The sequence below is a fragment of the Tiliqua scincoides genome, chromosome 3 (genome assembly GCF_035046505.1).
Source record: "Tiliqua scincoides isolate rTilSci1 chromosome 3, rTilSci1.hap2, whole genome shotgun sequence".
Lineage (NCBI taxonomy): Eukaryota > Metazoa > Chordata > Lepidosauria > Squamata > Scincidae > Tiliqua > Tiliqua scincoides.
In genome coordinates this window covers 45,029,903-45,143,987 of record NC_089823.1, presented here as the reverse complement: position 1 = coordinate 45,143,987, position 114,085 = coordinate 45,029,903, and the positions used below count along the sequence as shown (strand labels likewise).

The 114,085-nt window shown below is 42.4% G+C and overlaps 1 protein-coding gene across 1 annotated transcript; it reads right to left on the bottom strand.

The window, feature by feature from the left end:
* Window positions 1-20,058: 20,058 nt before the first annotated feature.
* On the bottom strand, window positions 20,059-102,279 carry PTGFRN (prostaglandin F2 receptor inhibitor). Its single transcript, XM_066621281.1, has 11 exons — window positions 102,182-102,279; window positions 91,462-91,510; window positions 90,875-90,995; window positions 75,984-76,361; window positions 74,082-74,501; window positions 72,202-72,585; window positions 66,576-67,001; window positions 46,022-46,441; window positions 30,030-30,137; window positions 21,100-21,405; window positions 20,059-20,225 (listed from the first exon to the last, which is right to left on the bottom strand). Exons 1-11 carry the CDS (start codon window positions 102,277-102,279, stop codon window positions 20,059-20,061), a joined length of 2,877 nt encoding a protein of 958 aa, XP_066477378.1.
* Window positions 102,280-114,085: the final 11,806 nt, after the last annotated feature.

The following is a 114,085-nucleotide window of genomic DNA, read 5'->3' as shown; positions in this document are numbered from 1 at the left end:
TCCCCTTCTTCCATGCCCATTATGTCCTCCCCACTCCCTTTCGCCTTCCCTGCCAATTTACCTTTGTTGTCATCATGTTCATGTTGCTCCACAGCATGCAGGAAGGCTCTGGCCTTCCCACTGGCAGTCCAGCAGTGCTTGGCTTTGTGCACTGCCACAGCACGTTTTACTACTAGTATTGACTGCTTTATGGTACTCAGCACCAGTGGAAGAGGATGGGGCTGTCAGTGAGGTATTTGCAATGAACCTACACATGTTTAAGAGAACCTGAGGAAACTTATTTAACTGAAAAGTGAGATTGATATCCTACACAACTCAATTGATTTCTGCTGCTGAGGAGGAAGAATCTGGCTGCCCTTGCCGCTGTTTTAGTTTTACATCCTCCTGATTATTCACCATATTCAAACAGAATTGGGTCAAGTTCATTGCCATTCAAAAGCCCCCTAACATAATGGCATTAGATATGGCTGCAGTACTTTGATCAATGACTTGATAAAGTCACTTCCCCCCTCCCCGTTTAAAAACATGATTATTTAATTCTGTTTAAACCAGAAATGCCCTGTACAACATGGGATGCAATCCAAGGTCGATTACCAAACTGCATCCCATCAATTTGCATTTATTTTGTCAGGTTGCAAGTTTCCCAGCAAATAGAATTTTCTCCTTTGCATTGTAAAGAAAAATTATCTTTACTGTCCACTTCCTGAGACACTATATTTATTTTATTTTTATTTATTTATTTATACCCCACCTTTCTACCCGAAGGGATCCAAGTGAGTTCACTGAATCATATCTTCTTTCATGAAAGTTGAAAGTAAAATCTAATACTGTACCAGGCATAAGCAGCCCATAGGAACTGTGCACAGTTTCAAGACACAAAAACGGTAATCCTGGCATATACCCCTGGAAGCTCCATTTGTCAGTAACTCTTGCTATTTAAAAGCCATCTCCGTAACTGAGGCCTATGAATCACAAAGTTTAAGACACACATGATACAAACCTTCTCTTCAGAAGAAATCCAGAGACAAATGATCTAGCCGTATTTGCAAGTGAGCTGAAAATAAAAGGAGAAAATGTTTTACAGAGCTAGTTGTAAGCTGTCTTTAGAAACCCCTACATATCTTTCAGCTTATGGGACAGAAAAAAATTGGGCAACCTGGGGGTGATGACTATAGGGCACCTATTCTTCAAAATAGTTGTGTAGAAGCAAAAAGAGTCTGGCAGATTTCAGTCTTGTCATAGTAGTAAGAGAAAAGCTGCAGCAGCAGAAATTCCTCCTCTGAGCAATTATTTAAGAAATGGGAGTCCTTGTTGTTGCATCCTATGAGGAAATGGAAGAACAAATAAGAAATGTGAAAGTCATTAAGCAGCCCTACAAAAGGTATGGAACAAAATTACACAGTCTCCTGAGAGTATTATTTGATGTGTTCCAATATTGATTATTTGAGCTCTAGTTACTTAAGAAGCTTCCCCACCCTGCCCCCAGCATAACTAGTGATAAATTACTAGTATTACTCTAGCTCCCTCTAGGGGTATGAGGACTGCTTACTCTGTATTTCTCGAGGGCAGCTCCAATTAGCAGCACTGCGACTGTGAACAACCAGCGCTTAATTTTTAACTTTGAAAAGTGGAATAATCAGAGGGATTGTTAGAAGTTCCTTTAACCTTTCCATGAAAACAACTTGTCAATCTAACCTCTCCAAAGAGAAACTTGAAAATGGAAGGAACTATGAATGACAACTAAACGAGATTGCTCAAATGGAACTGATAGATGCAAGCAGTTTGTGGGGAACCTGGGTTGCAAATTTATGCATTCAAGTCACTTGCAGGAGATTGAATGGGGTACTGCACTAACTTGATTTTTCTCTGTAAACCACTTGTGAACTTTTTTTTGTTGAAAAGCAATATATAAATACTGTTAATAATATTAATAAAACTATCCCTGGTTAATTCCAACTAGTAATGCAGGCTCCTTGCATGGCATCACAGATCAACTTTTTAAACATGTTGACATTTACAGGTAGGTTTAAGCAATTATCTGGTGGTTTTTAAGTTACCTTATGATCGTTTAAGGATAAAGTGAAGCCTGGTTTTAAAGATTTGCTCCACAGTATCAAAATCTGCTGCTCTTTCCACTGTGTGAAGGGATCCGTCTTGTGACAGCAGGACAATTCTTGAAAGAAGATAATCTTGGCTTGCTGGATCAAGCCAAAGGCCCATCTAGTTCAGCATCTTGTTTCTACATTTCGAAAGCATGCCTAGTAATGCACCACGTATAATACTGCATCTCAACTACATTGCATCTCAACCACAACCCCCTTTAAAATCACTGTTTTACCCAAGCTAAAAACCACCAAATGCTTAGGTAAGGAAGGTGCTCTGGCAGTTCTCTTTTGCAGATGTGTGTAGAAAGAGAAAGGTTCAGGTTCCTTCTTCACTAGCCTTCAATGGATGGGTAATTTTTTTTTTTTAACTGGTGGGGCAGCAAGAGGAGGATAGAACAGGAGAAACAGAAAGTGTGGCCGCTTTACACACTGTAGGAACACGACAAGACTCCTTGTTGCCATAACATTTCAAGGCCCTCACAACTGCAACTGACCTTCCAATGTGGTGAAGTCATGGTTGGCAATGGATTCCTAGGGGCCCTGATCACATGCTCAGTTTCCACATCACTATCCTTCATGTTCAGTCATTCAAGAAAGGTGCAAGGGAAGCAGAGGGATGACCTTCCTTGCTACAGTGCAGGTGCTGGACCTGGAGAAGTGTCCTTTGCTGCCCCCCCACTACCCCAAAGCAAACATTCAAATTTGGTCCTGACTTACTGAGCAATGGCAGGCTGCTGAATGTGGCGCCACATATTTGTGCCCAGCTGGCCAATTCCCGATGCACCACACCCATGAAGTTGTAGGAAGAAGGCAGACATCTCTACTTACGTGGCCAAGAATCATCAGCTTTCATCACAACCTGCTCAGCTATATGTATGTATTTTATTGTTACAGTCAAAAACCAGCAAAAACAAACACACAGCTCAGCTATAAAACCAGCCTGACCAGAGGTATAGCCTGAGGGAAAGTGTGGTGAGGGGCACATGAGTGGAGCACCAGGACTTCTCCTATAGCACTATTCCCTTCAATTGGCCCCAGCCAGTAACCTCGGGGCTGCATTTCATACCATCTGAAGGATCCAGGTAGCCTTCAAAAGACAGGCTTATGTACAGCCTTGGTGGTTAGGTGGTTAGGAGTAATACCATCATGTTATATACCGTTGGATGCGGACTTTCGAGTGGAATGCAATGAAAAAAAACCTGAGTGAAATATCTCCTTTCTAACAAAGGTTATGGCCAAAAAACAGGAGAACAAAAAATGCATGCATCCCTATAGAAAGTGAAAGTGAGCCGTATTGTGCGTTTACTTGTGAGTAGGCGAACTTGCCTTAGTCTGTTGGAAAGGGCAGGCTGAGAGGAATCCAACAACACCAGAGCGGTCCTGATCCAATGAATGCAGCCCCTAAAAACACCTGAGAAGGAAGTCCCTCCCTCCAAGCAGATCAATGTATTGAGCCCTATGGAAAGCGAAACTAAGCCTCACGGTCGTGTTTACTCGTGAGTAAGCAAAAGTGCCTTGGCTGGTGTGGAAGATCAGGTGAAGGAGAGTGCAAGGCTATCAGAATGGTCCTGATCCTATGCACCTGGAGCTAAACAAGTGCTCCAGAAGACAGCCTCAGCCCCCCCCCCCAAAAAGGATCAAAACAGAGGCTTCAGCTGATAAGGTGAACTTTTTGAGACTTGCAAAGCCGGGTGGATCCTGACAGTGATCTGGTTTAAACAGAAGTTCTTAAATTGAACTGGGCACTGGGTAGGGCTGAAAACCTTACTGGTTTTGGAGGGGGGTGTTATTGCAGGCAGGCTACAGAGGAAATTCACTTGGTGGAACAGGGCTAGCTTCTACTTATTTAATTATTTATTTTACTTTATTTATACTTATTTATTTTAATTTGCACGATGATGTCACTTCCACCATGACATCACTTCTGGTGGGACTTGGACAGATTGTCATTCTAAAAAGTGGGTCCCAGTGCTAAAAGTTTGATAACTGCTGCAATAAGGTGTTAGTAAGTTGACACCCGGGGGGTGTCACCACCAGTGACCAAAATCATTAAAATCACAGTTTGGAGGAATACCAGCATGTTATATATCAATCAATGTGCAATTTCATGCAGAATGTGTTCTATCTTTGTTCTATCAAAAGGTACAGCCAAAAAACCAGTAGGGCAGAGTGATGGTACATCACCAAGCCCACCACCTAGGGTTTTGCCCCGTCCACTGCACGGCCCCGGGGTGACGCGCTGGCATCCCGTACCGGGTGGCACAAACCCTGGTGATGCCACTGCCTTTCTACAAGGCCTCTTGTTCAGGGCTGACTGAGCCAGGTCCACTGCTCCACATTGCCCCAACTTGTCACTGCCACCTTTGCTGGGGTGGTGGTGTGTGCACACTCCTCCTCCAAAAAAGACAAACACACTTCTTTGCATGGAACATGTTCATTTTAAACCCTTTAAGCACAGAATGCGGGGAAGAGAAACAGATGAATGCAGCTCATATCTGCAGTGAGTCATGACCTGATTGTTGGTGGGTCTGAAACTGAAACCAACAACCTGAAAGCCAACAAGGAAAATTATTGAGCTGGATGGAAAGTGAAACGGACAGCCCTATCATAATTTGTGCCAGCACAGCCAGGACACGTGAATTGTGCTGTATCCAGTGCAGGTTAGGAAGCTGCAGGAGGTCTTCACAGTGTAAGAGGATATTTCCTCCCCTTACCCTGTGTCAAGCCCCAGCCTGCCCTATAGGGCTTTTCAGATCAGCGCCACCTATTTAGCTGGTGCAAATCCAGGAACCACAGAACAACACTGGGAGGGCCAGGAAGGGGGTTAGAATAGGGTGGAGAAGGCCTCCGCCGGTCCAACCCCCCTCCCAGGCCTGATTCACCCTTTTCCACCTTCCCCCACCAAGAAACACCTCTCCCCGCCCCTGCATTGCCTATCTGCTCAGGCTGGTGCTGCTCTTGGATGCAGTGCCAGCGGGCCAGCACAGGTCGGATTACGTGTAGTTGCAAACGTGCCCCATGGCACATTTGTGATACTCTGAGAGAGCACAAAGACAGTTGCAGACTCAGTCAAACATTAGGATTGCAATGAACTGCACAAGCTTGTTTACTCACAAGTAGGTGACTGTGCCTCACTCCACACTGAAAGGCTGGCTGAGAGGAATGCAACACCATCAGAATGATCCCAGTCCAATGAATGCAGGCCCCCCCCCCCAAATACTCAAGAAGGAAGTTCTCTCCCCAACCGACAAGAAAAAAGTGTATTGAGCCACACATGCATGTTTATGTGTGAGTAGGCAAGTGTGCCATGGCTCACATCCAAGGCCAGGCAAAGGGGAGTGGAAAAGTGAAAGTTTCATAGAGCTAGGTGGCTTCTAATAGATTAACATTTTAAAAAGTGGATCTGAGTGCAAAAAAGTTTGGGAAACACTGGGTTAGGGTTTAAGTACACAAGGGAAATTTGGAGGGGATCTAAGCTATAATCACCACCTCTGGGGGGAAAAAGGGACTTGTTTCACTGTTTTCTTCCTTGGTCAGAATCTTGGAAGCTTACTGAAAGGCAACTTATGAACAAAAGCTTCACCAGAAATCCTCCTGTAGTTCAAGAACCTTATACAACAGATTTGGAAAATAGGTATTTAGATGCTCTCAATCTTAAGCATCAGGTTTAAGTCTGATCATTTCCACCAGTTGTTACATGTATTCAACTCTCATCACAGGTAGAAGCTCTGCTAAGACTTCTGGGCAGTGGCGTCATTAGAGGGGTGTGGGGGGTGCAGGCCACACCGGGTGACGCACAAGGGGGAGTGACGCACACTGGGGGGATGACGCGCTAAAATCGCGGTTTTAGGAGCAACCCCATCATGCCATATACTGTTGGATGCAGAATTACCAGCGGAATGCAATGCAAAAAACCAGAGCAAAATAGCTCTTTCAAACGTTATGGCCAAAAAACAGGAAACAAAAAAATGCATGGAACCCTACGGAAAGTGAAACCAAGTCATATCATGCATTTACTCTTGAGTAGGTGAGCATGCCTTAGTGCATAGGAAACGGCAGGCTGAGAGGAATCCAACAACACCAGAATGGTCCCTATCCAATGAATGCAGCCCCCAAAAAACACCAAAGAAGGAAGTCCCTCCCTCCCAGCTGCGAGTGTATTGAGCTCTATGGAAAGCAAACTAAGCCACGCGGCCATGCTTACTCGCAAGTAGGCGAACATGCCTTAGTGCGCCAGAAAGGGCAGGCTGAGAGGAATCCAACAATATCAGAATGGTCCTGAACCAATGAGTGCAGCCCCCAAAACACTTGAGAAGGAGGTCCCTCCCTCCCAGCTGCGAATGTACTGAGCTCTATGGAAAGCGAAACTAAGCCACACAGTCACGTTTACTCACGAGTAGACAGACATGCTTTGGCTTGTGATCAGGCCAGGCAAAGGGGAATGTGAGGACACCAGAGTGGTCCCGATCCGATGGAACTGGAGCGCAATAAATGCTCCAGAAAGCAGCCCTCCCTAAAAAGCACCAAAAAAAGAGGCCTGAACTGATAGGGGGAATGTTTTCTATTTTGCACTTGTAAAGCCAGGGGGATCTTTATCTTGATATGCTTGAAATAGAAGAACTTTAAACTGGGCACTGTGGAGGGCTGAAAATCTCACTGATTCTTTTTTTTTGGGGGGGGGAGTGTTATTGCAGGCAGACGATAGAGAAAATTCACTTTGTGGAACAGGACTGGCTCCTCCTTATTTAATTATTTCTTTTATTTTAATTATTTATAATTATTTTTTAATTTGCTTTCTGATGTCACTTCTGGCCATGACATCACTTCCAATGGACAGATTGTTATTCTAAAAAGTGGGTCCTGGTGCTAAAAGTTTGAGAACTGCTGCAATAAGGTGTTAGTAAGTTGACACAGGGTGTGTGTGTGTGACGCTACAAGTTTTCAAAATCACTAAAATCAGAGTTTGGAGGAATAATACCATCATATTATATATTAATCAATGCGTAATTTCATGCAGAATGCAATGAAGCAAACCACATTGAGATATCTGTGTTCTATCAAAAGGCACAGCCAAAATACCATTGGGGGCAGGGTGATGGTACATCACCACACCCACCACCTTGGGTGTTGCCCCGCCCACCACATGGGGTGACACGCAGGCCTCCCGCATCAGGTGAGGTGAATCCTAGTGCTTCTGGGACATTTGGAAATCTTGTGCAACAAGAAGAATTCCAAATATCAGGTGAATTTAACTATTTCTCTCAAAAAATATTTCTATGAATGAACATCTGGACAATTCTGTTTGGAATTAAGCACTTCTTCTGCATCACCTACAATTCTCAGCTGAAACATCAACCAGGTCTCTTAGTACATTAACACAGCTTCCCAAAAATCTGGACACACTAGTTCATCATTGCAACTGTCAGATATTTAGGTAGTATACACAAGTGTCAGGTTTGATTTCTGATCTTAGTACAGAGTCTCATTCATGTATTAACACATCATAAAACCATAAAGGACAGAACATAAAGAGAAGCTGAAGATCTCAGGACTTTAAAAAACCCAACCAACCAATCACTATTGTCACAAATTGATGTGCCATATCAGAAGTTTTAAAAAAATAAATCTGTTGCTTTTATGTCAGCATTTTCCCTGCAAAAGATTACTGCCTCCCTTTTTATCCACTGGTGGACTTGCCTAACTAGGCGTTAGCATGGTATTAGAAACTGTTGCATAACACGGTTAAATCTCGTCTGTGCTGGGATTTGAAACTGTATTAGCATCTTATTAAGAATCATCTTCTTTAAACAGTTCAACTTCCAGGAGGTCAGAGCTGAAGGGGAATCACAGGTAACTGCTCACCTTTCCTCCAAGCTCCTGACATACCATTGAGGCTATTTTCTTGAAGGGAGTAGGAACAAAGAGCCCTAGTAGAATAGTGTGTAACAATAATTCCAGTTTTGCTATAAAAAGTATTAAGGGCCAGGGAAAGAAGATGGCTTTTAATATTAAGCTGCTTATTAAGGTCTGTAAGTTCTGGAGATACTGCATTTCAAAACGAATCAGATTGACAGAAGCTTGAGCTCCACTGCAGAGTTATTTTTTATTTTTTTTGAAGCAGAAGTGTTCTTTTTTCCACTAAAAGGATTAAATGACTTATTATAGGCAGAATTTAACAGCCTGTGTAGTCAACAATTATTACAAATCTAAACGGAAGCGTAACAAAAACCCCAACAACTTGATGAGGCAAATTGCAGGCAGCTATGGCAACCCATCACAGGCCCCATTTGAGAGAGGTGGAGAAACAGGACAGGAATCTTCAAGGATGTTTACTAGGTCTGTGAGCTGAAGAAGTTTCCTTTCATTGACTCTGATCAGCCAAGGGACTTATGCTCCATTAACTCTAGAGATTCCAAAGTCTTGCCTACTCCTCATCTTCATGAGCCTCCAAAAGAAATGTTGCATAAAAGTTACAGGCAGAAGGGACATGCAGGGCCAGGCCACACAGACACAGGGCAGCAAGGGCCAGTTTTCCTTTTGAGTGTGGACTGCACTCTGCCTCTGGCAAATCAGCTGCTATCAGTCTACCTTGAATGCCAGTTACCGCATGGCACACCACCCGTTACTGAGAACAAGGGCAGTTTACACATGAAAAGACACCCCTCTGCTTAAGGGTGAGTTATGTGTTCCGAAGTGAAACACCAAGTTCTAGAAGTCCCAGTTTATTTGTTGGCAACCTTCAGTCTCGGAAGACTATGGTATCGCGCTCTGGATGGTGGTTCTGGCACAGTGTCTAGTGTGGCTGAAAAGGCCAATTCGGGAGTGACAATCCCTTCCACACTGGGAGCAAGTGTAGTGTGTCCCTGGTCTGTCTCCCTGGCTATGGGCCTTCCTTCTTTACTTGTTTCACTTCGGAACACATAACTCACCCTTAAGAAGCAGAGGGATGCCTTTTCAGTTTAATTTAAGAACTTACAATTAGACCATGTTTTAGGACATTTTATTAAATTACATCTTTACATCGAGCGCAACACTTTGCCACATTGGCTCTCTACACTACATTGGCTCTATTCAAAGGAGACTCTCTCATTGACTCTCTAGTCAAATGGAAGTCAGTCTATGAAAATATTATCAAGTGGGGTGGGGGGGTGCTCATAGGCATTGGGAGACCATAGTAAGGTATTAACACTACTGCATGGTCTAACATGTCTGAAGACTTCCCCTGAATCCTTTACAATGAAACCTGGTTAAGACCTTCTAAATTTTGGATTAAGGTTCAGAATCAGACCTCGCTGAGATTTGCATAAAGTGGCACTGGAAGTCTGAAGTAGTATGGGTGGGGCTTTGACACTACAAAGACACTGCAATTGCTTTATGTTAACAGAGTGAGGATATTCCTTCAAGAAATTTCAAGCTACGCACTGAGCAAATTAGACACATATAGGCCATCTAAACTCTAAGGAACATTTTCTCAGATCCTCAAAACACCAGGGCCAGGCCCACAGACACACACATATAGCATCTGACTCTGTTAACACTTGCTCACCCCTAGCTAACTGCAATTCTAGTGGAAAATAAGGTGTTAGGGTATTCTATCTATGATGTTCTATTGTGATGGTCCATTAACACACATGCAAATCATCACTTGATGCTGCAAAAGTCAGATCCAGCCACAGCTGCCCATGCTTTTGTTATCTCACACACAGTCCTGTTGGCCTTTAGTGTGAGAAGGCATTCTTTGTGGTGGTCACCACACTTTGGACATCCCTGCACTGTGAGTACAGGCAGTGGCATCACTAGGGTTCGTGTCACCTGATGCGGGATGCCAGCACGTCACCCCCCATGCAGTGGGGAGGGCAACATCCGAGGTGGTGGGTGTGGTAATGTACCATCACCCCGCCCCCACTGGTTTTTTGGCTGTACCTTTTGATAGAACAAAGATAGAACACATTCTGCCTGAAATTTCGCATTGATTGATATATAACATGATGGTATTATTCTTCCAAATTATGATTTTAGTGATTTCAGTCACTAGTGGTGTCACACACACCCAGGTGTCAACTTACTAATACATTATTGCAGCACTGGGATCCACTTTTTAGAAAGACAATCTGTCCAAGACCCACCAGAAGTGATGTCATGGTGGAAGTGACATCATCATGCAAATTAAAATAAATAAGAATAAATAATTAAAGTAAAATATTTAAATAAGCAGAAGCTAGCCCTGTTCCACCAAGTGAATTTCCTCTGTAGCCTGCCTGCAATAACACCTCCCACACCAAACCCAGTAAGGTTTTCAGTCTTACCCAGTGCCCAGTTCAATTTAAGATCTTCTGTTTAAACCAGGTCACTGTCAGGATCCACCCGGCTTTGCAAGTCTCAAAAAGTTCACCTTATCAGCTGAAGCCTCTGTTTTGATCCTTTTTAGTGGGGGGGAGGGGGGGAAAGGCTGCCTTCTCAAGCACTTGTTTAGCTCCAGGTGCATAGGATCAGGACCATTCTGATAGCCTTGCACTCTCCTTCACCTGATCTTCCACACCAGCCAAGGCACGTTTGCTTACTCACGAGCAAACACGACCCTGAGGCTTAGTTTCGCTTTCCATAGGGCTCAATACATTCATCTGCTTGGAGGGAGGGACTTCCTTCTCAGGTGTTTTTAGGGGCTGCATTCATTGGATCAGGACCGTTCTGGTGTTGTTGGATTCCTCTCAGCCTGTTCTTTCCAAAGGACTAAGGCAAGTTCGCCTACTCACAAGTAAACGCACAATACGGCTCACTTTCACTTTCCATAGGGATGCATGCATTTTTTGTTCTTTTTTTGGCCATAACCTTTGATAGAAAGGAGATTTGTCACTCTGGTTTTTTGCATTGCATTCCGCTCGAAAGTCCACATCCAACGGTATATAATATGTTGGGGTACTCCTAACCACTACGATTTTAGTGTGTCACTCCTCCAGTGCGCGTCACCCCCCCTTGTGCGTCACTAGGTGCGGCCCGCACTCCCCTAGCAACACCATTGAGTACAGGCAGGTTTCCTCTCTGGTGATCTTATCCGCCTCTTATCAAGGCACATTTCTGCTGCATTACAAATCTTGTTGGAGAAGTGCTTTTGTCTTTTTTCAACAGCCTATGCATGCTTTTAATTTTTGGAAGCTGCCCTGGATCCAGAAAGGAACATATTGTAACATTAAACCTGGATTTGTGCTCGAGACTAGACTGAGTTAACTCTTTCCCAGAATATGACAGGTTTAAGCTATTTTTTGCTTCCCTTGTCAAAGCAGCCCTGTATAGGCAATGAAAACCATTTCACACACTTCAGAAGCTGAGTCACATCTGCATAAATGCCTCCTAAATGGCACCTGCTGATTTTGCAGACTAAAGGTGGTTGTGGAGCCTACAATGGGTTCCCTTACTATCTAGACTGGTTTAAAATCCTATTCTTCAGCTACCTTCGAGTTTCTGATTTTAGAAGTTTTTTTATAATTTCAGTCCACATTAAAAGAAGACCCTTCTGTGTTAATTCTAAATATAAACTCCTTTCTTAGATTGTCTTTTAGGCTAGATAGAACTAGACTAGAAACCCATCCTGAACAGAAACTGGCTTTTCTCTCTGTGGCTGCTTGTAAAATTCAAATTGCAGTTTTGCTCTGAAGGAACTATCCAAAAACTGCTGTTTCTATTTCACAAGATCTTTCTGGTTCAGAGAAGCTTCATCTGGAAGCCCTGTAGTCACAAAAAAAAAAAAAAAATGCATTGGATTAGGATTCTGCTTTTTCATATTCATTCATGTACAGCATGTGCTTCTGAGAAGGGAGTGAATAGATCAGGGAACAGCAAAGAAATGTGGAAGCTTTCAGTTGTGTAAAGCTGGCTTGTCAAGTACACAGGTTCACAACACACACACACACACACAGAGAGAGAGATCGCCAACATGGAGCAGATTGGGCAGCACAGCTCAGTGCATCTCTTTCACTTCACAGAAAACGTCACTCAAAAAGAATGATTCAGACTGTCCCAAAAGCTATAACTGGCTTAAGAGTCAGAAGCTTATTAGAACAAACTTTCTTTGTTCTTTCCCTTTCAGTTTTTGGCATGGGAATACTGTATACTTGGTCACATTTTTCCCTCCTCATATAAACATATACAAGTTTCATGGAAACCGAGGGGACTTTGGACATCACCATGCTAATAATGTCCAAAAACATCCAACATGGTGGTAAGCAGAAATAAGAGTCACTTCCTCAGGTAATTAACCCCTAACTTGACAAAGAAATGTCCTTATAATGGACAATCACCTGCCAAGCACCTCTATGTCAGGTTGAAAGATCTTGTATGCACCTCAAAAGTAAGGGGGAGAGAAAGATTCTGAAGATCTAAGACTCTCTACCCACACTGGAGACCATATTCCATTTCTGGTACCCATAAGTTCCACTACCCACCTCTAGAGAGTATTTTCAGTTTATGGTGCAGCATAACTTTAGTAATGAAGGCATAACAATCCCATTGCCAGCATCAATTTCCAGGGCTTTGGGCACATGAAAAAATATTCTTTCTACATAAGATCATGGCTAAGAAAATATAATGGAATCACTTTAGGTTTCCCAGATAAGACTCTGCTGAACACCTTTGCAATGTAGGTAGCAAGTATACAGGAGTGGCTAAAACACTTAGCTAAAAATTAGGACTTCCCCAGTTGAAACTTATCTCTGCTATGAATGAACTACATGTCCTTAAGCAAACCACTCTCTCTCACCACCAGCAACAATATGGCAATGAGAACATAAGACTCCGCTGGATATGCTTCATCTAGTCTAGTATCCTATTTTCCCTTTTGGCCTATCAGCTGCCTCTGGGAAGCTCAAAAGCACAAAAGGAAAGGCATACTTTACACATGCCATTGCTCCCCTGCCATTGGTATTCAGAGACATACTGCCACTAAACTCAAAGGTAAAGCATAGCTATCATGACTAGTGGGCACTGATGGACCTGACTACCGTGAATATGTCCAATCTCCTTTTAAAGCAATCTAAACTAGTGACCATCACTTCCTCTTGTGGCAACCAATCCCACGGGCTAATTATGTGCTGTGTGAACTACCACTTCTTGTCTGTCCTAAGACTTCTGCTGATCGGTTTTATGGTTCTAGTATTGTGCATATTGTGTATCTAGCTTACAGGACTGTTGCAAAGATAAATGCCTGCTATTCACAAAGCATTAGTATTGCATACACTTTCTGATTGCCACATCTCAAAAAGGATATAGTGGAACTGGAAAAGGTGCAGAAGAGAGCAACCAAAATGATTAGTTGGCTAGGGCAGCTCTCATGAGGAAAAGCTACAGTGTTTGGGGCTATTCAGTCTATTTTAAAAAGGCATGGGAGGGGGGAGGGTCGGGAAAAAAACACGATTGAGACATATAAAATTATGCAGGGGGATGGATAGAGGAATGTTCTTTTCCCTCTTACATAAGATCAGAACCAGGCCAAATTGCAAGGGAGTGGCAAAAAGGATACAGACAACAGGTTATCTTGTTGTCTTGTGTGCTCCCAGAGGCATCTGCTAAGACACTGAGATATAGGAAACTCAACTAGATGGAACTTTGACCTGATCCAACAGGGCTCTTTTTATGTTCTTATACATTTGCTAAATATCATGATCATCACCAACTCCACAACTGACAGGGAAAGGGGGAAGTCAATGTAGTTTCAGCAAGACAGCCATTTACCACATAGGCTTAACATCTCTTGGTGGCCAAAGAAGCCCTTCCATGATTCACTTACATTACAAGTCATCTGTAAACCAGCATGCTTAAGGAGATGCTAACATCACATCCCCAGTCCATAGTTTTATAAACCTGCCTAAGCATCCATCCTTAGGAAATGTGGATCTTAAAATAATCACCACCTTTTTGCTTTAGTCTGGAAATAATTTGTTTGAGGTGCTGGTCATATAGAAATAATTTACTTTATAAAAACATTTCTCTTCCATTAGCTTAATGGTATAGCTGTACCTATGAAGTGAAACTGCAAATCTACAAAAAATCAGGGGGCAGCTACATTGGTCCATTAGAAAAAAAATCCAAGAGCAACAGGCAGGTAATAGCTTTTATCAGGACCAACCAAAACCTTATCAAGTGCATCATTTTGGTTTATCCTAATAAAAGGAATGATCAGACTGCAACTTTTGAACTTTATCTGAATCTTTAAACTTAGAAAGGAACCACAACTAGAAAATATTTTATAGCACATTAAGTGAAATTGATGTTTTAAAAGTACCAACATAGAAAACTAAGTTAACATTGGCTGATCCTAAGTAAGTTTCAAATTAATTCAGCTCCCTTGAAGCCAATTGCATCAGCACACCAGATTTCGAAACCCTCCTTTCCTACAATTTGAAAACAAGGCTTCTGACTATGTAAGATCTGATCCCACTTGGGAATTTTAGTTTATCTGAAGATTTAAGTACAACAGTAACCACGACTGTGGGAGTAGTGTGTACCAATACTCAGATAACCCTATAGAAGTTAGCTTTACTTCATCTTTGGATTTCTTTTCTACAATGTCCTGTGTTTTTATATTTTTCCTGTTTCTCTTTGTGTTTTTGTAAACACAAGTCTCAACTGCTGTGAATCTGCACGTTTCAAAAACTGATTTTTATGCCCAACTTTTCTGTATATTATAAGGAAGGCCCTTGTATGTAGAGACTTTGGATGTCTGCTACCTTGCTTTCCTCAAGAAACCCTCTGCAGGCTGTACCTACCTTGGGGCAAGCTATATAGTTCAAAGGAGCTGGTGGTAGCACAATAGAACTGAGGCAGATCTGGAGAGTCTCTTTAAATTTACAACAAACCATCTAGCAGGAGCTTTATGAATCTCTTCAGGTGAAGGTTTCGAGGACACATTTCTTCCATAATATGTGAAGCCAATGTGGTAGATCATTAAGAGGTCTGCTAGATGAACTGTTCATGGGCAGGGTTGGCAGATTTTAGATGCTTAAGAAACAAGAAAAATCTTGAAAAATCATATTTTAATAAATTGGCTATTAGATAATATTTTAAAGAACTCTTATCAAGGGTTAAGAATCTCATTGTAATTTAACACAGTAAAAACAAAACAGGTGGAGTCATATTTTAATATGAAATATGTTTGGAGTGGTTCTTACTGGGTGCCTTTACACTCTGGAGTAGTTCATACCTCACTCATGCTAAACCATCAACATACAGTAACACTTATGCCTGGATTGCTCACAGACAAAGGATCTTTTGGGGAATATCTGCCATGGCATTGTATGCTCTGGGTCCAAAACAGGTTCCTGTAACCTGTTCATCAAATAGATGCATGAAAGCACTTTTTGTGAGCTGCAGGTTGTGTGATGTTGTGTGTGTTTTAATAGGCTATTTCCATGCAACTGAAGCCAAAAGATCAACTAGTATAGTATATGCCAGAACTGGGAAATCATTTCCAATTCACAGGTACCAGCAGCAGATTTTAAGAAATGTGGTGTTCCCCTCTGCTTGTGCTATCATGTAGCTGGTCATTTTACTTAGATCATTTATCAGAAAAGGAAGTGCAGGGATGGGGGGAGGGAAGAAGGTGGCAGACATGAAGGATACAGAGATCAGGGCAGGAAAAGTAGAATGCATCTGTAAAAACCCTCTGGACTATTTTGGTATGTAACTTGAATGGTCAGGACACTCAGGCATGCCTTTGTTTATGCACTGAACACAAGCAAAGTATGGACATGTGCAGTTCTAATTAACAAGAGAACCATGCCATAACCAAAGTAACAGAACATATGCTCAGCTCTTGCCTGGATAATCAGCTTCACTGTCACATTGGCACCAAGCTAATTCAATTTCAACTGTTACCAGTTCATCCAAATCACCTTCAAAACTACCATCTACAAATAGTAGAAACATTTCAGCAGAAGCTAATTGCGCCAACCCTTGCAAACACAATTAGGAACATTCCCTGAATGAAACTATCTTCAAGGAAGGAATTAATCTATTAAATCTTCTAACCATTGAGTTCTTGTCCACCCCCCCCCCCCCCAGAATGTTTCAGTGCAGTGAATTCACCTTGGAAATAGATAGAATTGTTTACAGTGTAAATGGTTATTGTGCACTAATGGTAAAACAATAGTGGTGCAAAGTGGTGCAAATTGGGGAAATGGCTCTCAAACAATTCTACGTGGCAAGACAGACTGAATTTGGTCCCTCTAGTCCACATTAAATTTTGGGAACTGAGCAACTCCTGCCCAATGACACTGCAAACTATCAGCAACTGCAAGTGACAAAAGTTGGTTAGTTACAATAATGATGCACTTCTTTTATGGCTGCAGTGCTGTTGATTTGCCGGGGGGAGGGGTACTGGAACACCCAAAAGCTTTTTGGAAAAGAGTCATAGAATAATTTAGAAAGAGAATAATTTAGAACAATCCATAAGCATCAACTAACAGTTTTGAAACACTTAGCAACTTGTTTGTTTACAAGAAAAGCAATACTGGTACTACCCAAATTTAGCACTGGACAAGAGCCAAAAGGCTACAGAATTTGTACCTTTGACTTAAAAAAAAAAACAGCACAGAACATATATTAGCAGCAGGGCTATTTTATATGATATATGAGACAGACAGCATTAGAGACTGAGCTGTGAATCAGGACTTCCCTGATTCAAATATCACCTCTGCCATAAATTCTCTAGGGCTCCAATTTCACACACACTTACCTGGGAATAAATCATATTAAAATCTGTGGCACTTGCTTCTGAATAGATGTGCATAGGATTATGCTGCAGGTAGCTTTAGGTAAGCTTTCATATTGAGAAAGAGCTACTTGTAGTTCAATGCAATGACCACACAAAATTATTTATAAAAAAGACAATTTATTTTCCAATGTAAAAAAACCACATTACACAGCATTATTATAATTGTCCAACTCCCACCTTCCAAAGCTGTGCTGAACAGACTTTTTTAAAGCTTCCAAAGATGTGCCTACAATCCTTTAAAAACGAATGAAAATATTCTTGTCTTCCAAGGAAGCTTCTTCTGAAATGTTACCCGATTCATGCTCAAAGTATCCTGAATTCCACCAACTGTGGGCAGGACGCATAGAAAGAAACAAATCAGGATCAAGAAAAGCCCTTAGAATCTTTGACAGTTGATTCCATGATTGCAACTCTGACAATATTGCTGAGTATCTCACTGAATCCCATGCAACTCTTTCTCCACAGAGAGAAATGTACCGGAGGGAGTTACTGGAGGGAGGTCACACAAAACAAAAACAACAGTTTTCTGGAGATGCAAGTTCTACTTTTTCAGAAGACAAAGAATAATATAAAATTGGCACAATTGGAAAGAGACTGCTGGAGTGGTACTACTTCAAGGACTTCAAGGTATAGTTAAGGACACGGGAGGCAGCATCACTTCAAATCAAAAGGCTAGAACTATGTACCTACTGGTCAATTTTGTCCAGAAAGGAAATAATGTCCCCTGTGGTCTAAGAAGGGTGGGCAATGACCTGAGGAACAGGAGTGATGTTAGGAAAGACTTGAAACCCCTGAACCTAAATAACCCTGAGTGTCTTCCACAGAGAGACAATGCCGGTGTGCAAGAAGTGCTTAAGGAACATTAAACTTTCCTGGGCTCAGTCATTCATAATTATTGCATTTAAATCATGTTTGTTCCTCTTCAAAATGTGATAGAAAAGAAAGACACCAAGGCATGAAGACATGCAAGAAAAGATTAGTTTGTGCTTTAGACAATCATTTCATGTCCACATTGTTTTAGTTAGGTCACCTAAAATAATATTTCATATTATGAGCTAATAAGACACAGAATTTGTGAAGATGGACACATGACATCCAAAGAGACAACAGAAGTGAACTGGGGCACTGCTCTAAGCATCAAGCGCAAAGTTGTTGCGGTCAACAACTATGTCTACTAAGCCTTCTAAATGTTGACTTGACATACCTTACAAAGGCATGAATCAGCACCAGAGTAAATCAAGACTGAAGTAGCTGAGAAGGACAGACAAACCTACAGTGCAATCTTATGCATGCGTACTCAGAATTAAGCCCCACTGAACTGAATGGAATTTACTCCCAAGTGGGTGGGCACAGGATTGCAGCTTAACTCTTTATTAAGTACACACTGCGCAGCTAAATGGGACAGTTCCCTACTATGACAAGTCCCATGCTTGGAAGTCCCCCAGTCAATACAGATTGGAGTCAAACTACACATTAAAAACATTTAAGATAAAGTCTAAGTCCATGTGCTTAATGGCAAAATGGGTTTGTATTATAAATGCATAGCAGAGTCAATCCACAATGATTAGACAAGAGAATGTGTGCAAGACATGGGAAGTTTTGTAAAATGAACCTGCAGGCATGGAGAATGTGCACAAGCAAGCAGACAGCAACACAGGATATTTCATACATTACTTGTCTATGTACTTAACACTCTGCAAGCCTCCATGTATATGACCACTATCTCCAGTCAGCTTTGCATTAATACATACAAAGACACACAAGTTGCAGATGAACTGACATCCTCTCTTCAAACTTCAAGTACAATAGAGGATGATTGCTTGCTCTTTCCTTGAATTTCCCACCTCAGTTTGAATCAACCTATGCATGTACAATGTATACTGTCTATAAAATGCTTATGTTCTGATTTCTTATTGCTAGTGATACTAGTTGTGCTGGAATAGAGAGCTGTGTTTTGTCACAGGAGGGAGATTACTGGGAAAAAGGTATGTGGAAGACATGATCTAAGTCTCTCTCCAGCAGCACCAAAGAACCTAATGGTGAAGACTACTGCCAAGACACACTGCACTATTTGGCATTGTGGAACGCACCAATATACATCCAGAAAAGGGACATTCTCCAAACTGAATCCATTCCCTCCCTTACCTGAGTTACAATTGCAAACACTGACCCACTGCTGCAATGTCAAAGTCTACTGGGTGACTTCAAAACCAAAATGCGTGTGCAAGTTTCTTGATAGCAAGCTACAGATCTAAGAACTTATTCACTAATCTGTAGGGATCTCTGTCATAATGCACCTTGCTCAGATACGCTATCAGATATGATCAATTACTCCCCCCAGTACAGGATAAGGAGAGCTCTGCCTCAATTCTAGACCTTCTGGTCCTTGAATTAGGTGGCCTTGTGATTTAGCAGTCTCCATCCAGTTTCTAGATGTGAAGTATCTATTATGCAAAATCCACCAGCAAAGTGGGCATTAGTGGACAGTTTCTGTTGAAAATATTAGTTACAAGCAGGGCACAGAGACTCAAACACCTCTCACCAGAATAGTTATAGTGGGTAACAACACAAAGCACAGTGGGGTAGAGGGAGAGAAACTGTAAAAGAAGGTTTGTACTGCTGTCCATTTTTGAGGAATCAGCCTGCAGCAGGGCTGCTAACCCAGTACCACAGTTTTAAATAAAGACTTCAGAAACTACAATCCAAGTTTTGACTTGGAATGAAAGTCAATCCCACCAACAATGGAAAGGGGATTTTTTTCCATTACATACATCCAGAGCATTGAAACTTTTCCTCCCTTTCTAGAAACATTAACTAGAGGTCAGCTAGTTATAAAGGAAGTCAGTTACTTTGCTGAGCTTTTTCCCATTCCATCTTCCTATTGAAAAAAAAGGAAAAATGATTTTAAAATCTTGATAGTGAGACTTGTCTAAAGATCTGCTGGAAGAACACTGTGGAACAGTTTGCCCGTGAGAAAGAACAATCCCCATAAAAAGTGCCATTGGAAGAAGAGCTCAATGCTGACAAAACATGACATGTGCCCTCATATGAAACACTGGCAGAAAAGGAGAAGCTCTAGGTTCAGGACAATTGTTGTCAGGGCATTTTGGTGCAGCACACTCTATGAGCAGCCTCAGGTCTTCCAAAAGCCCACCCCTAAGCCTGTGCATCCACCTCTCACACTTCTTTCTAGTCCATTTCCATAGACATCAGTCGACGTCTCTCTCGCCTGGTTTCTTGAACCTCCTTTTTGCAACACCAACGGGAACTGCAGTAGCCAATCAGACAAGATAAGAGTCCAATGAGAGTGGCCAGGCCAATGCCAATCAGTAGTGGAAATTTGAAAGCATTCAGCACTGGGGGGGGGGGGGAAGAGGAGGGAAAAAAAGATTGTTACACACAATCCATAAACACAGAGTCAACATTTCTTTACTGCTTAAAAGCAGCAAGATAAGCAATGCAAAATCAAAACACATAGTCTGGAACAAGAATCTGCTTGTTCAAGGCACCTCATATCCAATATGATTGAGCAATATCATTCAGAAAGTTAATTATGCAACTGAAGTGATATTTTTTGCAAAGCTATAAAATGGAAATTGATTTTGGAAAACAGGGCAAATAGGCTGCCAAAGATTTTTCAGTAGCTGAGGTGGCCCACCAAATTCTGTTGTCATCCCCCTTAGTGGTGCACCAGCCACTGCCACTTTTATTCCTACTCTCTGGATTTGAGAAGGGAAACACAGAGGATGAAGTGTGGAGAGCAGACTGGTGCCCCCTACTCTCTTCTCTCCCACAGTTGTTCTTCAGCTCTCCTATTCCTTTCCAAATCCAGGAAGTGGGAGAAGGAGAAACAGAGGTGCCTGCCACCAATTGCCTCAGTTCCTGAATGGGCCAGGAGTTGCACCTGCTTTTCACTGAAACATCAATTAGAGCAGTGGTCTTCAAACTGGAGATTGCTGCATATTGAAAAGGCACAAACAGAACATTCTGTTCCTTCGGGGAGCCTCCTTGCCATGCTGCCAATCCCCCAAACTGCACACCAGCCAGCCACATCTGCTCAGAAAAATCTGGGTGTAAGCTTGCTGGGGTGACTGAACACAGAAGCAGCTGGCCAGCGTGCAGTCAGTGGCACAGTGAGGAGGCTACCAGGAGGAATGGAGCGCTCTGTTTACCTGGGGAATGGATTCAGCCGTGTATCGGATGCCACAAACAAAATCTATGCGCACTTACCATCCATTTTCACGGTTACAAGGATGGGCTTGGATTTGACTTCCATCTTCTGTTGCCAGATACCTGCAGCTGATCTCACCCAAGGGGTTACTAAGCAGTAATGATTGCCAAAGTCTAGGTCCTCACAGCCATGAATCCTAAGCCGAAATTCTAGGGAGCTGATTCTTTCCAAGCTGATGTCACTACTCCCATTTCTTCTGGCCTGGCTCACTACCCCTTTTCGATCCAATGACACTAGGAAAACAGGGTCTCTATCCATTGTGAAAGAGCGTGTGGCAAACCAGGAGACATTGAAGGCCATGTCATCTGAAATGGGGAAAAAAAAAACAGCATGATGGAAGAGAAAACTAAACTCAACCCTTCCAGGAGTTCTCACAGTGATATACACAATTTCAGAGGTATGGAGATTCCTCTTAGCCTTCAAAGAGTTAAGATCAATAAATTACACAGGCTTAACTGCATTCAACAACAACGTATGGTCTCCAATTTGTGAAATCTTTTAAGCAATAACCTCAGTTCGTAATTTGCCAGGTGCAGAAGAACAGATTAAGCTGAACAGCATATGGCACTCCATCTGTAGCACTGTTTTGAGGCAATGCTACCCAGTTATTCTCTTACAGGAAGTTGGGAAAGTATAACCCAAAAGGCTTGCAAGAAGTGTTCACAGAAGCCTTGCTAATCACCAGGTATGGCATAATTCACTATATCAACACAAACAAACTGAAAACTTTCCTGATGTTACGTACAATACCCATTCCTTTTTCTTGTTCCTATCACCTTGTTTGAACCACCACTAGGGTCTCTTCACAACATTTGAACAGACTGCATTTTCCCAAATTTTATCCTGGTATTCCCATCGTATACACCTTGCTGTTGCTTTTTTGAGCTCCTAACAGTATTACCGCATCTGCTCTTTGACTATTTTTACTGACTTATATTAAAATTAAATCAATTTTAAATCAAAATTAAATAAATGTGCCATTAAAATCAGAATGTTGTCAGTACCCTGAAAAAACTTGTCCCAAAAGATGGGGTATCAATATTAAAACCTCATGCCCTGTGCACATACAGCCCTCCCCCCATTCTCTTCATTACACAACACACTACTGCTATGTCATCCTTGCAAGTTATACTGCTTCCTATTCTTGTCCTGTACTTTTCCCATAAAGAACTACCCAAAATGCATCATAATACATATGGACAGTTTTAATGAGGTAACATTCTGGCTTACCAGAAGCACACATTTCAGATAGGTAAGTGCAAAGTAACCTGAAATCGGTTACTGAGTGGGTGTCCATGGTAGAACTGCCTTATGTATAGGTGTCTCATCTCTGCAGATGAGTGACTTATTAGACGTCAAATGAATGAAGTCAGATTTCATTCCCTTCCTCTGGACACAGTGAAAAAGGAAGAGATGAGCACAGTGCAGTCCTGAAAACAACATTTTGAGATTTTGGTTGTTGAGCTGGGATTCTTTGAAAGCGTCAAAAGCTGGCTCTTCAATGTATTGAAGATAAAATATTATTTACGAGAATAATTAAAATAAAATATTATTTACGAGCCATGGTGTAGGCTTCCTCATGAGGAAGCTGCTTGAACCATTCACTAATGAGGCTATACTATATCTCCAAAACTAGACGTGATAGGGCAAAACAGATGCCAATTTTGGAATTAGCACCCCAAATATACCCAGGAATTGGTATAACGTTTAAGGAAGCAAAATGTGTGTTGGCCTGGGTAATCAAATGACCTAAAACATGGTTTGTATGCAATGCCCTCCCTTCCTCTGAAACTACATCCCTACAAATTATAGAATGCTTGATATTTGGTTGTGGATCATTCCCCTAAAAAGTAAGGCTTCTCAAGCTAAAGCCCACTTAGAGTAATCTAATCAATTTTCCATAACACTTCAAATCTCACTCCCAAGTACACATTGCCCACAATTCAGGCCATGCTTTTACCTACATATGTACTTCAGTTCTGTGTCATTAGGAACAAATGTCTTACACCAATTTCATTAAAGAGATAATCTCTCAAGTGTCTTTGCATTGACTTCCACCCCTAACACTAGCTGACAGGTAGTCAGAATCCATCAGTATATCCCACATTCTTCAGTGCAAGATTATACTGAATCCATTAGCAGATCTGCACTTTTAACCTCATTAGACTTGTAGCTGAGGCTGCAGTTTAATAATTTCAACTATGTTCTGGTGAACATCCTAGTGCACTCCTTAGCTAGCTGGAAAGCAAGTGTGAATCCTATTGCATATGAGGAACACTAAAACACGACTGTGTCTGAAGTATCTGCTGGGCTGCACCTGAGAATCAAAGGTCATCATCACAATCTACAAGGTGACAGGGTGAGGTCTGTATAACTCCATGGCAGAAATTGATAGAAATTGCATCATCAGGGCAATCAGAGACTTACACCGCAATCCTGTGAGTAAGTCTCACTGAACTCCTGTGGGGGGGTTAATTCTCAGTAGACATGCATAGGATTGTGCTATTACTGGATACCTGCCAAGGCAGGACTAATGCTTATCATTATCATTTTAAGGGCGCAATCCTAACTTGTGCTGGCACAGGCAAGCCAGGAGGCTTGCGCTGTGTCCAGTGCAGGATTGTGGCCATCAGCGGATTAGCCAGAGGCAAGGGAAAACTTTTCCCCTTATCCCTGGGTAAGGGCTGCCAGCCACAATGGGTCTCCTTGGACTTACACCACCTCCTAAGGTGGCACAAGTCAGAGGACAGCGGACTTAGAGAAGAGGCTTCAAGCTGCTCCATTTTCCCCGGGAACAGGGGTTGGGATCTGGCATAACTGCCGGATCCCAGCCCCACCTCCGTGCACCCCGTGCACCCTGGGGCCGTCCATTGCCCTCTCTCCTCTTCCTCCCCCCCCCCCCCCCATGCCTACCTTTTCCGCTTGTGTCGGTGCAGGCGGGCTGACACAAGTGGCAGAGGGGAAGCCGGTGTAGAGACTTCTGTCAGCCTCCTCAGGCCAGCACTTCTCGGAGCTTGGGCCGGCCAAACTGCAGGTTTGGATTGCGCCCTAAGATTGTGAAAGGTGAGTACCTTTGTGGCATACATGTGACCAGGAACATGCATGTGTATACAATTTAGTAGTTTGCTGAAGGAAGCTTTAGCATTAAACTACTGATCTTTTAGCAGAGATAGCCAAGACTCTACACAAAAAGTTTCCAAAGTTCCCCAAATGAAAACCAACCGTTTATTTTTGAAAAAATAAGTTCTATATGCCAGGCTTATCTGGAGGCACAATTACATTTTTGTTTGTTAGATTTTTTTTAAAGATCCATGCTAAAAAAGAACATGATGAAGAGCATCCAGATTGCACAGGCAGAAAGATAAAAAGGTATATAAAGCACAAAGCTTTTAGGCTTGATCTGGGCCAACATTGGTGGCTGGTTATAGGAAAAGGTTTGATTTGTTCTTTCCACAGAGGCGGCTGATGTAGTGGAGAAAACAGCAGCCTTTCTAAGGGAGATTGTAAAGAGCCAGGCTAATGAACAACAATGATGGTGTAATTGGGGTACTTGTGGATTTTATGTAGTTTTTTATATCATTATGCCAATAAGGTTCCTAAAGTATAAAGGGGAGGGGGACTGGAACCTAGACTACTCACAAAAATTGCCCTCATCCCCAACCCAACACAAGAGTTCTATTGTGTTTTTTAAAAACATCTTTAGTACAAATTACCTCAGATGTCCATGAGACACTGCAATTTGCCCTAAAGTCATTTATTGATTATCCTCATCACAGTTGTTATCCTGCCTTCTGTTGCAGATAAAAAGGTACTATAAGTAAGTATTCTTCATGAACTGTGTTCCCTAAGAGGATCATTTTTATAAGATGGACTACATCATCTGTGCAGTCTCTGCATCTGCTGTAGCTGAAGGGAAGCCAATTAAAGTACATGTGTAAGTTTGTTTTTAAGTCTTCTGGACAGCTCACCACAGGAACTGCAGAAGACCTATCAATGAAATATCTGACAGATGAGAACTATCCATCTTCATTCACCCAGATGGGGGGCGATCCGAATCTGTAACCAGAGGGATGGAAGCGTCCCAGATACCTTATTTCCAAATCCCTAAAGCTATTCATTACCCAGATATTCATCCATCTCATTTCCTGGATCTGTATTTCTGACCAACTTGATTCAATTACATCAGAACACTCCAGAAGAGTTAACCATAAGGAGGGGGACATGTCTCAAACCACTACCTCTCTTGCCCACAGTTTATATTTTTCACTTGGCATTCCCACTCCATTTACCCCTAAAAGCAGCCAAGTCTCAATATTTTCAAAGAGGATTTATTTTCTTAAACAGTTTTTTCTATCTGAAGGTCCAAGTAAAAATTCCTGCTGTCATTCTGATTACAAAAAAAAAGAAAAAGAAAAAAAGAGGTAGATCTTGCACTATAGGACAGGGAGTGACCTTTTGACTTTATGGCTCCTGAACCTTTAACAATTGTGTAGAGGAGGGAATTTCAGCAGGTGCAGCTTAACTGTGAGATGTTAAGCTGCACCTGCAGAAATTATTATTATTAACATTATTTATATACCGCTCCAATGAAAAGTTCACAAAGCGGTTTACAGAGGAAATCAAATAACTAATGGCTTCCTGTTCCAAAAGGGCTCACAATCTAAAAAGATGTAAAAGAACACCAGCAGACAGTCACTAGAAAAGACACTGCTGGGGTGAGGAGGGCCAGTTAGTCTCCCCCTGAGCATTCACTTGAAAAAAAAGAGCAGCACTCACTTGGAAAAGTGCCTCCTATCTGATTAGCAGGGGTAATTTCCTCTTCCATACAAGGTCCAGGAACCCTAAAGTTGAAGGGCTTTTTTAAAAAAACATCCTGAAGTGTGGAAATAACTCATGAGCAGAAGCCGGTAACCCAGGCACATTAATAGCTAGATCAGTGGCTCTCAAACTGGTGGGTTGCAACCCACCAGGAGAACCAGGTCATTCCCCCTTAAGGGGAGAGGCCCATAAAGAAGGCCTTTAAGGGGAGAGGCCCAGGGAGAAATGCCTGAGGGGGACATGATTGAGACATACAAAATTATGCATGGGAAGGATAAAGTGGATAGAAAGATGCTCTTTACACTCTCACATAACACCAGAAACAGGGGACATCCACTAAAATTGAGTGTTGGGAGGGTTAGGATAGACAAAAGAAAATATTTCTTTATTCAGCATGTGGTTGGTCTGTGGAACTCCTTGCCGCAGGATGTGGTGAAGGCATCTGGCCTAGATACCTTTAAAAGGGGATTGGACAAGTTTCTGGAGGAAAAATCCATTACGGGTTACAAACCATGATGTGTATGTGCAACCTCCTGATTTTAGAAATGGGCTGTCAGAATGCCAGATGCAAGGGAGGGCACCAGGATACAGGGCTCTTGTTATCTGGTGTGCTCCCTGGGCATTTGGTGGACCGCTGTGAGATACAGGAAGCTGGACTAGATGGGCCTGTGGCCTGACCCAGTGGGGTTGTTCTTAAATCTGTTCTCTGATGGCACTGCAGCAAAAGCCGTGGCGCCATGAGCGGGGGGAGGGGATTGTGCTGCCCTCCAGAAAGCCCTGGGAGGCTCACAGCACCCTCTGAGGGCCTCTCCACTGCTTAAAATAGCTCAGATCAGAGTCCACTTCTGGTTTTTGCGCAAAAATATACTTACAATTTATGTAAGTATAAGATAATTTGTGTACAGAAATGTTGCCTTATATTTCCACCTTTTGATGGGTATCTTCCTTTTCTGGAAAGTTCAGCAGCAACAATAAAAACATTTGTTAGAAGCAAGATTTAGTTCAGTGTAATATAAGCATTGGTTGGATTTGGTATAATTCTTATGCTAATGCACTTTAAAAGGCGATCACTAAAGGCAGTTACTATTCTAAGACATGCTACAGTATCTGTTGCACCCTGGAGCAGCTCATTCTAATGGGTCACTGTAGGGGAGGGAGACTGCCATGTGGAACTATGGTAAATTAAGCCTTAAAACTTTAGCAAACTACAGTGCTTAAGCAATTTTTTTCCTTGGGAAAAAAACTGGAAGTGATCAATGTATAAATCACATCTTTATGCACATTTTGATTTGACATGCAGACCTAAACTGTCTGACTTTTAGCTACTTACCCTGGTCAATCAGACTTCAAGATCCAGAGACCCATTTCCAACCTATCTTCCCACATAACAGAATAGGACTCCATTAGCATGGCCAGATCATAACATGGAGACCATTTTAATCCAACAAAATATAAATGAGGATTTTCCAGAAGAACTGGGTCTACCCCACCAAGTCATAAACACAATGTTAATACCTTGCTTCCAGAATAGTTGCTAATTGTCTTTGTGAGAAATAAGACTCCTCCATTTACATAGAGGTACACTAAATATTATACTAAATATTAACACTTACAGCCCTAGAGCAGGAGTCTCCAAACCCCGGCCTGGAGGCCAGATGCAGCCCACGGACAGCTTCTGTCCGGCATGCGGCCAGCTTCTGATCCCCTGAGAGCATCTGGCCCAGCTGACCAAACTCAGAGTTGTGCTTGTGGGGTGGGGGAACAGGGGGTCCATTTAAGTGTGTGTGCTTTATTTCTTGGACTGTGTTGGTGCTTGGAGAAATCCTGGACATCTGAGCCCATTCATTCATTCATTCATTTCAGTCATTCATCTAAGTTCCATTGCTGATGTATTTATTTAAATTTTATATTTTTTTTTCCCAGCCCTTGACACCGTGCCAGATATTTGATGCAGCCCTTCGGACAAAAAGTTTAGAAACCCCTGCCCTAGAATGAGGAGTAGTAAAAGTTGCCTGAAGATACTTCTTCTTTACCAAGCTTAACAAGCCTTTGTAAGGCATTGTATTGAAAACCCAAGTTAAAATATCAGCAACTAAAAATACAAATACATACTCTTCTAATTCTTCATCCTCTAAACAACAGCTTCTGTTTATCACAAGCAATCACAAATGAAAAGAAATTAGCAGTATTATTGATATGGTAGCCCAGTTCCCACTGGAACAGTTTGTATTCCTAGTAGCTACAGTGGAGGTTCTGTTCAGATGCGGTTAAATGCCCCCTCTTGTGAACACATTATACCTGGAGATAACTGCCAAATAGGACAGGACACACACTAGGACAACCCTGAAAAGAGAAGTGGGTAGGAGGAATGAATAGCACAAATGCAACATTCCTGTGAAACAGAAAGGTGCTAGGTTTAAGCAGAGTAGCCACAACTACAATAGCAGCTCTTCCCAGTTATTTTCTGGGAAGCCTCCTAAAGGCTCCTAAAGGTCTTTGACCTCCTAAAGACCCTTTAGGAGGCCAAAGTAAAACTATGTGTAGCCACATCTGTGCTGCTATATTATACAACAGCAACTGCCTGTTCCAGGATAGGTGATGTAGGAAATTACCTTCAAGGGAGGGCACCAGGATGAGGTCTCTTGTTATCTGGTGTGCTCCCTGGGGTATTTGGTGGGCCGCTGTGAGATACAGGAAGCTGGACTAGATGGGCCTATGGCCTGATCCAGTGGGGCTGTTCTTATGACTAGCTGTACTGCCCTAAGTGCTCAGTTGCAAGGCTTATACAGCTGCCCACCAAACTGTGACACTTTACTGATGGAATTAGCAATTGAAAGGAATATTGTCAACAATAACCTTTGTTGGTTGTTAGCTAAGTCATAGCACTATGCCTGCAGATTAAATTTTGCCTAGGATCAACAATTGTAAAGGATGAACAATGGATTCTAAATTTTAAGAATCAAGCCAACAGACAAAAGGGCATTTGGATTTTCTCAGCACAGTCAAGTTTTTGAAATATATGCTGTAAGCACTTTGAACACATCAACACAAATATTTAGGATTAAGGGAGAACGAATGGCTTGCCCTAGATGTGTCCTGAACATACTGCATAAAAAAGTACAAACACCCATCAGAATTATATTTGTATAGGTGAGCTGTATAGCTTAACTGGAAATAGCTAAGCCCAGATTTGTGTGCTCAACATTCACAAAAACCAGGCTGCTCACTCAAATAACCATTCTCTGAAATGTACTGGATTTTCTGTATTCACAGGAGGCACTGTGATGATTAAGGATAACATTTGTCCGTAGAGAAAGAGAGCAGATGTGGAGTATGAAATGTAAATTTTTACATTAGCATATGGGAAACTAGTGTTCTTTGTTACAGGGCACTTTCAGATTTACTGTTTTGATTCTATTAGATATTCAATATCAGAGCTTAATCTCAAAAGGCACTTCCAAGTGGTGATAAAAAAATCTTATTCCAGATGAGCCAACACGATCATGGCTAATTAATAACTGACAACACTGGGAATATGATGGCCCACTGACAGCTAAAGATCAGTCAAAAGTCCTGTGTATGCTGGGAGCCATCTCTAATTGTGCTTGGCAAAACATGCACCTCTAGAGTTTTCATTGACAGCCAGGCAAACAGAGACTCCAGTTTGTAGGGAAGATAAGCATTACAGGGAGTAACCAAGTGTGGAATTGTGACAGCTGTTCCTAGAGACCAAGTCCTCTGTTGGTCTTCTTGGTGACCTCAGAAAATCTAGGATTGCACCAATACTATCTATGCACTAAAAAAAAAAAAAAAAAGATCTGAAGCTTCCTGACATGACTGAGAAACTGGCACTGCCCCAATTGCTGGAACTTGCACAAACAGCTGCTAAATGTTCAGATTTACATTAATCCATCCAGATTACAAGAAATATGATAAAGGGAGACACTAGCAAAATCACTTTATACGAAGATTAAAGGGTCAATTTTCAAAGCTCTTGCTGAATTGTGAAATTGTGTTAAATTCCAACAACTATTTGAAACACATCTCTGTTATCAGTATGAAACAAACAAAACAAACAAATTTCATTTTCATTTCAAACTCAAAATCATACCTGGACTAACTGCTATTCCATCAATGGTGACGATGCAATCTAAAGTTACCAACTCGCCCCAATAAACAGTTGGACTATCTGAATGTACTGAAACATTGAATACAGGACCTAGAAAGGAGAAAAAGAAAAGCAAAATTCTTTATGCAATTTCTTCCCATGGAATTGCTCGTTTTACTTGCACACAGCCAGTGTAGACTAGTGTGAGTAGTTCTTCGGAATTTAACATGCATGGCATACGTTTGACAAGAATTAGCACCTGTGTATTGTTATTTGGTTGCAATGTGCACAACTGGCAGATTTGTTGATGGAGCTGGAATTTCTGACCTTTCTGGATGTTTGGATAATAATATTTTGGTTTGTATTCGTAATTTCTCCATTTCAGAGAGTTATTTTGTTCAGTTGTGGAAAAATGCACTTGTGCTTCTAACTATGCTTACAGGCAACAGATCAAAGTACAGGGGGGGCCCCTGTATCTGCAAATTCCATATCTGCAGACTCAACTACCTGAAGATCTGGAGCCCAGCAGAGGCCACGAGTATCTATCTGTGGTCTCTGCCAGGCTCACACTGAGCTTGACAGTTTAAAAATACTACTTCCGGTATATCCATAACACCAGAAGTAGCGTTTTTTACACTGTCGATCCCAGAGAACCTTCCGGAGGCAAGGGGAGCAGAGCTTCCCTCGGCTCAGGATGGTGGTGGGGGGGAGATATGTTCACCTGTATCTGCGGTTTCACTTAACCACGGGTGGTTCCGGAATGAAATCCCTGTGGATATGGGGGCACACCTGTACCTCAGCCAAAAGATCAGAATATTGATTTCTATATATGGAAAGAACTGTGGCCATAGTATCTTTTAGTTAATACAAACAAGATTCAGCAGAATGGAAAGCCTGCATGTATGGTATGGCTGAAAGCCACCACTAAAATCGTTACCAGACAATTTTAGTTTGGGTATACAAAAATAATGCTTGTCATATGCTGAACCAGTACGACATTTTTAAATGCTGACATATATGCCTATAAAAGGTATTTGGAAAAACTGGAGAGAAGTACAGCTGAAGTGCTGATCCTACAAGAACATTTAACACCACTGAATATACTCATCAGACCAACCCAAATGCCAAGACTATCCATATTACCATAAGGGTAGCATTTTAGCAGTGAGATTTTAGCAGTGCCCTGCCACTACTGTCTTGCATTTACCGTATTTATCGGCGTATAACACGCACAGGCGTATAACACGCATCTTCATTTTAAGAGGGAAATTTCAGGAAAAAAATAAGGGTAGCTCAGAACTTTTTTTTATTAATATTATTACCACATATAAGGTAAATAATGTAAAAGGACAGTAAAAGCAACTGTTTTAACAAAAGAAACTTGGATATTTTGTTTTTACAAAAGTTTACTCAGAAATCACTATCTGGGAAACCAAGAAACTCTTCATCTTCACTGCTATCTTCAAAATCGCAATGAACACTGCTGCTTTCACTGCTACTATCTTCATAAATCAGCTCATCTTCTTCACCATCCAAAGCATTACTTATGCCACATTTCTTAAAAGATTTGATAACAATATCTTCTTTAACTGCGTCCCACGAAGTCTTTATCCACTGACAAACTTTTGAAATGCCAGGTCTTTTCATTCGCCCTCCCCCTCCCCTCCCCAAAGAAAGGGTCTCCACTTACCATATTCATCAGCTGCCAGCGGCTGTGATAATATGCGGCGGGCGCAGCGCTGACATCACGTCACGACGCTGCGCCGCCGCTAGGCACTATTGGGAACGGGATCCCTTAAAGAGGATTCCGTTCCCTGGACATCGGCGTATAACACGCATACATCATTTGCCCCCTATTTTCAGGGGGGAAAAGTGCGTGTTATACGCCGATAAATACGGTATTTATTATTTTAAGAAATGTATACCCCGCCTTTCCTATTATTATTATTATTATTATTAACAATATTTATATACCACTTTTCAACTAAAAGTTCACAAAGCGGTTTACAGAGAAAAATCAAATAACTAAATGGCTCCCTGTCCCAAAAGGGCTCACAATCTAAAAAGATGCAAAAGAATACCAGCAGACAGCCACCAGAACAGACACTGTTGGGGTGAGGTGGGCCAGTTACTCTCCCTCTGCTAAAAAAAGGAGCACTCACTTGAAAAAGTGCCTCTTACCCAATTAGCAGGGCAAAATTTCCCATGCCCAAGCAAATGCTATTAGGGTTGAGTGAAAATATCTTAAAACTGCAATGGCCTACTGAATGAAACACCACAGACAGATTGATTAGCGTGAAGTGCAATGAAAGCTATGCCAATGAAACAATAAGTCATAGCACTGAAAATGCTTCGGAGTGCCAGACACCCACTTCTTAAGCCATCTTGGTCCAGTTGCACTAGTCTATCACATGGTGATAAGTGAGGTAAGTATTTTGTATTAGAGAATCAAAACGTTTCTGACCTAGCACATACTCTCCAAAAAACTTCTGATAAGTTAATTGAAATTCTGGTAGGGAACTGAAAGGGTGAGCCTAACAATTAATTGATTTCTCCCAAGAAGCAGACTGGGATAGCATTTAGTGGAATGCTAAAAGAATGCAGTGGAAAAGCTGGACATGCTAAGCTCCTCCTCTACACCTTTCTGCTGCTAAAACTGCATGCTTTTATTTAAAAAGAAAAGTGCATGCACGCACACACCTGAAGACAACATGTAGTTAGGCCCATGCCCTTTGTCAATGTCTCTATTTTCTTTCTTACATTGCCCTAGTACTCCAATAAGTGGCGGTCAAGCCAGTATTCTCAAGGGTCACATTCAAACAGCAAAGCATATTTCGGTAAAGGATGTTAGCAGCTTGCAAACTACATTATTTTTTCCTGGTCAAATGCTGAATCAGCCATAGAAGCTGAACCTCTGTATTGCAAAAGTGAAGTCTTTTGTCTTTGTTTTGAATTAAGGCGTTAAAAAAAGCAGGGTAAGTATGAGGTATGTTCAGCCTCGTCAAAAGACAGCAAAAACATTTACTACAATGCAGTGGCAAATTCTACTTTAGTAGAAGCAATTACTTCCTTACTGATGATTTCCCAGCCATAATCAAAACGAACATGGAGTTCTCAATTTTCTTCCCGAAATTGCATTTTATGTGTGGTTCAGCAGCAAATTTATCCAAGCAATGAGTTGAGGGGGTAAGAAGGATAAAAATCACAGTACTCAGATTTACACACACACAAAAAAAAAATTATTTACCCAGTGTCACACAATGAGGAAGTGAGAGTGAATCTGGATAAATCAAGGCAATCCATTCATTTAGATCTAAAAATGAAATGTAGGTTAGGCATACTTTCTGACTTGGAGGTGGAGTCTCTGCCCTGACAAAGATATAGGAAGAGTGTCACAATAAAAATCTCTTCTACATCCTTTCTAGTTCTGACAAAAATAGTTGCATTAAATTAATCCTGTATCAAGTTAAGAGGGAATTACTGCATTTTCTAGTGTCTTATCAGCCTGTAAATGGAGAAGAGGAAACCCAAATGTAAGTCCCAGGATGACAGCACCTCCCTACAGAATATTCCCCAAGGTTAAAAAGTGAGACTGATAGGAGGTGCTGCTCCTATTCAGAGCCACTTTGTTTTCTGAATGTTCTGTACATAAAACAGTCTCAATGTTTGTTAATTTACAGCAGGGTTGCTCAAACTTTCAACTTTAGGGATCCTGGATGTTTAAAATTGTGTAGGAGAGATAATTTCAGCAGGTGCAGGTTGTCATCTGTGAGATGACAAGTTGCACCTGCTGAAATTCTCTCTTCTATACATTTGTTAAAGGTCCAGCATCCCTAAAGTTGAAAGTTTGAGCACCCCTGATTTACAGGGAGGAGAAAATGGCAGATGCATTGAATAGTACAGGTGAGGCCTTGGTATCCACAGGGGATCCGTTCTTGGATCCCCTGCTGATACCGAATATCATGGATAATGAAATCCACAATCTTTGCCCCCTTAAGCCCTCCGAAGGAGCCCGAGCTGCACTCTGGTCCCATCTGGAAGGCTTTCTGAAGCTCAGAGAGAGGCAGCACATGTCCGCCCGTTGCCTCTGCAGGCTTCAGAATGGCTTTTAGATCTGAAAAAGCACTACTTCAATAAGGATGGAACTGCTGCCTCCGACACATCCTTGGCATCACCTGGCAGGACAAAGTTCCAAACAACACAGTCCTGGAACGTGCTGGAATCCCTAGCATGTATGCACCGCTGAAACAGAGACGCCTGCGTTGGCTCGGTCATGTCGTGAGAATGGACGATGGCCGGATCCCAAAGGATCTCCTCTATGGAGAACTCGTGCAAGGAAAGCGCCCTACAGGTAGACCACAGCTGCGATACAAAGACATCTGCAAGAGGAATGTGAAGGCCTTAGGAGTGGACCTCAACAGGTGGGAAACCCTGGCCTCTGAGCGGCCCGCTTGGAGGCAGGCTGTGCAGCATGACCTTTCCCAGTTTGAAGAGACACTTGGCCAACAGGCTGAGGCAAAGAGGCAAAGAAGGAAGGCCCACAGCCAGGGAGACAGACCAGGGACACACTACACTTGCTCCCAGTGTGGAAGGGATTGTCACTCCCGAATCGGCCTTTTCAGCCACACTAGTCACTGTGCCAGAACCACCATCCAGAGCGTGATACCGTAGTCTTCCGAGACTGAAGGTTGCCAACAATATTTGCAGAAATCAAGCAACGGAGACCTCAGAAAACTGAGATGGAGTGGGTGCAGCATCTGAAGTGCATCCAGTGCATGATGAATGCTATCTCAGAGAGGTGAGCTGCGCTCTAACAGACACTCACCTGTACAGTATGAACCTCCACAAGCGTGGGGGGGAGGGAAGAGCAGGGGAAGCACTAGGAAGTTGCTTCATTGAGTGACTGTGTGACCCCTCCCCTTCTGTGAACCCATTTGTCAGCATTTGTCTTGTGTGCATTTGTAAATAACTGTTGTTGCTAATTACCTGTTATATAGGAACATAGCACTTGTTCCATATGCATTTGTAAATAGCTGTTCTTGCACTGGAACACAGTAAACATATCATTGAAGATGCATTTTGTAATTGTTGTTAATAGGCAATATGGCAGTAAACTGTTTTAAAAATAAATGCCTGCTTATTCTAAAAAACCCACCTCTTTATTCGAGCCATTCATCCACCCCTCTCTACTAAAGTAGCCCACCAGTTCCTTTCCCTGGTTCCATTTAAGTAGGTTGTCCTGGGTCAAAGACCAGAATGAGGGAAAAGAACTTCCCTATTAAAGCTGGACTGACCAAATGTGCAATATGCCTGTGCGTGGTGCATCTCTTAGATTTGCTGGGTAATAGTAAGAATTTTCTGCCCATTGACACACTGGTTAGTGGCAAGAACATTACATATCTGGGTGCTAATTATGCATCTAATTAGATTTTTTATTTATGTAGAACACTGGAACTTGAGCAACTTGGTGCACAGCTTTACCTTAGAAATATTTATTTTTAAAAATCTCAAAAGTGGAATGCAAGCTTTTCCTCTACTTTTCTCCCTTGCCCATGTTCCCCACTGAAAAACAGTCTTTTTGTGGTCCCTGGAATTTACAGTATGGAGAAAAACAGAGGGACGTGTTATTCAGCTAATGACTTGTGCATTTGCTGCATACTTTTGACTGTCTTGTCACTTGTCTCTTCCCAAGTTCCAGCTGGGGTAGCTAGTCCTAGGTGACCACAATCAACTCTGGCAATCAATTTATGGGGTCCCTCCCTGCTGAGAAACTGGGAGGGGAGCCACATTTTTGGAGAGGGGTTTCCCTTTCCCCACAGTCCTGGATAAAGAACAAAAAACTTATCTGTAAACATTGGAGTTGTGAATCATATGACACACCCAAATCAGGAAGTTTTATGGCCTCAGGAGGTGAAGTCCTCCAGGGAAATGTCCACTCATTTTGGCAGGCAGGTGCTGCTGGGACAGCTGTAGGCACATGAAATCTGCTGAAGGATCTTTGACACCACTAAAAGAGGGACAAGCACACTTTTTTCACAAATAAGCTCTGGATTAGAACATGTGGTTGCAAGCCATATTGGGTTGAAACTCTTAGATGCACTTTCCCAGGGAATAACTAAACTTCTGGTGGGGGCATTCGTCTGACTCCCAAAGGAGTAAAACGTAGCACCAAGATAGGGTTCTAAAGAAAGGGATTCCAGCAACATCAGGGTTACCACTGAAAGATGGTATTACAAAAATAGGTAAAATGCGGTGACAAGAATTATAACCTTTTTTATGCTGGACATTATTAAAAGTGTGCAAAACCAGGGTGTACACTTAAAGTTCCAATATATGCTTTATGGGTGTGCTTTAATCCTCATATCTTTTATATTTGACTTTTGTTTGGTTTTTGTTGTACATAATGATTTTATGATGCTTCACTTGTAAACAGCTTTACATTTATAAAACAGGAAAGAGATCATATAATGTGTACCGACACCAGATTAGATGGGAGAGAGGCCAATAAGGTCTTTCTCCAAATCACAGCTCAGCTCCTCAAGTCCAGAGGATATGCTCCTTTATGGAAACCCAATCCCCACCATTTGGAAGAATGAGGCAATTGCTTCTCTGCACATATGACAAATCTGAAAGAAGAAGGGCATGCACAGAAATGAGCTCCCTTTTCATGACTCCCATATGTATACTCCAAAGGAAGAAATCAGCAAAAGGGTGGAGGAGGAGGGCAAGAGGTAGAAACGGAAGGCAAAGGAAAAGGTTCACAAAATCTTTGTGCTAACCACAGCTTAACACAATGTTGTAAATTGTTTACTTATACAAAGGGTCTAAGCCAGGGGTCTCCAAACTTTTTGGCCAGAGGGCCGCATCAAATATCTGGCATGGTGCTAAGGGCCAGAAAAAAATTTAAATATAAAATTTAAATAAATAAGAGATGGAACTTAGATGAGTGAATAAATGAATGAATGGCCTCAATCATTCAACCTCTCTGGCCCTCAGAATGCCCTCCAGACACAATCAGAGCACAGTTCTGGTCATGTACAGTTGAGTGGGCCAGAGGCTTTCAGGGGACAAGAGGCTGGCTGCGGGCCAGATAGAGGCTTGTCGCAGGCCGCATCTGGCCCCCGGGCCGGGGTTTGAAGACCCCTGGTCTAAGCCAGTGTTTCTCAATGTTTGTCCTCCGTCGTACTATTTCACATGGTTCACCCATCTGAAGTACCACTAGAAGTAACTGGCAATGAAATCGCCCAGTTACTTCTGGGTTGGGAGGCCAGATGCGACTCGCCAAATACCAGTAAGAGGCTTGGGATGGACAGAAGTCCTTTTTCAAAAATGGAAATGCATGCTTTGAGGCCTTCTACCTTGCTAATTGGGTAAGAGGCACTTTTTCAAGTGGGTGCTTCTTTTTTTTTAGCAGGGGGAGAGTAACTGGCCCATCTCACCCCAGCAATGTCTGTTCTAGGGGCTGTCTGCTGGTATTCTTTTGCATCTTTTTAGAATGTGAGCCCTTTTGGGACAGGGAGCCATTTAGTTATTTGATTTTTCTCTGTAAACTGCTTTGTGAACTTTTAGTTGAAAAAGCGGTACATAAATACTGTTAATAATAATTCTACCACCATTTGTTATGTTACATTTCTGGTCTCACTGCCGAGTTGCAGGTGTCCAGGGTCCTGTGAGTACCAACAGACACCACCTCAAGTACCACTGGTTGAGAAACACTGATATAAGCTTCATACATTAGTGGCCTTGGTTGCAATGCCTAAAGATGTCATAGCAACTGAAAAGCAACAGAAGAAGCTGAAAATATCTAATCTATTAACAGGAAAAATGGGGCACAAAAAGACACGATCCTACAGCAGGTTTGTAGCTGAGAGCTTTTTCTAGTCATGCCAGGTTCATAAGAACGTAACATTTCAAAGCTACCATTGAACAGAGTATAACCCCCTACCCATAGCATGAGCTAAAGGAAAAAGTGATGTACTCTCCAAGTCATTCCTAATCCAAAGTATTACTCATATCTATCCCTGGCATCTGACTCCTCTCTATTAAAATGAAGCTACTATCATTTTGTCATTTAAGAGGTCCCTCATTTTCCCCAGCCAAAACCACCAGAAGTTTTTTCTTTTTAACATAATGCTTTGATATCATTTTGCTTTAACTAGCACTAATCACACAGCAACAGATATTTAAAAGGCCCATTTTAGCGGTGGCTTGCATTTCAGCTGCCAATTGGCAGCACAGCCAAATCGAAGTTATTAAAGCACATTTCTATCCACAAAGTCAAGAAAATCTGAATAGTGAGGGAACGGTGGTTTTATGTTGTCATGAACTTTGCTTCAGGAAGAGGAAAGAGCTACTGTTGGATTCCAATGTCAGTATAGAATATAGTTTCATTTAGAATTTTAATATCACTGTCTCTACTCACAGGCTTTGCTACATTTTGGCTCCTTTCAAAAGGATAATCAAAACACTGCAGCGATCCAATAGACATAATCCAGACATGAAGACTACATCAATAGAAAATAAATGAAGCTCTTTCAAACGCTTCTTCACTTTTACCCTTTGCTTCACTGTTCTGAGTAGAATATGGCCTGCAACCAGATTTATCACTCCCACTTGCTCTGTCTTTGGATATATCTAGCACAAGTGAACTGGAAACGAAAAGGTCATCTAATCTTTACTATTGGTAATAACCCACTATTAATTACCTAACATTGCAGAAAAATGGGAGGGTGTTAAATGACCCACAACCACCCTAGGAGAGTTGCAAATCACCACAAAACTTAGCAGTTTGTGCAGGCATTTAGGATTGGTTTGCCAAGCACCTACCAATACTTGGTTCTTGGTATCAAGGTGTATCTTGGTCTTTTCATTCTTAATTAAATGTCAACATGTCTGGTATTAAGAGATTGCACTTTCTTGATGAAACTCTACTTTCTTAAACCCCTACAAGTAAGCACCCCTCCAATTCCACCCTGACCTCTAAAGGACCTATCCACTAGAAAGATTAGCATCTCAAAGGTGAAACAGTCCCTTCACTGCTGAAAGGATGGGGCAATGGCCTCAAAACACACTTTTCCTCTTGCGGAAGAGCCTTTGAACAGCAAGGAGAATTCTTCAAAGGATAAGGGAGCACATTTTTAAAGTCCCTCCCTCACTATCCTACACACACTATTAAATCATATTACTTGTCATTCATAGAATCCACTCTTTTCTCATCATTTCAGTGTAACAAAACTTCATCAGATATGCAAGCAACTGTTTTATAGGAAAATACAACTTAATTATTAGTAGAGCAGGGCAGGGCATTAAAAGAAGAGGAGAAAGAGAATGACACTGTGAAACACGCTTGCTTCAGGATTACTATAAACCCCAATCACAGCAGTCATCCTTACATATTCTGTCACAATGTTACATAGCATGCCATGTCGGTCAGCTCTGTGCCTACAGATGTGCATCACTCACATACAATTCTTTCTTAGCACAAATTGCCAGAGATCATGCCATTGCAAGTTCTCTCTGATACAACGTAGCAGTGTCCTCCACTGCTATAGGCCTACCCACTGCGTGTTAGGCTTCGTTGGGTTGCCATTTGTAAATCATAATTTGTATATTTCAAATCTTCCATTAAGTTATCTAGCCACATTTCCTTTATCTACCTTCTTGTTTTGCTAAATATGTTTGCTTCACTAGGTGATGGCTATCCATATGTGACCTAACCAGTGTAACCTGGATTTAAGAATTGATACTGGAGGAGGTTTCACTCACATACAACGCATCTAATGGGTCTTTAACTGGTTGCCAGTGCTGGGCAATAGGCAGCTAAGCATATCTACCATTGAAAGGAAGAGCTCTGACAAGATTGGACCAGAGATGGGATAGAGCACCAGTGTGAATCTAACAGGAGGATATAAGCAGAACAGAAGCTTAGCTGGGCTGCATAAACAAGGGGTGGTGTGGTTCACTAGCCAGAATCTGAGCCTGAACCTAAGGGAGCCAGGGTGGAAGGGGGGAGGGCAGTAAGCTAAGAACAGATTGTGTTTGCCAAGTGGAATAGCATACACTTGTAATGCAATTATGCAGCATGCTGGTTGAGGATATGACTTTTGTGTGCAGTTACACTTATCCTACGAAAGAATATAATAAGTGTTACTTACAGCTCACGTCTACCTATTTTTTTTAATCAAGGGGATATCCATTTGTGATGCCAATTTTTAACCCCACCTGGAACAGCACATAATATTTTCTGTAGCTACAGAGCCAAAATATTTTATTAAAGGTACTGTATAAAGAAAAGTAGACAAGAAATGTCTGGAGCCTTGATCCGATATTGTTTTCTGTAGCTACCTCATATTTGCTTCTGGCTGCGCAATGCTGTAATTTGCTTAATAGCCTGTCTTAAAGGGACTCCCGGATCATTAGTACAGGTTACGCAACCATTCCCTTACCTACAACCTTTCTGTCCAACGGCCTTCTCTCACAGTTGGCTTTTATATTTGTGACTTATGCTGCTAATAAAGCTCATACAGCTAAGGCTGAGGTATTCAATCTGTGCATCCCGCCTCCCTAGCGAGGCATGGCTAGCCTCCACAGAGTCGCCAGGCATCTTGGGGAAAGAGGTGGAGGGTAGTTGCTCTGCTGCTGAGCTCTGCTCAGCTCAGCTGCAGTGCCTGCCTCCTGACTTGCTGCTTTTCCAAGGCTGAGAACGAGGTGCGTGGGGCAGCGTGAGGTGGGTGGGGCCGTGTGAAACATGGTGGGGAGAGGTGGGAAAGAAGGCTGGCTGGGCAGGCAGAGGTGCCACATGCAGCTCTATCCATGTGTAACCTCGCCCCAAGGACTACATTTCCCAGTGTGCCCCTCGCCCTGGGCATCCTAGGATTGGTCAAGGTTGGAGGAGAGAAGAGTACGGAGGTGCTGCATCTCATCAGCACAGGGCACGCTCCTGACAGGCTTCAGACTGGGAGGAAGAGTAAGTACAGGCAGTACAGCACTTTCCTCTGCTCCCAGTGGGGGGGGGGGCGCGAATGCCCCAGCCTGCATTCCTCTGTCTTGCCTGGGGGAACAGGGGTGGCATCTGCATGTTGGGTGTATGTGTGTGAGCAGCCCCCATCTACTTTGGGGCGAGATGTAATCTTGCTGGGTGTGGCTGCAATCCTTCCCACACTTTCCTGGGAGTAAGCCCCATTGACTCAAATGGGGCTAACTTCTGAGTAGACCTACATAGGCTTGGGGTCTGTGTCAGCTTAACCCAGGATCTTCACCTTTCTCTTTTTCCTCCTCCTTCAAAAAAGAAAAAAAGCCACTCTTGATGGCTTTGTCTCCAAAAATTGATTAAAAATAAAAATCCCCATTCCTTTTTAGCCATTCCCCTTTCTCCCCCTGCCTCCTTTGGGGGGGGGGGGTACTCTGTTGGCTGCTATTGTAAGACAAAAGGCACAATCATAGCTAGGTCTACTCAGAAGTAAATCCTATTGTGTTCAATGGGACTTACTCCCAGGAAAGTGGGGTTAGGATTCCAGCCAAACAGTCTCTAGGTCTCAGTTTGAAATTAGCAGATACACACAAAACAAAGTCTTCCCCTCCCCCAGCAAATTCATCACTTCCCCCCTCCCTTTCCAAAACCCTCCAGGTATGCTGCTAACAAACTCAGGGCACAATCCTAACCAGGTCTACTCAGAAGTAATTCCCATTTTATTCAGTGGTGCTTACTCTCAGGTAAGTGTGGTTAGGATTGCAGCCTCAGAGTGCTGGCAGCCTTGTTTCTAGTGTATAATTATAACACCTTCATCCCCATTTTGGGGGTAACTGAGGTGAGGTGTTGTAATGGGGAGCCCTGGCCAATGGCTACAAGGATCAGGGGAGGCGCAAGCCAGAAAAGTTTGAGAACCACTGAGCTAAGGGATAAAGAACGTGGTGCCAATCTACTGTTTCCCATCTTTGCATCTTCTGAACTTCTGGGTCTGTACTTAGGATGTGTACAGATATGGAGGTTGCTCAAAACACACACTATTAGATTATAGCAAAATAGGGGCAAGAGCACAAGTGTCCCAAAACTAGTATAAAACCAACATAAAGTTCTAGGGATGAACACGTATCCATAATCACTAAAGAGCACAAATCTAGCAGAAAAAGCAACAAGTCCTCTATCCACACAGAGATAAATCACAAGACCTACTAAAATACCTCCCAAGGAAAAAATGAAAAAGTACAGAATCCAAATAATATCCAAAAAAGGTTCTTGCAATCAATGGGCAGTTTGTTCCACATGGGCAGACTATTAGCAGTTCCAGACGCTGCAAAAACACCCAGCAGCATACTATAAAGGGGACCAAATATATTCCAAATTTATTCTACTCCAAATATATTAATAGGAGTTACATTTGCATTCTGCCCTTCTTCAAAGGAGCAGAAGGAATGCTTTCATTAGATTCCCACGTCACTCAAATATCTCATAGACACTGAGTGAAGGCAGTTTTTAATGTTAATCACTTTACCAGACTTGAGTAGAAGCTGGTGCCTCATGCCTTCACCACAATTCAAGCTGCCTTGAGGACCTTAAGTGGGGTGGGAATGTATATATGTTTGTAAGTATGTATCAATAAATTTTGTGAGGAATTGTAATTATCTGAAAGTAAAATGGACTAAAAGACTATGAACCATGAATTGGAGAAAGTAACTCACAGTACTAAGTTACCAACAGTGGGGCCATTACTTGCTTAGATTATACAGAAAGACTTCACTGTATCTAATGGGATAAACAAAAGGAGAACGTTTTAAGCTGGCAAATAAAAAACAATTTGCTAGCAATGCGAACGTGTAGTCTGTGAAATAGCCTTAAGTAAATTAGCTATAATTCCCATTTACAGAGCCTTATACACAGTAAAGTACACCTTGACACATACCTGGGAATAATTTTCTATTGATACAGACAGAAGAAACAGATTGTGTGTTCAGATTTCTATAAATTAGAAAATATGTAGACAAGGAAGTAAATACAATGCGGTACAGCACAAACACAAACAGGTGGAAGGAGTAGGAAACCCCGTACCTCAGAAAGGAAATTCTACCACCACTGAAAAAATTAAAAATTATGAGATGCATTTTTCCATACTGGAAATGGAAACATTTTAAAGCAATGCCGTATGTCTTCGGTAGCAAAAATAACTAGAATGAGAACATGTGCAGCCACCAACTTGCACAAGAAAAGAAAGAGAGACCTCCTGCAGTTTAGCTAGATTGGCCTTCATGATGTGAATATGCAATAACGAGCTTTTCTTGAAACATGAAACCATTCAGACAAAGTGGTGCTTCTAAACAGCTCCGTCAGGAAGGCACACAAGCACTAGGAAGATCTTTCAATCCAAGAAAGTCCTTCCAGCTTCAAATGTAAATCAATAAGAACAGAGAAGTCTATTGTAACAGCCACTAAAAGCTTCCTGTGAAAATCTTTAAGGATTTCCTTTAACAATAGTGTCTCCGTGCCTTATTGGCTTCAAACGTGCACAGTCAGGATATTACTAAGATAGGCACATCGCTGATTGAATAAGCCTGATGTCTTTCAGTGTTGAAGTGTTTCAGATTTTGTCCTGAATAAAACCACAATGGGTACACTGAACCTGTACCATTAAGGGCACAATCCTATCAGGCTAGTGCAAAGGACTAAGAGCATCACAAACATGCCATAAAGCACATTTGCACCTCCTCATGAGTCGACTGGGTAGAGACACGCGCAGAGACACGCGCCGGCCCACGGAGGCTGCATCCAGCCTCTGCCCCAATGCGGGGAGGGAAGGTTGTGTCGGCTGAGCTTGGCCGATGCAGGGGTCTGGGGAGGAGGCGGGAGGAGGGTGGGTGGAAGGTGTTCCAGGGGAGGAGAAGAGGGGAGTGGGAACTGGGACCCAGCCGTTATGCCAGAACCCAACCCTGTTTCCCAAGTGGCGCGGAGTGGCTTCAAGCTGCTCCGTTCTCCTTGGACTTGTGCCACCTCCTGAGGTGGCGCAGGTCCAAGAAGACCCATTGGGGCTGTGGTGGCTTACCTGGGGGTAAGGGGAAGAGCTGCCCCTTGCCTTCGGCTGAGCCAATTCTGGCCCCAGTCTTGCAGTGGATACAGCGAAGGCCTCCAAGCCTGCCTGTTCCAGCACAAGATAAGATTGCGCTGCACATGATGTTCTAAGTTGGGACTAAGAACACATTAGCAGCGATTCACACTGCACACAAGACTGCGGTATTCCTATGTTTGCTGGGTGCACATGTCAAAGGGGAGCCAAAAATCCCCAGACAGATACTCAGGGACATGCAGTTGACATGTACTGGGGAACAGATGTTGGTTGTGGCTCCTTATTCACCCTTCCTTCATGCTTTCCATGTTTATAGTACAAAACTCTTGTGTACCCTGATACTTTGTACAGCAGGGCTTTTCAAATTGGGATGTCGCGACGCCCCAGCCTGTGAGCCCTGGCCACTTTTCCCTTAAGGGGCAGGGGGAAGGCATCAATGCAATCTCCAGGATCCCATCACTAAGGGGGCTTCAGGGACTGGCCTTTACTTACCAGTCCCTGCAGCAGCCTCCCCGGGGTGCGGGGAGCTCTCCGCAAGGGTCTGCAGGGCTCCCCCAGTCTTGAAAAGTGAAAGCACAGCAATCACGTTCCACTTCCAGTTTTACCCCCTATAGGCTGCTGCAGGGACTGGTGAGTGCATCCCAGTCCCTGCAGTCCTCTGAGCACCTCCCCCACGCCTCTGCAAGAACTTACTGCACTTCAAACTCTTCCTGAGAGTTTGAAAACTGCTGGTGTACAGTATTAATTCAACACCACCAGTGGTCACCCCCCCTTTGTGCACACACCTAGGAGAAGCTAGCATGTCAGCTAAAGGAGCTGCTTCACTGAACAAAAGAAAATACATTGGGGCAGAGGAGGGAGAAGGACTACACTGTAATACGTTCTTTTATCTGTGTAGTTCTGCTTTCAGTGAACATGCAGGGGCTGCTTTCTAGGAGTCTGCTGCAAGTGGGTCATGATTGGTATTCTGCTACTGGATAGGAAGCACTCATCTTTTCTCCTGTCAGTTGTTAACAAAACACCATCCACCAACCAAAAACACGTTTTGCTGGATGGTATGGTCAACAAATTTCTTCCTAGACACAGTGAGGTTAGTCAGAGCTCAATTCTCACTGCTGTATTTGTAATGGTGCTTACAGAACAGTCAGCAGGATCATCTTTTTATACAGGAGACTCTCAGGTTGGCATGTGGAGGTCTTAGACAAACAACTGAACCCTTCCTGACTAGCTGTGCTCAGACTTTCTCCATTGGGTGGGATGCACAGTATATGTGCGCACATGTACCATTGTACATACAGAAGGGTAAATGAGACTAAAAGTATGTTTTAATGAACAAAGCTCAAAGTTCAGTCAGCAAAAAATGTGCAAAAGAAGATATATGGAGGAAACAGTGGGGCAGATCATTCAGACACTTAATTCTGAATGATCTTCTGGAATAGTTGAGAATAAAGCTATTTCTGTTGCCCCACAGCAGCCCTCAAAGGATATTGTAACAATAGATATGTGCTGCACATACACAGAGGACTTAAGATGTGAATGACTGTAGTTGTGGATGACAATATATGCAGCATGCAGCTGACAGAAGTTCAGTTCCATAAATATACTTGAAGGTTCATATGAAAATACATGCAAAAGGAGAGGTTCCCAAGGCTAACATAATTTTCCCTACATTTTCCTGAAAAAGAGATTATTAAAATACAATTTGAGGACAACTTGACATGCAATTAATGCAGGATTTTGTTCTGGAATATAATTTTCTCCACAGTTTTTATATGTTAAACTCTAAGCATTGCATGAAGCATCAACAGAATTAAAGTGCTGGGAAAAATCTGGTCAGTACACCAATACACAAAGCCTTTTCAACTGAGCCAATCAAAGGCATAGGTACCACTATCGTCAAAATGTTCTTTCACTTGCTGCCATATAGAATTGTATACTGACCTGAAGTCTGGAAGTCTATCTGGATAGGATTGGAGAAGCCGTTGACTGCCTCTCGCCACATGCCTCCACCCCCTGGTGACCACGCAGTCACCACGCAGCGATACAGTCCAGCATCAGAAATCTGTGTCTGATACATCCTGTAGCGAAACTCATTTTCTTGGACTTTCTCCAAAACCACACCATCCACCCGGTCCTCGTCTGTCCAGTCTTCTCGTCTGACCACTGAATCTTGATTGAGTGAAATTATGCGAGTGGTTCCGTTAGGATTTGACTGATCATTCAGGGGTTTCTCAGCTGTAATGAGGACTGAGTAACGAGGAGTCTTGATGTTTTGGGAAGATACCTTGCATGTCATTTCAAAAGTGTGCCCTGCCATGAAGAACGGCTTCAGCTTCACAGCCTCTACGGTCAGTGCATAATCTGAGAAAAGCAAAGAAGGCACAGACATAAGCAGCAAGCAAGAGATTAAACAGCTCTCAGCCATTCTGCAGTACATTTTAATTCAACAATTGAGGGGTGCAACATAGTTTGTTAGATGCAGACACAAAGATATTCACAAGACAATAGGCAGCCCCAAGAGAGAGAGTGCATTCAGAAGTTATTTAGCAGCATGTTGTGACACTACATGAAACAGACACAGCAGGAAAAGTTAGGTATGTAGCATAACATTCTGAAAATTTCATCTCTGTGCTTGAATTAAGTCCTAAGAGATCCAAAGTCCAATTTTACATTATTGAATGGCTGTACTATTGAGTGCAGGTTTGCTTCAAATCAGAACGGAAAAAACTTTAAAAAACAAATCACTCTTGCTAACATAGAAGATCTGAGTCAACACAATAGCACTGACTGAGCTAAAGAGTAATTAAAGGTAAAGCATCCACTCACCTCCCAAACTCATCTTTCAACTACAGAACATCTGTACACAAGATTTCTCGTGTGTGTGTGTGTGTGTGTGTGTGTGTGTGTGTTAAAGTTTCAGCCGGAGTCTGCCACATGACCTTTGCGTGTTTAGAAACTACCATCAGATTTCACATAAAAGCATCTATCGTAAGGCAGAACAAAACCTTTCAATTTGCAGTGTATGTAGCAAAAAGCTTGGAGCCAGCTGACTATCAGCTTACTACCAGCTTTGTGCAAGTTACATAGCCTTACCTCTGCTGGAAAGTCTACTGGCCCACTGAGAACAGAGAGCTTCATATGCACTGAAGTGACATGGTTGTAGGGCAATCTCTACTGCTACGTCTCTTGAATTCAGAACCTTCCCAGGTTCAAAGAATAGTGATGGAGACAATCTTATTTTCCATGAGTAAATGGAGGAGTACTCTGCATTCATTCTTCCCCATCATGTTCCTTGGACTTGGTCAAGCAGCTGCCATGCAACTGGAAATCCTCTGGCTGGAGTTGCAACAGCAGAGGAACAGCCAGAACTTATCTGCTGCAAGACCAGCAGGAGGAAGCCACCACTGGTTGATGGCAGCAAGTGATACACCGAACATGTTCTTTTCATCTTCTATTTCTGTGATTATAGTCTGTTGCAACTGCAAAGGCCTAGGAATTAAATCAACATATATGCAAGTTCAGCTCCTGACCCTCAGTTTTTTCTTTCAACCTCTAGTCTTATTTGCTGTCTATCATCAGGTACACCACACATTTTAGCTTCTCAGTACAAAGGAGGCAGATCACGTACCATGAAAACAGAGTTCCTATTATTTATAGACTTGAACTCACTTGGCATTTAGAACTGTTGGTACAACAGTACATTTTCTTCCAATAAAAATGGGATGCATATTAAACATGAGGTGAATCTTTTACAAGGCAACAGGGAAATAAGATATACTGAGCTTGCAACACACTTCACAAAATTAAAATTACATACAATAATACTTCTGTCCTCCCCCAAGAGATCCACAAGGTAGTAGTAGTGATTATATTTTGTTGCATTTTGCCTTCAAGCAGCAGTTTTCACAATGAGTAAACATTGCCTAGAAGATGAGAAAACCGAGTATGACAAGTGTATCAGCACTGTACAAAGGAGATCACAGTGCTGCATTACATAAAGACAAACGCCAAACAGAGAGAATACTGCTAACTGCACCTTGGTTGAGCATCAAACCATCCAATCTCTCATACTGAAAATTTTTTAAACTATTCAGGTTGCAAGTTAAGAGAGTCATATTCCCCAAGTGTATACTCCCAGGCAAGGATTTACCTTGTCCATAGACTCACCTAGGCTCATACTTTTCAGTTCTTTTCCCAACGTGCACCTTTGTCTCCTATACTTTAACTAGCATAGCTGCATGGTCAGCAAATAGCTAGGCAATAGCAAAAAATGTGGTCAATGTTTTTACCTTGCTTTTAATATAGCTTCCCTACCCAGTGGTGGCCTTTTCTGATTTTCTCAATGTTGCACCAATCTCTCATGGTTACAAAACGGCAGAATACTGGGAAAAGGTATTGCTGTATACAGCAGGATGAGCATACACATGTTTAGGTCAAACTGAACAGGAGTTCCATAAACCGGGACACTGTGCCAAACACATAAGGAACTATTAATGTGATTAATTTTTGGCACTGCATCTTGCTTGGCCCCGGTATGGAGGGAGGTTAGGAATGACAATCCAATAAGAAACTAAAGGTTGGCATTATGAGCAACCTACAAGAGACAAAGCAGTTTTTAATGTAGCCTTTCAATCAACTTCTCTTTTACACTGACTCTGGATTAAACAGAATTATGTTGTGTTTCAAAAGTGGCAGGAACCTGAAGCCTTTAAATTTCATTCTGATAGGCACCCTTCTGTTCAGCCTGACCCTTGTGGTCAAGAATAATCAGTGAAACTTTCCCAGTGGAATAAGTAGGCTTTGAACAACTCATCCCAGAGACTATAGACAGAAACTCATCACAACTTAGCTTGTATTTATGTCGTTTACAAAGCATTTTTAATTATATTTTCAAATTACATTTTGAATACCACTCCAATGGCATCATGGATTTTGCAGTCCTTTGTGAGAATATATAGCAAGTACAATATTTAAAAAACATCTATATCAATCAACTATCCATGCAGACGATCAAAGAGGCCATTTGGGGAGGCAGTACAAGAGAATTTTGCTAGTCATTGACTTGTTTAAACAAGAGGGAAGAAACCAACCCCTCCCACATAGTACCCAAGAACTAAGTGAAAGCATGCTAGCCTGACCCACTGGCCCTACTAGGCTGAGTGTTATTGGCATGCACTAACTATGGAATAGTTTGGGGAAGCAACTTATCATAGAGATAATTAATCATGAGATCAATATTTCACAAGTGCTAAACCCAATCAACACTTGCAAAGTGTAAATATTGTTTGAAACTACTACAAATTACCTCAGCCTAGGAGCTCCTGGCTGAACAGACTTGTACTTGATCATTCAGTTACAACTCAGAGCAAAACCTTCCATTATGAAGGTGATAGCAAAGGAAGGAATCGAGATCCTCTCTGTACCGAGTCCCTCCTACATAGGCACTATCTTGGGGTTCAATTTGATCAGGTATGTAACTATTGCCTCCAGGCCAGGGACTTTCAAACCATACCTTTTTAGAGCAGTGTCTAATGTTACAATCTTACCAGGAACAGTTCATTAGTTCACAGAGATTTATTTATTTATTTAAGAGATTTATACCCTGTCTTTCCACCCCACTTAAAGGCCCTCAAGGCGTGATGATTGACAACTACAGAATTTTTAACAGTAAAATATTTTTAAAATATGCATGCCAACAGATCTCTTAGTCGAGGCCCTCATTTTCATTTATGAAAAGAATTAGCGAGCTGCAATGAGAGTTGAAGTTCCCAGCCTTCTTAGCCACAAACTATCCCACAAAATTATTACAAGAGTATTTCTTGTCACAATATTTTGACTATCATTCAAACAGAAATGCATTCCCTTCCATGCGTGCTTTCCATATGAACTGTCCTTGACTATTTTATAATAAAAACAGTTGTTAAAAAACTGGGAGGCACTTCAAGCTATTAAACTTTCCAAGAGTTCCAAGTGGTTTAGTTAGTTTTTATTTGCTCAATGTTGATTTTATATTTCTAATTATACACGGCAATGCAAGAAGTCAAAACATTCCATAAACTAACATTAAGATGCAATAATAGTTAAATGAGAAGTATTTTATTATACTTAGCACTAATAGTGTGGATTTACAATGATGAATAATAATGAGAAAACTATTAAGAGTAGTTCCTGAAAATCATTACCATTATAATTAAATTCAGCACAGAAGAAACAAGTAGGCCAGTTGTGTGTAAAGGTTGCAAATGAATTAGTCTTCATTGCACATCTCAGATTTACACTTGCATTCAAAATGCAACATATTAAGGGGTAAGACCATTACTTCTCATGCTCCTCTGTACTGAGGAGGTCAGGTCTGTATGGGCAGGAGGTCTGGTCTAGAGGGTAGAGCCTCCGTCTGCCTGAAGGTAACATCCACAAGGTCGCCAGTTCGAGGCCACCGGCACAGTGCGACCTTGAAGCAGCTGACAAGCTGAAGCCGAGCAATTCCATCTGCTCTGAGCGTGGGAGGATGGAGGCCAGAATGTGAAGCCAGATCGGAATGAAACACCTTGAATGTAGTGGTTCTTGAAAGAAAGAACCTTCTTTCAAAATTGTAAAAATCCCTATTTAATAAGGGATTTAAATAAAAGCCTGCCTATGTAAACCGCCTTGAATAAAGTCTTGAATAAAGACCAAGAAAGGCGGTATATAAATAGCTGTTGTTGTTGTTATTATTATTATTATTACTGAGAAATAAAAACAGGAAGGAAAACAATTATCTCCTTGCCATATCCTAGTGAGATGTCTTTACAAGAAGCTTCAGAAGGACTCTTTTCCTGCCTCAAATTTAAACTTCATCTTGCAGCAAGCTGGGCCCCAAGAATGGACCTAAGCTCTGAAGAGTTACTGTTCTGATTTTCAAAGAACCCACAGTCCAGGAGGCAGAGTTTCACTTTTAATTAGCCTCTATCACTCACAAGTCTGTGACTGAATGTAGCCTCTGGGTTTTAGAGGTTGTCTCTGAAAGCCAGATCCAAAGGAGTGGAAACAGGACATAGATATCCTGTTGTCTTATGTGCTCACATAGACATGTGGTTAGCCATTGTGAAATACAGAAAGCTGAACTAGATGGGCCACCACTAAGAACAAGGTGGTTCTTAGTAAGTCTTGTTTGCATAAGGTGACACTACTACTTTCTATTAATTACTTTTGTACACCATCGTAAAGAAATTAGTTCATTACAAGTCTATGGTGAACAGACCATGGTTCAAAAAGTCTATGACAATCAGTTCAGGAAGTGAAAGTCTTCGTCCTCTAAATAAGTTTCTAAAATTTGCCTCCTGCAAATAAGTTCCTGCTGTCTTTAAATAAGTTTTACATACTTATCTGGAAGAGAAAGGAAGCAAGTCCAAAAAAAATTCAAACAGAGCCAAAAGAAATGAAAAAAATGTTACCACTTGGGCTCAAATTATCTGAGTCACCTGATCACCTTCAGGAAAATTGGGATAGCTAAGTCCTCTGCAGCCTTTACTAAAGGAGTAGCCAGTGAAACAAGGGACCTTATGGGCTATTCTTTTGTAATAAAGATGCAAATTAGGAACAGTATCAAATTCTAACCAAAATATGTGCAAAATGTGATATTTTGCATTTAATTACAGATAATTCATGATTTAATGAACTAATAAAGAAGAAGGGTTGTCCAGAAGCGTGAAGAAGTTCACTAAATCCAAAAAATTTTAAATCAATGGCATACATTGATAAAACATATATAGCTAATTTAATACAACAGAAAACGTCCAGTGTTTCTGAAGTCTATTAAAAAGACCACTTAGTTAAATCAAGGGTTCACTGTACTACTTTAAATAAAGGACTCTCCAAATAGTGATACACATATTTTTCAGCGACATCATGTGAAACAATTTTTTTAAATTAAAAGATTGTGCCACTCATAAATAAAATAGCTAGAGACATGCATATATACATATGCAGGTGTATGGAGAGGGGGCTGAATGGCAGAGAGTAACGAAGGAAGGAATGAAATTTCTACATTCAGATACAAGACATAGAAGACTCACTAGCAAAAGTGGATACAATATATAGCTGACAAAACCCTGCTCACATTCATCTCAGGTCTCACATTGCAGCATGGACAGAACATGTCTATCTAATACACTGATTCCTCTGAGGCCTTCCTTCTGTGACCATCCTCGAAGGTGCAATGGATGGCAATGAGCAGCACAGTCTTTTCATTTGGCATGCCTTATTTCTGGCATGACTTTTCCCCTCTCATTCATTCCCCAAGTTCTTATTCATAGTTTTTAGATGATGGCTAAATACATTTTTATTTTTTCTGGCTTTTAATGGCATTTTATTTATTCTCATATCCATTTACTTTCCCTCTCTCTGCATCAAGACAAAGTTTCCTACAACTAGGAAAAAGTGAAGCCAACTTAATGTTACCCAGTTACCACAGCAGAAAGACAGTCATATTTTAAGAGTATTTTCTCTTTATAGAAAGCATTTCAAATGCGATATTTCACATTTCGTGCCAATGCTACCGCGCTGAGTATTGTGTTAAGTGCTCAAGGGACTAGAAGGTAAACATCTAAGATTAACTTTGAATTTGTTTGCTTAATGCCCACATTCCTGTACAGAGATATATGCTGAAAATAACTAGTATATACTATACTTCCAAGTTTTAACTGAGCTATTGTGAAAAATTGCAACACATTTTTTGCTTACATTTAGGCCACTTATAATGAATAAGGCAGGGCTAAATGCATGTATTAATTGTATTTTGTGGGGTTTGGACAAAATTTCATATTATTTGCTCCAGAAAACCTACATATTTAAACAGATCTGCTGCAAAATACGGAGCTTAAGGTCTATAGGATAATTGCTTTAGTTTCATACAAGTTGCTTCCACGATCTCTAACACAGTGGTTCTCAAACTAGTGGGTCGTGACCCACCAGTTTGTGTAAAGGTTCCCCAGTCCCTTTAAGGGGCAGGCAAGGGGAGAGACAGGGATGCGATCCCCAGGATCACGTCCCTATGGGGGTTGAAAGGGAGGTGCTTTCACTTTATGGAGGTAGAGCTGCAGCAGGTGCGGGGAGCCCTGCAAAGCCCTCCACAGCGCTCCCCGAGGCTTGGGATTGTCAGTAACAGGTGCAAAACACTTCCATTTTGCAGGTGGTACTTTGCCCCTGCATTTAGTAAATGCTTCAAGCCTTGGGGAGTGCCTGCTGCAGCCCTACCTACATAAAGTGAAAGCACCCCCCCTTAGTGATGTGATCCTGGGGATCAGGTTGCTGCCCTAGCCCCTCCCCCACAAAGACTTACTGAGGGAGTAAAGCTCCCTCAATGTTTGAGAAACACTGCTCTAACACATAACTAGACTATACAGTTAGTGTGCCCTGAGTGGGAAGCGCTCATCTGTGCCTACCCGCCCGAAGCCCCCAATCGCAACCGCTTGCTGGCTCTCTCTTCCTGTCCCCTCACGTGCTTTGTGGCCTGGTGAGGCCTAGTAGGGCTGGCAGGCCTCCTGCTTTCACCCAAGCGGGCTGGTGAGGCCTTCTACCTAACCTCCTGGCTGATCTCCTGGATGCTGAGAAGGGGGGGAGAAGATAAGAGGCTGGAGGGGGAGTGGGGGGGTGGAAGAAGGAGAAAAGGTGAAAAGAAGGTGGAAAGAAGCAGAGCCCAGGAGCTCAGCTCAGTCACGGCCTAGCTTTGTGCAAGGCAGAGCCAGACTGGGAAGGATGGGATGCCCCCTCTGACGGTGGAATCCGAAACTAGTCTGGCCCAGCCTTGAGCAGAGGCGGGGCAACCCATGTCGTGATGAATGTACCCCCTTCCCTCCTACAGAGAACATTCCAGAGTGGTGATCACAGGAAGCATTTCACCCTGCATTCAGCATTTGTTGCTGCACACAAATGTGGATCACAGGGCAAGGAAAGGGCTTCATTAGTACATTGACAGTGGCAGCAGGGCTAAGCTAGGTATGCTGCACAAATGTATTGAGGCAGTGGTTCTCGAACTTTTCTGGCTCGCGCCTCCCCTGATCCTTGTAGCCATAGGCCACAGCTCCCCATTACAACACCTCACCTCCGTTACCCCCAAAATGGGGATGAAGATGTTAAAATTATACACTAGAAACAAGGCTGCCAGCACTCTGAGGCTGCAATCCTAACCACACTTACCTGAGAGTAAGCCCCAATGAATAAAATAGGAATTACTTCTGAGTAGACCTGGTTAAGATTGTGCCCTGAGTTTGTTAGCAGCATACCAGGAGGGTGTTGGAAAGGGAGGGGGGAAGTGATGAATTTGCTGGGGGAGGGGAAGACTTTGTTTTGTGTGTATCTGCTAATTGCAAACTGAGACCTAGAGACTGTTTGGCTGGAATCCTAACCCCACTTTCCTGGGAGTAAGTCCCACTGAAAACAATAGGATTTACTTCTGAGTAGACCTAGCTAGGATTGTGCCTTTTGTCTTACAATCGCAGCCAACAGAGTACCCCTCCCCCCCAAAGCAGGCAGGGGGAGAAAGGGAAATGGCAAAAAGGAATGGGGATTTTTATTTTTAATCAATTTTTGGAGACAAAGCCATCAAGACTGGCTTTTTTTCTTTTTTGAAGGAGGAGGAAAAAGAGAAAGGTGAAGATCCTGGGTTAAGCTGACACAGACCCCAAGCCTATGTAGGTCTACTCAGAAGTTAGCCCATTGGAGTCAAGGATTGACTTGTTAGCCCCATTGGAAAGGATTACAGCCACACCCAGCAAGATTACAACTCACCCCAAAGTAGATGGGGGCTGCTCACACACATACACCCAACATGCAGATGTCACCCCTGTTCCCCCAGGCAAGACGGAGGAATGCAGGCTGGGGCATTTGGACACTAAGAGCAGGTTGTGCTCCCCAAGAGGAGGACTTACTCTTCCCTCCCACTTTGAAGCCTGTCAGGAGCGTGCCCTGTGCTGATGAGATGCAGCACCTCTGCACTATTCTTTCCTCCAGCCTTGACCAATCCCAGGATGCCCATGGCGAGGGGCACACTGGGAAATGTAGTCCTTGGGGCAAGGTTGCACATGGAAAGAGCTCCATGATGAGATGTGGCACCTCTGCCTGCCCAGCCAGCCTTCTCTCCCACCTCCCACCACCATGCCCTCCCAGCCTTACACTGCCCCACCCACCTCATTCACAGCTGCAGAAAAGCAGCAAGTCAGGAGGCAGCACATGCAGCTGAGCATAGCAGAGCAGCCCAGCCCAGCCCCTCTCCCCGAGATGCCTGGCAAAGCCCCTGGAGGCTAGCCACGCCTCACTAGGGAGGCGGGACACACAGATTGAATACCTCAGCATTGGGAGCATAATTTCTACATCGGGTTTATATGGAAAATGGTTTTTGTGATAAGCATTCAGTCACGTGAGCACCTACTACAGTCTGAAATGGTAAAGCCCAAACACAAGTTTATCACTTTCAGTGGGAACTAGTCCTTTCCAGCTATACTAATTCTGTTGTAGCTAGTTACCAGATACCAGATGCACAGTTGAGTCTTGATGGTTTAAAAAACTAAGGTGGACAATATTGCTAGACTTTCAATCCTTGCCCAGTTAAAAATATGGTGCCTGTAAATTGCTGACCAGGGTGTAAATCTGGATCACATGATCCAGAACTGAGAGACCATGATTTATCTATTTTGGATGAATATTGCCGAAGTCATTGAATGGGTTATTGGTTCAGATATGAACTGGATGGGTTCCAATGGCTCTTTGCAACAAACAACCTATTTTTAAGGAATTGGTAAAGCGGATCTAAGTACATTGATTAACTTCAGCTAATGTCTGCATAGTAAAGATTGGAATACTTTATACATATGTATTACTTGATACATAAATTGTATTACAATTTATGATCAATTTGGAGTTCATGCTTCATTTTAATTGTAAAGGTTGAGGGGGTAGAGAGTACATGTTGGTTGTGTGTGCCTGATTTTCTCTACAATTTTCTCCCTTTGCCTGTTTAAGCATGAAATGAACCAATTGCTCCACATTACAGGATGTACTGTCAGCTACAAAATAAATAAGTAACAGATTAGCAATGAAGAGAGTTGTTTCTAGTAGCTTAGCTGGCTTATTGAACTCCTTCCGAACCCAGCTGCCAATTTCTTATTCCAATTGCTCTTTGCCTCTCTAAAAACTCGCCTTTGATGAGCAAGATATATTAAATATGAATAAGAGAAGGCAGAAGCTTGTCAGTAAAAAGTTACTGATTCTTGCCTCAGAAAGACAGCCCTGTTCTTAAGAAGTACTCCTTGATTTGCCACTTAGCTCTCAGTTTCTGTTTGTGATCAATCTACTTAGGAAAAACTAAGTATCTTCGACTTGTCAGCTGAGTACAGTACTTTGCATGTAATTCAGTCCATAGTGCTCCAGATACAGTGGAGCTTCCTTTCAAAAATGTCAAGCTTCCAAAACGCTAACAAGTAGATGGTAACAAAGAGAAGAGGGTCCATTTAATGGTGAAGACTTTATTGTTTTGTGGAGTGGTGCAGAAGATATATATGAATTTGACTCAACATGGATCCTGAGTCGGTGCTGGAGGGCCTCAGATGACCTCTTGGATTGCAACTGGAAGTGTCTTCCTGTTGCATCTGGGAGGTCATGCACAGCATCCATATGCTTCAGAAGGGACCTAGAGGCTTCTGAAAGGCAGTTCTGGTTTGCTAGCAGCACACCCCCAGATTTCACTATCAACAGAATTTGTTATCCACCCCTGGGGGGGGGGGGCGGCTGGAATGAATCCCTGCAGATACTCACTGTATCTTGTTAAGACACCACCATAAATCAAATCTCCAATATACCGGGAAACATCATACTGTTTCTTAAAAATTCTTCTCAAAATAGCATTCACAAAAGTGGTTTTTAAGAGCCAAAGACTGACATTCTGGTAATCAATTAAATGCTGTTTTGGTCTTTGTTTCTGCAAGTGGTAGAAAAGCAGTATTCTGCACCATGTAGCAGGGCCAGGATCACACCTACCACTAGCTGTTTTAGCTAGAAGAAAAATAATGCAAGTGCTTAAGAGTGGAAGTAGGTTTCATTAATATTTCTTACTGCTGATAATTTAGACACCAATCAAGGTGTCTGAATAGATGGCCTCTATTGGATTACTGGGTACTGTTAGCATTGCATGGCCTTGTATAGAATCACAGAGTTGGAAAGGACCTTTGAAATCATCCAGTACAACTCCCAGCTCAGCATAGGCTACTGTAGTCTCCCTGAAAGGTGACCATCCAGCCTCTGCTTGAAAACCTCCAATGAGGACGTTGCACATTTGCACAAGGCAGACTATTCAAATACCAGGCAGCTATTACAGTCAAGGAGTTCTCCCCTATGACAAGCCTAAATCAATATCATAGCTTCAACTCATTGGTTCTAGTCCTGGCTTCAGGAACAGAGAACAAATCCTCACCTTCTTCTATGTGACAGCCCTTCAGATATGTAAAGACAACCATCATGCCTCCCCCTTAGTCTTCTCTTCTCCAGTTTAAACATACCAACCTCTTAAGCATTCCTAATAGGACTTTGTTTCCAGACCCCGAGAACAACACAGGGATTATACACAAACATTCTAGTCATTTCCTTTGGCGTAACTGTCACTACTTGAGGACCGCATGCCAACAGGATAGTAAGTTTCCTACCTTTCCTGTTCCATAGCAATACAATAATTTCTATTTGCACACCACAATCCATACAGTGATTTAATGTATGCAGGCAACAGCCCTGCAACTTCATGAACAAGCAATAATACTTATGCAATTGCTCAAAAATACTACAACCACAAACATGTTTAAAAGGAGATGCAGTCTTTACAAGTCTGTCCTGCTAGCATTGGGTCAGACAAGTGTCAAGTTTGGTTCTGCAAATCTTAACAATAAGGGGAAAATGTCTGGTCAATATCTGCATTTTAAAAAGCTGCCTGTTTAGGCTTTTTAAACATTAAACACCATTGTCTCATGCTTTCAAACATCCCCCAGGCATTCCCTTGAAGCAGAGGGAATGTTTTAGTTATCGATAGATAACTACCATGACACATTGAGAAGCTACCATTAAAACGGTCAAATTTTTAAAAGGTGCTTTTTTTTTTTTAAGATTGTGAACTCTTCGGGGCAGGGAACCATTTATGAATGTTTTCAGTAAGAATTGTAGATAGCCATGTGGTCTACTAGAAAAAAATCCAAAAGTCACATAATACCTTTATCAGGATGATCTTAATCAAGGCATTAGAAGTTGGGCTGCTCTTATCTAGAAGCCATGAGACTCTTCTGTAATCCACAGAAAGTTAAGTCCAACTAAAAATCAATGCACCATAAACACACACGATAATCACAATGAAACAGAAGCTGCAATCATATACATTATTTTCTGGAAGTAAGCAGGGCTGTGTTCTTGAGCCAACTTTGTTTGGGATTTTCTTCGCTGTCCTGCTGAAACAGGCCTTTGGAACTGCAACAGAAGGCATCTATCTCCGGACCAGATCAGACGGAAAGCTCTTCAACCTCTCCAGACTGAGAGCAAAGTCCAGCTGAAATGTCCGTGTGACTTCCTCTTTGCCGATGATGCAGCTGTCACTACCCACTCTGCCAAAGATCTCCAGCAGCTCATGGATCGTTTTACCAAGGCCTGCCAAGATTTTGGACTGACAATCAGCCTGAAGAAAACACAAGTCATGGTTCAGGATGTGGACTCACCTCCCTGCATTACAATCTCTGCGCATGAACTGGAGGTCGTCCATGACTTTGTGTACCTTGGTTCAACGATCTCCAACACTCTTTCTCTCGATACCAAGCTAAACAAGCACATTGGTAAAGCAGCTACCACGTTTTCCAGGCTCACAAAGAGAGTCTGGTCCAACAAGAAGCTGACGGAACATACCAAGATCCAGGTCTACAGAGCTTGCGTCCTGAGTACACTTCTGCACTGCAGCGAGTCATGGACTCTTGGCTCACAACAGGAGAGGAAACTGAACGCTTTCCACATGCGCTGCCTCTGATGCATCCTCAGCATCACCTGGCAGGACAAAGTTCCAAACAACACAGTTCTGGAACGTGCTGGAATCCCTAGCATGTATGCACTGCTGAAACAGAGACGCCTGCGTTGGCTTGGTCATGTCGTGAGAATGGATGATGGCCGGATCCCAAAGGATCTCCTCTATGGAGAACTCGTGCAAGGAAAGCGCCCTACAGGTAGACCACAGCTGCAATACAAGGACATCTGCAAGAGGGATCTGAAGGCCTTAGGAGTGGACCTCAACAGGTGGGAAACCCTGGCCTCTGAGCGGCCCGCTTGGAGGCACGCTGTGCAGCATGGCCTTTTCCAGTTTCAAGAGACACTTGGCCAACAGTCTGAGGCAAAGAAGAGAAGGCCCATAGCCAGGGAGACAGACCAGGGACAGACTGCACTTGCTCCCAGTGTGGAAGGGATTGTCACTCCCGAATTGGCCTTTTCAGCCACACTAGACACTGTTCCAGAACCACCATTCACAGTGCGATACCATAGTCTTTCGAGACTGAAGGTTGCCAGCATGCCAAGTCCCATTGAACTCAATGGTGTTTACTCTTATGAAGACATGCCTAGGATTGTGCTGCAAGACAGTTCTATCAGTCACTGGACTGTGCTCTTGGAAAGCAGAGTCTGGTCAGCAAGGTCTGGAATGCATTGGCACTGGCTACATCTATTTCTTTCTCAATGCCTTAAAAGAAGGGAGCAGTCAAAGGAAAGCAAATTCCATACACGAATCCACAAATGCTACATGATCTGCCTGGGTTAATAAGAGGTCAGGTCAGGGCTATCATAAATCTGGACCTAAACAACACGTTCTAGCTAGCTAACTGTCCAGATCACCTGCCTAAGGCTAAGGCCACCCATGTTCAAACCTGTAGGCATTCCACTGAAGGTTATAATGACAATTAGGTCAAGTGCTCAGATGTTGCAGTGTCAAGCAAAAATGTCTGCATGGAACTCTATATAAGTATTTTTGTTAAGTGGCTTTGTTTAAACGTAGTTTTGTTTACACAGTTCAGTTTTGATTTGTGTTAACACTGACAGTGCATGAGAATCAAGCACATCTTATCACTTGGTAAGTTGATAAAGTATTTGAAACTCAAAAAAAGCACCATTAAAGAAAACTGAACTGTCAAAATGTTGGTTCCTGAGATTTTCTACAGCTGGCGACATATGGAACTTTCTAAAATATTAAGGAAACTGCAATTACTGAACTGGAGGGGGGAGAATACACTAACACATGTTGCTGCCACACTTTTTTCAGGTCACAGAAACCTGATCCAGAAGACTTTAAACAGATTTCTACAGTACAGCAAAGAGTATGTCTTCCACAATCAAGGCTGCATTTTAAGTCTGAGCAGCTATTACACTGTTTATGCTACATTTCTCTCCAGAGACATAACAGCTAAAAGGCCTCATATGAGTGACAAGCAATTTGGTTACTTTATTTTACGTAATAGAAAAATAAAGAAGCTTCTGCCTCAGTCTTGAAAGAGAGGGAAAAATTTTTTGTCTAACTAGGCCAGAGTGCGTAGATTTAGAAGCCCCCCCCCCTTTTTTTTTTGGCAAAGAACTGAAGGCACACCAACATTAGTATACAAAAGTTGTGAACTTGTCAAACGTAGGCTCCATTCTGGTCATGTCTCTTGATCTCCCAAACATGGATATTAGGAATGTGTTGTCGTTTCAAATAGCTCTTCCACTCCCCTATTCTACAGTTTGCTTTAAACACAATTTGAAATGCTGGCTGAACTGCCAGCCAAAGTTTCTGAACAACTAGTTTCTGAGCAATCTTGGTAAATCCCAACCACAATAAGCCCAGATCTGATATGCATGAGGGGAAAGGCAGAGGGTAAGATAGGAGTGTACAAACCTAAAGGACAGCCCCCTTTCCAAACAAGCTCAGGTAACATGATATTAACCAAGCCTTGGTATGATTTGCCAAAAGAACTTGTTATAGAGAACTCTAGAAGAGGATGCAGAAATTGCACAAATCACAGGCAAAAAGATTTCAGATGACCTCCCCCAAGTTCTTGAATTACACAGGCCAACACGCATTTTGCTTCCTTAAACGTTACACCAATTCCTGGGTATATTTGGGGTGCTGATTCAAAAAATGGCATCCGTTTTGCCCGATCACGTCTAGTTTTGGAGACATGGCATAGCCTCTTTAGTGAATGGTTCAAGCAGCTTCCTCATGAGGAAGCCGATACCATGGCTTCCTCATGAGGAAGCTGCTTGAACCATTCACCAATGAGGCTATACTATATCTCCAAAACTAGACAAGACAGGGCAAAACGATGCCATTTTTTGAATCGGCACCCCAAATTCATATCAAACCACCATAAAGTTTGCGAAAAACTTTTCTGACCCTCAATTTTGTAGGCCTGTGTTATCAGTGTATAGAAGAAGAAGACCTATGAGACCTAGAATAGACATTAATTTATTGGCAGCTGCTAAGGTTGTGATCACGTATCACCAGAAAAGGTATATTACTCCTCAGTTATCTTTAAAAAAAGAGGGATGCAGCCATCGTGTCTACAGTAAACTGTAAAGTCAAAGTAATCTGTACAGTAATCTGTAAAGAGATATATGTTGTAGACCAGCCATTCTCAACAGGGTCTATATGGTCCCCTGGACCATTCCCGTATGTCAGAATGTTCATGTTTTCTTGGTGCACTATAATAAATTATTTCATGTTTATCTGTTTGTGTTGTATCCTTGTTTGACAGGGGGGCCCTGGAACCTGAGAAGAGCTTCCAAGGGGCTGTAGCCAAAAAAAGACTGAGAATGGTTGTTGTAGAATGTAGATAATTGATTTGTATAGTGATTTGTATACACTTTTAAAAAACATTTTCAAACAATAACCTCCATGACAATGTTAGACCTTATTTACTGTTTAGTGTTATTTAAATATTGTCAGTTACAATTTAATAATGAGCGAGATGCAGTAAATAATTTTTGAATTCTATAGTGTCATAAGATGCTGGCAATTCCTTATATCTTTTTCTTCTCCATGGGAACTCTTTCATGAAAAGATATTTATAATTTACAATTACAATTGTTTAATTAGTATGTTAGTGAAGAATATAATCTCTTTTTATATTTTGAACATATAAATTTTAAAAAGAACACTACATGACTGTTTTCAAGGTAGGTGCATACCGTCGATTCTCGCCTAAAAGGCGATACATTTTTACCAAAAAAAAATCCAGCATAGACCATCTCCTTGTACTATCTGCGGGTCATTCAGGGGATAAGGGCAGTTCAGGGGTGTTGCAGTAGTCAGGAGAAGCCCAGAGGAGCAACAGGTACAAGCTCACCCTGTGCAATGTTGCTCCAGCAGGCCATGTGTTGCCTTTACTAATGCAACTAGACAACAACTAGCAGGCAGGCAGGCAGGCAGGCTGGTCTGCTACTGGGTTTTAAAGCCTGCCATCTACAAACTCAGTACAACTGCCAATTGGGGGGGGGGGAGGAATTCCCCTTGCTTCCTCCCTCCTGGCTGTTCCATTACAAAGAAGGGGGGAATGGCACACAGTACTGTATCAGCACCTTGTTAATGTCTTCAAAAACAGTGCGACAGCTCAGATTCTTTCCCCCCTTTCAATCAGGCTACACAGCAAGCTGCAGCTCTTCCTTACGAGCACCTTTCCCTAAGTTTTATCCGACTTATCCGAAAGTTCCAACTTATCCAAAAGTCATGGAACATTCTATGATTTTTTTTGCTGAAAACCTGTCCTCGCCTTATCCATCAGATTGCCTTATAGGTAAGTGTCTGCAGTAGTACACCCTTAGTCTCTTCAAGAAATAGCAGTCATGTTGGCTTCCACCGTCTCTAAAACCACTTCACATTTTCCCCATAGTCTATGGGCTCCTATATATTATCAAAGCAAGCGCATTATGCCTAGCCCTAAAAAGCTTGAAGAATTTGTAGAAGACCACACATCATACATGCACGATTGTACAGTTCTAACCATCAGACCAGTGATTTTCAACTGTTTTTATCTCACAGGACCCTGGCAAGACACTAAAATGGCCAAAGCACACCATTGGTTTTTGACAATTGACAAGGCACTATGCTGCCAAGGGGGGCTCACATCCCCAATGGCCCTACTAATAAATGGCCCTCTCTCAAATTCCTGCAGCACATCTGGGGACCATCTGCAGCACACCAATGTGCCATGGCACAGTGGGTAAAAATGGCTGTGTTAGACTGTAGTGTGAATGCTATAAGCATGGCTTTCCACTTTTAGCCACAAAAGGTTAGCTCCATGAATTCAGTTGATGTGGCAGGACACTAAGACATTGCAATGCACATGCAGTTCTGTGGTAAGCAATAGCGAATATACTACATATGATGTACATACTGTATTTTCCACTCAGGTGCTCACCTAAAGGCAATGCTTACAAAGCCCAATGAGCAGAAAATTACAGGGCTGTGCTTGAAGTTAATCAGGCAGTCAAAAAAACTGTTTTTTAAAACCCACAAAATTCAACTACAACCCAGAAAAGCACCTGAGAGGGCAAGAGAGCTTTAGAATTTGTAATGGAAGTCTGCACAGGGAATTTAAAGCACACATGTCTGACAAAACTAGGTTATACCAAGGGTACATGAACTTGGTTCATGTGTCGTGCTCATGGCCAAGACACAAAACTGACCATTGCACAAGGAAAGAAGCTGTTTGACAAGTGAAATGAAAGTTTGATCTCATAAGGCTGATACACACTGCAATTCTGTACACATGTACCTGGGAGTAAGTCCCACTGAACTCAGTGGGGCTTGCTTCTAAGTTGTAATGCATAGGACTGTACTGTAAAAGGATGTTCTCAATGTTCTCACCAGAATCTCCAAGACAGGGCTTGGATTTAGTAAGAAGCATCTATGCACTAAGAAGTAAATCACTGCATGTGCATTATTTTAAGCAAGCGAGAGAACTTGATGCCTCATCCACTAATTCATTCCTCTGAGGCTGGAAATAATGTTTGAGAAGGTGTGCAGCTGACTCCACACACAACAACATGCCTTCTCTTCTCTGCTCCATGATGTCAATGTTCCGAATTTCCCCAGTTCCTGTTCCACTTCATGGTTGCTGCTTGCAGGACAGGTAAAATTGGACTGTATGAATTTCACAGCACACATTTTTTTCTAGCGGACATCACCAGAGACAGAAGAACAAAAAGGCATAAGGTTGTTCTGTTCAGTGGCAGTTGCATATCATCTGCAATTTCTAATAACAGCTTGTGTCAGACGCAGGCAAACCAAAATATGTTCAAGACTATGTGAAAAAGTAGCAAGGTAGAATTCAACTGCAAGGAAGAATTCAACTGCAAATAGTGGAGAAGTGTGGAAACAAGAACAAGCTTAAATAGCATACAGAAGATCTTGCTCTTAGAACACTACTAGCCGCTCACGAGGGATGTTTGCCTCACACTTTAAGGCAGCGTTCCCAAACTGCACCGTGGCACCTTAGGGCATCATGATATATCCCCAGTCACCCCTCCTACTGGTTCTTCTTGGTGCCACCATCTTGGAACTTTTGATATCTCATGAGATTTGGGTGCTGCCATCTTGAATCTCAATGAGATTTCACAAGACCCAAGATGGCAGCACATAGCTAAGCCAGGAAGAAGAGGCTACAGGGGCACCATGATCCCGGTACATTTGGGAACCACGGATTCAGGGAATGCTGTACTGCAAAAATGAAGTCTTGCTAGTAGCAGAGGGGAGTAGGTGCAATGGGAGCAGAACCTGCAACATCTTCCATTCCCTGAACAGGTTTCCTGTACCCATATGCATGCACTGCTGAAAGGATAAGGTCTAGCATCAAGTACAGAATTTGAAGTGTGCTTTTGCGTATCATCAGATACTGCACAATTCCCATTACAAATATGATACATACAGTCGACCTGTATCTTTATTTTCACTAATTCAAGTATATGCCAAAGTGCTCACTTTACTTTCATGTTCAAGTATATGCCAAAGTACTCAAGTACTTTGTCAAGTATATGTCAAGTACTCAGCCAAGAGAGAGAAAAAGAAAGAAACAGTTTAAACAGAGCAGGGGATTCCACCCACCATTATGTTCATGCAGTATATGCCCTGGAGTAAGTCTGAAACAGAAGAATGAAGCTGCTGTTCTGAGATTTAGTTCTTAAAGAGACAGTACATATTTTTTAGATTAAAGGTAGTTTTGACTATACTCAGTTTTGGCTTTACAACTCATAGCCCTTGTGTAAGATGCAGGCCGAATGTACTTCCTACAACCTCAAAAAGGAATTGAAGCACTTCACATAATAAACACACAACCGAAAGATAAGGTTGAAACACTTATTTAAATATATTAAGCTACTTCTACTGTCAGATTATTAGCCCATCTAGCCTAGCATTACCGACTACCAAGCAGTGGCTCTCCCAGGTTTCAGGCAGATGTCATTCCCCATCCAAGATCCTTAAAGTGGATATTCCAGTCTTCAGTGGAAAACAGAAGTTCTACCACTGAACTACGACCCCCCTTCCTCCTCTTTTTGAATTTACAGTTGGGGAAATTGGACCAGATGTTTTTTATCAAATGGTAATAAGAAAGTGAAAAGAGAGAATTACAAACTGTGTATTTGTGATATTTGGCACTATTAGTTTCAACACCTGGGTTTCTCAGTTCAACTCTTTCATTGTCAGTTAACTACTAGATTAACTGAAGTGATAAAGAGCTAATCAGAAAACATGACTCAACCTACCACATGGTAGAAACTAGCTCAGACTTTGCTTCATATCATAAATCTTGGTGAGAAGCTCACGTTAACAAAAAAGGGATTTTGACAGAATCCACTAGTCTTAATCCCCTATTCCCACATACAGTGTACTAACCATTCACATACAGTGTACTAACTATTCAAGCACATTCAGACTGTGTCTGCCACTGTAAAGATACAAGAATAAACATCAGAGAAGCCTATCTAGGGAAAGCATTCCAAAAGTAGGATGCATCCAGTTATCACATTCTTAACATCCGAATTGTGCTTAGAAGTGGACCAGACAACTTACAAGTTGTTCTCTCCTTCTATGCCACAACCCTTTCAACCTGCCCTTAAACATTATTTCTTTACTTTGTCTGCTTGATATGAAGAAAAGCTTCTGAATGTGCACTGTTTAATGTCTCAAAAATATTCCATATAACTTCTTATGCCAGTACCCAATCCAGAGCCCCTACCTTAAGGTTACTTTTTCCTCTGAACTCTGTACCTTCAGATGGATGTCAAACTGCTTCACAATACAGTGGCAAAAGGTGCTTCACAAGGGCAGGAGTCTGTGACAAAGGGTGTGTTCTTCCAAAGACTCCTGAAGTATTTACCTAAACTTTTTAGCATTTTCAAATTTGAGTGCATCTACTGAGGCAAGTCATTGAGTCACCAGCAGCTTGCATCACAAGGCTTAAAGTCAGATAGTGCAAATTCCTACCTTGGGTAGACCATAAAATGCTAACAGGCATGGAAGTCACATCCTTGATCTTTATCCAGCTGTTGTTTCGCTGTCTGCTCCATGAAGAAATTACACAATAATAGTCTCCTTTGTCTGCTTCAGCGGTCCACTGGATTCGTAAGCGGAAAGTGTCCACAGTTGGCTTAGAAAAAATAATTTCTCCATTCTGGGCCCGCTGTTTGCTCCTGTCCCCAACAACCAGCGTCCAGTCTGCATCCATAGTGGCAAGAAGTTCATCTGTAACCACTTCATCACTATGCTTAGGTAATCTGTAGTACCAGGACACAGTGAAACGTACATTTGCTTCAGTGTTTTGGGCTTCTAGGATCCTACACTCCAGTTCTGTGGGATCATCTGAAAACTTAGGTATTTTAGAAGCATTCAGAAACACCTGGTAATTCGGCTCTGTATAGAATTTGAAAAAGCAGAACAGAAACCAAGGAAACAAAATTACAAACATGAAATTTAAAAATGATAATTTGGAGGTCATGTTTCATGTATTTTATTTGACAACTGCAGAAGTCTTGTCAGGACATGGCATCTACTATTAGTTGATGACAGTGGACCATATCATTCCCATACATGTACTCCAGTATCTATCTTCATGTATTTGCTACTACCCACAGCCAATACGAAAGGCAAGTTCTGCAGCCAAATTTAGTAAAGTATTTTGCTACAATTGCATAATATGATTCACATTCTTGTCACAGAACATAGCATTTCAAATTGCAAAAATTGCCTGTCAGAGTAATGCTGGATTTCAATTCTAGGAGTTCAACGTCTTGGAACAGTATGACCATAGAGTGTCAGGTTTCTGTGACTGGAGGTTTCACTGCTCTAATATTCCATTTTACACTCCACATTAAGTGATATTTGCAGATGAAAACTGCAAGAAGAGTAGGCAACATTGGACAGCAGTCCACATTTACTTGCTCATTACGTTTAGCACTGAAGGTAGCAACAGACACACTTCATATTACCTTTACAGACTTCTGATAGTATCATAATTGCAATTAGCCTAGAATCCCTGCTCTTAGCAGTTATAGTTGGTTTTATTTCAGGTTCTGAATAAGTACTATGAAGACATTTAGAAAAGCATAGAGATTTGCTTGTTAATGGACATACCATACAATTTACTGAAGCAGGTAGTTTCTAAAACAATAGCATGAATAGTTTTCTGTTTTCCTGAACTAGAGGAAAGTTGGGGTTTTACCTAATCAAATCAGTATTTGGAAGACCTATAAGGGCGGATTGTTAGGGAAAGTTTCAGCTTTGACAGTAGTGCTCCAGCTAGGCTCTTCACACTGACTCTCAGACAGAGGATTTAGAAGGAAGGAATAAAAGGCTTGCTGGATAAGCCTCATTCCTGCACTCTGTCAGCTGTCAAAGAACAGCCTCGCTGACAGTTCAATGACTTAATACCCTGCCAGCCCTCAAACTTCAATCAAGTAGGAGTGGGCTGGTGGTGAATTCTGGATACAATTTATGTACCTCAGAGGATGAGAATTCTTCTCCTATTTTACCCACCCCCAGGCAACATAAGATCATTTGAAAAACACTTTTATCCTCCCCTTCACCTGCACCCAAGTAATTACTAATTGGAAATATCAAGGTAAGGAAATTCCCATGAACCACAGAATGTTTTAAATGCAGAAAAGAAGCACTCAATTCAAAGTCAGTTTTTGAGGGCAAAGATATGATCAAATGATAGTTGAACTAAAAGTGTAACCATGCAGGAAAACAGTTGCCATTTCTATCTAAAAAGCACTATGCACATGCACTAAGGAAAAATAACATCTTCATCTGTCACTGCAGCTTATCTCGAACAGGTCCTCAATAGGTAGGCTGGAACTTCATGGCACTGCTGCCATTGCCATTTTGTTTTAAGAGTCAAGTCAGCACAATTTCAACAGTAGCCAAGGCAAATGCCATTGGAGGATAAGCAAATGCCACTGGAGGGTTAGCTTTGGCTAAGTTCCCCCAAGCTGCAATATAATAACTCTCATATCTTAACATTTAAATTTGTTCAGTACATCTTCATTTCTCTAAGATTGCACTCTAGAACTAAGATTTACTTCTGAGTATAGGAATCAATTCAAAATTTGGATTTGTCTCAGTTCAGGTTTATTAATGTTAAACTCTCTACTTCAGTTTCAGTTTAGACACACTTAATGCAGAGTAATGTAAAACTATTTTGCTTGCAATATAGTTCTACAAAATTAATCCAGTAATAACTGTTCAACTTGAATTTAAAAAAACTTTTTTTATAATTTAGGTTTTTACAAAAAAAAAAAAAAAAGGACAAAAAACAAAGCATCAGTCATAACTTAAACTGAGTTCCTGCTTACCGAACCGCTTATTTTGAACTGGCTACCATTTTGTGTTTAGGGGGTTGGTTCAGGTTGAGGTTCAAGACAACCAAAAGATTTTAGGCTGAGATTCAGTTCTGGTTTATTGGAAAAAACAAAACACGACTGAACCGATTTGGGGTTCAGGTTCAATATGACACCCTGATAAACACATTTCTGCAGTATATAGGGTAGTATGAGTTTAACAGCCATCTTTCCTCTCAAATGTATAGGAGGCTATCTATTCACACCTGAATTACTGTTTGCCTGACCTCTAGCTGGCACTCTAGCTTGCATTGTGGCACTCTGAAGCATGTATGCACCAAAACTAGGATTTCAGCAGCGTGTGGGTAGGATGCTTGCTTCTGCAGTTTGAATGGCTGTCAAGAATCATCTGGCTCCTAATTACAAAGTCAGAAGCCAGAAACTTGATTTTTTTTTAATTATCCTCTAAGAGATGCTGACACGTCAAGGCAAACTCAAACAACATGATTCTTTAGAAATTTGTGCTTGAGTTTCAGTTTTCTATCTCTCTCCTGCCTGGATGCTCATTTCACAGAATATTTGCATAAAAAGCAGGATCTCAGTAGCTCAAGAGTTCAGCTAGGGAAACAGAAAGCAAGAATACTGACAACACAGTACTTCATAAAGCATGACAGCAGACAATCAGGGTAAGGAAAAATTAAACACATAACAGCCCGTTCATCCTTTTGTCTAGATCAGGGGTGCCCAAACCCCGGCCCTGGGGCCACTTGCGGCCCTCGAGGCCTCTCAATGCGGCCCTCAGGGAGCCCCCAGTCTCCAATGAGCCTCTGGCCCTCCGGAGATTTGTTGGAGCCCACACTGGCCCGACGCAACTGCTCTCAGCATGAGGACAACTGTTTGACCTCTTGCGTGAGCTGTGGGATGAGGGCTCCCTCCACGGCTTGTTGTTTCATGTCTGTGATACAGTAGCAGCAGCAAAGGAAAGGCCAGCCTTGCTTTGCACAAGGCCTTTTATAGGCCTTGAGCTATTGCAAGACCTTCATTCATTCATATGCATCTTTAATACATTTATGTAAACTTATGTAAATTTATTCAAATTTTAAATGTAAATTAATTCTTTTTTTCCCCGGCCCCTGACACAGTGTCAGAGAGACGATGTGGCCCTCCTGCCAAAAACTTTGGACACCCCTGGTCTAGATAAACCTGCAGGCCCCTTCCCCCACACCTTCCATACATGCTGCTTGGCATCTCTGACAACATTACATACTAGCAAGCAATCCTAAGAATAAGAGGGATGGGTCCAAAGAGATCTGGCAGATCTAATTTTGAGATGTAGAGCACCATCATAGTGGTGTCCTAGAAGATACCACCTGGTTTTCCCTGGGTGACATCCTATGCTCCCAAATACAGTGCTAAAGAAACCACTAAAGAACAGGAAGGTATTATCAGTGCTACTCAAAGATGCAGCGGACAGGCATTTTGTTTCCTGATGTGCCATGGACAGGCACTATATATAGTGAAAGTACATGACACATAGGCTTACCTAGTCTTTCCTGCTTCCTTCTTCTGGCTTCTCAGAGCCTCTTGTGAAGCTTGACATGTGTTCAAATTGCATGGCAAGCCTTGGGAGATTCTGAGAAGCGCCAGGAGACATGCTATAAGTCAACTGAAAAAGAAACACTGAACAAAAGTTCTGACCAATTCAAAAACATTTTTCTTCTGCTACTAACATTTCAGAAGAGACACAAAAGACAACGGAAAGTGATCTTGGGCCCAGTAAAGGTACAGTTCTGAACCATGGGTTAGCACTATGAAAATGATCCAAAGTGAGTCCCAGGCATACACACTTCTACTCCCCTCTCTTTTTCCTTCATGCAAGTGAGAGGCAGGTAGGTGCAAGCAGAAGCTTATCTATACCACAGCTGAGAAGACCATCTGAATCAGAATTATTCATGAAAATGGCCTTGAAGACTGGGATTATCTGGAATCTAAGCTAGACAAGCATGAATGATCCGATAACCTTAACAAGTTTAGCATATTTATGCATTTGATCATTTTCTTTCAATATGGGCTCCAGGAAAAAAAACAGATAATTCCCACTGGAATGTACTTTCTATTTATGGTGTTAAAGCAGTAGTTCCCAATCTATAATAATAATAATAATAATAATAATAATAATAATAATAATACAGGTATTTATATACCGCCTTTCTTGGTCTTTATTCAAGACTTTATTCAAGGCGGTTTACATAGGCAGGCTTATTAAATCCCCGTAGGGATTTTTACAATTTTGAAAGAATGTTCTATCTTACAAGAACCACAACATTCAGATTTTACTTTCTTGATCTGGTTTCATATTCTGGCCTCCATCCTCCCACGCTCAGAGCAGATGGAATAACTCGGCTCAGCTTGTCAGCTGCTTCAAGGTCACACGGTGCCGGTGGCCTCGAACTGGCGACCTTCGGATGTTATCTTCAGGCAAATGGAGGCTCTACCCTCTAGACCAGACCTCCTGCCCCCTTTATCTGAAAATAAGGGAACTACTGAGTATTTGCGGGGTATTATGGGGTGTGTGTGGCGATTCAGCAGTGCTGGCAACAATGGCATTTCCAGGTTTGCGCCACCACTTACGAAGAGAAAAGGGGGGTTTGGACTTACATGGTGGTGGCGGCATCAAGAACCCAGGCTTTGCAGTGTCTTCAGCCGCCACTGTGCAAATGTGAAAACTCCTTTTTTCTTAGGTGGCAGTGGCACGAACTTGGAAGTGCAGTTGCTGCTGTCACCGCTGGTCGTCATTCCCCTTAAGGGGAAATTCAGTGTTTCTGGTTGCCCTAGGGCAGTGTTTCTCAAACTGTGGGTCTGGACCCACTAGATGGGTTGTGAGCCAATTTCAGGTGGACCCCCATCCATTTCAATATTTTATTTTTACTATATTAAACTTGATGCTACCATGGTATGTGACTGCATTTGGGGAAATGTTACAGACCTGTACTTTTCACAAGCTACTACGTATATTCTTTTAACAATGATAGTAAATGGGATTTACCCCTGGGTAAGTGTGAGTGGGATTGCAGCCTAGGATTGTTAAAAATTTTCCTGCTTTATGCTGTCACTTCTGATCATGACATCACTTCTGGTGGGTCCTGACAGATTCTCATTCTAAAAAGTGGGCCTGGTGCTAAATGTATGAGAACCACTGCGCTAGGGAGTCATGACAGCCAGATTGGGAACCACTGGTGTAAAGAAACCATAGGAGAAGCAATGGCGCTTACCCAGTGCCAAGACCTCCACAGTGACAGGAACAGATGTCCTTTCTGCTACCTTGTGCCAGGTACCATTGTGCTGGGGCACCCAGAGTGCTGCTTGGCAAAAGTAGTAGCCAGAATCTTCAGGGCCCACATCACGCACCAACAGATGGTAAGAACTCCGGTCCACATGGCTGAGGCTGATATGGGTACTGTCGCTAACTACAGAATCACGGTCTGCACTCAGCAAAACTTGAGTCTCTGACACAGTGCCATCAGGTGATTCACTGAAGTACCATGTGACTTCTGCTTGGAAAATACCACTTCTGTCTGTTGTGAAGTTGCAGGTAAGGTCAAGAGATTCTCTCTCTGTCACAGACACATTACTTCTGGTGATGAACACACCCAAAGCTGGAGATGGGAGGAAAAATCAAAACACATTTTATTTTCAACTTCTTAATACAGCAAAACACTGTCAGTCTTCACTGCTTGTTCAATTAGTGGTCTGCTTGTTTTTTCTAGGAAAAACCAATAAAAGAAAAAAATGCAAAAAGGGAAATTCTCCTGTACTGTTTCCAGTTTCTTGAAATTAAAAACTACTGCTTTTTGTCAAGGCATAATTCACTCACACTTTTTTAAAACCAAAATTAACACATTTGTCTATTTTAAAACATTTAAAATTTTAGCTCTACTACAAGTACAGGACGTTTTCTGATGGGTGTTCCATTAAATTAAGAGCTATATTTTACCAGTTTACACTTTCTTCTCCCTTAAATGACAAAAATGTATCTTTACTTACGTCCTTTTGTCTGTGGTACAGACAATTACATTTTTAAAAAATCAGCTTCTCTGGAACTTTTGGAACTTTGCAAAGCAATGCAGGAATGACAACCACCCACATCTTCAAAGAAACAGAAGGGGCTTCTTTGTTGTCCTAACACTCTCACTTTCTGTCTCCCAACAACGCACACAACAGGACCAGGTTGTCAGTCAGACATCAAAAGCTGATCACCAGCAGCATCTAAATCACAGCCAGATTAGCTATCCTAGTACTATTCTCAAACTTTCTCTGTAGCGATTAAAGGATTTCAAACCATGTCTGAACACACTTCTAAAAATAGATCATAAAGTCACTTTGCCCAGGGGCCAGCTTGCTTATTCTTCTTCTTCATGTCCCATCCTCCATGACAACAAATTTCAGGGCCTGGCATGCTATATATGCTTGAACACTTACGTAGATAACATATGAAATATTTTTAAATGATCTTAATATGAACTGACAAGCAATTAAATACTAGAAAAGTAGCTAAATCAAAACATCAAATTAGTATTAGTTTTTATTTCTATCCTGTTTTTATAAAGATGATCAAAGCAGCAGACAAAAAACATCAACCCTAGTCAACATCACTACAACCATCATTTATTAAACACCACAGATAATTGACCAGAGAACAAAACCAAATGTATGTTGAAAAAACAAGATTTCTCTCATCTTTTAGCTCTGAATGATTTCTAAAGTTATTTTGCAAGTTATCTGCACAAATATCCTACAACAACATATGAGGACTAAAATAAAGTACTACCATCTTTAGTCATGTTTTGACTCTGCAATGGGGGGGGGGGAGATATCAATATCCCAGTTCCTTCCATTGGAGGGCCTTCATATTCACTAGTAAATCCAGGATAAGATTTAATTCCACATCTAACATAATCAAGACTGCAATCTCTGTTACTATGTCATACTGTGGTATGCTATACTTGAGAGGAAGTCATCACACCTTCCAGCCACAGTGCTGGTTTCACATTCAAATCCCACTGCAAATGCTTCACATTCCCCCCCCCCCCCCCCCCGGTTATCACTGCACAGAAAAAATTGCAGGAAAATTTCATGGCAATTATGTACTCACCTGTTGGCTGCACCACAACATTGGCTACATCTGCAGTTTTCTCTTGGATCTTTTGCCATGAACCATCTGCTCCTTTAACCCATTCACTCACTCGACACCTGTAGGCACCCTCATCAGATGGAAGAGCCTGGGACACAGACAAGCGGTAAGCGTCATTGGCCATGGCATCCAAACGCACATCTCCCATGATATAACGCTCATTATACTCTGGAGCAGCCTGGAACTTGCCCTCATGCGTCAAGGAGAGGATTTCTTGCCAGGCATGGCCATTCTTGAATTCCCAAGAAACATGGAGATGGGTATGTTCTGAAGAATTGGTGGAAGCCGAACAGCGCAACTGAAATGCATCTCCTTCTGATAAGTTCCGAGTGAACGTGGATCGGGCTTTTGACCCACTAACTGTTAAGCCATCTGCAATCACTATTTAGAGAGAAGAAAGTTATCAAGCATGTGGATTATAATAAATTATTTTTCATAAAGGTGACAGAAACTGAATGAAGCTGCAGCAGCTTGTCATGAAAAGAGATGACTAATTACACTAATGACTATGCAGCGCCAAAACAAAATCAGTCATGTCAGAAAACATGAACAAAAAAGTGTTTTAACACCACATTCTTTTCCAATATCAATCGTTTGTTCACTATAAGGCCCTGTTTTCCCAGCAAAATTTACAAGCCAAGAAACCTCCAGTTCCATTAAGCTGCATTTATAAATGCAAACAGAATCACTGACAACATTTTTAAATGTGGTAGGAATGATTTGCAACTACATGTGTTGAAATTGTTGGCATCCTTCAGTCTCGGAAGACTATGGTATCACGCTCTGAATGGTGGTTCTGGAACAGAGTGTCCTCTCCAGTGCGCGAAGCCTGGGTAAAGTAAATATGGAGGATAGACTGTGACCCATGCAGCAAATCCCCCCCTCTCCACGTGACTGAAATAGTCCAATGAAAAAGCAGAAGCCAATATGGTTGGTTCCAGTGGCGTCACAGGAGTTGCCAGAACGTGACTGTGTTCAGCCATGAACTGCCTCAGGGACTCCGGTTCCGGATTTTGCCTCGAGTTTGACTCCTGAAGCCTTTTCCATAACTGGATGTAGCCGCAAGGCAGTGGAGGTTTGGGATCAGAGTTTTCCTTCTCTCAGATGAGCTGCCTTCCCAGGCTGACGAGTCCCATCTACCCGGTAGCTGTTTAGTCACCTCTTATGACAAGTACAGCCAAACTGAGGACCTATTCTTATCCCCAGCCCGCAGGGAAATATGTTGAAATAACAAGGGTTTAAATTACTAAATCACTTACTGAAGTTCTTTAGAGACAATGTTACTCACTTTTATTAAGGAAACAAAGTACTGCATAGTGATATGGCACCTGCCAGTCTTGGGCTAGGTAAGGCATAAACAGGTAGGCAAGGGCAGAAGAGGAGGAAGCTGTATATGCCACAGCCTGCTTATCCCAATGCAGCTGCAATTCATCCTCAAAACATCAGCACATTGCCTGATGTTATAAACTCTAGAAACTCCAAGCAAAATTGTTATTTGGAATCAAATCCCTCCAGGTTCAGTGGGGCTTCCTGACACATACGAACAGGATTGCAGCCCAAATCCCAAAGTGGGTTCAACAACAAACAGATAATCTGTTCTTGGTTTGTTTTCTATTCTCCTCCATTCCCTCCAATAATGAGCAATAACTTTGAAGCATTATATAATTTATAAAATACATTTATAAAATACACTGCAGGCAGAAATGACAAATAAAACTACATTCTTTATTGCCTACCGTCTGGGTTTAGACTGCATACAATAACTAAGACTAGATTATTTCTATTCAGACATTCCAAATAATGCATTCCAAATATGCTACAACCTAATACCAATTGTAAATACCCCTCACCCTGTAGAAATACCTTTGACTTCGACTACAGCATTGTAATTTCCCCGAAAGACAGCATCTGTGCTGGGCGTAGTGCATCGGTACATCCCTTCATCAGTAGGGTGAATGTTTCCAATCACAAGCTCAACAGCATCGTTGCTGTTTCGTCTCAATGTGATCTCTTCACTGAGAACTCGATCTTGATATTCCTGAGATGTGAACATAGGATCCCAAGTACTCACAACATGTACAAATCTAGAGTCCTGAGCAGAGTTTGCAGAAAACTCCCAATCAAAGTTCTGCTCCCTGGGTCCATCATATTGACTAACATTGCAGGGAATCACCACCTCTGTGCCCTCAACTCGTACCAGGGGACCTGCAGGCACCTTCACAATTCGCCCATGGCAGGAAGCTGGGAGAGAAAAACAAACAGATTTGCATCAATATTCATAAGAGAGCCGTTAGGGGTGGGGTAGTGAGAGAACAATTGTTTGTCCGCCCAAAGATGGGATATTAGGATAAGAACTGAAGATGGTGCTCTGAGCAAAGAAAGTTAGCAATTAAGGAACAGAATGTTGAATTCAGATGTGGGAGACCCCCCTATCAACTCCTTGCTCAGTTATGAATCTCAATGGGTGGCCTTGGGGAAGTTGCTCTTCTTCACTATGTCCTTATTCTGCTTGTCACTGAATGCCATCTGGGACTGCAAATGCTGTCAGCAGTAATTGAGGAATTTTTTTCTTGCCAAAATCATAATTTCCTTGATCTTCCCTTTCATCAATGCTATGTAGGACCACAAGTTAACATAGCTAACGAGACTGAATCAAGGAGACTAATTAGTATTTCATCTTGCTTAAGTTGAAACATTGTTCCATGCTTCAAAAGCAGGGGTAATGGGAAATAAGTAGCATGCCTAGAAACAAAAAGATAAAATTCACTAATTTTCACATTTAAAAAACTTGGGTACTTTGACCATTTTCAACCTTACATACTGAACTAGAAGAGATGACAAGTGATATTCTTTGTAGCATTTTTATTTTTAAAAATTCAATTTTAGGCATTTTCCACCAATTTATGCTACTAATAGCTTTACTCCTGGGAGATGTTAGGGATTCCATTATTTAATGTGAGTAAAACTGAGATTCAACCAGGTTATAGCTTTGAATTAGACCAGTGGTTCTCAAACTGGTGGGTTGCGACCCACCAGCTTGTGTAAAGATGCCCCGTTCCCTTTAAGGGGCAGGGGCAGGAGGAAAGCAGCAAAGCGATCACCAGGATCGCACCCCTGCAGGGGGAGGGGGGCTATTTTTCAACTAACTTTACATGCTCCCAGGGTGCAGGGGGTGTGGAGAGCCCTGAGGAGTGCTTTCAGGGTTCCCCGCAGCTTTTAAACAGTGAAAGTTCAAAGTGCAACGAAACCGGAAATTCCACTTCCAGTTTAATCGTGCTTGGAACTTTCACTGTTTAAAAGCCACAGCGAGCCCTGAAAGTGCTCCGCAGGGCTCCCCACACCCCCTGGACCCTGGGAGCATGTATGGGTAGTTAAAAAATAGCCCCCCCTCCTGTCTCCGCCTCTGCCAAGATTTACCCCAGGAGTAAATCTTCCGGGAAGTTTGAGAACCACTGAATTAAACCATGAAGCACTTGTTTGATAAGGGATCAGTGAATACAGGACAGGGGGGTGTGCGTAGTTCTGATTTGTCAAAACTAGAAACTCTGAATGGCATTAGAGGTTTCTAATGTTTCCTAGAAAGAAGAGACGTTTAATATGACTGCCAGAAGAAACTTGATTGAATTGCATGGAGCCAGTACAAATGAGTTCATAACGCATGCCTTATAGTTGGAACTCTAGCAGGTCCGGACAGCATCTGAAGTTACTACGATAGTAACTAGTATCACGTAGTCAAAACTAGAATATACTGCACCATTTGGGAAGAACCTGTTCTTGCTCCATTGAAAGTATCAGCAGCTTCTCGGGTTTTTCCTAGTTGTAACTAGTTTTTCCCAACAAATACAGTTTCTAGTTCCAACTAGACAACAACAGAAACCTCAACTGCAGGCCAGATTGCCACATTCTGACCAGTCTCTTCTAACAGAGATTCTACCAAGGCAACACTAGAAACCTCTGATGGCATCCCAAGTGCCTAGCTTTGAGTAGTCAGAGCTAATAATGACAGATTTCTGGTTTCAACTATCACACACACACACACAGGTATAATCTACTTATCCACGGATTTTTCACCCATGGTTTTATCTCAATGCAATGAGAAGGGCCCTTTAAATTAAAGGAAAAAAAGTTGTTTAACAATAGCCTACTTAATGCTAGAGGGGGCAGCCAGCTGACAGTCCAACAATCATTTGCTCTCCAGGCACTTCAAACAGCTTCACTCCAAGACAAGCGGCCTCTCCCTTCCCCCTGAGCACATGAAAGAAAGATAATCACTGTGCTTTCTTTCCCAATGCTGGGATCTGGGTGAAGAGAGGGGTTGCTGGCTCAGTGAAACCTTTCTAAGGGCCTGGAGAGAGACTGATAGATGGACTGTCTGCCTAATTACAAGGCAGCATTTCTCAAACTGTGTGCTGGGACCCACTAGGTGGGTCGTGAGCCAATTTCAGGTGGGTCCCCATTCATTTCAATATGTTATTTTTAATATAAGACTTGATGCTGCCATGGTATGCGACTGCACTTGGAGAAATGTTACAGATCTGTACTTTTAATAGATCTGTACTTTTAACAGGCTACTATGTATATGCTTTTAACAATGATAGTCAATAGGACTTATTCCTGGGTAAGTATGGGTAGGATTGCAGCCTAGGATTGTTAAAAATTTTCCTGTTTGATGATGTCATTTCCAGTCATGACATCACTTCCAGTGGGTCCCAACAGATTCTCATTCTAAAAAGTGGGTCATTCTAAAAAGTGGTGTTAAAAGTGTGAGAACCACTGGTATAAGGTGTTTCAACTATTTCTGACAGGAGAGTAGAAACCTTTCCTGCCTCTGCCTGAACAGAGAACTTGTTCTGGAGCCCAGATATCTTCCGCAGCTATGAACTGATGTTGGCAGAATTTCTTACCAATACTAAGTGAGCACTGCCTTTTATTTACAGCTCAAGACTTTCCATAAAAGGAAAGTTGTTTCAGCTGCAGGGACACTCTTCCATTTTAGCCTAAAACAAAATTGTTTAAACAATGCGTAATCCCACTCCATCCTAAATATATACGGCTTTAGCTTCCTACGACACTGCAAACTGCAACAATCCTAAATGCTGAAAGGATCTTTCTTCTATAGACAAACCAGATTATGTTGCTGACAAAATACATGTCAAGGAGATTCAGACTTGATTTTTCCCCTCTGAAGCAGTAATTTAAGGAGGGTGAAACACACACAGTTTTACGCCACAGTTTGTTCTGGGAAGACATACAAGAGAGTAAAAGGCCATTATTGCACAGGGGGGATAATATTAATGATTGTGCTCAAATCACATTTTACTAATCAAATACTGACACATATTCCAGCAAGCCAGACTTATCCCAACAATGTTTTGCCTTGACATTTGTTAACCAACAGAAGCAACAAAGATTGTGTACCCATCTCTCTCTCTCTCTCTTCCTCCCCCCCCCCCATCACAGGGCCCGGTCCTAAGTTTAGCAACATTTTGTAATCTCAGTGGGGGCATCAAGGAGCTAAACTGCAATACAGGAACCTCTTTTCCTGAAACAATAAGACCAAGGAGACCTTCCCCTTCCTGCTATATCATTCTATCACAAAGCTAAATATTAATATATTCACTGCTTTAGACCAAGCCTGAGCATTGGTCTACTTAACCAATACCGCCTTCTCCAACTAGCAACAGCTCTCTTAGATCTCAGGCAGGGGCTTTCCCAGTTCTGTTACTACGTCCTAACTTGAAATACAAGTGCCTAAACCTGGGATCTCCAGCAACCAAAACATGTTTTCTATCGCTAAAATATAACTTCTCCCTGTCAATAATTATTTGACAATTATTTCTCCCTATTTTATGACACGTATGTTGCATAATCCATGCTTGTGTAATAATGGCCTCAGTTTCAATGAATTGATAGTCCTGGTGTTGCCTCCAACAAATGTGATGGAAGCTGCATACCATCAGGATCTTATTGTGCTTGCCATCAGCAACATTAGCCAGTATTAAACATACAGGCACAGGCTATGAAAGTTTTCTGTTATAGTTCAGCTAACCGATAAAACAGATTGTTACATCATCTTCATTATAGTATTCTTTTAATGTACTTTCCTGAGGGCATATCCAGCCAGACACAGAAATACATTTTGCAAGGACATTTATTTCTACTGTGTATCTGCATATTGCAGCAGAGTTAATGCTGTAGGAATCAGAGATAACTTCAGAGTCTGCATGTCATAACATTTTTAACCTTAGTGATGTAATAATCCAAGTACTTTGCACTGACTTAAATGGAAAACAATACAACTATTAAAAAGGAAATCTTATAATTTAAACCAGGCGTGGAGGGTGAGGCAAACATCCTAATCCTACAAAAAAAATTAGAATTTAGGACCTCCTATGATGTCACTATCTTAACACTGGAATTAGAAAGCCATAGTCTTTCAAGCATATAAAGAAAAGCAAATTTCTAAAAGGGCCACATGATACAGGTTTTCCACATGGTATCAAACCCATGTAGGAAGCTCAAGTATTCCACAAAAACACCACATGTGCATGACATATGGGCTTGGAAGACAATACTAAGGGGGACAGATCCCACTACATGTGCACACTGCAAGATAAACATGCATACGACATCACCCAACAATGTACATGTGTGGTTACTATGCAGAAGTGATATTGTTGTAGGAAATCCATTATGGGTGAAGCAATTCTTTGTGGTACTGGCAAAGTCTTGTCATTTATATAGATTTTACATAGATCCAGATATAAAATGCACCTAAAGTAGTGCATATTCCAAAAAGAACTACAGTTCACATTAATTATAGCTATAAGCAAACAAGGACAGAGATGTGACTTCAGGTAACACACGCAAATCTCTCAAAGTCCATAAGGCAAGTTCAGATTTCTGAGTTAAGTACAAGTCAGTGGAAGGGGGCCAGTACTGATCTCCAGAAGTTGTCTTAGATTCAGATTGCAAAGTCAACCTCAAAGGCTCCCCTATTTGGGGAGACGATGCAATTCAGTCACCTCAACCCCTTTAGCAGCTGGTGTTGAGAAGTGCGAACCATCAACAGACAGTCTCCAGCTTTGAGGAAGGACAGGAATGCTCAAAGGTGGAATTGAGAGTCATCTGCTATCTCCTCCAGGGCAGGGTGCCTACACTAAAGAGCGCAAGAGTGTTTGGAAGGTAGAGCTGACTGCAGAGTTTTGACAGTATCTTATTGTTTAGCACTGATTAAATGTGGCTCAAATTATAACCCATAAGCTCTGTCTCATGTGTTTATTGAGGGTACCACAGCAAAACCAGCTTCCAAAAAAAGTAAGATGAACACAATTCTAATATGAGGGGGCTGACAATTTTGTTAATACAAAACCAATTCTAATTATTTCATTAAAAATAATGGAAAGATAAACCCTCTATGCTCTCTCAAAGAACGTTCACAATGTCAAATGAGGAGGGAATCACACTTTTATCCCTCTGGGCTACAGAGTGCAGTTGTTCATATCCAAGACTAGCAACATTCCAAAACGGAGACATCAAGAGGTTGGATTTTTGGCAAGGTTTACATATTTATCCGAGGATTAGCAGGTTCTATTCAACTCATCATCCTTGCAAAGGTCAGTAAGTCTCTCATCCATTTCCTGAAGCACTGAATGCTGAAACACGGGGGGGGGGGGATCAAAGGTTTGCCTTTAAGAAGGTGAAGTGAAGGGGAAACTGCTTGTAAATATTTTCTGAATGGTTCTGAGGACACTGAATGAGATATCAGAAAGATGAATTATAATTTGAAAAAAATTAGCCCATGTTCATAAGATGAATCACAGCTTCAGGTACTATCTTAATGAATTCAAATTTGTCCACAATGGCAGCAGAGCAACAACAGATAACATGTCTGAACTGAACCTCAACCCAGAACCAAAAATAAACCACCTCTTTTTTAAAAGACTGAATAGAACATATACTGTTACTTGAATGTTTCTGCTGGATTGGAACTCTAGTCATGGTTCAGAATAAAGCTTCAACAAAAGTGATCGTGATACACATACTGTCACCAATGGTATCATTCATAGATGGCTAATATGTTAGAGGTGTTTGTTTCCAGTAAGATATGATTATAGCCTAAGTTTTTCTGAACACAATCGGCTAAGTAAAATGAATAACATTATTTCAAACACCTATACAAATACATCTTATTATATAGTATATTCTATTTTAATCATGTAATACTCACTTTATCACATGTACAGTTCAGTGTTACAGTGAAACTTCCCTATGCAAACTGCAAGTTAGGCCAACCACAACTTTTACTGTTAGATTTATTGGTTGGAACCTGGTCGGAACTGCTGCCGTCAGAGCTTGAACTGTGGAACTAACCTCAAATGCTTTAAAGGTCTGACAAGTTGTTAAAAGGATTCACTGCAAGATTTTGAGTTCCATCCAAGTTGCTCAATACCAATACTATCATAGCACTAGAATACCAGCAAACATCAGAATACACTTGAGACTCTATAGCCCCTGCAGACTCTTTGCTTTATTTGTCTAATCTCTGCAGACAGACTGGCTCCACTTTATGCCACATTCCAATTTATAATTGTACAGCTTCACCTCACGTAATTGAAATTCACTGCTAGCAGTATTTACAATACATACCTCTGTTCTTCTATGTTTAAATAATAATAAGACTACTTTCTAATTCCATTCAGATGCTCAAATAATTAACCAGGGCAGGGCAGCAGTAGATTGGACAGTCATAATAGCTGATAGTCCTATACATCAGATTTTTCTTCCACTTACAACTATAAAGCAAGACTGTTTCATTCATTTTGGGCTAAAGCACTACTACCTTTTGTCACATTAATTCTCAGTTGAAAGCCATATCTAACAGAAAACCTACTACCAAGTTAGATATTCTGTTGAATTTTTCAGGAATAATGAGAAACACTGTCAACTTTATGCATGCTCTAATTCAGTGGTTCTCAAGTGGTGGGTCACAACCCACCAATGGAACCAAAATGGGTCACTTCCTCCTTAAGGGGATTGACCCATAAATGGATGTCCCAATGGCACCACAGCAATTGCGGTGCCATAGGCACCCAGGCACATTTCAACATGCCTGGGGGGACTGTGCAGCCTCCCAGACACTCACGGTCATCTCCATGAATCTCCCCTGCAGTGGACTTTGATCTGCAGTTGGAGCCCATTTTTGGTTTTGGAAATTGCGCTCCAGAGCTCCAACCGCAAACCCTCCGGGAGGCTGCACAGTCCCTCCAGGTATGTTGACATGCACGTGGGTGCCTGCGGTGCCATGATCACTGCAGCGCTGTTGGGACATCCCTCCCATCCCAGTCCCCACCCCCGTCAAGACTTACCAGAGCTTCTCAGACTCCTGGAGAATTTGAGAACTACTGCTCTAATTCAAACATTTGAGAACTCACTCACCCTTCTGTTCTCAAGAACATTAGAGCCCAATAGTTGTTCCTTATGAGTTAAACTGAGCACTTTAATAAAATCAGAAACGTCACCATTTTGACAAACCAGAACAGTATTCCTAGGATGTGGCCAGGCCTTAGTTCCTTTGTAACTTCTTTGCCCTTTTCAATGTGTCCTCTCTCTCACACACATTGAATTCAAATCAAGTATTTCAGCAGTATATTCTAAAGTTGCCCACAGACCTACCTCACAACTGATATACCTTCCAGAAAATGTGGGTGGTTTTTGGACAGCAGAGCAAAGTCTGCACGTCCCATGTGGCTCTGCAAGTGATATATACAAACTGCCTTTAGCACCAACACTGGTTGTCCTTGCTCCTCCTTCCATATTTTAGGAAGGCTATCTGCTTTTTTATGAAGTTCTTATACACCATCAAAGTTGCCCAACTATGATGTGGCTTTATGATCGAAATACAAGGGCCAGCCAATTGGCATTGTGCAAATCCATACTACAACTACACTGAGCTCAAGGTGAGGGAAAAGGTTATAGCTATGCCTAAAATGCAGCAAGCACAGTTCCACAGCAGCCTCCCCACTGAATGCATGCATCAGTCACCTGATTATTTACTCTTCTCAAGATACTAAGAACCTGGAAATGATGTAATTGTGACTAGATTACAGCCCTCAATTTCATTTTGTTATAGAACGCTTCTGAAAAAGGCCCCTCTGGACCAATTATTTATAACAAATTGCTGTTCTGTGCTCATCCATTTTATTTAATTTATTTATTTATTTATTTATTTATTTATTTATACTCTCTATCCTCTAGTCATCTGCAAAGATTATAAAAACAATTTTGTATACTTTCAGATTATGATGAAAATGTATTAAAGGAATTAAGCCTACAATTGCTTTCTATAGCAGCCTATGAGAAATACTCTTAATTAACTTTTCCACTTACTGCCTATTGCTTTCCAAGGTCATCCCATTGACAGTTCCTAAACATTTAATTCTCACAGACATCTCCCCAAAACCAAAGATTGAGGCTTTGCTTGCACTTTGAGGTTTTATGCATGTACCCATGAAGGTTTGAAGCCAACACATAGGGGCACAAGAACCACACGATCCTGGTTATTTCAAGCAACATAATTATGGATCAACATCTCTGAAGCAGAGGGTTCCTCCTTCAGTAGCAGGGGCCAAAAAAATAGGATCCAGCTTCAGGTGTGTGTTTGTCTGCATACTGCTGACCCATACACATCAAGGATGACATCTGAATGGGTCACTGGTGGGACCATCAGTTCAGGGAAGCACAGTGGGAGAGTGTTACCGGGTGTGGCAGAACAATGATGAAGGAAGAAAAGTTGCTGCTTCCTCTGCTCTCCCAGTTGAGAAAACAGGGAGGGGCCAACATCTGAGGCTTGAGGGTTATACATACACAAGGGCGACTGCATATATGACAGAGCAGGAATCTGTGTTAATCATCATGCAGCAAATTGAGAGGAAAGCAAATTTGGAGGAGTTTGGAGACAGACCTAACCAGTGGTTACAGATAGTAGCAGTAGCTGCCAGACCCAGAAAAGCAGTAGAGAAATTAAAGGAACCACTGCACTATATTCCATGGGAAAAGGCCCAGGAACACAGAAGCAGCAAACAGGCAGAAAAGAAGGCACTGGGATATGCGAGATCAGAAGGGTCCTCCCCCCCCCCCCTCCCAACAACACACCAAACTCTTCCCTTCTCTCAGGGCCTCCTGAACAACCTGGTTGACTTGGGGCTTCACCTCTTCAGGACTCCCTCCACTCACTCGTTCTCCACTTGTCACTGATACAGGAGCAAAGAGGAGAGGAGGTACCAGGATGGTAGTTTAATTGGCCATGAATAGGTGGGACGATTGGATGATGGAAAGAAGGGAGGGCTGTGTGGTTGGAAAAGGATCTGTGTTCTACTTTGACTTCCAAGCTGGAAATGCTTGAATTCCAAGCTACGCAAAATAACAGCACGAGCGCCCTGTGTAATGGGGCCTTTGGCTGGTCATAGCTTTGGTTTGAAGCCTAAATTGATATCACTGGCCATGACATCACTTTCAGGTTAATGACATCACTTCTGGTGAGTACTGATAGATTGTCCTTCTAAAAAGTGGGTCCTGGTCTAAAAGATTTGAGAACTACTGTCTTACTAGAATGGGGATGCTGGTATAGATCAGGGTTCCTCAATGTTTATCTCCCACTGTACCCACTTTGTATGGCCCACCTGTTGGAAGTACCACTGGAAGTAACTGGCAATGACATGCAATCCAGATGCAATGCAACACACACTGGTAAGAGGCTCATTTTGGTTGAGAGGGATTTTTCAAGCATACACAAAGTGCACCCTGGAGCTTTGTCCACCTCCTATCACTGCTTGTCACATTGTGTTGCTGGTCTCACTGACAGGAGGCAGGGGTCTGGAGTCCCACGAGTACTACTGGACACCACTTAAAGTACCACTGATTGAGAAACAGTGGTCTAGGTCAGGTGTCTCCAAGACCCAGCCCGGGGGCCAGATGCGGCCCGCAGTGAGCCTTTATTTGGCCCGCAGCCAGCCTCTTGTCTCCTGAAAGCCTCTGGCCCACTCGACTGAACATGATCAGAGCTGTCCTCTGATTGCATCTGGAGGGTGTTCTGAGGGCCAGAGAGGCTGAGTGAATGAGCCCACTCATTCATTTGTTCATTCATCTAAGTTCCATCTCTAATTTATTTAAATTTTATATTTAATTTTTTTTCCAGCCCTCGGCACTGCGCCAGATATTTCATGTGGCCCTCTGGCCAAAAAGTTTGAAGATCCCTGGTCTAGGTGAACCTTTGGTCTGACTCTGATTCAGCAAGGATCTACTTAAAGCAGCCTTGAGGAAGCTCAGCTCACTTAAGTGGCAGGGCTCCTGTGTCTCAAACAGTTATTTAGTAAGCATCGGTTTAGCGGGGCAGCATTTCTTGTCATGAAAATATAGCTGTTAAACCAGTTTAAATGTATACTTGTCATGCAACTGTAAAGGGCACAGAAGTCCAGTCAGAAGAAAGTTGCTCCCTTCCATACCTAGAGTTCAGAAACCTCCATATCTTCACTATACACCTTATCAAAAATTGTGCACATTTGCTCAAAATGCCTTATTACCCATTTGCCTATATCTCCTCCACCTAATCTCAATTTCAAAGAAAACGGAGACTAGTTTTAAAGAAGGTTGACAGTACCTCCTAAAACAGCAAGCTGCAGGCAAGAATCAGATTAATGTAATTCAGAGTTGTTCTTGTGAAAAGAGAAAAGCAAGAGATGCATTCCAATGAGCAACAACAACTTATGTGCAAAAATGCTTTTCTTCTCTGGCTCAAGCCCCATCAGCAGATTCTGGAGTGGAAGAGATTTTGTGGTTCCTGCTTGCAGCTACATGCCAAATGCTCCCACTGTTAATAACTAGTGAACTGGTCTGTCTCCATGTAAATACAGTATGAACATTTATATTTTGCGTAAGAGAGCTAGGCGGCAGCAAGGAAAAAGTTTGGGTTTCCTAATCTACACAACACTACAAACATTTGGGGGGGGGGGGTTACAGTACCAGTGGGCCATGAGGCTTACTGATTAATCTTGACCCAGTAACCAATTCTTAGCAAAACCTATCTCAGAGGGTTGCTGTGAAAAACAGAAAAGGGGGAGGCACCATATATTATATTATAATAATAATAATTATTATTATATTAATTTATACCCCGCCTTTTTGCCCAACGGGCACACAAGACGGCTCACAACACTTTAAAAATACAACATTAAAAACAATCATTAAAAACAATTTACAATAATAAAAAATCTAAAAACAAACAAACCCCGTGGATTTTCATATAAAAAGCAAGAACGCCAGCCAGCCTGTCAACAATTAAAAGCTTTTTGAAATAAAAAGGTCTTCAGTCCACGCTGAAAAGTTAGCAACGAGGGAGCAGTTCTCAGTTCTAAGGGGAGGGTATTCCACAGTTCGGGGGCCACCACTGAGAAGGCCCTCTTCCTGGCCGCCGCCCCTCTCACATCTCTTAGTGGCGGCACAGTCAAAAGGGCCCCCCCAGATTATCTAAGAGCACGGGCAGGATTGTAGGGAAGGAGGTGGTCCCTCAAATACCCCGGCCCCGAGCCGTAAAGGGCTTTAAAAGTCAAAACTAGCACCTTGAATTGGGCCCAGAACAGAACCGGCAGGCAGCGTAGCCGCCGGAGCAACAGCTCGACAGAGTCAAACCGACGTGCCCCAGCAACCACATGAGCAGCCGCGTTCTGTACTAATTGTAATTTCCGGACCGTCTTCAAAGGCAGCCCCACGTAGAGCGCATTGCAATAATCTAATCTAGATGTCACTAGGGCATGGCTTACTGTGGCCAGATCCACACAGCTCAGGTACGGTCGTAGCTGGCGAATCAGCCGAAGCTGAGCAAAGGCTCCCCTGGCCACCGCCGCCACCTGGGACTCCAGGAGCAGCTGTGGATCCAGGAGAACCCCCAAGCTGCAGACCTGCTCCTTCAGAGGGAGTGCAACCCCATTCAGAGCAGAACGATAGTCCAGCACCCGAGCTGTGGATTTCCGAACCAAGAGCACCTCTGTCTTATCCGGATTTAATTTCAGCTTGTTCGCCCACATCCAGCCCCTAACCGCCTCCAGACAGCGATCCAGGACCCCAACCGCCTCCTCAGAATCAGGGGGAAAGGAGAGATAAAGCTGGGTGTCATCAGCATACTGATGGCAAACTACTCCAAACCCCGGATGACCTCTCCCAGCAGCTTCATGTAGATGTTAAAAAGCATGGGGGATAAGATGGAACCCTGCGGCACCCCAAACCTAAGAGGTTGGGGTGCCAAACAGGCATCCCTCAGCACCACCTTCTGGGATCTGTCAGCCAGGAAGGAGCGGAACCACTTCAAAACAGTGCCTCCAAGCCCCAACCCGGCCAGACGGCCCAGAAGGACACCATGGTCGATGGTGTCGAAAGCCGCCGAGAGGTCCAGCAGGACTAACAGGGTTACACTCCCCCTGTCCATCCCCCGGCGAAGGTCATCCACCAAGGCGACCAATGCAGTCTCCGTCCCGAACCCCGGCCTGAAGCCAGATTGGAATGGGTCCAGATAATCCGTTTCCTCCAGTATACACCATCTGGTGATCTTTGGAGGAGAATAATGAAAATGAAACAGACTGAAATCTCTACTACTCGGGAAGATAGCAATATCTCTTAGAGCCAAGGGTGTCTAAGAGTCTAAGGGCCCAATCCTATCCAACTTTCCAGCATCAGTGCAACCACAATGCAGCCCCAGAGTAAGGGAGCAGATGTTCCTATACCTTGAGGAAGCCTCTGTGACTGCCTCCCTACCATAGGATGCAGTTCACGCCCCACTGGCACAGCTGCACTGGTCCTGGGAAATTGAATAGAATTGGGCCCTAAGGCTGCAATTCTAACCACACTTTCCTGAGAGTGAGCCCCATTGAACAAAACAGGACTTGCTTCTGACTAGACCTGATTAGGATTGTGCCCTAAATCTAAGAGTGCTAAGTACCTGTGTGCACATAGGGTGAGCAGCATGTGACCTTGGCCTCAAGCAGTAAGATATCCTGGACTGGCCCTACTGAATCTGAAGAAAGTTATGGAACGTGGTATGAAGAGTACATGTAAAGCAGCAGTGAGATAAGAGCCAACTATTAATTCAGCAGCTCTTCTGACCATTAGCACTGCAATCCTGTTCCTAAAACATGTGATGGTCAGTTTTGGTCCTTAGCATCTATTTTCCTTACCTAAGGCGGGAAAGGAAAGAAATTTATGAAAATTATTCAAGGTTTTTGTACAGCTGCTGAAAATGGCACGTTTATCCCTACAGTATCATTTATAAAGAGAATTCATCCAATTACTACCTTTATCTCATACTGTGCTTTGCAGTCGGGCAAGAAGTAGGTTAGGCAGTCTGAAAGGAATTTCAGAGTGTCAAAATCCTCTAGCTGTTTCAATTACTTCAGTCTAATTAAAGAAAATCTGCCTTACCCCGACCCCACACATTTCTCTCACTTCTCCAGCCCTTGGTGTGTACTCCCTTCCTTTTGGCAGGCTACCACAGCTTGTGGCAGAACCCACCCTAAATGAAATGGCAGCATTTAGATAGCTCTGCTCAGCAAAGCAACCTGCCATCTTTCTACAGAGATACAGGGAGAGAGTATTTAGAGATTCTTTCCAGCTAAGCTATAATCAGGCAAGAAGCAGGAAAGTATCTTCAGCTTCTGCCATGCTCCAAATACCACTCTCTAACATTGTAGTTCTGCCTCCCAATTGTGATGCAGTCTTCAGGCAGGACCTGCTGATTTTATACCACAGAATTATTCTCCCATGATACTGGCAAAGGGTGAAGAGAAGACTCCATCTGAGACAAGTGTGCATTGTATACTCCCTGGCGACCAGAGACTTTTTGTTGCTGTAGGTTGTCTTTTTTCCTAACCAATAATGCAGAGCGCTTAGTCTGGGTGTAATTGCTTAAACCCAATTATCTCTATCAGGCTGAAATAATGCATATTACATCCTAAGCAGAGCCTCAGAAATGTGATCGGAGGCTAATTGTGCTAAATTCACCTAATCCAAGAGTAACTTTTATTATGGAAAAAGGTTAGCAAATCCCTGCTCTATCTCTAACCGTTTTCCAGGCACAGGATACATTCTGGTTGTTCAGACATATTCAGCACTGTGGTCAAAAGACTAAATTCTGACACCCTGTGTTCAAGTGTAACCTTGATCACAATCTCATTCTTGTAACCTCAGTTTCCAACACTGCAATGTGGAGAAAATACTGTTATATTTTATAGAATTGTTGTGTGGATTACAGGTAAAGCCTGTTTATCCATGGATCTGGATCAACATGGGTCTTCCAAACACACACTGAGCCAAATTTGGCCCAACCGGAACCCTCCAAAGGCTAACAAAGTTGTGCTCCAGTTGCCCCCAGAGAGCTTTCTGACGCCCAGAGGCCCTGCGCAGGCTTCAGAATGTCCCCGTAGCACTAAAAAAATGCTCCTTCTGGTTTCCTGAGAGAAACCGGAAGTGACGTTTTTCTGCCTTTTAAGGCATTCTGAGGCCCAAGGAAGCCCTCCCAGGGTTTCAAAAAGCTTTAAAAAGGCATAAAAACATCACTTCCAGTTTCCCAAGGGAAACCGGTAGCATTTCCCCCCCAAAAAAACAGCCATTCTGAAGTCTGTAGGGGCCGCGAGCAGATACGCAGGGCCTCTGAGGGCTTCAGAAAGCCCTGTGGAGGTGACCTTTGGAGGGATCAGGTTGGGACCCACCTTGGGCCACATCTGCAGATAATCTGCAGATATAGAGGTCCCATCTGTACATGCTAACCTGGGAGTAAGTCCCATTGAATACAGTTGAACTTGTTTCTGAGCAGATACGCACAGGACCATACTGTAAATTACAAAACACAAAGAACATTCAAGAAAGCACATGCAGGTATGATTGACGCTAAGAACCTTTCTGTGATTATCTCATTTTGAACTTATCTTCACAGAAGTTTAAAGGCTTGTTTTAAGGATATAAGAATCCATATTTTAAACTCTGAAACTACATCTATGAAATATAAACGAAGTTGTTAAAATTTGTATTTTTTTTTTATGATAATTTAGTTCAGGTCACAAAAAATAAACCTTAAAATACATCAAATACTGCTACCATATAAAACCAAAATGCTACAGCAGCATATCAGAACAAATAATTAAAAAGTTAACCATGTGTTGGCAACCTTCAGTCTCGAAAGACTATGGTATCGCGCTCTGAATGGTGGTTCTGAAGTGTGGCTGAAAAGGCCAATTCGGGAGTGAAAAAGTTACCAGTTAACAACAATTAGACCTAAATGACTGGAAAAAACACAGACGTCTTCTATTTCTTTTGCAGTATCACTAGAAGGCACTCGAAGAATCTCTCTTAAAAAGGAGTAACAGAAGTAAAATACCATTACAGAAAAGTCCTGATTACTGTATATAGTATTCCTATGTCACAAAATCAGGCCAACTTAGCCCTGCATTTTGCTAAATCCGTCAAAACTTTCAGGAAGTATTTGGATGTTTCCTGCAAGCCTGGAATTAAAAGGTCTTGTCATACCTGCCACATTTTTGGCAGACTTTACAAACTATCCACAACACTGTACAGTCAGAAACGCTGAAATACACTAATATAATCTAAGCATAGAAGACATGTGCACGAACGCGATTGCCTTCGTACATGCCTGCTTCTGGTAAGGGAAAGAATGTCATTGTACATATAGTTGGCATCAACATTTACTTCAGCCAGTTGCTAGGAGAAAAAAAACTACAGTATTTTAGGAAGAACAGAGAGTTTTTCTGTACATGTTTTCATGTACAGTACAGTTCTGTTTATGATACAGTTTGATTAATGGACAGTTATGTTCTCACGTAATATTTTAGTTGGCAGTTATGTCATGCAGCAAGCTAGAGAAGTGGTTCTCAAACTTTTCGGGAGACCTACATCCCAAGTAAGTCTTTGCGGGGGAGGGGCAAGGGCAGCGATGTGATTTCCAGAATTGTGTCACTACGGGGGATGCTTTTACTTACTTTCACTGACAAAGGGCTGCTGAAGGATCCAGGAGGTGAGGGGAACCCCATGCAGCCTCTGCAGGGCATATCGATGCTTGAAACATTGAGAGAGAAGCGTGCACAAAGCACTTCCTCTTTGCAACACAATGAGGAAGTGCTTTGCGCATACTTCTGTCTTGACATTCCATGCAACTGGAAGCCGTGTGGAGCGCTGTGCGGGGCTCCTCCCACCTCCTGGAGCCTGCAGCAACCCTTTGTTAGTGAAATTAAGTAAAAGCATCCCCCTTGCCCCCATTAGCAATGTGTTCCTGGGGATCATCACATTGCTGCCTCTCCCCTTCCCCTACCCCTTAAAGCAGGGGTCTCCAAACTTTTTCGCCAGAGGGCCACATCAAGTATCAGGAAAGGGGTGGGGGGCCGGAAAAAAATGTAAATATAAAATGTATATAAATAAATTAGACATGGAACTTAGATGAGTGAATGAATGAATGAATGAATGGGCTCATTCACTGAACCTCTCTGGCCCTTAGTACACCCTCCAGATGCAACCAGAGACAGTTCCAGTCATGTTCAGCCAAGCGGGCCAGAGACTTTCAGGGGACAAGAGTCTGGCACCAGGCCAGATAGAAGTTCACCGTGGGCTGCATCTGGCCCCCGGGCCGGAGTTTGGAGATTCCTGCCTGAAAGGGACAGGGGAACCTTTACATGAACTGCTGGGTCGTGACCCATCAGTTTGAGAACCACCAAGTTAGAAGATACTGCAAAAGTTTTAAAAATAATCTAGTCCAACCTCTGCACTGCACTGCACCCAGTATTCCAAAGATATCTAATTAGTCTATTCAAATGAGTGGCCAATACCACAGAAGAAGGCAAACTGACATGCACAGGTATCAGGTGGGACTGTAGGATCATGAGTTAATTGAGCAGGGGTGTCAAACTCATTTCATACAATTGGCCAAATAGCATTTATGACATCTGCTGAAGGTCAGATTAAAAAGGTCATAACCAGAAATAAGCACTTTTTCCTCACTTAGGAATACATTAGCTGCAAATGACAGAAGAAAAAATACACAAATCTTGATCATATTTCAAGCTATAGCAGAGCCCAATTATCATGCAGGCTGCCCTTTCAGCAGTAACAGCACTTTTCAGCAGCTGAGAGACCAAGGGCTGAGTAAGAAGCTTCCGTGGGCTGTATCTGGTCCCCAGGCCTTATGTTTGACACCCCTGGAATAGAGCATGGTCTAATTGAGCTTATTTTAAATGGTTTAAACAAGATCAATGCATGTCCAACTGCTTTTTTCCTAAAAATCCCCAGAATGGTACTACTTTCCAATTTACAAAATTAATAATGATTTTTAAAAGAAAGAAAAGAGACCATTATTTGCATCACAATAGAACAGCAGCAGAATTTCAAATGTCTTATGAACAGGAACTGCTTCTTCCCCACTCAGTTCTCAAATGTCTGATCTCTGCAACTTTATATAAGTTCTATTTTTCAGAAAACATAGGGCCAGCACTTTCTGACAGCCGGGCCCATTTATGGCTCATCTTAAGACAACAGAATTCCAATGGTAAGTTCAGAATTACCGTATAGGCAAGGCTAATTTATTTTCCCATGTCTACCATGAGATGGCTATAGTGCTTGTTAAGTTTATCAAATGTAGGAAACTTTAAAAGAATAAACCTTTAAACAACCCCCTTCTTTACTGCTTCACTTTAAAACGCTAATAGAAATCAGGAGGCTTGTTTCCACAGAGAGGGTTTATTTCATTTCTTTCTCCATTTGGCTGTTGCATCAGTTAAAGAATACAAATACAACGCAGTCATCTTCAGGGAAAATAATAATACTTTTAATAGATGGTATTATGCCCTGCAGGCCAGATTCAGCACCCTATGGATTCTTTACTGGCCCACATAACCCTGTGCTACAGCTGCAATTCCAGTTGTATATTATCCCCACAGTGTTGCTGTAGCCTGTTCTATGGCACTGGTTAGCAGAAGGGATTTCACGTTTAAGCTAAGGCTCCAAGAAGAGATACCAGATACAAATATAGATCACATTCTCTAGTTCAGTGTTTCTCAAACTGTGGGTTGGGAATTTCAGGTGGGTCCCCAATCATTTCAATATTTTATTTTTAATATACAGTATTAGACTTGATGCTACCATGGTATGTGACTGCATTTGGGGAAATGTTACAAACCTGTACTTTTAACAAGCTACTGTGAATATTCTTTAACAATGATAGTAAATGGGACTTACTCACAGGTAAGAGTGGGCAGGATTGCAAAAACTTTTCCTGCTTAATGATGTCACTTCTGGTCATGACATCACTTCCGGTGGGTCCTGACAGATTCTCATTCTAAAAAGTGGGTCCAGGTGCTAAATGTGTGAGAACCACTCTCTAGTTCACTCTGTATGCAGGTATACAGAATGCTTTCCTTCAGGAAGCATTCTGATGAGATCTTGCAAATAAAAGCACACCTCTATACTTTCAAAACCCACATCTGGATTGCGAAACTATGTATCTGACAAAAATGCAAGATGACCAATTTCTAAACTGTTGGGGCAAGTTAGGTACACATTACATGCAAACACACGTAATGGAGTTCCAACACTGGCTTTTTCTATTTCAAAAACAAAACAAGGGAAGGGGACCTAGGGAAGGGGAGGAGTTGTGTAGAGAAGTACTGTATACTGTATTAATTTGGAGAGAAATACTAAACTGTATTTGTTTAGCCCAGGGGTGCCCAAACACCGGCTCTGGGGCCACTTGCAGCCCTCGAGGACTCCCAATCCAGCCCTCAGGGAGCCCCCAGTCTCCAATGAGCCTCTGGCCCTCCATAGACTTGCTGGAGCCCGTGCTGGCCCGATGCAACTGCTCTCAGCTTGAGGGTGACTGTTCAACCTCTCACCTGAGCTGTGAAACGAGGGCTTCTTCCACTGCTTGCTGTTTCACATCTGTGATGCAGCGACGGCAGCAAAGGAAAGGCCGACCTTGCTTTGTGCAAGGCCTTTTATAGGCCTTGAGCTATTGCAAGACCTTCATTCATTCATATAAGTGCCATCTCTAATATATTCATTTATTCAAATTTGAAATGTAAATTAAATCTTTTTTTCCCCCCCCAGCTCCCGACACAGTGTCAGAGAGATGATGTGGCCCTCCTGCCAAAAAGTTTGGACACCCCTGGTTTAGACTGACACAAAAGGAGCTAACTAGATGTTACATATACACAGCAGAGTCCATATTTCAGCTCACAAGAGCAAGGGTTCCTTCACCCTCCGGTTTTAAGCTAGAATCACCACCATGGTTGCACTGCACTCCAAGATGTGTTGTGCTACCTGGAATACTTCATTTGCCCAGCACCAAAACAAGCCCGGCCAAATCCCTAGATATTTGAGCTGCAGAGGTAGCTCCAAGAGGTCAAGCACCAAAACACTCCTCCCCCTGCTGCAAGTTGAGCTGGCCACAGAGACAAACGGACCATTTCTGCAATTGCACCAAGTTTTCTTAGGGCCTCCAAAAGAGGCCAGTATCTTGTGCAGGTACCAGTGTAGATACAAAGATGAGTCCTGCCTGCCCCTAACCTTGGCACTGTGGAAATTAAGCAGGGGATTGCCCCAAGTCTTATAGACAATGCAACACAAGGATTAGGTACAGTTCATGAAATACTATCACTTGTGGGCTGAAGTGGGCTGCATCAGTGGCAGATCGCAAAGGGTCTGATGGGGCAGCAAATTCAGGGTGCCTTTTGCCCTAAGCCTGCCACTGCCACCATCCTCCAACTTGCTTTCCAAACCACACTTGAGCATGAAGTTTATCATTTTACCATGCTCCTGGCACGCTATGGTGAGACCCTGAAATGTAGGACTCCTGGTTTCACTTACAGGGACAAGAGTTCGCACTTTCCATATACAGTCCCATAGCATATTGGCAACCTTCAGTCTCGAAAGACTATGGTATCGCGCTCTGAAAGGTGGTTCTGGCACAGCGTCTAGTGTGGCTGAAAAGGCCAATCCGGGAGTGACAATCCCTTCCACACCGGGAGCAAGTGCAGTCTGTCCCTGGTCTGTCTCCCTGGCTATGGGCCTTCCTTCTTTGCCTCTTAGCCTCAGACTGTTGGCAAAGTGTCTCTTCAAACTGGGAAAGGCCATGCTGCACAGCCTGCCTCCAAGCGGGCCGCTCAGAGGCCAGGGTTTCCCACTTGTTGAGGTCCATCCCTAAGGCCTTCAGATCCCTCTTGCAGATGTCCTTGTATCGCAGCTGTGGTCTACCTGTAGGGCGCTTTCCTTGCACGAGTTCTCCATAGAGGAGATCCTTTGGGATCCGGCCATCATCCATTCTCACGACATGACCAAGCCAACGCAGGCGTCTCTGTTTCAGCAGTGAATACATGCTAGGGATTCCAGCACGTTCCAGGACTGTGTTGTTTGGAACTTTGTCCTGCCAGGTGATGCCGAGGATGCGTCGGAGGCAGCGCATGTGGAATGCGTTCAGTTTACTCTCCTGTTGTGAGCGAAGAGTCCATGACTCACTGCAGTACAGAAGTGTACTCAGGACGCAAGCTCTGTAGACCTGGATCTTGGTATGTTCCGTCAGCTTCTTGTTGGACCAGACTCTCTTTGTGAGTCTGGAAAACGTGGTAGCTGCTTTACCGATGCGCTTGTTTAGCTCGGTGTCGAGAGAATGAATATACAGTCCCACACTTCTGGATTTCATCGTAGCATGTGGGAAACATGGTAAGCATTTTGGTCGGTTGGTTTAGCACAGAGACTTAAATAATCCCCTTCTTTCCATCTCTTATCTGTTCAAGATTTCAACTCTCAGAGTTATTTACCCTCAACTCCTGAAGCAAGCACAGGCATTCCCTGCTCATTTGACAGGTTAGGGACCAGAGCAATAGCAAAAAGTGGAAACAGTTGAAAAGCAGAACCCAGTCTTTTTTTTAGTTTAAAACTGTTGCTTCCAATGCTTTTTTAGCTAGCAAACTGCAGATGCATTTTTTTTTATCTAGAAAATTACTGCTCTCACATGAAAATTGCAAATGGACTCTCATTAACGCCTTCAGGAATGAAAACAGATCCGGAACTAAAGCTGACAAGCATGCTCTCTCTCTCTCTCACACACACACACTCCAAAACAGTTTGTATCACCATGCCATATGCAAATCAACATGGGGGAGGGCAATTTTAGCCTTTAGAACAGCATAGAGAGGTTGAAAGAGCAGAGTATGCATTGAATGAATGACTTCCAGGTATAACTGAAATGTGTTGAGAGCAGATTGTCAAAAAACAAACCATCAGAAAGCAGAGGATACCTGTAGTAAAAATAAACCAAGAACTATCCATGTTAGTATTCCTAATCTCTTGAACTCAAATGCATTAAAAATGGCCAACATTGCTTCCACACCACACATTTTAAAATTAGTATCACACCTCTACTGCCTCTATCCATTGCAATTCCCAGGAAGTGACACCCCCATAAACTCAGAGTTAACTGATAAAAGCAATTCTCTTCACACTTCTGCTAGCACTATCTAGGGAAGTGCTCTAGTTAGAAATGGCAGACTGAGTTCAACTTGAAAGTCAAAACATATCTATGGAAAATGGCATTTTATCAGGAGCATATGAGTGGATGGGTGAGCTATGGAAAACTGCTTTCTTTCTGAAGCTTACATGAGGGAACCTTTCTGAACCTTAATATATTCTGTACAAATTCCAGGGAATTTTGTGCACACATTATACTAATCCACAAACAACCTTAAAGGAGCCACAGGCTCATGCACAAAAAGAAGTGAAAATCTTTCATTTTAAACATCTTGCAGTTCTGTATTATGCACAGTACAAACTCAGAGAAGTGCTAACTAACTACAGTTGGAACAAACCAGAATAGCATGTAGTTCAATACCTTGGCTTGTTCTAACTCCAATTACTTAAACTGCAATTCTTCAAGTTTGTATGAGATGCAAAACTACAGTATGTTTTTTTTTTTAAAACAGTGGCAGCAATGTGGCATGACAGCTTTTTTCAAGTTATAGTTTTATTTTAAAGATCAAAGATTAAAACATACAAACTCAACAAATTAAAAATACCAATTAGAAATATATGAAAATAAAAGTTTAAAGAAATAAAAAACTGATCTTGAAAGTTGTGTGGCAGGTGCAGAGTTCTCAATCTACATCTCTTTGTTCTTCAACAAAATCATATAACATGTTGGGTATCACATCTTAAAGAGTCTGATAATTACTCTAAAGTGCATTTTCAACAACAAAAGAGAAAAAGTTCTATATCCATTGTCTACTCATCGAATCCATAGTTCATTTGACCCATTTTCCCCTTCGCACGCAGGAAGTCCATGAATGGTTTCCAATTCTCCACAAAGGTTTATACTGACTTACCTTTAAGAAGAATTGTAAGTTTGACCATTTCTGCAAGTTGTAGTGTCTTTAACTGCCATTCTTCCACTGAAGGTACCTCTGGAACCTTCCAGTATTGAGCATACAATATTCTTGCAGCAGTCATCATATATAACATAATTTCACAGTCTTTATGAATCAAATCATCCAATATTCCCCCAAAAGATGCTTCCTGTTTCATTTGTAAGTTTACCTTAAATTTCAATTGCATTTGCTGGTGTATCAAAGTTCAATAATTTTTCACTTTGATACAAGTCCACAACACATGATAAAATGCTCCTTCTTATGTTTTAAAACTGCAGTATGTTCTTAAAGAGAAAGCAGAAATTTTTGATCTTGCACAAGGGACAAGAGGGGAAGTGGCAGGACACGTAAGCCCATGGTTCCCTTTGGTTCATTCTCATAGGATAGTTGCTGTTCTACGAGTACGATTGCTGTACGACTGCTGTTGTACGACTAGTTGCTGTTCTCGTATAAATATGAGATGTAATTTACTTACAACCATTTATTGCAGTATTATAATGCATCTCAAGAGAAGTAAAATTATTTCCTCAGCTAACTGAATGCTGAATAACTGAATGCTACTTGTCTTATGGTCTATGTTCATACTGGCCATAGACCAGCCAAAGGACATGTCAAACAGCATTCTACACCACACTGTCTTTCAAACTAAAGGAAATTTCAAAAACAGTTTGTGATAAGAAGTCAGTTATTCAATATCAAAAATTCTACTTGACTAGCACAAAGTCCTTGCCTAAACCAGTATTTTAATCCCATAGTTATTATGACTAGTGGCAACCCAAGGATAATTTTAGCCAGCTGAGTTAATGACACCAAAGTATACTTCCAGCATAATAATCTTTGGTAATGGGGTCTCTTCAGAGGAAGAAAGGTGGGATATAAATACCTGGGCAAATAAACAGAATGTCAAGGTTACACATTTCTGCAACAAATACAGGGACATCACTGTTCCAGAACATGGGATAACAAATGGTAATGTCTATTCCTGCAGCATGGATATAACTGAGACTCAGAAGGTTCCATCTTGCAGGTTTCTTCTGCAGCCCAAAAATAAGAAGCAGTGTGGAGAGCTGTGCATTTCATTTCCCATACATTCTGCCCAGGGGAGAGAACACAGCAATGTTTATGTGTTTAGTAAACAGACAGCTCAGGCTCCCCCAGCCAAACACATTTCAAAGTGACTTTCATTCATATTAGGTTGATTTACAATATTCTCTCCCTCCCCCACAGACACAAAGTGCAGCCTTTAGATACACACACCAGTGGCATAGCTAGCGAGGGGCAGGGGGCCAGTCCCCTCCAGGTACCACCCTTGGGGGGTGACACCACAAAAGACCCAACATCGCGGAAGTTACAAATAATAATAATAATAATAATAATAAAGGTATTTATATACCGCCTTTCTTGGTCTTTATTCAAGACTTTATTCAAGGCGGTTTACATAGGCAGGCTATTTAAATCCCCGTAGGGATTTTTACAATTGAAAGAAGGTTCTATCTTTCAAGAAACCACAACATTCAGATGTTTCTTTCGGATCTGGTTTCACATTCTGGCCTCCATCCTCCCACGCTCAGAGCAGATGGAATAAATCGGCTCAGCTTGTCAGCTGCTTCAAAGTCGCATGGTGCCGATGGCCTCGAACTGGCGACCTGCAGATGTTATCTTCAGGCAAGTGGAGGTTCTACCCTCTAGACCAGACCTCCTGCCCTAAATTGGAAGGAGTTGCACCTTGTCATGAATATGTGCAGTTCAGGTCTAGTAGCATTGCAAAGCCTGAACCAAAGTAACCCAGTAACATAGAATGGCTGGAATCCTAGCTGAAAGGTATTTCCAACTCATGGAAGGTGATAAATGTAGCACCTCAGTAGCCAGAGAGGTGCCCAGGAGTCTCCAGTGGGGAGGGGGAGAACTAGGAGGACTAGCATCCAGCCCCACTTCGAGAAGATTCTGTCCCCAAGAGTTCTGATTGGGCAGTTTGAAATGAGTAGAGAGTCACACCATCCGCTTGGATGAGAAGTATAAGAACAAAACCCAAAGGGGTGTCTTTTGCCTTTTGCCCTTTGTCTTCGCCTTTTGTCTTTGTCTTTTGGCATGGGTGCACATCCTGGCCCAGGCCAGGACCATGTGGCCTCATAGGTAACTGAGGATCTAAAAAAGAAGCTGACCCAGGTGAGCGTTAGGAAATAATAGAGATAGCCAGTTAGCTTTATTGTTTTATGCTGATATGTTTCCTAGAAGTTTTATGCCTCTAGCATTTGCTGCCTTTTGTAACATTTTGTAGCCTATGTACTTAATAAAGTAGAAAATCTTTTTACCATGTTGGTTCATTGTCTGTTGGGGATAAAGGTTCAATCCTGCCTAGCCGTTCAGCAAGCTACCAAAAATCCTCATTCTGCACTAGAAACTTGAGGACTGAGACTTTAAGTAAAGAAAGTGCTCAGTGCCTACAAGGGATATAGTTAAGCCTAGAGGGTCTCAGTTTCCCTGGACTGGGGCACTGGCTCTTACAGGGTGGTGGCAGTACTACCGAACAGGGAGCTTTGAGGGCTCTAGGGTTCAGAACCAACAACTCTGAGCACCTCAAAACCCTGGGAGTGAGCTCAAGTGTACGACACACCTCACCCCCTCACACCTGTGGGCTCGTCCGGGATTTGAACCCGGGACCTCTCGCACCCGAAGCGAGAATCATACCCCTAGACCAAGGGTGCTCACACTTTTTTGGCTCGAGAGCTACTTTGAAACCCAGCAAGGCCTGGAGATCTACCAGGGGGGAAGGAATATTTTAATATTCATTATATATATACACACACACACACAATGTATATGTAATATTCTATCTATCAAATCTCTTATAGATCGTATATATTAAATATATTAATAAATATTAATAATAATAATATAATAATAATAATAACAACAGGTATTTATATACCACCTTTCTTGGTCTTTATTCAAGACTTTATTCAAGGCGGTTTACATAGGCAGGCTTTATTAAATCCCTATTAAATAGGGATTTTTACAATTTCAAAGAAGGTTCTTTCTTTCAAGAACGACTACATTCAAGGTGTTTCATTCCGATCTGGCTTCACATTCTGGCCTCCATCCTCCCACGCTCAGAGCAGATGGAATTGCTCAGCTTCAGCTTGTCAGCTGCTCCAAGGTCGCACTGTGCCGGTGGCCTCGAACTGGAGACCTTGTGGATGTTATCTTCAGGCAGATGGAGGCTCTACCCTCTTGACCAGACCAGACCTTAATATATATTTTTTTATAAACACACATTATATATGTGTATATATATGTATGTATGTGTGTGTGTGTGTGTGTGTGTGTGTGTGTGTGCGCGCGTATGAGTCCCCTTTGGTGTGGGAGAAAGGCAGGATAAAAATCATATATACTGCTGAGTCAGCAGTCAGTCCCATTACAGTTAATGGGGCTAACTCCCGGGTAAGTGTGGACAGAGCTGCAGCTGTGTGTCGGCGGGGCTCACTCACTACAAGCGTGGCCTGTACTACAACCTTCGAGCCCCGCTGCGCGTCTGCTCAGCAGCCAGTTCCCCTGCGACCAGGGGCCACTCCCGTGAGCATGGCAGGACCGCAGCCTTACTTGTAGGTGAGGCCGTCCCCGCAGTTGAGCATCTGCTGGGCAGTGAGGCCGTCATCGGGCACATAGCCGGTGCCGCCGCTGATCAGGTAATCAGCCATGCTGGGCGCCCGGTTGGACCGCGGCAGAGAGAGGGAGAGCGAGAGCAGAGCGCACACCAACCTCCCTCCGCCGCATGGGTGTTCCCTCCCGTGCGCGAACACAGACAGGACTCCTACTGCCGGGCAGCGCGTGCACGCGCTGACGAGATCAGCCACGTGCTCCAAAAGACACTCAAGCCTGGCACGTGACGAACCCTGCCCCCTTCTATGGTGCTCTCTCCAATCTAAAATAACCCGGAGTTGCACCCTGTGCATGTGTGGGTGTGACTCTAGCAATGAAGTCTATAGCGGCTATGTAGACTTCATTGCTAGAGTCACACCCGCACATGCACCAGGTGCAACTCCAGGTTATTTTAGATTGGAGAGACAGGGCTCTGCGATCGACTCATTTTGCCTGGCGAGCTACCAGTCGATCGCGAACGACGTACTGAGCACCCCTGCCCTAGACCAACGAGCCACTCCACCCCATCGTGCTATATACTGTTGGATGCAGAATTTCCAGCAGAATGTAATGGAAAAAACTGGAGTAAAATATTTCCATTCCATCAAAAGTTATGGCCAAAAAACCAGAAACCAAAAAATGCATGGAGCCCTATAGAAAGTGAAACCGAGCCATATCGTGCGTTTACTCGCAAGTAGGCAAACAAATGCTCCAAAAGGCAGCACCCTTCACATCACATTTCCGGATCATAGGGCTGGCATATCCATGTGACTGACTGAAGCAGTCTTGCTTCAGGAAGTAGACCGATGAGAAGCCTCTGACTCTACTGATGCTGCTCCTCCTTCTGCTCCCTAAATTTAGAAGACAACAGGGGAATAGAACAAAAGCAGAAGTGTGGAGCACACTATTCTGCCACTCTTCTCCACCCTTCTTATTCTACTTCCATCCTCCTTTCTGAATCTAGGGAACAGAATACGAGAGGTGCCGGTTGGTGAACCATTGGGTATGGGGGGGGGGGGTTGGGAGGACTTGGGCTATCCCTATCCAACCAACAGATATTGTGACTTGAGACCTTGCCACACGAAAAATCTTCGCAAAATGATTTTCTCCCTGGGTAGTGCTCTCTTGATCCTGTGTAACAAATAATAACTAGATATTTATTTAGCTATGAATGGTCCACTAAAGCTCTTTCCTAAGCATGTTTACTTAGAAGGTATGGTGAAAGGAGGGCAGTGTTTGGAAATGTAAACAATATATCCTCTCCCAATCAAGATCCTGAACTTGACCTTCCAAAATACTGAGGGGATCCTTGCAAGCTGACACCAGACTGGAAATTTATAGGATAACTGGGCCAGAGAAGGTCCCTAGTGGGGCACTCAACTCCCATGCCACAGTGCAGTCTCAATTAATGAACAAGTCCAGCGGTCTTTCTGGGGCACATGCAAACCATGCCCTGGCTGCCAGCAGCCAGTCAGGTAATTGGTAAAGTATAAAACCTACAGAAATACAGTATTTATACAGAAGTACAGAAATTTTATTCAGAAGTACAATAATGTGATGGGGAAATACTACCAGTATTCCAAAAATAAGGCAATCACATACACAAAAAATAACAAACCTTGACATATCTGCAACTTCCTTGAGATGATACCTTGTGGCCCTTCACCTCCCAACAAAATTGTTTCAACCCCTTATGAAAAGCTGGGGCCTCAGCTGCATTCAACATTCATCCTAAGAGACCGGAGGCAAAAAGCCCAAGCAATCTTTTTAGTTTTGATTTAAATAACCTTCAGATGGGCACAAATCGACTCATCTGATTACTGAATTCAGACCGACCAGGGCCTGTCAAAGTGACCCCGACATATGTCCAAAATGCTGGCATATGGTAAAACCAGCAGGAAAATTGGGTTTGTTCTTTGTCCTGAGCTGCCAGCCAAAGAAGATGGGCAATACACAACATACTGGCAGAAGATGACCATGTAAGCACCCCTAACTGTGGCTAGTGTCAGGCTGATGGTCAGAGGTTTCAGCCCAAAGAAAAAAGGAGGGCTACTACCATCACAGAGAGGTTACAGTTTTCATCTCCTGTTGAAGAATAATACCACTCACTGTACAACCTCCACCATGATTTCCAGTAACACAACTATGCTGAAACATGCGTTTTCACCCTTCGATACTTAACTTCTGCAAGTGTATGTCCTTTCCCACTGTTTTTAATAAGATAAAAAAGATTACTAAAAAGGTTGTTATCCACAGTCCGTGATTCATTTCTTCTTTGTTTCACTCTTTCCAGCTTCTGTTCTCACACAAACATATGCGCAAACACATAGGTCAGTTGTTTTTTATGTATATGCTTTTATTTTGCTGTCAATATAGCTAGCTGTGCCCTAGGCTCACTGGCATCGCTAGGGGGGTGCGGGCCGCACCGGGTGATGCGCCGGGAGTGTGTGTGACGTGCCCTGAGGGGAGGATGTGCTAACTTCACGGCATTAGGAGCTACCGCACCATGCCATACACCATTGGATGCGGAATGGCCATCGGAGTGCTATGCAAAAAAACAGAATTGAAATAACTCCTTTCATTCAAAAGTTATGGCCAAAAAACCAGAAGGAAAAAATGCATGGAGCCCTATGGAAAGTGAAAGTGCTTCCTGTTTTATGATAAAGTCAAACAGCATGGATATTTTAGACAACACATTTTAAGAAGATCTTTAATTTGGATATGGGAACAGATAAAATACAAGATATACTCTAAATTACCCAGATGAATAAAACTGCTTGAAATACCAACTGGATTAAAAAAGACCAAAATAAATCATATAACAATCTGTTGAATATTAAAGGAGAGATCTTAAGTAAGTTTGAGTTAGAAGAGAAAGGAATAAAATTGGACTGGTGGAATGAAATGCAAATAAGAACAAGATTACAAGAAGACCAAAAAATAGGTTTTTATGAAGAAGATATGTTTGTATAAAAATGTACAATTTTCTCCTGGAGATAAGAATGGAGGACGAAATAGTTAAAGATGCAGTGGTGTGCTGGGCAAAAATTTTTGGATATAATATATCAATGATGACTGGAAACAAATTTGGAATATAAATATTAAGATAACTAAAGCAGTGTCTTTTAAAGAGAATTTATATAAAATGTTTTAACAATGGTATTTAACTCCAGAGAAATTAGCAAAAATGTATTCTGGGTCATCAAATAAGTGTTGGAAATGTAAAGAGGTTGAAGGAACCTTTTATCATATGTGGTGGACATGTGAAAAAGCAAAGAAATACTGGAAAATGATACATAAATTCTTGCAAGAAATACTGAATTGTGTATTACCATTCAAACCAGAAATATTCCTCCTAAATGTGACATCAGAAATTAAAGACCAATATAGAAAATACCTTATTGTACATATTGTTACAGCGGCAAGAATACTGTTTGTGCAAAATTGGAAATCTACAGACGTGCCAACTAGAGAAAGTTTAATAGACAAAATTTATGAAATAGCAGAAATGGAAGCTTTAACAGAAAGAATGAAAGAGATTTAGGTAGAGTAAGAAAATATTGGAAGCCTTTTTATGACTGGATAGATAATTTTAGTTAAACAATATCGAGTGTTTAGATAAATTTAAATTTTTATAATGGCAAATATGATAGGTTTTGTATTGAAGATTATTGTTTTTTCAGTCGTTTGATTGCTTTTCTTTTTCTTTTTTTTTGAATAATGCATGTTGTAATCTAGGGCCATATTCTTATATGTAACCTGTGTAGTACCTGCCCAAAGTCTAACCCATTTTCCTCAACTGTATCTGTAATAAATTAATAAAATATTTAATATTAAAAAAGGAAAGTGAAAGTGAGCTGTAGCGTGCATTTACTCGTGAGTAGGCATACTTGCCATAGTCCGTCAGAAAAGGCAGGCTTAGAGGAATCCAATGACACCAGAATGGTCCCGATCCAATGAATGCAGCCCCATAAAAACACCCGAGAAGGAGGTTCCCCCCTTCCCAGCTGCGAGTCTATTGACCAGGAAACGAAGCCACGTGGCCGCATTTACTTGCGAGTAGGCGAACTTGCCTTAGTCAAGGCAGGCTGAGAAGCAGGCTGAGAGGCTCCAAGGATGTCGAAATGGTCCTGATCCAATGAATGCAGCCTTCAAAATCACGGAGAAAGAGGTCCCCCCTCCCAGTTGCGAGACTATGGAGCTCTATGGAAAGTGAAGCAGCCTCACGTCGCGTTTACTCGCGAATAGGCAGACGTACCTTGGCCAAGCAAAGGGGAATGTGAGGACACTGGAATGGTCCCGCTCCATGGAGCTGGAGTGCAACAAATGCTCCAGAAGGCAGCCTCCTCCCCCCACTAAAAAGGACATAAAAGTGGCTTGAACTGGTAAGGGGAAGTTTTCTATTTTGTACTTGCAAAGCCAGGAGGGTCTTTATCCTGATATGCCTGAAATGGAAGAACTTTAAACTGGGCACTGGGGAGGGTTGGAAATTTCACCGATCCTTTTTGGGCGGGTTATTGCAGGCAGACTATAGAGTAAGCTCCATTGACCACTATGGGACTTATTTCAGAGTAGACATGCATAGGATTGGGCTCACAGGCTGCAATCCTACCCACAATTTCCTGAGAGTAAGCCCCATTGACCACAACAGGAGTTACTTCAGAGTAGATTCACTTGGTGGAAAAGGACTGGCTCCCCCTTATTTAATTATTTTATTTTAATTAATAATAAATTAATTTATTTTAATTTGTTTGATGATGTCACTTCTGGCCATGACATCACTTCCAGAGGGTCCTGGACAGATTGTCATTCTAAAGAGTGGGTCCCAGTGCTAAAAGTTTGAGAACTGCTGTAATAAGGTGTTAGTAAGTTGACGCGGGTGGGGGTGGTGGTGTGAGACTCTACAAGTTTCCAAAATCACTAAAATCAGAGTTTGGAGGAATAAGACCATCATGTTATATATCAATCAATGCGTAATTTCATGTAGAATGCAATGAAACAAACCACATCGAAATATTTGTGTTCTAACAAAAGGTACAGCCAAAAAGCCAGTGGGGGCAGGGCAATGGCATATCACCATGCCCACCTGGGGCGTTGCCCCACCCACTACATGGGGTGACACGCAGGCCTCCTGCACAGGGTGACTCGAATCCTAGTGACGCCACTGCCTAGGCTAGTCAATAATTCAAACACATATTCAGAATTGATATTGGAACACAGACTCCTGCTACTCCCAACTCTTTTACAGCAGTCCCATTTCCATTCGTAACATGTGTAAACAGTGAGGATTCACAACAATCTCCACCAATAAGTTTCAGGACATGTTGGCAAGATGTTTTTGGATGATCCCTTTCATATTTATGAAGCTTAACATGCCAGTGCATTCTATGGGCTCTTCTGTGCCACTCCTCAAACGTTTATGCCCTCTTAATTATGAGCGCCAACAATATTTAAAAATTATTATCATATTTCTTTTTGTGGCAATGTTTTGTTTTATCTGCTTGGTATTGGAAAAAAATGTAATAAAACAGTAAATTGATACAGAAAGATCTTGTACTCAGGACTAAGGCAACCTTACTCCTTACTCATTTCAGACACACTGTACATACTACTGTTTTATCTACTAAATAAGCAGTGTTTACAGGTAATTTTATATACTTACCAGCTGAAAACAGTAGCTGAAGAATTTGCAGTGGGATATACACCTCTATCCCCTAATGCACAAGAGTACATGAGCATAAATACCGTATTTTTCGCTCCATAAGATGCACTTTTTCCTCCCCAAAAAGTAGGGGGGAAAGTGTGTGCGTCTTATGGAGCGAATACTGCAAAAAAGAGTGCACGTTGGGGACCTTAATGATGCCGTGGGGAAGCCTGCAGCCAGATCAGAAAGGGAAGCCGGGGCTGGGCTGGGCTGGCTGCTGCCCTTGCGCCTGCAAGAACTCACCTCCCGCCTGCCTCTTGCTCCGCCCGCTGCCGGGCTCGGCCGGGAGCTGCCGCCGCCGCCAGAAGATGCGCTGCCGCCAAGGCCGGAGCGCCCACCCGCCCACCCCTCGCCCCCCAGCCCTTGCCCAGGTAAGACCGGTGGCGCCCGGCCGGGAGTGCCCGTTGGGCAGCACGCCAAGCCGCGGAACTTCACCGCTGCTTGGCAAACTTCGCGGCCGCCGTGCTCTTGGGCTTCGCCATGGAGGGGCTGCCGCTGCGGATCCGCTGCTGGTGCTGCCGCACGGGGCACCAGCAGGGCTGTGGGGCAAGCGGCGGCGCACGTGCCCGGCCCAGCCCGCTCTCCGGCACGCCTCCTCCCGCGGGCGTGCCCGGTCCCTGCGCTAGGCGGGCTTTCTCGGAGCCGGCCAGGCGTCCAGGGGAGGGACACTGCGTGTCCGCCGGAAGAAGGGGGCTGGGGTGCTGCCGCTCTGCCGTCCCACCTCGCAGAGCTGTTGGGAGGAGGCAGCGCTTCTCCCACGTGGGGCGAGGATCCCTCCCTCCGCAGCAGCTCTGCCCACGAGTCGCCCTTCACCTGCCGCTGCCCGGCTCCGCAGCTGCTGGGACTGCGCGAGGCTTCGCCCACCCGAGCGGCACCTGCAGGATCCTGTTTTCCTCCTCTAAAAACTATGTACATCTTATGGTCAGGTGCGTCTTATGGAGCGAAAAATACGGTATGCAATTCTTTAATCTGTTCTTATAAACCAGCCCTGCCCTGCAACAATACTTAATCCAAAGCAGGGAAAAACACATATTTTCATTTGTGGAAATTCAAATAGATCAAAACTAGTTGGGTTTTTTTTTTTGGGGGGGGGGCGGGAATAGTTGTATTGCCTGAAGTCGGTGGTAGAGACAAATCAACAAAATGAGAAATATTCCAAATCTGGTAACATAATATATATCCTGTTATTTAACCACCTGTGTTGTGCTTCAGCTTCTGAAGGCCAATGAGTAAGTCATTTAGCCTAGTTCTACACAGAAAGGTGGCATTGAGGATAGACCAGGTGGGCCACTGGCCATGAGCCTATCTTACCAGTCTTATCTCTGACCCCTTAGTGTCCACTTAGCCATCAAGAAGCACAATGACAAGTTTTGCCCCAGGGCCACCAGTGCAAGGACACTGTAACCTGGTGCTGGCACTGCAGTCCTATACAAAACTGGGACAAGCTGGCTTGCTTCAATCAATGTCCCTTGCAATTTGACTTCTGCATTATACCCTGATCTTTAGGAATGCTCAGTAACATTTACCAATATAAAGCTAACAATGCTCAAAAAAAATTTTAAAGAATGTTTTGACTCTTTTTTTAAGACTTCACAATATTTATTTTTCACATTTTTATACCACCCTTCCGCCAAAGAACTCAGGGTGGTGTACACAGCTGCTCCCCTCCTTTTATCCTCACAACAACTCTATGAGGTAGGTGAGACTGAGAGAAAGTGACTGGCCCAAGGTCACCCAGGAAGCTTCATGGCTGAGGGGGGATTCGAACCTGCGTCTTCCAGGTCTAACTCCACCTCCCAAACCACTACACCACCCTGGCTCTGCTTTTGTCAGTTCAATAGATCCTTAGTGAATTCAATTCAGGCAACAGCCCTTGTTACAAAGTTAGCCAGACTTGTGCCAGATTCCTGTCGTTAGCCATGTACTATCACAAAGTTATTGCATTTTTAATTATGATCTCAGTCTTAAAATATTCAAAGTATTCACTCTAATTTATCATCTGCAGCAGAACAGTAAAGCCAAGCAATACTACAAGGTCTCAGCACTTGGTACCCCTGCCCATTGTCCTCTTCATATTTTCTTCCTGGACAGCTTAAGATAACTTCACATGATAGGAATTTGTCCCCCATGATTTTCAAGCAGTTTGTCAGGTTTTTTCTCCCTGTCAATTATTTCCAAGACTATATAAAATAAAAATAAAACAACCAATGGCACAGAAATGTTACATTTTCAGTGTGCAAGTTAGTGACTGATTTGATGGTAGTTCAGACAGCTTTACAGCGCAATCCTCACTTGTACTGGAACAGGCAGGCCAGCGGTCCTCCACTGTATCCAGTGCAAGGTTTGGGCACTTAGTGGCTCAGCCCAGGGCAAGAAGAATCGCTTCCCCTTACCCCCGGGAGAGCCACTGCAGGCCCAATGGGGCTACTCAGATCTGTGCCACCGAAATCAGTGGCACAAATCCAAGCAGCCTAGGGCTGGCCCAGGCTGCCCAGGAACATGGTTAGGATCTAGCATAACTGCCGGATTCTGGCCCTGCCTCCCTCTCCCCGTCTGTCCACCCTGGGAATGCCCACCGCCTGCCCTCCCCTCTCCCCGAAACAATTCCCTGTCACCTCCTCCCTGCCCTCTCCCAGGCTCCTGCATTGGCCAAGCTTGGCTGACAAAAACCCATCTTCGCTGGGGCCCACAACAGCGCAGGGAGGCCGGCACATCCCTTGCGTCAGCCTAACTGCCTCCAGAGTGGCGTGAAAGTGCTTTACGGCACTTTTGCAACACTCCTGGGCAAGCGACTATAGCTAGCCTAACTGCCAGTTTAGATTGCGCCCTTAGTTCCTTTGCAGTCAGTTCACAAAACTGACAGGGTAGATTAGGTTATGTGAATCAAGGGTTAAACAAGTTGCTACTTGGAGGCAACCAAGTTGACCAAGATGTTTATCTTAGTCAAAATCTTTGGCTCCTAATTTCAGGTGTTTTCCTTATCTGAGAGAAGTTAGGTTAACCCTTAAAATATCCATCAAAGTGAAACTTTTTTTTAGGTGGGTCCCGATGCTAAAAAATTTGAGAACCTCTGAGTTAGCTCACATGCTGCATTTAGTTGGGACTGCTCATAGCTATGTGAGCTGGCTCGTAGGTGATAGTTCTCAAAGTGTGTAGCAATATAAACCATTTTCAGGGTACATAGGAAGTTGCTGGAGTAAGGGTGGGGAGACCACATGCACAGAGAAGTCAAAAAGAAAAAAAAGTTACACAGGAGAGAAATCTCAGAAGAAAACAGAAAAAATGAGGAGACTAATCTTTTTTTTCTGAAAGAACAGAATTGTCATTGCTAGTTATGACAATTCCCCAATATTAAGACTGAGTTGAAGACCTGTCAAGTTTGACAGACAGAGATAGAGACTTTCAGTCAATTACCTGGTTTCTTCTCCAGGCTTTCCACCTTTACATTGCTTCAGGGAAGGACATTCTGCTTTTCCAAATCCAACCAAGCCTCCTGTTCCCCCAAATGACAAATAGCCTCTAGACAGTCAGAGAAGGGAACGAATATGTACCTTCAAATTCAAAAGCCTCATTCTCTCTCTCCTTTTGAAACCAAGGTGAGGAAAGCATATAAGAAGAGCCTTGCTGAACCTAGCCAAAGGTCCATTCAGTGTCCTACAGTTGCCAACTGGGGAGGTCACAGGTGATTAAAGGTATACTGCTCTCCTGTTGTTGCTTCCCTTCAACTAGTATTTGGTGCCTTACTGCCTCTGAACCCAGACTATATGGGAGCCATCACGTTTAGTAACCACTGATAGACACTCCATGCATTTTGTCTAAGTCCCATTTAAGCCATCTAAGCTACTGACCATAACATCAGAAAAATATTCACACATTCATTCTTAACTGGTTTCAGGAACAGAAATAAAGCCAATTGCCACATGGGATACCCAGCTATGGAAGCTCAGTCACTCAATTTCTGAAGTGGCAAACAGACATCACCCACTGCACAGTGTTGTTCCCACACAATATCCTGCACTTTTCCTCACAGAAATACAGTAAATGGCAACCACATGCTTATATAAGAAAAGCAAATATATCATTGGGGTACGGGTTAAAAGTGCCTTTGGTGATCTCTGTGTTTTTAGAGTGAAAAGCATGATTTACTCTCTTCTAACTGTACTCTAGACTGCAGCCAGTTTACTCTTTCTCCTAGAATTCTCTGCAAAACCCTACCCTGGAATCTCTACTGTGATCATGAAATGGTGCCAGAGTGGGACACGATGCTGCAAGCTGGCTGGTTATATCCAAAAAGAGAAGGATTCTACCTACAAGAGTTTAATTCATCCTCAAGTTTCTCAATAACTGGAGACGACCACACCTTCCTTTACTATATCTGAAAAATAAACAATGAAATAGGATGCTAGTTTGTCTTAGGCTTATAGAAATTTAATACTATTTTCATAAGGAAGGAAGCTCATTATAACAGACTTTGAAACCACCACCCTCCCCAAGATTTAGAGCTTCATTGTTAACACCATCAGCTCCTCCCATCATTCATTACATTTCAGTGCCTATTCTCACCTCCCGAGTAACATTCTCTGTTCAAACAAGCAGCTCTCAATTATTTCCTCATTCTCCATTACAAAAAACTACACAATCTCTTTAGATTCACTCTAACAATACTCCTTTTATTTGATGGAACAGACTACACTGCAGTTTACTGAAACTCAAACCTAAATTGCAATTATTCACAAACCTTGTACTTCATTTGTATCAGGCAATTTATCTTTTATCCACTGCCAAAATATAAGCAAATCCACATGTAAGCAGTTTCATGATATCTTGTGCCAAAAAGCCCATCCAAGGCTTTGTGGCCTTCTTCCCATGCTGTCCTGGGAACATCCGAATTTTGCTCTACTTTTCCAACCTATATTAGCTCTCTTGCAGAATACATGTTTTCCAAATTGTAAAGGTTTTCTCACAGGGACACACACATATGTCCCCACCCCATATTGAAACATTACTGTAGCACAAATACAGCTGCAGACTGTTCTCATGCAAGTGCACAATCAAAATACACTCACCTCTAAAAGCACATCATGCATACAATAAACGAGGATATTAATTCCATTTTTATGCTACAGGGCATGGACAAAGGCACTTGAAAGAACAGAACTGCAAATATACAGTCAAATATACAGTTGAGACTAGTTCAACTCTTAACTCACGCCTAACAAGGATGACAGCAAAGTATAGCATAGCATTTTGTCCTTAGACAGAAGGGTGCAAAATTATATGCAGCCTGCTAATTATTAACAGACAAATTAAATCCTTTTTAAAGTAGATTCATTTTAACCATGCAAAGACGTTCCAAAAGCATTTCTCAGATGTTTTAACTAGAGGCACTGTAAAAAGAACTACAGGCTAAATTCAACTTCAGCTCAGGGTAAACCAATAATGTGGATAACTCAACTGATTAATTAAACCCAGGACATTCTCCATCAAATCTTTTTTTTCTAATCTAGTTTCCTTACTCTCTACAGCTTTGCATTCTTTATCCACAATCAAATTTTCTCTACTTTGGATCAGTACTTTATTTGCCAGACTGCTTCATGAAAAATGATCCATTACCTTTATTGAGCCTGGATTTCCATCTTTCATGGATCTTTGGAAATCAAATAAAACTTCATTTCTATAAGCTAATGAAATCTAATTTCTAAAGATCCATGAAAGATGAAAATTCAGGCTCAATAAAGGCAATGGATCTGTTTATATTCTCCAGGAGACACTCTCCCCTTTATGGTTCAGAAAAAAATCTTACAATTTAGAAAAACCCAATACAAACTGTCAGTCTCACAATCTGTTTCAGTATGCCTTATTTACTAAATCTCCCATCATTATACACACAGCAATGGAAATATTAAGGATCATAATATTATCATAATATTGTGCAAGCATTTATTTAATTTAATCAATAATCTACCCAATCTACAGGAAGACAGTGCAAGAATTCAATTAAGATAACTAAAATGATAAGACTATCAGTAGGGCATAACACATGGACTGTCTTGTTTGTCTGTCTTTCCAGGTAGTGCAAATTTCTGTCTGAAATTATGGGGAGCTCTGACATTTCTTCTCCTACAAAGTAACTGAAAACCAAAATGGCTTCTGAGTTCGAA

Coding starts and splice junctions, on each gene's coding strand:
- PTGFRN (XM_066621281.1), bottom strand. CDS start 102,279: ATGGCTGATTACCTGATCAGCGGCGGCACCGGCTATGTGCCCGATGAC. Junction 46,442..66,575: donor CATTTTATGGTCTACCCAAG/GTAGGAATTTGC, acceptor TGCTTTTCTCAG/ATTATGCACTGACCGTAGAG. Junction 21,406..30,029: donor TGGAATAGCAGTTAGTCCAG/GTATGATTTTGA, acceptor TCCCCATTTCAG/ATGACATGGCCTTCAATGTC.